This window comes from Saccostrea echinata, unplaced genomic scaffold, assembly GCF_033153115.1.
Source record: "Saccostrea echinata isolate AGI-Se365-2 ecotype Australia unplaced genomic scaffold, CSIRO_AGI_Sech_v1 ptg000059l, whole genome shotgun sequence".
Classification (NCBI taxonomy): domain Eukaryota; kingdom Metazoa; phylum Mollusca; class Bivalvia; order Ostreida; family Ostreidae; genus Saccostrea; species Saccostrea echinata.
Genome location: NW_026889808.1, coordinates 1,222,999 through 1,367,177, shown reverse-complemented (window position 1 = coordinate 1,367,177; position 144,179 = coordinate 1,222,999). Strand labels below are relative to the sequence as shown.

The 144,179-nt window shown below is 33.7% G+C and overlaps 8 protein-coding genes across 9 annotated transcripts; 3 read left to right on the top strand and 5 right to left on the bottom strand.

Annotated features, from left to right (window-relative positions):
* Nucleotides 1-19,261: 19,261 nt before the first annotated feature.
* LOC133174795 (mucin-2-like) lies at nucleotides 19,262-20,903 on the bottom strand. Its single transcript, XM_061309893.1, has 2 exons — nucleotides 20,825-20,903; nucleotides 19,262-19,896 (listed from the first exon to the last, which is right to left on the bottom strand). Exons 1-2 carry the CDS (start codon nucleotides 20,901-20,903, stop codon nucleotides 19,325-19,327), a joined length of 651 nt encoding a protein of 216 aa, XP_061165877.1. The 3' UTR covers nucleotides 19,262-19,324.
* A 33,220-nt stretch (nucleotides 20,904-54,123) lies between these two features.
* On the top strand, nucleotides 54,124-55,626 carry LOC133174794 (5-hydroxytryptamine receptor 1A-like). Its single transcript, XM_061309892.1, has one exon. It carries the CDS (start codon nucleotides 54,124-54,126, stop codon nucleotides 55,624-55,626), a length of 1,503 nt encoding a protein of 500 aa, XP_061165876.1.
* A 1,159-nt stretch (nucleotides 55,627-56,785) lies between these two features.
* LOC133174738 (GPALPP motifs-containing protein 1-like) lies at nucleotides 56,786-62,522 on the bottom strand. The gene is made up of 6 exons (XM_061309822.1): nucleotides 62,379-62,522; nucleotides 61,523-62,103; nucleotides 61,203-61,373; nucleotides 59,587-59,679; nucleotides 59,081-59,140; nucleotides 56,786-57,249 (listed from the first exon to the last, which is right to left on the bottom strand). The coding sequence occupies exons 1-6, from the start codon at nucleotides 62,416-62,418 to the stop codon at nucleotides 57,091-57,093; spliced, it is 1,104 nt and encodes a 367-aa protein (XP_061165806.1). The 5' UTR covers nucleotides 62,419-62,522; the 3' UTR covers nucleotides 56,786-57,090.
* A 102-nt stretch (nucleotides 62,523-62,624) lies between these two features.
* Nucleotides 62,625-93,919, top strand: LOC133174749 (peptidyl-prolyl cis-trans isomerase NIMA-interacting 4-like). Its single transcript, XM_061309838.1, has 3 exons — nucleotides 62,625-62,798; nucleotides 88,436-88,555; nucleotides 93,330-93,919. Exons 1-3 carry the CDS (start codon nucleotides 62,694-62,696, stop codon nucleotides 93,486-93,488), a joined length of 384 nt encoding a protein of 127 aa, XP_061165822.1. The 5' UTR covers nucleotides 62,625-62,693; the 3' UTR covers nucleotides 93,489-93,919.
* A 4,869-nt stretch (nucleotides 93,920-98,788) lies between these two features.
* On the bottom strand, nucleotides 98,789-100,273 carry LOC133174793 (uncharacterized). The gene has a single exon (XM_061309891.1). The coding sequence runs from the start codon at nucleotides 100,271-100,273 to the stop codon at nucleotides 98,789-98,791; it is 1,485 nt and encodes a 494-aa protein (XP_061165875.1).
* Nucleotides 100,274-101,992: 1,719 nt separating this feature from the next.
* Nucleotides 101,993-105,495, bottom strand: LOC133174746 (perlucin-like). The gene is made up of 5 exons (XM_061309834.1): nucleotides 105,425-105,495; nucleotides 104,224-104,312; nucleotides 103,779-103,869; nucleotides 103,235-103,472; nucleotides 101,993-102,042 (listed from the first exon to the last, which is right to left on the bottom strand). The coding sequence occupies exons 1-5, from the start codon at nucleotides 105,471-105,473 to the stop codon at nucleotides 102,015-102,017; spliced, it is 495 nt and encodes a 164-aa protein (XP_061165818.1). The 5' UTR covers nucleotides 105,474-105,495; the 3' UTR covers nucleotides 101,993-102,014.
* A 1,074-nt stretch (nucleotides 105,496-106,569) lies between these two features.
* Nucleotides 106,570-116,608, bottom strand: LOC133174733 (MICOS complex subunit Mic60-like). Of its 2 annotated transcripts, none has more exons than XM_061309815.1 (12): nucleotides 116,515-116,608; nucleotides 115,276-115,352; nucleotides 114,513-114,720; nucleotides 112,216-112,276; nucleotides 111,774-111,890; nucleotides 110,890-111,029; nucleotides 110,650-110,747; nucleotides 109,851-109,986; nucleotides 108,606-108,726; nucleotides 107,942-108,165; nucleotides 107,528-107,756; nucleotides 106,570-107,300 (listed from the first exon to the last, which is right to left on the bottom strand). In XM_061309815.1, the coding sequence occupies exons 1-12, from the start codon at nucleotides 116,554-116,556 to the stop codon at nucleotides 106,678-106,680; spliced, it is 2,076 nt and encodes a 691-aa protein (XP_061165799.1). In that variant the 5' UTR covers nucleotides 116,557-116,608; the 3' UTR covers nucleotides 106,570-106,677. The 2 variants fall into 2 exon arrangements, with proteins under 2 accessions (XP_061165799.1, XP_061165800.1); XM_061309816.1 differs by having other exon boundaries at nucleotides 112,216-112,270.
* A 175-nt stretch (nucleotides 116,609-116,783) lies between these two features.
* Nucleotides 116,784-119,135, top strand: LOC133174745 (large ribosomal subunit protein bL35m-like). The gene is made up of 3 exons (XM_061309833.1): nucleotides 116,784-116,862; nucleotides 118,208-118,385; nucleotides 118,728-119,135. The coding sequence occupies exons 1-3, from the start codon at nucleotides 116,829-116,831 to the stop codon at nucleotides 119,086-119,088; spliced, it is 573 nt and encodes a 190-aa protein (XP_061165817.1). The 5' UTR covers nucleotides 116,784-116,828; the 3' UTR covers nucleotides 119,089-119,135.
* Nucleotides 119,136-144,179: the final 25,044 nt, after the last annotated feature.

Here is a 144,179-nt window from a genome sequence, read left to right as displayed (position 1 = left end):
ATTTGGAGGTCGAAAACAGATGTTTTTCTACAAAACCTGGTTTCAAAAACTTTCTTTAATTTTGGAAAAAGAAACATATCGTGGAATAAAATAATAGTAATATGAATTATTATTACAGTCATTTACATACATGTATAATAAAAGTACTCATATCAAACTACTAGTATTAATATATATGCATTTACAAGAATCGTTTAAGCGTGTGTGGTTATGTAGCAGTGAGTTCAACGGACATGGAAGTAAGAGACTTTTCTAATGAATGACACTAGGTGAAATGATTGGTTGTCTTATCCAGATGTGCAATTAGATTTCGGAATTTTTATTTCATAATGAAATATGGAGATAACGAACAGTATTCAAGCTAAAAGTCCATTTGAACAATACATATCGGACTCAGAGCAAAAACGGACCTCCAAAAAAATCAAACCGGTCACACCCGCCGCGCGCTCCCCGTTATGACTGGGCAAACGAAGAAATCGGTAGAAAACGTCAGTCAGCATTTGACCTAATGATATATTGTATTTGCTGACAAGCTCATTGAATCGACCATAGAACTTGCGAAATGATGGCTGCAAATAAGACGTTTGAGATGAGATGATATATGAGATGTGATATCGTTGTTTGATCAACTGGTTGGTTAATACCTTGCCTCGTTTTAAAAATTGATCGTACATGGAGCATGCTCTTGAGTATCGAATCAACTAGGAGACACAAAACCCACATGCAGGTGATAAGGGTATATTGCTACATAAGTAAGGGAAGTTGACGAAAGAAAAGTTGAAAACAATACGTTTATCACAAAGCTTCGTTGTTAGGTTTACCATCAACGTCTTTTTCTAGCAAAATATCCAAATATGATACAGATGTGTCAGACTCTATGGTATCTTTTATTTCAAGCTCACTGGGATATATCAAGTCAACATATGAATAGAAGTAACTATTGTCAATTGACAATACGTAGTCGACACATCCACATTTCGAGTTGAAGACCACAGCGAGCGTTTACTTCTTCTCATGTAGAAGTTTTTGAACAAACCCTACTTCATATGAATACAAATACACATCCGCGAACAACGGGGTGCAACCGGCACCCACGGGAACTCCAACAGACCGCTGGAAGACCCGTTCTCCAAAAACTACAAACAAGATAATGTCAATCAGAAACTCAAGCATCTTTTAAATATCAACTTCAGAGTACCTGTGTGTACAATCAGTATGTTTTTTAACAAAATAATTTTGCAAATGACCAATAACAAGGTAAGTAAATTTACGAGTTCCCTTTTTACTGAAAAAGCAGCTGTCTATGATGTCAAAAAGCCTGGACTTTAATGGAATGGATGTAAAAGATGTTGAAAATTCGTATTTTCTGATGTTCTTGATTTTGTTAAAATTTTGTGATTTCAAACCCTCTAAAAGATCCATGGAGTCCACCAAGCTTCCACATCCAATTCACACTACCTCCGGAACATACCGTAGTACAATACTCCTGAAGTTTCTCCCTCACTCCTGTAAATATTTTAGTGAGGAATAAAGAAAGAGGCTTGGTAAAACTTTTACTGGAACCCGCTATGTTTCTTTGTTTGTAAGGGTTTTTATGGAGTTTTGGAATCCAGTACAGATTTCAATTCATTTTAATTTTTGGGAATACTAAAAACATTCAAAACTGACATACGGTTCTGAAGAATTTCCTCCACAGAACGGGAGCTTTGGGTATAAGTTGGATCACCACCTGCACAACTAAATCCCAGTTCTTCCAAAACACAATTCAAACAACGAGCCCTACAAACAAAGACAACGCCGTCACCCACCCTGTCCGCCGGGACCAGCACATACCGATCGTGCAATCGTGTAATTCTTGTTTCACCTCTGCACTGTGGAATACAGAAGGATAGATGGTTTTCATATTGCCCCTCAATCGCTTAATGAGAGATTTCATATATGAATTTAAAAAACAAAAACAACAACAATGTTTTCCTCAAACATTTTACAAAGTGTTCCCAACCATTATTTGATGGTGTCCTAAGATATGTATTAAGGTTTCAAAATGTACATTTTAATCCAGGAGATCAACAATTAAAAACGCTTAAAAACAGGTTGGGTACACTACCTTCTAAAGAAGGCATTTTTCATCACGTAACGATGTTTTCGTCAAACCCATTCTTCAGTCACAAAGGATGAGGGTCTATGATTCAACAGCAACACGTGTTTTGTCGATTTAGCATAATATTTAGTTGATCACCGGAAAAAATTCACTTTATAAGGCCAAAATTAAAAGGTTGTATGCCAAGACATGAACTATTCTACATGTTATTTCACATTAAATATTGGAGATGTTTTAAATGGTTGGTTCATATACCATGTAAATGCTCTAAAGTATACATACATTAAATATATTTTGATGATAATGAAGAGCAATACAAAAATTGCATTCTGGTGTATTGATGTTTAGATAAAATGAAATATGGAGATAACGAACAGAATTAAGCTCAAAAGTCTTTTGAAACAATGCAGATCAGAACAGATCAAATACGGACCTAAAAAACATCAGAGTTGGGATCAGGTGCCATGGGAGTAAGCATCTTCTTTTCACCGGTCACACCCGCTGTATATATAACATACTGTAGCCGAGCGGTCTATAGCGCTGTTCCTGTACTGCTAGGAGACAGATTCCGTAGGTCGAGAGTTCAACCCCGGGCTGGGGCGGAAGTGGGTATCCTTAAAAAAGTGAATTTCTTTGTGCTTTCTATATTAATATTTCTTCACTTAGGGCAGTTATGTTAGTTTAAGTGTTGTTGTAAAATGCGCTTTATATATATATATATATATATATATATATATATATATATATATATATATATATATATATATATATATATATATATATATATATATATATATATAAATTTACTAAATCACGGTCTATATTGTAATATTATCGTACACGCTTGCCAATGCGGACTTTATTAAGAAAATTATAACATTTTCCACGAACTTTATTGCCAACCCTCGTATTTAACGCTTCAAACGAAAAACGAAACCCGCTATAATATATTATAAATAAAAAAAAGTTTTAAAGCTCACATTGATATGTCATTATTGAAACTCACAAAATAAATCAATTTTAAAAACGGTGCATAAAGCTTCTTCCATCTCGGAGAATGTCAGGAAGATATCGACCATAACAATTAATTCTAATAAGAAACGTTTAAAAATATAAGTAATTGGTAAATTAATGATCTAACCTCGATCGCTTTTAATTTCATTTTATAAATCTGTTCTTTTCTTTTCTTTTCTTGCATTTACAATCAGATTTTAAATTAATTGAATTAATGTTCTCACACTTTAACTTATGAATAAAGTATGAAGCCGAAAAAAATTCACAAATTACCTGGTTTTTCTGAAAGATTCAATGACATGAATTCATAGAAATTCCATGAATCTAAAATTCTTTTCATTTCATGTGCTACAAAATACCTCACTTAAGCAGAATTAATTTTTTTCTGGACGAATAAAACCATGTTTTATTGGCAAAGTGAAAAAAAATGCTTTTACGTCTACAAGAAAAGCACATTTATGACTTATTTTTCAGGTATATCAAATATTTATTCCGAAGTTTGCAAAGCAGAGGACACAAATTACGGTATGTGTACCTGATATTAAAAACATTTAAGATTTAACATTTATTACATGTTCTGTTGAATTTTATATAATTTATTTATATTAATAAAAGCATTTCGTCACCTCTTTATTTTGATTTAGAACATAAAGATTACTTGCTAGGTCTCGCGTGGAATTTTTCAAACTTTTCTTCCTCACCAAATAAAACAGGTATGTAAAAACAAAAAACAAAACTATGTTAATATTTCACATGATTTCAATCAGAATCTGCCCAATTTTGAATTGACGTTAGCATGGAATTGATTTATAAGGAATTTTCAATGGAAACAAATACATCTTTGCAATTTTAAACAGAGAGAGAGAGAGAGAGAGAGAGAGAGAGAGAGAGAGAGAGAGAGAGAGAGAGAGAGAGAGAGAGAATGGAAAATAAGATAATAATGTCAATAAATCTACTTGATAGGATAATTTCAAACTTTTACAGACCTCATGGACACGTCATCTTAATTTGAGTATACCATTGGTTTGTATGTTATTTCAAGGTGCTTAGACACAGATTTGAAGTTAATATTTTCTCAAATTTTCTGTATAATTTTATGACTTATATGTTGATATAGCATTTCATTCTAAAATATAATAAAAATCTTATTTCATCTCCAAGTTATTAAAACTTTCTGGACGCGTTGGATTGACACATCCTTGCGCTTTCACATATTTTAATTTTATTCTTAATACTGAAGAAAAGTGGCAATTTTGTTGTATATTAATGAAAAATATTAAAACTTTAAACTATAACACAGAAAATTCAGAGTAGAAATGTTCGAAAGCAAAACCCACTCACAGTATTGTAAGTCCGTGCTCAGTGGTGTGTACAGAGTTTAACAATTGAACACACCCGGTGAATCGTAAACATTTACAATAACAGAGCTCGTGACCTGTTTACAAAAACAGTTTACGAATCACGGTGTGTTCAATTTGTTAAACTCTGCACACATCACTGAGCACGGACTGACAATATCTGGTGAGTTGGTTTTGCTTTCGAACATTTCTACTCTTATTTTTCTGGATTATAAATGTTATATTTTTCATTAATACATAACAAAATTGCTTCTTTTCTTAAATATTAAGGATAAAATTAAAATTTGTGTAAGTGCAAAGATGTGTTAATCAAACGCGTCCCGGAATTCGTAGTTCCAATAATTTCCAGATAAAATAAGTTTTTAATCATATTTTCGTGTGAAATGCTATTGCAATATATAAGTCGTGATATTATACAGAACAAGATGTGTTTGTGAAACACTGATGCCCCCGTATGGCAGCTTATGGCGAAGGTTAAAGTTTCTCAAATGCAAGTTAAAATCCAGGCCAAAAGATAAAAAATGTTGATACCCAAAGAAAGATCTTGTCTCGAGGAATACACCTGTGAAATTTGAAAGACCTAGATACAACTGTTCAAAAGTTATGGCGAAGGTTAAAGTTTTTAAAATAAAAGTCAAACTCCTAGGTCAAGGTCAAAGTGGTTGGTATCCAAAGGAAGATCTTGTCAGAAGGATTACATATGTTAAGTATGAAAGCCCTAGCACCAACCATTCAAAAGTTATGGCCAAGGTTAAAGTTTTTCAAAAGTAGGTCAAACTCCTAGGTCAAAGTCAAAGGGTCAAAGTGGTTGGTATCCAAAGGAAGGTCTTGTCACAAGGATTACATATCTGAAGTATGAAAGCCCTAGCATCAACCATTCAAAAGTTATGGCCAAGGTTAAAGTTTTCAAAAGTAGGTCAAACTCCTAGGTCAAGGTCAAAAGGTCAAAGTGGTTAGTATTCAAAGGAAGGTCTTGTCACAAGGATTACATATGTGAAGTATGAAAGCCTTAGCACCAATCTTTCGAAAGTTATGGCCAAGGTTAAAGTTTTTCAGAAGTAGGTCAAACTCCTAGGTCAAGGTCAAAGGGTCAAAGTGGTTGATATCCAGAGGAAGGTCTTGTCACAAGGAATACACATGTGAAGTTTGAAACCCTAAGCACCAACTGTTCAAAAGTTATGGCCAAGGTTAAAGTTTTTCAAAAGTAGGTCGAAGTCCAAGGTCAAGGTCAAAAGGTCAAAGTTGTTGGTATTCAAAGGAAGGCCTTGTCACAAAGAATACACATGTGAAGTTTGAAACCCCAAGCACCAACTGTTCAGAAGTTATGGCCAAGGTTAAAGTCTCATAAAATTTTGCAAAAGTGGGTCAAACTCCAAGGTCAAGGTCAAAAGGTCAAATATGATGGTACCCAAAGAAAGGTCTTGTCACAAGAAATACACATGTGAAATATGAAAGTAATAGCTCCAACCAATCAAAAGTTATGGGCAAGTTTAAAGTTGACAACAGACAGACAGACAAACAGACAAACGGACAAACAGACAAACAAACAGACAAACAGATAAACAGACAAACAGACAGACAGGACAAAAACAATATACCCCGGGATCTTTCGATCCGGGGGCATAAAAATTGAGAAAATATTAAGTTCAAATCGGTGTCTAAACACCTTTAAAGTAGAACAATGTATATTGTAGGTGGTTGCATGGAAAACGTAGATGAACAGACAATGCCGGGGAAAAAAGACAAAATCGGTAAAAGCAAACTTTTATACCTCAAGGTCAGAAAATGGAACAAGTAAAAATTTAAAAGAAAACAATATTTTCTAAAAATACATTTTAGTCATACTTTAATTTAATATGTCCATATGCGATGCATCTTTCTTTTTATAAATTCAAAAGATCAAACAAAGACCTTTCACGGAAAGAAATCTGGAAAACTATATAAATATGTAACTAAGTCATGAATATTTAAAAAAAAAAAGACACTTGTGTCAATGGTTATAAAAGTGGGCTGAAGCATGTTCCACATTTTACACCTTTGACTGAATATCTATTGAAAATAGGCGACAGGAATGTATTTATTCATTTCAGAATTAACCTACTGGTTACCGATACATCTACATTCAAACATTCACTCCACAACCCATTACACGTGCCTTCCTGTTTATTAAAGCTTTCATTTCTATTGCTATTGCACGTCGCAGGATCATTTTGTTTTTTTTGTTTTACTTTTCATTTTTTATTTATTCAAAATCTAACCTGCTTCTTTTTACATAGGGTAAAGATTATAATGTAATTACATGTATTTCTCAAAAGTGTGGCCTTCGATATCATACTAATATTGCTGTCCTCAAATATTACAAACATCTATATGTACTTTTCTATGGTAATAAACTCAAATAATTGAAGATATCATTGATTGTTTGAAGATATCATTAATTTATATGATGAAACACACCAATTCAATGAAAGGTCTTCAAATTCTTATCGAAATCATTCCTGAACTACTGCGAGCATTAATTCAATTGTAAATATCATTAATTTGCTGAATTGATGAGCACATTAATTGTATCGTTGCTCTCTTCAAATGAGATTTTGATATAAACAAATGAATTCATGCACAAATATTTCATTTCAAGGGACCAAATCCAATAATGTGGGAAATGATTAAATGATTGCAATCCTCAAATGAATGATATCGTGTTAACGCATATATTATAAAGTACAACAGAAAAAAGAATAATTTCACTATAATGTCGATAATCAAGGATCTTTGTAAGAAAAAAATAAGCTGTGACATATTTTCACCATATTTTGAAGAAAAATTAGACATCCTAAATAATGATCAATCAGAAGCCTACATTTGGGATCGTGTTTATGCCATCTACATGCCATATGACTGTCTGTTATTAAATGCAAAGTAACTTTCGATCCATTTAGTGTAGAGACCCGATATTTGGATATATTTATAAGGAGTCTCCATTCTTTTTGTACAATAAAGGTCAAGGTCATATTAAGAGGCCAAAGGTCAAATATAGTGACGTCCTCTACTGAATCTTTTAATTTTTTTTGCATTGATTTATTTAAAATCGCGAAAATATCTGAAACTGCCGGTTCAGATTGCCCCATATCGACTTATTTTAATCTGGGTTCCATTTCAATTATATTCTGTTGATTTTTTGTAAAATTTAATTGATAAAATTTTCTTTAATGTGTGGCATATTTACACGTGAATTTCAAATTCCGAGGTTATGTATGTTCTATTTTTACATCAGTTTTTACTCAAATATACCAGTATGAAAATATTTTACTAAATTTTAGTACAAAAAGGTTCTCTTTATAAACAACACCAAACAAGTTTGCTATAGATCAACTGTTTATTTTTAAATATTGCACAATCTCAGGTCTACTGCCTGATTTCACAATCTTCTTACAGGGGCCTGAAAGGCCATATTTCAAACTGTGTGGGATAAATATGTATGGTTGAATTTCTTTCATCTTAAACATGAAGAGAGATTTTGTATCCTAGAACAAAATATCAAAATTTGAACAAAATTGAATTTGAGGAAAAATTTGGCCTATTTATTATGTACTACCTTAAGGTCAAGGTCTAGTAAAAGAAAGGTGCCCACAGATTTCTCAAATTTGAGAAATTAATTCCTTTAATGATGCTTTATAACTTTAGCTTGGTCAAAGAAGTTGTTTCGGGGCATAATTTGTAGGTAAATAAGACGAAAAATCATATTTTAAACTGTCATTTTTAATGAAAAAATAAGAAAACCTGTCATGAATACGGGAGTTTTTTCCAAATCAGACCATTGAAATGTATTCAGATTGCCTATAGTCTCTCAGAAAGCGTTAATTTGTATGTTCTTGGTCTCTTCTTTAAAATAATATTAAATTGAATATACGTATCGGGATTACTTTTCTTATGATTTCAAATTGGAATCCATGAAAATACTTTATTTTCTACATAATTTTATTAGAGGCGTAAAGTATGGGAAAAAGAAAGTTGAAAATGATTATGACGTCATAATGGATCTAGCACCAAAAAGTTAGTCTAAAGTCATTTACTAGATCTTGCCATTAAATGCACAACTCAACATCGAACGACGTATTATGACGTCACAATCAACGTTGTTGAGTTGCTATACATTCAAATAAACACGGCTGATGAAGATCGGTAACACGGTAGAAATATTTCAAAAAGTAAAAGTTTTTTATTTTATTATATCATATTACATTATATTATATCATTATATAATATAATATAATAAATATAATATTACATCATATTATATTATTTTATTTATATTTTATCATTAATACTACAGGCAAGGCATTTCTCAGGAAAGTCTCGTTCTGGAGCGATCCTGTAAATCAAAGAAATCAGCAAGAAAGCTTAAATGATACATTGGAGGAAATCAAACGTAACTTGACGCTTCAAAAGGATAGTCTCCGTTCCAGCATCTACAAACGCATTAGTGCCTCTGATCCTAGACAATCAGCTGCTGTAGCAGGTTATATAGGAGCCTCTGTTATTGGTTTTGTCATCAGCCTCATGGTTATTTTTGACTTTATTACCTTTTGTAAGAAATTGATAAACTGAAAAAAAAACTTTATTTGTTTCAAGGTAATAAATGATTATTATGGCATATCGAACAAAATGTGTTACTATTTTAAGATAAATGTTGCTTCTTTTGGATTCATAAAATGTGAAGATAAAGAGGTGGGATCAGGTGACAAGGAGGAGTAATGAAATATGAAGAAAACGAACAGTCCTCAAGCTCAAAAGTCCTTTGAAACAATACAAATTGGGAGCAGAGGAATCGCGGACCTCAAAAAACATAAGAGGTGGGATCAAGTGACAGGAAGGAGTAAGGATCCCTTGTCGACCGTTCGCACCAGCCGTGTGCTCCTTGTCATAAGTTGGCAAACGGAAAATCCATAGACAATTCATTGTGAAAATAATAGTCTTGCAATTTGTATGAAAAACGTTCGACTTAACAATTAAGGAATGTTTTTAAGTTTTGTGTGAGTTATTGGTGTGTAAATCACACTGACTTGTCAATTAGTTATATTTTATGAAGCGCACTAGCGCTTCATGAAAAATATAACTACGTGCAAGTCTGTGTGATTTACACACTAACAATTCACACTGAACTTAAAAACATTCCTTACATTTTACATGCTTAAATGCACCAAAAATATACTCAGTGTTTGAATTTCTTGCTTCCCTATATCGTCATATTTTTATTAACGTCTCTGTAGCCTCAATGTAACGTCACTTTAGCGCGAGTTTCTTTGTGTATATTTCTACGCGTGAGTATACACAAAAATGGTGTTCAAATCAATTCTACAGTTGGCTTAGTAGAAAAACATAGCAAATGTAAATATTAGATAATATTCGTGAATAAGATCATTGCATCGACCATAGAATTTGCGAAATGGTGACTTTAAAGGGGACTGTTGATATTCTCGTATCATCAACCTATTTGTCAATAGCTTGCCTCGTTTTAGAAATTGTTCGTTTGCAGAGCATGCTCTTGCGTATCGAGTCAACTGAGAGACATAAACCCTATATGCAGATGATAATGGTATATTGCTCCATAAGTAAGGGAAGTTGACGATAGAAAAGTTGAAGTCATCACGTTTATCAAAAAGTTTCGTTGTTAGGTTACCATTTAAGTCTTTTTCTAGTAAAATATCCAAATATGAAAGAGATGTGTCGGACTCTGTGGTATCTTATTCAAGTTCACTGGGATATTTCGGGTCGACATTTGAATGGAAGTAACTGTTGTTAATTGATAATATGTCCTCGATATATCTAAATGTCGAGTTGAAGGCCACAGCAGTTGTTTTCTTCTTCTCTTGTAGAAGTTTTTAAATAAATTCGGCTTCACATGAATACAAAAATATGTCTGCTAATAGTTGGTACCCATAGCAATTCCGACAGATTGTGGGAAGGCGATCTCCAAAAACAACATAGATACCGTCAATCAGAAACTCAAGCATCGTAAGTTTTTTATTTTAACTTCAATTAACCTATTAAGCATTATATTGGAGATCATTCCAAAGTTTTACAAACATTGAAAGTCAAAGTGACAGGATGGACTATTTAATTATCTGTGCTCTTTAACAAAGAAGGCCAGCATACACCGCTTTCATTTGTGTATCGTGACTTCCGATATTAATTGCATTATATATGTAACTAGAGCAGAGCTCGTTGCAAAGCAACGAGTAGGTCTTCCGTTGGAGCTGCGAACAGGAAGAAGTGACCTTGAGTCAAGGTCATGCCACATTCTAAGGTTATAAGCAATCTTGTAAGGGGTATCAACTTGCAATGTCTCACCAGTAGAAAGACAGTTAAGGAATGTTGCCCCCCAATAATTTTGCCGATATATAGATTACTATAGTAGACATAGATACTATAGCTTGTGCCACCTCAATAAAAACGTCTGATAACCTTTTTTTTTTTTTTTTTGCTTGTCAAGGAATTTTTGGTAGTTGGTGACCTTTTTTTTGCTTGTCAGGAAATTTATGGTAGTAGTGCCCCCTCAACTGTCAACTGAAAATGTATGGCTGTGCCCCCCCCCCCCAAAAAAAAACCCCCTGATTTTGCTTCCTATGGACCTGATCAAGGCAATGATACACTCTGTATGATATCAGCGATACCCTTTTGTGTGTTTCGGAATTGACAAGTTCACAGTTTGCATTTATTGCATGATAGTGAGGGAGACATGAAGATTTCTTCGCCCATAAAAAATCATATTCCCCGAGGGCAACATGAAGATTTCTTCGCCCATGAAAAATCATACTCCCCGAAGGCAACGCCCGAGAGAAATATGATTTTTCATTTGCGAAGAAATCTTTATGTCTCCCTCACTATTATGCAATAAATTGTTTATAATACCGAATTAACCAAAATGCAGGAATTACAAAGGAGATCCAATGAATAAAGCAAACATGCATTTGATGAGAACGATATGAAAGAGATGTAAGTTACAGGTACACCAATAGCCTCGTTTCATTAAAAAAAATTCCTACGTGACAAGTTTGTGTGATCACACCAGTAACATTCAAACACCATTACATTTTTACACATTTAAATCGACACAATCAATCAACGATAATATGTTGACGGTGCGACCGTTGGGCGAGTGCATTGTTCACTTAATTTTAAGATCCGCCTCTTCAAACAGCACGAGACATTTGGAACGTCTAGACTGTGACGTCTCATGACGTATGTTAGCTGTATTTCCATAAACGAATTTTGAAAAGTGCAAACATTTTAACAAAGAACGTTTAATCTACTATCTGTATGCAATTCCATTAATTAAGGTGATTTTTGGGGGTGAATTTTTAGTTGTTGTTACCGCGCGAACGAAGTTAGCAGCGTCGCTATAAACAATCTAACTCCTCACTCGTTTAATTGTGACGTTACAATCGTGAAACACGACGTTTTGTTGCAGGGCAAACATGATGGACACGTGACTTTCTCGGCCAATCAAATTCTATTTTACTAGTGATTTTTCACTTGTAAGCTAGTTTTCACAGAGGTATAATAAACGTTTTTTTAGACCATACATCGAAATAAATTATCATAATTTCTATAGTCGTAATTTATTAGGTTCAACTCACTGCTTTAAAGGATCATTGTAAATGTTTTATGCCCGATTTGGATACTGAACAACGTGTGATTTTTGAAACACTGATGCCCCCATATGGCATCTTATGGCAAAAGTTAAAAGTTTCTCAAATGCAAGTCAAACTCCATGGTCAAGATCAAAAGATAAAAAAAAATGTTATTACTCAAATAAAGGTCTTGAACAAAGAATATACTGTGAAATATATACTAGTATGAAAGCCACAACAGCAACAGTTTAAAAGTTATGGCCAAGGTTAATTTCTTTAAAAGGTCAAACTCCAAGGTCAAGGGATCATAATTGTTTGTACCTGAGGGAAGGTCTTAATTGTTACAAGGAATACACATGTGGTATTAAAAAAGCCTTAGCACCAACTGTTCAAAAGTTAAAACCAAGGTTAAAGTTTTTCAAAAGTAGGACATACTCAAAGGACAAGGTAAAATGGTCAAAATTAAAGGTATACAATGACAGGCCTTGTCACAAGAAAATTACCTATGTAATATAAAAGCCCTAGTACTAGTCATTCAAAAGTTATTGTCATGGCTAAAGTTGTTTAAAAGTTGGTCAAACTCCAAGGTCAAGGTCAAATGGTCAAACATATTTATAACCAAGGAGGAGACTTATCACAAGGGATACAGATGTGAAGTATAAAAGCCATAGCACCAACTGTTCAAAAGTTTTGGCCAAGGTTATAGTTTGGTAAAATTTTGCGAAAGAGGATCAAACTCCAAGTTCAAGGTCAAGAGGTCAAATATGTTACTAGGAATACACATAAGAAATATGAAAGCAGTAGTTCCAACCAATCAAATTTTATGGGCATAGTTAAAGTTTTTGCGGACAAAGAGGCTAACACAGTCTAACAGACAAATAGACAGGTGGACAGGACAAAAACTGTATGCCCCCCGGATCTTCGATTAGAGTAGCATAATAAAATGGTGGCGTCTTTGGGTTTTCGCATTGGCCTTAAATCTGAAAATCCAAAGGATTACAAGGTGCATTACGATACGCTTTCACATCATGTTCTATAACCCAGAGCATATTGTCTGCATTGATAAATATTTAATTCAGTATTTAATTAGCTATGCATAATTATCTATGTTGTTTTAAAAAGGAAAAATAAAAAAAAAATATTTGTTTTATATTTTTCGATGTAGAGATATACAGAAAATGTTTTCCAATTTTAAGTCCTATCGCAATGCACATTTAAAAAAAAGTGTGTGTTGGAGGGGGGGGGGGTCATTACATTTTTGCTCGGATTCGCCTATGTATGACCGTAGAGAAACAAAGAGTGGGGAGGGTGCAAGCAGCAACTAAATCAAAATTTACATATTAAAACTACAACAAAAGACTATTTTCAAAAGGTCTGCCCCCCCCCCCCCAATCCGTACAACGGACCTGTGAGAAAAATACTGATCCTACATTCAGAGTCCCAGGGCACCAGGAAAGAGTGGCAAAAAGAGAATATCGGTTTATTTCAGTCTATAAGTCGAATCAGAATATCTTTTCCTCAAGAGTCTTCTTTCTTTGAGTTCTTCCCAGTGATCGTGTGATTTATTTCATTTAATTTACGTTCTGTACTGGACATGGAAAATGAGGACATCTTTAGGTTCCTGAGCTGGCCTTGAAGCCCGCAGAACAGATTTTCTGCTTTATGATAAATTCAAGTGATATGTAATACGGTATTAATTTTGTGTTGATTTTATTAATGTTAATTTCATCAAGAAATATGAAAAATTAATGTTTTAAATATACATAGTGAGGCATTTTTTGTGTGGAACGATTATTTTGGGGTTTTCACGATTTTTTCATATGGTACACATGATGAGTAAGTGCAATAAATATAATTTGTGGAAAAAATGTCCAACAAGCCCCGGGGTTGAATATCGGGGGGGGGGGGGTCTGTCCACAAGTACCTGTTGTCAAGCCCGTAGAAAACAATTTCAGTTTTGGGAAGGGGGGGGGGGCAAATAGAAATTTCCACAGGTACTTGTACTCGATTTTTTCCTATGGTACACATGATGAATAAGTGTAATAAATATAATTTGTGGAAAAAAATGTCCAAACATTGGGGTTGAATTTGGGGGGGGGGGGGGATCCTGTCCACAAGTACCTGTGGAAATTTCTTGATACATAAACAGAATTTAAAAGCATGTATTAGACATCTTTTGAAGGGGAGAGGGCACGGCCGTAATTAAAAGTTATATAGAGACTAGGAAGGAATGAACTGTCATTAAATTTTGGTTAAGAACTATTACCTAAACTCTTCACTTTCACATTTTCAATTACAGATTCTTGTTTTTAAAAAGCTATACATGTACATTTATATGTATCTATTAGATGCATAAATTATGTTATTAATCATTTTATCTTAAAGGAAAAGTAAAAATCTCAATCAAACTTGTTCCGCATATTATGCTCTCTGATTCATTACTCAACAGATGCTTCATTTACATGTAAGAAGGGAAGACTGCAGACTGCAGGTGTGATAAATTCACAGCATGCAGCTCCAGCCTTAATTCCAACTTTGTTCCAAAATATTATTATTCAACGCGAAAAATTAGAATTAGCCGATAGAATATTTTGAATCACTTCGGAAATGCTGCCGTAACACCAGACTGAGTTCACAATATCGAGTGATTTTGATTGACAGGTGTAGCGCCGTTGTGCATGGATTTCGTGTAGCTATACATGTACTGCAGATTGTGGTTGAAAATAATAAACAAACAGATCTAAAGAAAAGATATTGTATACTGTACATATATTTGTTGAGAACCAGTTCATTCATGAAACGAATTTAGTCGTATTATGTGGGCCCATGTTAGATTTGACAGGTTGATTTACTGGTAGAAATTCAATGGACCACAGTCATTTAGGGTATTCCGAATCACCCCGCACATCGCGACTCTCGGTAATTTACCTTACCGCTGTACCTCGCACGACACATGCACAGGTGTGACAACCAAACAGTCATTATTAGTAAGGTCTACACTTATTGCATACAACAGATAAAGAGGTAAACATAATGCGTTAACTAAAAGAATTAATTATTTTAATTCATTAACTTCCTATCCTTTTCGATGAAAATGCCCGTGTAGAAACGTATTTCTCATCGATGTCGTGGCGTTGTTGGTGGATGAAACATGGCATATAAGGTATCAATAGAACGGCAATTTTATAAGCTTTTGTGAGTATTATTTGTTTTTTATAACACCTCAAAAATATACTAGTTATGGCCGGATTTGTAGCCCCCTACAGTTTCGAACCATGTGTGTACATGCCCCTAGCCAAATAAATTGCACACGCTACATGTATACTTGTTATATGTCAGATTATTATTTTTTTTATAACATTGTTTTTCTTAAATGCAAGGGGTATGAAAGTAATGATTTGACAAAGCAAGAGCTATAATAAGACTATCCCGGGTCCCGGTATACACTTGATCAGTGTTGATCAATGTTCATATGTACGAGTACACGTATGCAAATAATTCGATAGCTTTTGAAGATTTCAACATACATTTTTGTAACACACATATTTTTAATAACCACTTTATATACAAAACAAAATTTCATTCTCTTATATGGTAATATGGACGTCGTAATAGATCTGACTGAATGCTTGATATGCCTGTTTCAAAAACGTTTCCTAAGTTATCTTAAGATATGCCTAAGTTATAACGTTAGAAGTTCCTAAGATTTATCACAGCTGTATCGCGAAACAATCTTATCTAAAAAAAAAAATTATAAGTCATTTCTTAAGTTGTGCCTTTAAGGACTAATAAAATAACATTCCCGCTCTATATACAACTCTCAGTATGGTATATATTTTTAGATTCAAAAAGGAAGGGTGCGAGGATTGGGGATTAATTGCCCCCACTTTTAAAGGATTTGGACACAAGTATGCTTAACTTTGCGAAGTGTGTTGCTAGATCTAAGCATTCACAGACACACCCTTTCAAGCCATCTTCCCTTCCGAGCACACGATATTTGTATTTTAATTTTTAAACATTGTTCTAGGTGTTATACATTTACTTTATTTTGTTCTTATAAGGTATCTACATGTAAATAAAATTTTAAAATGAATGCTTCGTAGCGAACACATGCGAGTTTATATTTTTCAAACAATCTTTGCCAATTACTACACTGCATGTACACGTTAGTTGTTTGTGCGGTGTAGAGCAACAATGTATTTCAACATCGAGGTGCCCGCGGCTCTCTGTGGCCACGTGTATGTAAACGAGGACTGGACTACAACACTTAAAGACACAAAGCGGCAGAGATGGATGAAACTGTTTGCTATATTACAAAGACTTGAATTATAGTACATGTATATTTGAAGGAATTTTTATTTATGTTAATGTTTATTTAATTCTATACATAATAAATGGACATTCACAAGAGTGATGGTAAAAATAATATGTGCGTAGCATGCGTAGTAATTACAATTATTTACCGAAGCCCCCATTCAATTACAATTGCAGATGAATTAAAATACAACAACACGGGATAGAGCAATACTTTTTTTAAATGTATTGTTGCGTGAACAGACAAAAACAGCGATTAAAATTCAAAATGATTTTTATGCACCAGTGTTTGGAATTAAGATTATAAAAGATCGGTAAAGTAATCTTACTGATTCGATATAATTTAAAAAATAACTTTCCAATAATTAATAGCTCTTTGTACAAAATTGACATTATACGCGATCAAAAATACTAGCTTTGTTTATGGCCACAGGTGGCTAGTACACTGGTGACCTCGATCAACAGCGTGGGATTCGCGCGTTGGGTTACATAACTAAACATCGAGCTGAACATGGAGACCGTAATATGCATACATCTAATGATCGTGAATTATTCAATGCATACAGTTTAAAATCACTTACAAAGTTTGTTGTAATAATAAACGTAGAAAGATAGATTTAATATTCTCCGCTTTTGAACACTATTAACCTAATTTAAAAAAGAAGAAGAAAGACTAGTTGTAATAAATAATTTAATAGTGAACCATAAAGCACGTTTTAAACCTTATTAAAAAGAAAATTAACATTAAATACCGCAGGGTATATTATTGATAGCAAGTCTGTTTAAGTTATACACATGAAGAGGTCTGATTTCCTTGCCGAATGAAAAAGTTACCTGTTTACCTGGCCTGCTTTCTAATGCGTATTACGCAATACCCATGGTATACTCGAAAAAATCAACATTTTCATTAGATCAAAAAGGTGTAAAAGAAAAATTTTGTTCCCAAGATCCAGATCGAAATATTTACCGTTTTTGAGTTACAAAGCTAAAACTTTTAAGGGCCCAAGATCCCTAATCATAGGGGCCAGCCCCTTTTAAATAGTATAATATGAAAGCCCTTGCAATTATGCACAACTTTTGTTCTACATGTTTTAACAAAATATTTCTAGTTTTCAAGATATAAAGGAAAATATGTCAAATTTTTTGCTGTTTTCCGCGTTCTAACTTTTGACCCCTCTCTAGCGCCATTTTTAATGCAAAAATCAAAAAACAAAAACCGATGTGCACAACTTCAATGCTTCCTCTTTTCAATTTCAAAGGGTTTTGTGCTCCAATTATAACCATTTCTGAGCCTTTGTCTGGAAATCGGAGGCATGCAAAATTCAATCAAAGGGGAATAACTCGTGAACAGAAGGTAATTTCCGAATTGTATTACGGTATTCTGACAGTATTTTGTAAAGTCTAAAAGCTCTGAAAATTTGAACAAAATCTGTTTAAAAATGAGGAAGATATGAAGCGTCAAAGTTGGCGTCTAGGAAAAAAAAAAAAGAATAATAAGAATAATCTTAATCATCACAATCAGTAGAAGGTCTTCCGTTGGAAACGGAAGACCTTAATAATATATTTACTGACCCGAAAATTAAGGAAGGATACAAGGCTTTTCAATAGATAATACATAAGAAAATATAAAAGAAACATGAAAGCAGGTTATTTCTATTATTTTTATTAACTCAAATGATATTAACTGCAAGCCTGAACACATGTCTCAAGTCTTTTTGACCAAAACCAGAAGGTCTCAGCATACTCTTCTATGGGGATGCTTAAAAGATACTGATGGATGGCACTCCCCAGTGAAGATCTGGAAATGTAACTTCGTCCTGTCAGGATTTTGCCGACTTTTAGGAAATAAGAGAAGCCAAAAGGGACAGAGATCTTGAGAATACGATGGAAAGCTATCCTCTTTAAGCTTTTTCCTTTACATTTCTATGCTTGTTTGCAGCATCGTTGTCAGCTACAAGGAAAAAACACCACGGACACCTGTATGTGAAGTAAAACGTTTCAAATAGAGAACATGATGCAAAAATTTCTCTAATTATGAATTTAAAATTCATACATCTTAAAGTTGCAGAAATTCCATTGTCACAAATTTTCTTGGTATTATCACACTGTACTTTATACAGTGGACAAACCATCGCTTGCAGTCTCCAAATCTAACATTCAACCTGAGATATCATATTGGCTTTAAAAATAATTTATTCCAATTTCGAATGTAATTACTCTTTATAGGCATGCCTAAATGATGACGAGGAAGTATGAAAGTATTGCACTGCTTGAAATAATAATAATTAGTTATCATCATTATAATAGGTAATTAAATATATAAATAAAGATACATTTTAAGTAAAAAAAAATTCCATTTAAGTTAAAATTTCTGACGTGAATAATAAACATCACCTTACCTATTCAAGTCGAAAAGTGATTAATTTATTGTGCTTGGCGTACAAGTCTACATTAAAACATTTTTTGAGTCATCATCATTTAATGATATTATCTGTTACCTTTCAGTTTTTGAAATTTCAGTGTGAACAATTTAACAAAGTTTAATACACAAAAAAGTTTCACACATCGTTTAAATGTATAATTTCACTGTTATCTTCGCTATCACATATCAAAACACTGATCATCAATTTAATATAAACATCCACAAGATATTTGTCTTGCAAATGATAAAACTAATTCATTTCTTTTAAGATTTACGCTTTGTAAAACGTTTTCATTTATTGATATAACAAATTACTGTCCAATCCACCCCCTTGGAAGATTCAATATTGCTCTTTGATTATGTACATGTACTATCTTCTATCACACAGCATACAATTATGAACTATTTCAATGCTGATTCGGTGTTGTACAATATCATGTTATATGAATTTCATTTTCCTTTGGCGTGTTATGATTTAAATCTAGCGGTCTTTACGACAACATTGTCTAACTGTTTCGCTTAGCTGCAAATAAACTTGATGTAGGTCAAGAAGGAAAATCAATCCAAATGGAACGGCAATGAAAACGATTCCAAAATACCCCACGGTTGCAGAAGAAGTTCGGTCGTCCTCGGCACACGTTTTCGATCGTACATAAGAACTTATTGTTGTCTTGTCCACATATAACGCTTTTGTGATGTTTTCCACTGCTTCTTGTATATATTGTGTGTTTGTGATGTTGATAAATTTTGTTTGATTGTTACACGTCGTCAGCAATGGCGTCACTTCCACTGTCACAGTAGATGGCGCTATGTATGACGTCATAATGACAGTAGTTGGAACTACAGTTGTCATGGTAGCAGTGAAATGTGATTGGATGTAAGAAATTGTGGTTTCAGGAATATACGTCGTGAGATTATGATACGCAGTTTCTGTTGCTGTCACAGTTATGTTAACACAGATCGTTGATTCATAAACGGTGGTGGACGACGGCGTCATGGACACAGTGGCGGTACTTGTGGTGCTGACTATGGTTGTAGTAGGAACATTGATAGCTGAAAGTTAAAATATGCATCAATGTGTAAATAAAAACATCGATTAATATGTCAATTAATAAACAATTACCGGTAGAATCAAGTTATATTTGACATATCTATAACGAATCAATAACAACGAAAGTTAAAATTGCATTGTATTTATATTATTTGCCTTATATATGTGGTAAAAGTTTTGAAAATGTTTCATTTAAAGAAAGTCTCTTATATTGAAAATATTTTCAAGGTAGTATCATTTAAATATATCTATGTAAAATTATGATATTTAGTGGTAAAAATAACCAATCTTGAACAGATCATAATAACGATTCTTAAAAAGCAATTTTGATTTAAAGTTGACCTTAACCGTCTAAAATTGTAAATTTGTCAGAATTTACTGATATGTGATCGTCTTTATGATATTTTTTTTAAGCACGTATATAAAAATATAAATATGTTAAAGATTTTTAGAGTGTTAGATACATATGGTACATAATAATTTGATTGTTTCAGAATACGAGGTAAGTTAAATATTACATTCTTCTAGTAAAGCCACAAAGAAAAAATTACTTGATATCTGGACGGAAACTTTAGGGAACGCCAAATTATCATATATTCAAATATTTGAACCTATCTTCAATTCATAATACCTATCTCCAAATCAATTGTATCTATCTTCAAAGCAATTGTACCTATCTTCAAATCAATCGTACCTATCTCTAAATGAATAAAAGATAGGTTTAATTCAATCGAACCTATCTTTAATTCATTTGAAGATAGGAACAAACGATTTGAGGATAGGTACAATTGATTTGAAGATAGGTACAATTGATTCGAAGATAGATACAATTGATTTGAAGATAGGTACAAATGCAATGAATTAAAGATAGGTGTAATTGATATAAAGATAGGTGCAATTAATTGAACCTATCTTTAATTATAAAGACACTGGTAGTAACAACTACTCCCCGTAAAATGCTTTGTTCGGCTCTCTCTGTGTTCAGGTCGCTGTTAGAGGGAGCTCTCATTATTTTCAGTAACACAAAACGAATTGAACCTAGGTATAATTGAATTGTACCTATCTTCAAATCCCTTGTGGATATGTTTCAATTGTACCTATCTTCAAATCAATTGTACCTATCTTTAGATAAATTGTACCTATCTTCAAATGAAGAAAAGATAGTTATAATTCAATTGAACTTATCTTTAATTGAATTAAAGATAGGTATAATTCCATTAAAGATAGGTGTAATTTATTTGAACCTAGGTTTAATAATTTAGAGATAGGTATAATTATATACACCTATCTTTAATTCATTTATACCTATCTTTAATTCATTTATACCTATCTTTAATTCAATTGTACCTATCTTCAATTCATTTGGAGATAGGTTCAATTATTTGAAGATAGATACAATTATTTGAGGATAGGTTCAAATATTTGAATATATGTTGATTTGGCGTTCCATAAAACTTTATTATATGTATATCATAAACGATAATAATAATAATAATAAAAATAAGAGAGAGAGAGAGAGAGAGAGAGAGAGAGAGAGAGAGAGAGAGAGAGAGAGGCTATTTTGTATGTTAAGTTACCGAGGGAGTTAGAGCAGGTATAAGAGGGTGTTTTGTCATCATTTTTTGTTGGAACCAAGACTTCATCTGTCATTTTGACTTCACCTACAAGAAAAAAAAATTAAGGAAGTAGATAAACTTCATGTAATTTATAGTTCATATCTATTCATTGAAAAAAAAAATAGGAAAGGAGGACCAGGCGTATCTTTTTTTTTTTTTATTATGGCTTATCTTTAGAATCCTTGAAAATATATGATGATATCAATTTATCATGCTACATTTTCCCCCGGTATATTGAGAATGTATATTTCTCATACCGAACAATGATCATTATAGATTTAAACGATTATCTGTATCTACTGATGATAATTATGCCAATGAACAACAATTTAAGACAGAAAACATATAATTATGTGGTAAACACGTTATCATAGATACATTCCGACAAAGAAACTATATTCTATGGTCAAACAAAATAACTTTTAACTGGATTAAAAAAAAAAGAATAGAAAGACTTTTTTTCTCTCCTTGGATGCTAGCTATAACTGAGTTGGACTGGTATCACTATCAAATATTCGCTATAACTGTGTTGATCTGTAAGTGGTACTTACCTTTCGCGCACAGTTTAATCGCCACTTTGGCCTGATTACTGGTAGAGGTTTTTCTCAAATGTAAGCAGTGGTCACTTCCGTTTGAGTAGGAAATCATTGCGTAACAGTTGTCATCGGCGTCACATGAATTCTGACAGCTGTCTTCGTCCTCTGATTTGTATTTGTAAATGTCTACCTCAAAAATCGTGCTCAAAGGACATACCACTCCTATAAATTGATTCATTCATATATATAGTAACATGTAAACAGTTTAAGCCCTATAAGTAAAAACCATTCAATCTACAGTCAAATTGTCGTTATTTCGAACTCGACGGGAACAAGATTTAGCTACGAGATATCCGAGGAGTCGAGATAACGAGGGTAAAAAACATAAAGAAAAGGTGGTTGGGACTGCAAACTACATGTAACTTATTCCTGGTATTCGAGATATAAGTGTTCGAGGTAATGAAATTCAACTGTACTTCCCAAAAAGTCTGTGAGTAAGAAAAAGCATTCAATCTCATTTTTTAGCTGTCATTATTCTTATTAACCATCATTGGTAGCCTGCGTTGCGCAGTAGTTATAATTAGGGCGTTTGCTCTAAAGTCGCGGAGTTAGGAGTTGATCCTTACGTCGCGGGTCCGAATCCTACTGTTGGATGTGGAGACAGGTCCTTCGGTGAGACCGTATATACCGAGATCTGATGTTGCAGTAGGTTCAGGAAAAACATTCCTCATTGCTCAAAGGCCAAAGTGCCGAATACTGGTCTAAATTTGCAGCCCTCGACCGGCTAGTGGTGGAGTGTAAAATTCTCGAAGGGACGTTAAACAAACCAAAACAAAAATTAACAGCTATTGTTAAAATTATCGCTGCATTTCAAAAAATTACAATATTAGATCTTTTTCATTTGTACTTTTGGAACATGCATGCATTTGTATTGTGTATTTCACAATCTTCATTGTATAATGTTTTAATTTTTATTCTATAATTGTCAATTTGTATTGTATATTTTACTGAGTATTTGTATTGTATAAGTCTATAATTGTTCATTAGTATTCTTTATTTCATTATTTATACGGCAGCGAATTACCCATCACACCCTTTTCAATAAAAACTAATTATTGCAATTTATTGCATTAATTTTAAATATCATGAATTGAAGCTGTAAATGTTAAATATACAGTAAAGTGATATCTAAGAGGAAATTTAAACGCTAGAAATCGTTTTAATAAATAGGAACAATATGCCTTAAGTAAAGAAAACTTCTCTAACCTGGGCATCACTGGTTCTTGAGAAATTGGCCAGATTATACAACATTTAAACCAATTGAATGCATATAAAAGAACTCAAAGTTCACACCATTATAGACATGATTTCGGAAAACAAACCTCCGGATTTGTCAGCTGTTACTATGTCTACTTGAAGCTAACGATTTTTACCTTGGATTTTTTGCTCACAAATCACTGCAAACTTGTCTTCACATTTCTTCTGTTTCCATCGGTAGCTTTCATGTTCCTTTGTGGTATAGCACTGATGGTCATGCCGAAAGTCTATTTGTTTGTCGTCCTTGAAAAATACGAACTGCGAAAAATTCAGAGGAGTGCAGTCTACCCAGTTATGACCATAGATTGTGTTTGTCAAACCCATCCACGCCTCTTCATGTCTAGTATGACAAAAAAAAAGAAGAGAATTTAGGTCATTATTTTTCTTCAAAAGAAAGACTATATGACAGTTACGTAAGATTTTGTAATTTCTATTATAATTAGATGACTCTTTCTGACCTAAGTCTGGGTAATCAAAATATTACAAAATGAGCCCACCTAAAAATTATTATTATTTTTCTACCCATTAGCAATCATTTTCAATGCAGTAAAACATATCTTGTAGCTATAGTAGTTCATACAATTTCATGTACTTTCTTTTTTGTAAAGAACACTTCTTTTCCGGAGATTTGAATAGTCTTCGGAAAAGAAGTGTTCTTTACAAAAAAGAAAGTACATGAAATTGTATGAACTACTATAGCTACAAGATATGTTTTACTGCATTGCAAATGATTGCTAATGGGTAGAAAAATAATAATAATTTTTAGGTGGGCCCATTTTGTAATATTTATAATATGGCTACGGCCATCAAATCTTCTAAAATTACACTAGCTTTCAGAATGTAATGATAATTAATTTTCATTACGGTATAAAAATAAATTCAAAGTAGAAGTTGAAATTTCTTAACATGTGAAGCAAGCAGGTTGAAGGTTTTTCAACGAGTTATACTAAATCATATGTTGTTAATGTTGTGATCAAGATCGACTCAATTCACAGTTAAATTCTCCGGTTAGAGATTAGAATACCATTATTCAGTACTAAACATTATCAATAAATTAATTAAAATAATACTTTTAAGTTTACCTATTGCTCATTTAAGAATGTATAACATGTTTTCAGATATTTAATTATTTACATAATGGGTACGTTCAAGTTCAGTTTGTTCACTCTAAGCATATCAAATGGTACATCGGAAACATAAAGCTTATAAGCATGTCTGAATTCAAATCGAAGGAGGTACAATATAAACAGAGCTATACTTATTACATTTTTAGTTTATTTCATCAGTATAAGAAAATAAACAGCATTTTAATTCTCATTCTTTAAAAAAAAAGTATGAGCATGCTCAATGGACTTTTGCGAGAAGCACTGACTTTTACAGTCGACGGCTTACTTTGACATTTAAGCCTGCCTTATGTACGGAGGTACGAAATTGATTAAAGAGAAGGAAACCATCATAGTGGTTAAAGGTATGGTGTTAGGGGTACTAACATGATTAACTGATATGCAATCAATGCAAGAGATGATGGGAGGCAGAATTACATAACTTAAATCACCTTACTCATAAGGGGTAGTATCTCTTTTCAATCATATTTTCTGAAGAAATTAAATAAGGAAGAAAAAACATTTCGAAAGGAAAAGAAGTAACAGTATGGGAAGGGAGGTGATTGAGGGCAGGGTGGATGCCGTTCCCTTCCTAGACAACGTAATATGTGCTTTGAAATGGCCCATTATTATCGTTTAATTAATTCTTCAGATAAATATTTATATCGCATAAGAGCTTCCATATATTGTCATAGTGTAAAAGTAAGCCGTTTATTATAAAAAGTCAGCAATTCTCGCAAAAGTCCAATATTAGTCCGTAAAAAAATCAACATTGCCAGGGATCATAATCGTAACCATTACTTTCAGTCACATGGTCATACATCAAACAAGGCAAATCTCCGTATTAGGAATATCAGTTATATAAGTGCAGATATGGCTTCTTTTGTTGACATACATTAATCTCCATTACAGACTTATTACTAGAAAACGGTCGATAACATTTATTATTCCAATGCAAAAATTGCAATACAATGTACTGATATTCAAAATGTCTGCTTCCGGTAGCACTGACCTGAAAGAATCAGCACTAGAACTCAATGACAAGCAAACATCAGCAAACGCAGGGATATTTCTATCATGAAGCCAATCCTGGCAATGTGTTGGAAATCTTGTATTTTTGGGGTATTCAGACCAACGTCTGTGTTGGTCATTAGCATAAAAACAAAAACAAAAACAAAACAAAAACAAAAAAAACAAAAAAAAAAAAAAAAAAACAAAGAAAAAAAATTGAAAAAATACTCGTTTGGACATATTTCAATCAGTCATTCCTAGGGTGAATCCTTGACAACATCATTTTTAATATTTCCAATAATCAAAGTGAATTTGAATTACCATACCTATACTGGATTCAAAAACTCCATAAAAATCCTTACAAAAAAGATACATAGCCCGATGATAGCGGATGCCAGTAAATGTTCCACCAAGCCTCTTTCTTTACTCCTCACTAAAATATTCACAGCAGTGAAGGAGAAACTTTAGGAGTACTGTACAACAGTATATTCAGGAAGAGGTGTAATTCAGATCCGGATACTTAAAAACTCAAAGGGACCTTCAGAAAATTTGAAATCGCAAAATTTTACAAAATCAATAACATCAAAACGTACGACTTTTCAACACTTTATACAACCATTCCGCACGATAAATCAAAGACCAATTTAAGTCCAGTCTTTTTGACACCATAGACAACTGCTTTTTCAATAAAAATGGAAATTTTAAATATACTTAACTTGCCATTGGTCATTTTCAAAGTTATTTTGTCAAAAACATTCTGATTGTACATACAAGTGCTCTGAAGTTGATATTAAAAAGATGCTTGAGTTTCTGATTGACAATATCTATGTAGTTTTTGGAGATCGGGTTTTAAATTCCAAGAATCTGTCGGAATTCCCATAGGTACTAATTTCGCCCCTTTATTAGCAGACCTATTTTTGTATTTATATAATGCAGACTTTATTCAAAAACGTCTACATGAGAAGAAAACTGCTTGCTGTGGCCTTCAACTTGACATTTAGATACATGTATATCGACGACGTATTATCAATTTACAATAGTTACTTCCATTCATATGTCGACACGATATATCCTAGCCTTGGAACTTGAAATAAAAGACACCACAGATTCTTACACATTACACACTGTGTTATAAATGATAAACGTGATGACTTCAACTTTTCTATCGGCAACTTCCTTATTTATGTAGCAGTATACCCTTATCACCTGCATAAGGGGCTTATGTCTCCCATTTGATTCGATGCGCAAGAGCATGCTCTACTTAAGATCAATTTTTAAAATTGAGCAAGCTATTAACCAACTTGTTGATGAAGAAGGATATCAGCATTCTCGATTGAAGTCATCATTTCGCAAGTTCTTTGGTCGATACAATGACCTTATCAGCAAATACAATCTATTATCAGGTCAAATGCTGAGTCATGTTTTTCATTCTTATTGTTAGACCATTTTTACACATTGAACTTTCTACGAATTCTTCCGTTTGCCCGATCATGATAAGGAGCACACGGCGGGTGTGACCGGTCGTCAGGGGATGCTTACTCTTCCGTGGCACCTGATCCCACCTCTGATGTCTTTGGAGGTCAGTGTTTGCTCTGCTTTGGATTTGTATTGTTTAAACGGACTATGAGCTTGAATACTGTTCGTTATCCCCATATTCCATTCGCTATCTCATAACCCAATGAAATTGGCCTTTAGATGACATGCAATTGTTCCGTACATGGGTCACCCCTTCTTTTTCTTACAACAAAGTATCTGACTCAATTTCAGACATCCTCATTTAAAACTTTTTTATTTATTTATCAATCATTAACTACTTTAACAAGATATAGTTTGCTTCTAAATATTTTTTTCTTTTCTAATGAATCGTTCCAGACGTCCTTCGTCGAGCCTGTTTATTGTTAACCACTCATTCATTTCTCAAAAATTTTCTCAACATATTTTAAGACTTTACAGAGGATACATAGACTTCCGGTTATGCTTATAGGATGAAACCAGAGACTTCAGAATGAAAAGATAGAAAGTCTCTGGTTTCTTATTTATTAAAAATGAAAGATACTAATGTCTCCTCGTGCTAGTCACTTCCTAGCTACACTTCCGTGATTAATTTATTTTATCCTCTAACAGTCTTTCTGTAGTTTTACTACGTCTTTAAGAGTTACTGCGAACTCCTCGGTTATTTTAATTTACAGAACACCGTAAAATGAAAAGTTCTGAACACTTATGTAGGGCTGTTTGAGCTCAAGTATTATAGGATGTTGTGAGGCAGGTGATAATGCAGACGAACCAGACCGACCAATATCAATGCCTACATCAATATCAATGCCTTCATCAATACGTCTGTATGGATGATCATTACTGAGATATAGCAGAAACACAAAATCATATTTCCCTACTTCGGCATATTAGGAAAATAAAATACTTTTTTTCTTTTTGTGGTATAAACACAAAATCAGAATAAAAGATAAAGAAACGTTTTGCAAAGAAAACAGAAGAAAAGAAATGGACTTACGGTACGTTATTCCAGTCCTTTGAGGAGTTGTGTATCTGTTGTATGGTATACCATTTCTGCCATGATTGCACAGTCAACATGGTAGCATTCATACTGGTACAAACTTCCATAGCCTCATTGTAAGTATAAGCATCTTTCTCATTTATATAAATATAATTCGTTATCTGTCCCAAGTCATCTAAAATAAAAAAGACAATGAGGAAAATTATCAATTAGAAATTGAGTTATGGTGAGATACTTATAGTAAATCTATGGATACCTATAAAAATTCATAATTTGTCTGAGGATATCCATTTTAAGTCTGAAGATATTCATCTATTGGATAAAGATAAGTATAAATAATTAGTCAAAGATATCCGTAATTAGTTTGAAGATATTCATGATTTGTCTGAAGATATCCATGATTAATTTGAATATATAATAAATCTGAATGGTTTACAATTGAAAAAACTGAAGATATTTGAAATTCAACTGAATAATTCTGGTAAATCTGAACAAATATCAGCAACGAACCTGAACAAGTACTGAGGAATTTTGCAAAGAATCGAAAGATTTCAGCAGTCCTACAAATTTGAACTTTCATAGCATTTAAAAATCGAAAAATGAGTTACACTTACGTAACAAAATAATGTTTCACTGAATGTTTTCCTTACATTCTAAGTCATGCAAGTATTTCTGATAACACAATTTTTATTCGCAGTCATTTCTGAGAACTTGAAAAGTACATACATTTGTATGTTATTCCAGAAATGCAAAAGGAGGTTATGATGCAATTTTACCATGCAATATCCATTCTTTGAATAATAGCCTTTATAGTACAATGGAGATCAAGTCCTAATACGAAAACCCTCTAACGGTCCATCATGCATTAGAAAAAGAATTAACATTGGTTCAGAAAATTCAGCATTTTTAAGAACATAATTACCTTATTGCCTAAATATATGAACTACCGTATCAGCAGATCTTTTTTTTTTTAGCAAGGATTAAATTTTGGCATTATTAGCGAGGGTTTTGAGATCGCTAAAATTGAATATCGCTAAAAATTAATTGCTTACCGGTTGTAATACTTATTTTGTTGGCATTATTAAATCGCTAAAATTGCTTCTTTTTAGAAATATATACCGATTTTAAGGATAAATCGCGAAATTTGCGTTTCGCTAAAAATTCCACTTATACGGTATTCAGTCGTATTCAAGACGCCAAATACTGTGGAATCATTATTTTTCTTGGGTAGCCAAACTTTTACTGGTTCCTGGGTATGTAATTCGCGAGTCACTTCCATATTTTGTGAAGATAAATAAATCAACTGTGCTAAAGGTATGTGTGTTTCAATGTTCGCGGGGATGTTAATTCGTTGCTGAGGGCTACCCAGGAAATCCACAAACACTAATCTCCCACGAACAATGATGATTCCACAGTAGGCCAAATAAAAACTTATTGACTATACAATAAGCAGTTCCTTCTGTTTTAGTTAATAGTATGTACTAATTTCTTTAAGAAAACCTTAAAGCATAATTTGGCTCTTGTAGTTCTTACCTTTTTAAATTGTTGTTTTGTTTTTGTTTTTTTGTTTTGTTTTGGAAAAAGTTAAAATATAAAAATATGGATATTCAATTTACAAGGACAAAAGACTTTTAAAGTTGATGGCAATAGGTCTCAAATTTATGGGTAATCCACTATTTGTTTTGTTTGTTTATTCAGGAAATGGCCCACAGAACATAAGTTGACACATGAAATCTAGAGAAATTATAAAATACAAGTAAAATTACACTGGTTCTCAAAACAGTAACATTATATTATAAAAAATAGGTAATTATAAAAAAGAATTTAAATCAATATATTTTATTGAACATAAATATAGACACTGTGTATAGCCATTTTCCCGAGGATGACCCATGAAAGCCATAAAGGCTTATTTCCAATGGGGTCCTCATACAAATTGCTTTAGCACTAGTGTTTTGATATAAATAAAAATAAATAAATCATAAATAATTAAATAAGGCAAGATATGTATTTGAAGATACTAATAATATAAAAATAATTTTCAGACATTGATCTCATTTTGAATAAAAGGTGTTTTTTAACTTCTTTTTTTAACATAGGTTTGTTGTTGATGGATTTATCTTATCTGGAAGTGAATTCCACTCCTTGATACCATTATAATAGATAGTTTCTGACTCTGGTTTTACAATTCTAGAGACAAAGAAAATCAACTTACTGGACCTAGTTGTTCTTGTAGAATTTTGTGTAAAATGATAAGATAAATAACTAGAAAGTCTGTTATTGCAAGCAATAGCGTATGTCGCCCCGAACTGGCTTTATTACAAATGGTCTTAAAGTGTATTGTTTTGGGTTTTTTCTTTTAAAAGAAGCTTAAACACATTTTCCAATTGGTGGGATTGGACTACCGACTTGGATTGTGTAGGATTGGTTGTGCGGAGATAATAGTTCCAACAGGCAGGATTGATGATTTATAAAAATTTTGATTTCCTCAAAAACCCTTTTTTTGTTTTATTTCTGATTGAGTGAACATGAAATACACTAGAACACAGATGTTTATACATGTAACAAAAACTAACATATCAGGAGAAGAATTGGATTGTAATGAAGAAATAATATCGCTAGTTTTAGTCACTACTGATACCGGAAATAATTCAACTAATACAAGTGCGTTTATATTAAGATGAAGTAATCGTAAATGATATGATTTACACACACATAACAGAAAAAGCATCACAGCAGTGGAATATAGACTTATATATTAGGGAAACTTGATTTTATTAATAAGTATCAGAATAACTTTAAGACAAAAAGTAAATTCTATATCTTTGTTCATCTGTACAGAAATTCGCCAATGAACTAATTGAGTCAAAGGCAAACAAACTTTCAAGAAATTTTATTTTGGGTCTTTAGTAGATTTAAAGTCGAGGAAGTGAAATATTTTTTATTTTTCTTCTGGGAGAGGCGCGCGTGCGCTCGCGCGCGTGTGTGTGTAGGGGGGGGGGTGTTGTTAGTAAAAATGTACAATAACTTTTTTGACTTTACATTTATTAGTTAACAGAATTCTATTTGAAAACTGTATGTAAAAATAAAGCATAACGTTAAACTAAAATGAGTCATTTTATCATGTCAACGATACTGCTTATAAGTTTTAGTCGCCCGCGTGGCGCAGTGGTTAGAGCGTCTGCTCTAGAGTCGCGGAGTAAGAAGTTGATCCTTACGTCGCGGGTTCGAATCCCTCTGTGGGACGTGGAGACCGGTCCTTCGGATGAGACCGTATAAATTAACCGAGGTCCTGTGTTGCAGTAGGTGCTGGCACGAAAAAGATCCCTCACTGCTCAATGGCCGTAAGTGCCGAGTATAGGTCAAAATTTGCAGCTCTCCACGGGCAGAGGGTTGGCGTCTCCATATGAGTGAAAAATTTTCGAGAGGGACGTTAAACAACATACAAACAAACATAACTTTTATTTCTGATCGAATTATTTTTGTTTATGTTTAGCTCATTTTTAAAATTAATTTCCGCTTGGACGGTTTTTGACCTTCTTTTAAACAAAGGTTAATGACTTTCAACCAGTTTCTTCACCATCTTCGCCTAATGTTCGTAACAAAGTTATCAAAGACTGTCAACAAACAGACAGGGCCAATATTCATTAAACACAATGTATATATATATATATATATATATACAAAAATATTTCAAAAAAGATAAAATATAGGAAAATGCGTTGGAGAATGCTGGCCTTGCCATTTTGCAGTGCATAGATTAAATACGAGAGCTAATTTGAAATGAATTTGAAGGCTTATTTAATGAACAAACATGGGTTTCGTCTGAAAAATATGGACTTCTCAATTGAAAAGGAACAAAATTGGATCAATATTTTCTTGTTTGTTCATTTTCCAAAGTTTACAAAAAACAAATACATTTAAGGAAAAGGAATTCCGAAATACTATTTGTAAAACAAAGTTTGATTATACATTGTAAAAAGAATTTTGATCAATCTCAGAAAAAAATTCAATATATTAACGAAGCGAAAGAGTTACTTTGTAAAATTAACAAACATAAGGAAGTATCGACCTGTCTGGCTTTTGCTATCTTGTATAGCATAAACTAGTCACGTTTCCCTGTCAGTGAATTAGTATCTAATGTTTGTGGCCATATTAAACTTCTTCGTTTTTTCTTTTTTATTTATTTCTTTGCTTTTCTTTATTTTTTATTATTATTGTTACTTTGTTTTGTTTTCTAGTCCTTTTGTGAGTTTGATTTTGTTGTACTTCCATATTTACTTTCTCATTTTAAGTATTAAATAAATTTATCAAATTAATGAAATAGCAACAATTGATTTGTATCGGGCATATTAACTTCCCTTTATTATTTGCTTGTATGATACAATGATACAAAATCTACATAAAATAATGACACAAAATCCACATGTAATAATGATACAAACGGTATCAGTTATGGTTAATGATATCATCTACAAATCCCTCTAATTTGGATTTGTAGAAGTTATTCATTGACCCTTCCCTAACAAAAAAAAGTATTATAGTAATCTGTAGTGTCGAAGTTTTTCCTATAGTGAATTAAAGTTTTTACTTTAGTTAATCAAAGTACTGTATGTGTACTCAAAAAAAGCGGGCTTCATATTTTAGGGGCATTTGGCGCAGACAACGATGCGCTAATTCATGAATACCGCTAAGAAATCATTTATAAATACAATATATAAATCACGGACATATATAGTGCTAATTCATGATTTCGCCAACAACTCCATACCCAGTGATTGTGCTAAATTTGAATACGCCAATATATGTACAGGTATAGTATTTTTACTATATGACCATCAGATCGTTAAATTTTATAATTTTAGATTCCTTATTTTCTTGCATCAAAAGGAAACATTACTTGTATATTTACATATTATTTTTCAAAAAAATACATCATTGGTGTGTAATTTAAAAAATAATTAAACCACAATTCAGATCAGAATGAAATTTGACACACATATAGTCATACACGTTCTATAAATAGTAGATGTTATGCAATGTTTTGCTCCATGTTTGTGACGTCACAATGTGAAAATGACGTCAATATGTAGGTGACTTGTTACAAAAAAATGATTGACTCAGTCGTACTCGAGCAACGAACGGCTGTAAAGTCTAACGTGTATCTTGGAAATTCATTTGCAGTAGAATATGATAATTTGTACAAGGTTTAGGAAGACAAAAGACTTGCTAGAAGTTCAATCATAAATTGGATCGATTGTTTTAGTGAAGGAAGGGAGATGGTTGAAAATGATGTTTGTTCTGTTGCCCAATGAAAGCAAGCTGGGGGAGGAGATGTGTCCGTAGTTGAGCAATTTCTTATAAAAGATTGCCAAGTTACAGTTAGAAAAGTAATTGAGGATCTTAACAATAATAGAATTATTAAATCCCTAACATTTCGTTTAATTTAGACTTTAAACATATCAGATAAGATAAAAAGAAGGCGCCTATACTTTATCCACAATGGATAAACGACGCTTCCAAGACAGAGGACTCGGGTTGTGATGGTCACCATGCTCATTCTGGGAAAGGATATCCTTATTCACCATACTATTGCCGAGATTTGTCCATTCCTGACAAATGGACTGTTCTTGTTATAAAAAATAACTTGCATGGTAAGAAATATAAGACTCGGAAAAATCTTTTAGCTTCTGTGATCAGAACGCTACGGAGCATGTCACGTTAGCTCCTAAATCACGTGATTCGTGCATGTGCAGAACGCTGGCAGATGTGCATTTAAATTGGAGAGGACAACGTTAAAAAATAATGAACACTGAAACCTAATTTCATTTCTTTTATGGAAGTAATTCAATTAGTTCGCGAACTTTTTGATCACCCCTCGTATCTGTTGGAATTCCCATGGGTACCCTTATTAACAGACATTTTTTGTATTCAAATGAAGCAGAATTTATTCAAAATCTTATAAATGAGAAAAGGAAAACACTTGCTGTGGCCTTCAACTCGACATTTAGATATCTTGACGACGTATTATCAATTAACAATAGCAATTCCATTCATATGTCGACACGATATATCCCAGTGAACTTGAAATAAAAGATACCACAGAGTCTGACATACCTGTTTCATACTTAGATATTTTACTAGAAAAAGACGTTAATGGTAAGCTAACAACAAAGCTTTATGATAAATGTGATGACTTTCATTTTTCAATCGTCAACTTCCCTTACTTATGCAGCACTATACCCTTATACCCTGCTACCTGCATATGGGGTTTATATCTCTCAATTGATTCCATACGCAAAAGCATGATCTACGTATAAACGATTTCTAAATCGAGGTAAGCTATTGCCAAACAAGTTGATGAAACAAGAATATCAAGAGTCTCGTTTAAAGTCATCATTTCGTAAGTTCTAAGGTCGATACAATGACACCTTGTCAGCAAATACAATCTATCATTAAGTCAAATTTTGACTGACGTTTTTCATACTAATTGTTAGGCCATTATTTACACACTGAATTGTCGACGGATTTTCCCGTTATTTCCCGATCATGACAAGGAACACACGGCGGGTGTGACCGGTCGGCAGGGGATGCTGACTCCTCAATGGCACCTGGTCCCACCACTGATGTTTTAGAAGTCTCCGTGTTGTTCTGTTCCTGATTTGTATTGTTTGAATGGACTTTTGAACTTGAATACTATTTGTTATCTCCATATATTTCATTTGTAATGAAACTATAACTGTAACTGCTATTCTTATAAAATTATTTTTACCGAAGAAAAACATAGAAAGGAAATATTATCTTACATAGAAATTTCATTTCTGGTTGAGTTGATAAGCAAATACAATCATTTTACATGAATGCAAAGTCCATTTTTCTAATATTCCATTTGCTTTTGAAAACAAATTGAGAGAACGTGCATATGCGTATGTCATGCAAATATGTATATTGTTCTAAAGAACGTGACCTGGTATCGTTTTATTTGAAAGGAGGTTAACAAACAAATATGCCTTTTCAGCAAGCAAGAACAAAATCTATACTCAGAATCACTTGAAATTAATTCTTATTCTTCACTTTAATGAGTCTGAAATATTTCCATACTCGTCAATGTTTTGTACTCTATGCAATATTTTGTTTTTCACGAAAAACAACGAATATTGATATATGTATTAAATCTCACAAATTCTATAAACAATGCAAACATGGCAAAAACACGGATCATTAGGAACACAATAGGTGGGATCATGTGCCAAAGATGAGTAAACATCTCCTGTTTACCGGTCACATATTTAAAACGATCTGTTTCATGTAAAAACTCTTTCCCTTTCAGATGTAATTACATCGTAAATGAGATTGCAATAATTATTTAGAATTTTGTCTGTGTGTCCGTCTGTCTGTAAACAATTTTTCAAAATGCTACTTCTCCTACAGATTTGATCTGATTTCAATATAACTCGGTTCACAACTAAACTACACTAAGATATATAATTCGGCATATCGGTTTTAGACTTTGATGAACGGTGTTTCTACGGTTACTAAAAATAAAAATTTCTGTGAAATACAATAAAAATGGTACTTCTCCTACAGTTCTGGTCTGATTTCACTATAACTTAGCATACAACTAGACTACACTAAGTTATTTTATTCTACTTCTTGGTTTTTGATTTCGATGAGAGTGTTGTCATGGTTACTAAAAATAGAAAATTCTGTGAAATACATTTAAAATGCTACTCATCCTATAGCTTTTGTCTGATTTCAGTATAACATGGCAGAAAATTAGACTTCACGAAGACACATAACTCTCTTTATCGGTTTTTTATTTTTGTGAACAACTTTGCCTTGGGTACTAAAAATAGAAATTATCTTTTGAATTCTTGCAAAAGGCTACCACCCCCCCCCCCCACAGTTTTAGTCTGATTGCAATTAATCTTGCCACAAAAAGAAATCAAACCAAGTATCGTTATTCTATTTATTGCTGTTGCTTATAACCAAAGTTCTCCTTTTTTTCTTCCTTTGTTTTAAGTACAAGCCATTATAGTTACAGTTTCATTATAAACTTCGGGTTAAATAAAGATTATAAATTGTATATACATGATTAATAAAGATGTATGAAAAGTTCAAAGTTCCATTTTTTTAAGAATCAGATGTCTGTTATATCATAAAGCCTGCTCTTTCATTAATCGTAAAGAATGTTTGTATAAAATGTTGACAAGTCAAAGGTTTTGAGGCTAGTGATTTTGGCAACATTTTGTGATCTCAAAAGTCAAAAAAGATGAGCGAACAATGCAAGCGATATGCCCATGGTGCGCTGAATATGAAGGTGTAAAATTGAATCTCAATTATAACAAAATGTTCTTTGATATTTCATCTAATATCAAAAAGTATACTTTATGTAAAATCTCTATAATTTACAAAAATCTCACGAACATTGAAATTATTTGTCTATGAAATAGCATACACACACTAAAGATGCTAAAAAGGATCTTTTTCTCATAATATAACACAGCTCTTCCATATAAGATGGTCTTCGCTCCATCTTGTTAAGGGTTTATCCTCAAAGTATGCATAAATATACGCATTTTTGGTTAACAAAACATGGAGCAAAGACCCAATTTACCTTTAAAATCACTTTTATGACACATCATTTGCGAGAAATACGTAAGTCCATTTAATCACGGGTCATATCACATACATGATTCAAATGCAATGATTTATCAGGAGTTGTGTAGCTTTAATTTGTGGTAAGCGTATTAGTCTCAAAGGAAACGGATTTTTATTGCTAGGGTTCGAACCAAAAGAATACGACCTTAATTTTATTAAAAGAATAATTTTTGCCTTGAAAATTTTCCGCAGAAAAGTTAAGTTTGTCTTACTTTCATAAATTTCAATAATAAAACTTTGAATACTTAATCCACAAATTGAATATGATTTTCATATATATAAAGCTATAAGCATTCTGCACGCTTTGTTCGTCCATTATCTTTTCTAAAAGTTCTTGGGGAAATTTAAATCATGGACATATAATAAACACCACTTCTTATATATCTATGCTGTTGCAAAGTACTGTCGAATCTTTCCTTAACTGCTGTTAATCTTTATGGAGTAAAGTAAGAAGCTTGGAAGAACATTTATAAGATCCTGTTATTATTTTTATATGTAAGGATATTTGGGAGTGTCAGATAATTTGAAGGGTATAGGAAACGAAATGAAAAATCTGTTCTTTCATAAAATGACATTGTTATGATAGGTGTTCGGGTTTTTCAATTAATGCTTAATTATTCAAGTATTCAATTAAATATTAAATATCAAATTTTATTGATTTTATTGTAAATTGATAAAATATCGCTTCTATGAATACATCTTTCCTGTTGAAATGATACATACCCCACTTATTTACTTTAATTGGGAAGCAGTCATTACTGTTCAAAGTGAGCGTATATTTTGATTTTCGTTTATGCACGTATTTAGGATTTCAACGTTTGTGACTGACATCAAAATAAAAATCATATCTTTAACCTCCGTGTTATGGTGTTTTGAATGTCGAAGCTTTCTACACGCTTCATAATAAATAATATTGTATGAAATGTATATATACAGCCTTCATTGTTTGTTATCAAATCCATATACTTTCTAGCAAGTAATATTGTATTAACGATTCATCAATTTATTTGAATGTTTACATTGTTGCTCGCAGCTTATCTTAAATCATAAAAGATATTAAATATTCCATTCTCATAAGAATGTCATAATCTTGAATTGGCGAGAAATAGATATTGAATCCATGAATTAGAGTCCTTCTCCTAAGTTTCCTTTTTTCTTATTTGCAAAGTATAAATACATGTATTAATCAATTCCTGTAAATATTGCTAATTAAAAGACTTTGGTCGATAGTTGGTAAAATCAACGAACAATTTTCTATTAACCAAGAGGAACTGGGTCTTGAAATTCATCTAAGTATGTTTTTCTCATGCTATAACCAACTCAGCCTCATCTTATACCGGAACTCTTGACCCAGGTGACACGAATGCTTCAATTTGATATTTGACGATTTGCCCAATATCCCATTGCGTATAGTTTGTCCCTTACATTCCCAGAACTTAAAAACGTCTTAAAGTTTAACATATTTCAATATATGTTCAATTTAACTTCATCCAGAGTTCTGAACCCATGGCCATGGAGGACGTATTCAAAACTTGGTTAAGGGATCATAAATGTTATCACATTTAGTTGACGTGCTATATCTTTTAATTTTTTCACCAAATATTTAGTGAAATTTTTAATGTACATGCACAACAACTTAGCTAAACCCTGAGATCTGACCATGTGGATATGAATTTCATAGCTTTTATTTAGAGGATGTCATGTTCTTGCTTATAATATGACCAATTTATGCTGGAACCATAATTATAAAGTGAGTGAATTCACCGCTTCTTGAAATTTTGAAGAAAAAAACATTGCCCAACAGTTAGTCTGCTAAACGTCTATGAATAAATAATACGATTTTAAGTTGACGTATTTTCAATAGATGATCAAAATAGTTCAACCTTGGGCTCCGATTCTGAAGCCAAAAGGACATGAATTTCAGAGTTTTGGAAGAGGATGAACTATATAATATATATTCACTCAAACACAAGTTGCCTGTTAAAGTCCAACAGCTAAGAAAAAAGAAAGATGATTGCATAGTTTAAAAATTTCTTTTTTTTATTGTCATCCCGGAGGGGGATGAACTATTACATTCATAACTTTTTTCCCCTCATTTTGCAGATGCTTCACTCGAAAACTAGGAAATATCGGATCACCCATTTAAAAAAAGTCTGTTAAAATATTCAAAAAATATTTAAAAATTACCTGGAAGAATTGGTGCCAAATCCATGAAATCCATATAAACTTGTGTATTATAAGCACTCAGAATAGTAAACACCACGAGAAATTTCATGTTATTTTACATCCAGGATGTTTAAATGGCTTCCACTAGATTTCAAATCAGAAAAAAAAAGATTTTTGGCTAAGACGTTTGACAAACTAGGAGATCCTCGAAATAAACGATTGTAAATTTCCAAGGTAAGGAAATAGTATGTAGTTTTTCAGTCATGTAGAGAAAGCCGTTTTCTTATTTGTAAAATGTTTTCCGCTCTTGGTTCCGGAAATTGGAAATTTGTCGAAAATAAAATGACAAACAATTTGTAGAATCCTTCAAACATCTGTTCTTAAACTTTTTTGCATATGTACGAAAGATCTGTGGTCTTCATTTTGGATTTTCTGAGTTTTCCTTATTTTTCCTATTGTTCTCTGAAAGACTCAAGGAATGGTAAAGTCTTATCCCTAGAATGGTATTGAAAACTGAATTGAATTGAAAACTTGTATTTGCTTAGTTTGTGCCGCTCTAAGCTAAAAGTAATCAATTCGCTTTTAAATATTTTTGGCTTAAGAGTCTGATTTAAAACTTTATATATTAGTTAAATATTTTAATTAAAGCAAATCATTACTATAGAAGTAATTGATTTGCTAAATCAGGATGATTGAAATTTATGAAGAATACCTTTAAATTGCAACGATACTGTCTTAAAAAAGATTACATTTAAAACGAGACACCAACAACAATCACACATACATGTACATTAGTATGATAACGTTAAGTTTCTCTCTGTTGATTTTAAAATCAATGTAAAAAGAACAAGTGCAGAGCAATGGAGGATATGCAAAAAATCAAAATATTCACCCTTTACGAAAAGACAGTTAATAGTTAATTTGTAATAAATATGTCTGTGCTTTTAATTAACCACATTAAAATGCGGATATGGTGTGAATGTTCAAAAGAAAAATTACAGAATTGTTGGAAAAGGTGCAAAAAAAGTGATACAATCTTTTCCAGTAATCAATTCACCATTCGTAATTGTATGAATTTTCCCAGGTTTCGTGTATTATTTTTTTAAAATACTTTAATCTCTTTCAAATTCTGTTATTTTATGAAAATTATTTCATTTTTCATCCTTCAAGTTGCTTAAAACTATCATAGAATTAGAACTCTTAGAACGGTTTCGGGGACACTGCTAGAAGTGGAAGACCACTGTAATTTGATATGTCCCTATTCATGACGTTATTATAAATCTGGCGTCACGTGGGACGAGGCCGCGCAGCCTCTGTATACATATGAAGTATATAATACTGAGAATGCTTATTTTGTGTTATTTTTCATTTTAAAAATTTTAGCAAATATGGTCTATATTAAGATATTATCGTGCACACTTGATAGTTTTGTATTTTAAGGAAAAAATAGCGTGTGTATACAAATATATCGCATGTGATAAAGTACAAAAAGCCAATATATTTATGCTGAAGTTTATTTCTTATAGTTATCTGTCAAAACATAATCAAATTATACATGTATATGTACGTATGAAGATACCTTCACTGAATGTCTTTGTATCTCTTCCTTATACACAATGATATTTATTATTACTATTATCTTCTGATTTCTAAATATTTTCAAAATGTCAAAAAATATATGTATATCAACTAAAATTGTAATATCAGCAATTCAAGTGATGCCCAGTAGGATTATGTATTGGATGATATAATCTGGAATTTTGTATAAATGTCTGGTAATGTACCTCAACTTTTTGTGAGGAAACTTCGTAAAATAGCTATATTTCATTAACGAATTCTTGGGGGGGGGGGGATCATAATTTATATTGTTAATGAATGTATCGTCTGACCTTGAAATTTAATTAGAAGAGATGAACTATTTTGGAATTGTATTTTGTATGTCCTCTACAGTGTAAATGAAGATTCATGTAAATATTTACACAAGGACAGTAATAACAAGATATTTACATTGGCTGACCCTTCAAATAAGAAAGAATATTGAAATGAAATAAGCCTGTATTTCATAGATCGATTTAAAATTATGGGCCTGGAACGATACGTTTGAATTGAATATTTTTAGTATTGATTGCGTCTCTTGTTTATTTTTATATTCAATAAATAAAAAGGATGAAACGAAGTTTCTTTGTGAAAACAGTTCCATTGTATTGCATAATATAGGAAGTCTCTCTCTCTCTCTCTCTCTCTCTCTCTCTCTCTCTCTCTCTTGCATTGTTTTTTTCTTGTTGAGAGATGCCTTCTTACATGACGTCTCTTCTGAGTAGATCTACACATCTAGAAGCAGATCTATGATGTTTATTAATTTAATACAAAGGAGGAAGACTTATTCTTCAATTCAAACCGAACCAGGCTACTGACAAATAAATTGATGTTACAGGGCTTCACAGTTTCATAAAATTCAGTATATTACAAATTCCATGGTCGTTATTATGACCTTGTTTGTAAGAAAACAATATTGTTGAGTAGAATTTAGACTGACATATTTGATACAAATTGTTAGGGCAGTATTTTCATACTAATTATTAGTTTCAATTGTTAATACGGTTACAAAAGCACGGGAAAAAAATGTAAATAGTAATTCTTTATTTTACGTAGCATTGATATAATTAATTCTTATAATGTTCAGTCTCCTATATTGAAATGGATACAAGTAATCTCCCACCTTTATTCACCTTCTTGATGATGTAGTATACTGCAAAGTCAATTATGGATTCAAATTAATATTTCGCCTAACAGGACTAGTAAGTCTTTCTACACATGTTCAATTGTTTAATTTAGCGAACTGCAGGGGATTCAATCTGCAGAACAGACATTATCTAGCAATCAATTATTTTTGCATTACGACTGCAGAGGAAACGCTGCATGTTGTTTTGTGATGTCACGAATATTGTTATAAAAATTATAACAGTTACAAACATACCTTTGATTTTAGCTGAATAGCAGGGTTTACCTGTCTACAATAATTCATTCCAATGTACCAGAATGTTCATTTTTGATATTTTCTCATGAAATTAACTAATGTAAATACTAGTATTAAATGGACTGCTTTGACTTGAGAGCACAAGCAAGATAACCTTTGATTTACAAACACAAGATGTGTCTGGTAGTGGAAAATGAATTAATATTCCTTGGCACAAAAGCCGCCTTGGCAATTTTGCTTCACAAGGCAACATTTTCTCTTAAAATGATGAAAAAATGAATATATATATATATATATATATATATATATATATATATATATATATATATATATATATATATATATATATATATATATATATATATATATATATATATATATATATATATATATATATATATATATATATATATATATATATATATATATATATATATATGTGTATATATATATGTATATATATATATATATATATATAAAAGATGAACGCGCTCAAGACATTTTAAAATCTTTATGTGTTATGTCACTCAGAGTAAATAATTTTGAAGGAGTTTGGCTAACAAGGGATTATATTGACGAATGCTGCATTATTCTACGAATCAAGTAAGAAAGGGATCTCAGGCCTTTACCTTTCACAGGAATTATGACGTCTCATGTCTATTAAATATTTTTAAGCAAATTACAAGAAGTAGTTACACGACAAAGGAAAGATCGACTATTTCAAAGAAGGCAAACATTTCAGTTATTTGCTTTTGTGTGGCCATATTCTCTGTTCACGGTGTACATTCCTAACCTTTTTGAAATTTGGATTGCTTTTTGTGAGCGTTAACACACAAATGATAGAAATGTGTCTTTTTATTGCTTTTTCCTTATTTTTTGTAGTAATTTATTGCTTGACATGGTTGACAATTTAATGACCATTGTTCTATGTACTCGTGGACCATAATTGAAAAATCTATATATTTAACATATTTTATCTACATTTAACGTATTTTTTATTCAGCTTATATTTGTCAGTCGTTCTAAAACCTTGACTGGAAACTACACTCAATAAATAAAATTATTTTGGGATTTATACCACTAATTGTCACCAACTTCAATATCAAAATAAAGGTAATTTATGTAAAAGTTCAATCTTTAACCTTTACAAGTTTTCAGCTTATTTGAATCCGTTCAAATGACAGGGGTTGCTTAATCCTTGTAGACACAAGTTCCCAGAATTTCAGGGGGGGGGGGTGTATTTCTATTTTTAGATCGATCACTGTTTGTAGTCTTTACCTTTTTTCATAATACAAAGAGACAGAGTTGTTAGTCATTATTGCAAAAATGTCTTTTTCAGTACAAACAGGAATCTTATTTTCCTGAAACTGAAAATAACTTTCAGACATTTTTTTCTACCAATTGTTCGTTTAATACACGAAACGACTCGGTAAAGAATTTAATCAATATCGGAACAAGAACTGTAGTAATTAAGTGGGGTCTGAAGAAAAGAACATAATTTCATGCTTGCTCTTGAAGTTCTTTAAGAAGTTTGTTAATGGTAAACAAAAACGGAAGTCTCGATTTCATAATATTGACTTAATGATTTTGAAACAATGGAAGACAACAACCTTAAGAAAAGAAATGTCAGTAAGGACGTCGACGTCGGCAAAGGGACAGGAAGCTGAAAATTACTGCAACTAAACAACACAAAGGCTTTCTCTCAACATGTAATTAAAATATACACTGTAATATATATAAAAAATCATGTTCTAAAACATTGTTTTAAGTGTAGGACAAAATTTTATATTTTTCCAGCCCGGGAAAAAAACCTTGTGGTTTACATGAAAAAAAAAATGGTTGTGCATAATCAAAATTACTAGTTGTGAAAATAACTGATATGGAAATAATTTTTGTTCTTCTGTTAAGAATGTACGTACTCTACGTTTAATTCCAATTTCTGATTTAATTGTTTATCTCTATCGAACATTTATTAATTATAAACTAAAACTCACAAAGTATATAAACAGCCTGAGTCTTGCAGAATTTATTTTGTTAAAACGTACATAAAATCAGTTATCTCCTCTTCAATCATTCAAAATTCTGCAACAGAAAAACAATATCAATAGCATATAAAATAGCATATGAAATCATATACATGTAGCGCAAGGGTGGGTGGATTACCTGTCAATTCCTGTATCAGAGAACGGAGAAAACAGAGATAATCTATCAAACAAAATAACCCCAACCTAATCTATCTCTATGAAGTCCGATTGCAAATGTGGAAAACCATTTAGGTTTTTTGGTGACAAAAATGTATAACACTATATTTTCTATAATTTCATAGTACATTTTCGTCAATGAGCTCAAAAAAATCTTGGCTACTTCGATCGCAGTGGCATTGAAGGAAGAAAAAGTCAAGCAAAATTTATGCTTCCAAACCTGCGCGTATGCCATTTTTAGAATGCCTAGGAAAAAAAAATACCAAAAACAACCGACGGCCAAATTTCAATGACAATATCATTTAACAGTCAAATAACAGCTACGTAGCGTTTATAAACTTCATTTGCTTTACTTACAATGTCAAAAACTTAAACCGAAAAATTTTAATCTCGAGAGAAAAAAAATCAACCAAAATGCTTACATGGCTGTATGCATACAAGTATGTATATATTTAAGGACATGTCTTAAGTGCTTGTAACATAAAGAAAACAAATCAATAAAAATTCTCAGAAGTTCAAAGTTTGACAAGGATTACTATAATATTTGGGATCGATCTATCTGCAGTTTAAAAGGATTTTAAAAAAAACCTCGGACTTTTTAAATTTTTCATACGCAACATAATCAAAATTATTCGGTTTTTGCACATTGTTTCGAAATTTTCGTTAATTTGAATACTTAATCATCTGTTTAAGCCATTTGGGACAAAATAAAACTATGTGCTATGTAAGCCTATAAATGATATAGATAAATATAAATAAAACTAAATAAGAGAGTTTTCTTACTTTTCTACAATGAGAATTAAAGCATATTGCCTAACAAAAAATCGATTCGTCGTTTCCTCTAAAAGATAAACACGTTTAAATTAAACAGTGCATGCATTAAAAATTTAAAGAGAACACTTCATTTATTTAAAAGCTTTGAAAAGCTACAGCTGAAAAACCAAAGCTTTGACAAAAATTGAATGTCCCTCATATATACATGCATATTGTTTTCCATGAAACATGTTGGTATACAATATGAAATATTTGAATTTATATGAAATATGGAGATAACGAACAGTATTCAAGCTCAAAGTCCATTTAAACAATACTAATAGGGAGCAGAGCAAACACGGACCTCTAAAAACATCAGAGGTGGGATCAAGTGCCATGGAAGAGTGCGCATCCCCTGCCGACCGGTCACACCCGCCGTGTGATTCCAAAATCATGAATGGCAGTCCCTAAAAAATCATATTGATGAGTGTCAAATTAAATAATATAGTCTAAAATTAAAAACATGGATATATGGTATTAAACCTGCAGTTATTATTCTTCAGAGTTTCTGTGATTGATAAACTGCAAGAAAATGCAGCTTCAGATAAATTTTCATGGTTTATAGGATTTTTGTCAGCAACAACATGTATCCGTTTTACATAAAATACAAATTCCAAATTTTGCATTTTATACCTATGATAACAGCATACAGAAATGAACCCATCGAAAGAAAATCTTTTGCACTCATTTGTGGGGCCTCCATTCACTTTTCATCAAGAAAAGCCGTAATATTTTTAAGAAAAGGTAGAATCCTAGTTTTCTTTCCATGCCGTTTAGGAATTTTATTAATTAATTTTCAACACTAATGTACCACCCAGTTCTAGGAATCCGATAGAGTATCTCTCTCTCTCTCTTTGTGTGTGTGTGTGTGTGTGTGTGTGTGTGTGTTTTGGTTTTAAGTACTAGTGTATAATTTTCATATTGTTCGGACATATGTAAAAGATTAACTTTTTTATTGAGGATTTCGTCTATTTATTCCAGTTTATCTTGTCTATTCTTAGGAGAGGGCTACATTATATTCTTATCTTCGGAAAGATGCAGAAAGCGTGTCCAGTTCTTGCTGTTGTAATCACATTTCTGATTACACCTGATGAGCATACTTGTATCCATTTAAATCAGATGACAACCTTTATCATTAGTGAGGTTCTGAGATACAGAATAAGTGATGGTATAGTCGAGATATTTGTCATGACTTTCCTACTGATCAATTTATAGGGCTCACAGAATGTGTGACCAGTCAATAGGGGCTGAAATTTCCGGGGGTCCGTGTTTTATGCCCTGTTCACAGATTTGTAGTGTTTGTAGATTTTTTTTAGATCGATTACTGTTAATTTTCTTTATCTTTTTCATTCTTTATGAGATCTCTTTATCTGACCTCTTAAAAGTGAGATTTAAACAACAAAGCCGATATTTGTTCTTGGCTTAAGAAGAATATTTCACTCAGGAAGAGATGTCAGCTACGTATTAAAAGGTGATGTGCCACGAATTATGACCTATGCATGTCGCTTTATTCTATAGCAATGAGGGATTTTTTTACGCTTGAAGAAGGAACAGTCACTATCTTATGCCTATACCCAAATATATCTTAGGTCAGACTTACTGATGCTGAAGCGAAAGCATAATCATTAATTCTGTACATAATTTTCATTATGCATGTACTCTAAAACTGGTATTTCCTGGCATTCACCTTGAATTTCAAAGTATCAATCAAATTAAAATTGTATCGGAAATGATATTCATTCTGAAAGTTAAGCCACAAGTAAATATTTACACATGTGCAGTACTTAATAAATACAATGTTTAAATAGGCGGATACAGAAAAAAATAACAAAGCAACAAAAAGGACAAAAATAATACACGTGCTGGTTCTTTTCGATTTAAAGTAAAGGGGACTTTAAACTTGTTTTCGGGCCAGAGCTGACGTAATGATAATGACAGTTCTGATGGATTAATCTCTACTTTAATATAACAGGTTGTTTGTTAAAACTGTTTGCTTTTTAAGTAGAATTATTTTTTTCGATTTTTTGTCACGTAAAAATGCTTATAACAACACAGAGTAATTTAAATAAAGTTTAAATACAATTTTCCTTAAATATTTTTGGGTAAATGGTCGAAGATTTAGAATCATATACCAGACCAAAAACTTAACTCCAAATGATACCAATTTAATAATGAAGTAATGTATTAGCAGGAAGGAAAGTGGTGACGATAGGGAACAGTGATCGATATTAAAAAAAATCAAACAATACAAATCCGTGAACAGGGCATAAAACACGGACCCCTGGAAATTCCAGAGATGGGATCAGGTGCCTAGGAGGAGTAAGCCGTCACACCCGCCGTGAATCTATATATTGATCAAGTAGAAGGTATAATCCGTAGTCAAATTGAGTGTAAAAAACAAAGGCCTAACAATTGGAATGAAATGTGACAGTCAAAATACAACCAAATGATACAGTGTAGGTTATATTTGTAAACAAAGACCATAAAATTTACCAAATGCTGACTTAAAAGGAGGTTATTGAAATCCTTGTAAATAAACGTTTCTGTCAGTAGCCTGCTTAGGTTTAAAATTTAATTATGTGCGCCCCTTGTTAACAGACCTAATTTTGTATTCATATGAGGCAGAATTTATTCAAAAACTTCTACACGGGAAGAAAGGACTTGCTGTGGCCTATAACTCGACATTTAGATATATCGACGTCTCACACATCTGTTTCATATTTGGATATCTTACTAGAAAAAGACTTTAATAGTAACATAACAACCAAGCTTTATGATAAATGTGATGACTTCATTTTTCCCCCTTACTTATGTAGCAATATATACCCTTATCATCTGCCTATGGGGTTTTTGTCTCCCAGTTGATTCGAAGCATGCTCTAACAAGGATGAAACAAGGATATCATCAGTCTCGTTTAAAGTCATCATTTCGCAAATTTTATAGTCATTAAGTCAAATGCTGACTCACGTTTTTCATACTAATTGTTAGGCCATTTTTTACACACTGAATTGTCTATGGATTTTTTCCGTGTTTTCCCCCATCATAACAAGGAGCACACGGCGGGTGTGACCGGTTGGCAGGAGATGCTCACTCCTCCATGGAACCTGATCCCACCTCTGATGTATTTGCTCTGCTCCCGATTTGTATTGTCTAAATGGTCTTTGAACTTGAATACCCTTAGTTATCTCCATATTTCATGCAAGCGTTAATGGAATATTACTGCATATATAAGGAGAATTGACGATGGAAAAGCTGACGTTACCTCAATGATCATTCAATTGAGTTGTCAGTTGGCCCTTATTGTATATAGTCAGTAAAGCATCCAAATACAAAACAAATATCATGGAAGACTCTCTGGTGTCTTTTATTTTGAGTTCACTGAGAGATATCGATCGAAATATGTATGGAAGTAACTACATATATTGTTTATTGATAAAATGTCGTCTATATATCTGAATATCGAGTTGAAGGCCACAGCAAGTGTTTTCTTCTTCTCATGTAAAGGTTTTGAATAAATTCTGCTTCATAGGAATATAAAAATAGGTCGGCTAATGAAGGAGCACCGTAATGCCATCGGATTTCAATAGTATATTGGAAGACTGGTCTCCATAAGACTACATCTATAGATGTTGTCAACTCCAGGATCTTTTTTAATATCATCTTCAAAGTACTTGCGTGTCGAATCACAGTGAGTTTTACCAAATACTTTTGCTAATGAGCATTCACAAGAACTGCAAATTTCCAAGTTCCATTTTTATTGAAGTTGTCTACGATATCTTAAAGCCTATAGTTCTTGATTTATCGTGAAGAAATGTTGCATAAAATGTAGAAAAGTCGTACATTTTGATGTTATTGACTTTAGAAAAAGATCGTAATTTTAATTTAAAAAAAAAACTCTTTGGTGTTTCTGAGAATCCACATTTGATATACGCCACCTCTTGAATATGCAGCATATCAGTTGAATGTATTCAGAAATAAATGTTTAAACCCATTTTTACTTTTAAAGTCATGTTTACAAATTTTTATACTAAGATCGAGATGTGGTGAATATTTGGTTTCTCTGTTTGCTTTAATATTTATCTTTAACTCAAACCTTCTAGAAAACGGAATCAATGGTCAGATGGTTTCTAATCATGACTAACAAGTTGCGTCCTTTTCAGAGAGATTGAACTTTTAAATTTCTTTGTCCTTCTCTTTTAGTGTTGGAGAATCATACTCAGCATAGAGCTTTTGCCCTTTTTCTTAAATGTTTCTAATTTCAAAATCAAAGGGAGATAACTAATATCCTTCTATTGGGGAAAATCAGAGAGTATTCCATACTCTTCTAATTGGGAATATGACAGTTCTATGTTATTAGACAAAATTCATGAACCATAGGGGAAAGACCTAAATAGTTCGCTTGTGACTAGCGGTGACATATATTTATCGCAGTTTTGAATATTTTTTTAATCTTATATTTTTATTTATTTATTGTTGTTTTTTTTTTTTAAATTTATTTATTTGTTATTTTATAACCTTGGCCAGGGAAAGTTCGGTTTCTTCTTTATCAATCGCTAAAAAATTGTATAAGTAACTTTTAGACTTATGGCTTTTTTTAATACAGGAAATGGCTCTGCAAAGCATTTAATCAATATAAAATCCAGAACTGTAGTTAATTAAAGGGGGGGGGGGGTCGGAAGAAAAGAACGTAAAGAAATATTTACAATGAATAAATGAATTAAAGAATGACTTTTATTCTCATAACTGACAAAACAGTGTAGAGAAGATATGTAACTACTTCTATAATATTGAGTTATCTTTTCACTTTTTTCATTTTAGATGTGCTTTTTAAAGCTTTATGGTCTTACCTTTTCTCTTGCATTCGCCTGATTCTAAATTATCAATTGAAATTAAAATTGAAAATAGATGGAAAAATTAACCAAGCTTTATGATAAACGTGATGACTCTAACTTTTCAATCGTCAACTTCCCTTACTTATGCAGCAATATACCTTCATCACCTGCACACGGGGTATATATCTTTCAGTTGATTCGATACGCAAAAGCATGCTCTACGTATGTACAATTTCTAAAACGAGGTAAATTATTGACAAATAAATTGATGAAACAAGAATATCAGCTGTCTCGTTTAAAGTCATCATTTCGTAAGTTCTATGGTCGATACAATGACCTTGTCAGCAAATACAATTTATCATTAAGTCAAATGCTAACTGACGTTTTTCATACTAATTGTTAGGGCCATTATTTACACCCTGAATTGTCGACGGATTTTTCCGTTATTTCCCGATCATGACTAGGTGCACACGGCGGGTGTGACCGGTCGGCAGGGTATGCTCACTCCTCCATGGCACCTGATCCCACTTCTGATGTCTGGAGGTCCGTGTTTCCTCTGCTCCTATTTTGTATTGTTTCATTGGACTTTTGAGCTTGAATACTGTTCGTTATCTCCATATATTTCATTCATTCTCGAGTGTAAAAATAGCAATTTACAGTGTAACCTCGGATAAATATATACACATGTACATTAATAATTAAATGTTTATCTAAGCATATATGGAAAAAAAATAACAATACAACGAAACTAAGTGCAAAAGGTTTAGTGTATCTTGATCTCATAAGTCGATTTAAAGGAATGAGGACTTTGACCTTGTTGTTTTTGGACCAGAGATGACGTAAGAAATTTTCTTAATTCTATATTAACGCTTAAACAGGTTGTGTATTAAAACTGTTTTTCTTAAGTTGTGGAATTAAGTATTTTTTGGCTTGTGGGCATTAAAGAGGGCCTTTATGCCTATACAATAAGACACAGGTTTTCCTGCAGACTAAAAGTTTTGAGGAATGATAATATTTTAGAAAAAAAAATATGGGCGAACAAGCTGAGAAAAATGCCTATAGTTCGGCAAATAAGAAAGTGAAAAAAAATCGATTTTCAATTCTAACACAGCTTTCTTTTATATTTCAGTTTACTGTATATTACTTGCAAAATCTCCACAATTTGCAATAATCTCAAAAGTGTTAAAATGTGAATAAAAAGCATGCACACACCAAAGGGCAAAAATGATCATTTTGCCAAACTTTTCAAACTATATGTCTTGGCAAGTGAGTCTTCGCTCCGTTTTCTTTAAAATATGATTAAAGATATACATCTTTGCTTAACAAAAATTTTCTTTAAAAAAAATGGAGTAAGGACAAACTCTACCTTATAAATACACTTTTATGGCACAAAATTCCTATCTTTTCTAGTAATATTTGAAATCCAGTAATTCAAGGATCACATGACGAATAAGATTTAAATCCACTACCTGTTTTGAGTTGTGTGGTGTAGTGATTGATTGATTGATTGTATCTTGTTTTACGCCCCTTTCGAGAATTTTTCACTCATATAGAGATTTCACCATACACCGGTGAAGGGCTTCAAATTTTGACCTTTACTCAGGGCCATTGAGCAGTGAGAGATCTTTATCGTGCCAACGTCTGCAGTGACACGGGGCCTCGGTTTTTAAGGTCTCATCCGAAGGACCCGCAACTTTCACTTCAAAGTGCCGAGCGCATGGCGAAGGAACAGTTGCTACCCATTTTTTATCGACTTAGGTCAGTCGCGGCCGAGATTCGAACTCACGACCTCCCGATCACGGAGCGAGCGCTCGTGTGGTGTAGTGCTGGTCTCCAAGCGAAAGACTAACACTCAGGATTTTTATCGCTTGGATTCAATTCCCAAGATATCCTTTTTTTAACATAAATAAATTTTTCCACAGAATGTTTTGTTTGTTATAATTTCACACCTTTCAATAATAACTTTGTTCTTAATACTTATTTCATGAATTGAATTTGATAATAACACATTTAAAGCTATGCATGTTGCATGCCTTGTTCGCCCATCTCCTTTGTTTTAACTCCAAATAATAACTCTGTAATATATTTGCAACATATTACTGTAATCATAAATGAAAGTTTAACATCAATTTTATCTTAAACTTTTGGACAAGTGTACCAAATTCAAAGCTCCCTAGAGGAGGTAAATGTGTATTTTGACTAGCAGTCTGATTGTCTACAACTTAAAAAGCCTCCTATTTGTAAGTGAACACCTTGGAGACTTATTCAAATGAATTGTTTATCCTGATCAGTGAATGAATAAAAATTTTTGTCTTATCTATTTTAATGCAGAAACGTTTGAGAATCATACCTAGCAAAAAGAGTTTGCGATTCTTAGCATGGGTTTACTAAAATTTCAGAATCATGGAGATTATAAGAATGAAAATCATGTCTGGTCCACAGCTTTGGGAAAACATTAAAAGCTCAGTCGCAAATTCGTAACAAATACGATATGTGCGCCATGATATTTTGTCTTTTACAAAAAGATGCTTATGCTTCGATAGCAATGGGTCACATGAGTGAAACAGGTGATCTGCAAAGACTGAATTTTTCATGCGTAAATATATAATAAAACCAGAGATTTTTATTGAAGTAAACTGGAGGACGGATCTGATCAGGATTAGGTTTGAATAATGCACGTATTGCAGCTTCTGACAAAAGTGGAACATGTTTTCTAGGAATTGTGTATATTGCACTTTATTTTTCTTTTTGCACGTCATTGAGTGAATAATTTTAAATATAATGTATTTTTGATAATTTTCCCATCTGAAGATTTTCCTACCTTTCATCCACGGTTTTACCGTTTGAAGGTAAATATGGAATCGATGCCTATATTTTATCATACATGTAGCAATCAATAACACAGAACTCTAAATCCAACAATATCAGATACTTGTATAGATTTGTGTACTGGAGTACAAACTTTGTGTGAAATAATAAAAATTTTATATAAATTATACGGTCAGGAACCGTGTCATATCTGTATTTCAATTTCCGGAGATTGTAGAAGATGTGAACAGGTGGACAAATATAGTCTGGCTAGTAGTCCCTGAATCAGTTTCAGTTTGGGGCACAACCCAACACAAATTCCTTGACAAAAAATTCGTAAGACTTCAGCATTGAAGTGAAACAAATAAGCAAAGTAAATTATCATTGTTTTTTTCCATAAAATATATATTGGCAAAATTATCGGGAGGGAACCCTCCCTCCCCCCCCCCCCCCCGGTTTCCTACGGGCCTTTTAGTACATCAAGTTTTTGTTTCACCGCCAATAACGACCAATGTATACATTGACCTTTACATTAAATCACAGACAAATCTAACAATAATCTGTCCCCCCACGCTTTCTAACACTCTGAATATTAATAACGTCTTGTTGAACAGTCGGAGATTCCAAGACGACCGATCGGAGCGATACAGTTTCCCGAGGGAATAGTCCGAGTTTAATCAATAGACAATATCTAACATTTGGCTGCAATTGCCTACAAAATGACCAAATCTGGTTACGGGATAATAAAAATTTATAAACCTTGATGCAATGTTTGTTTTTTAAACTGTTGCCTTAACTGGTCCTTGAATATGGTTAGTCTCCTTCTGAGCAGCATAGAATTCCTTGCACACTTTTGAAGATACTATACTACGCTATAACTAAAACTTAAAATATGACGCTAGTTTAAGCGTGTGGACAGGAGCACTCCGTTTCGTAGTGTCGGATAAAGTGATTGCTATTTTGCAGAGCAAATGAAAGAAAATTTACTGTGTTTATAACTGCTGAAAGTAATTTGGATGCGTAATATTTAAGTATAGAAATACTGCAGGATTGCACGTGCTATTGTTCTTTAATTAATATGGACATTTGTTGAAAAACTATATCCAGGACTTCGTGAGAGAGGTTAAAAAAAAAAGAGAGAGAAAAGTCAATGCTTAAATCATGACAGACTCGTATTCAAATTATGCATCGGGTGTTATATATTAATTGAGGTAGCGATTAACTTACACATAACGGAAATGCCATGAAGTTACAGACCGCTTCGTATTTCTGGATTGCCTAGACTTCGATCACCTGGTTGGACTTCATGTTTAAATCGAAATGTGAAAGTACTTTGAGGACGGAAAAATTGTAAAAGGACTTCATCTAAATTAGAAGCTAGAACTCGATGACAAAAAAATTAATTGTAAATGTTGAAAAATCTACGATCAGGGTGCAATCTAATCTGTCTTCCTTATTTCACATCATTTAAGAAAAGACATGCTCGACTTGAATTGTCGAGGATGTATATTTAAAGGGAAATATGAGAATATTTTAGAAGACAATTCGCAAACATTTGCAAATGGACAACATTTAAATCAGAAAATTGCGGGTTAATATTGTAAAACTCTCCGATCAGGGTGCAATCTAACTTTATCCTCGATATTTCAACACCATTTCGGGACATTCTTCCTAAGATGAATAATATCGGTCCTGATTTTGTGAGCAGAACAATAAGTATTTTCATCGCCATTTTCGCCGTCATCATCATTATCGCCACTGTCTTCGGGAACAGTCTGGTGATACTATCAATCCTCACGGACAGACGTCTACACAGGGTAGGTAATATCTTCATTGTCAGCCTCGCTCTCAGTGACGTCCTTGTCGGCATTTGTGTGACCCCCTTTGCGCTGATTTATCAACTCCAGGGGACCTGGAACTTCGGGCCCGTTTTCTGTGAATTCTGGGTTTCTATGGACATCATTTGTTGCACTGCTAGCATCTTGAATCTGTGCATGATCAGCTACGACAGATATAATGCTATAGCGCAACCTCTCCATTACGCACAGTTCAGAACAGTTCGGAGGGTCCTGTTTTTGGTCACTATTGCCTGGGTGTATTCTATAGTCATTGCTTTACCACCCCTTCTCGGATGGAAAACACCGGATCCAAAGTCCCCAGAGTCATGTGCCATTTCTCAAAATGTGGGATACACACTGTATTCTACTATTGGAGCGTTCTATTTACCATTAATCGTAATGTTGTGTTTCTACTGCAAAATATTTCAGGTCACGTGGTTAAGAGGTAAACAGTGGGTGAGGGGTCCAGGAAATAGTTTGATCATTAAATCTATGAACAGGTTTCAAAAGAGACGGAAGTGCTACTCCTATAAAACATGTGGTTTATATTGTAATAAAGGAGAGGAAGGGGAAGGCAAGAACAAGCCTATTGGTAATACAGAAAACGAAAATCAAGGTCAACCGAATGAGACATCAACTGAAATGAAACAGGAAGTACCTGTGACTGATAATAATCAAACTCTTGATCAGCCAAAGATAAAACCAAGACGTCCCATTCTAGTGCGTCAGATTTCTTTTCTTTCTAGCACTGATTCCGGATACACTACCACGTCTGGTGAAGCCTCCATTTCAAGTGACACCACGACAACAAAAGATTATCCAGAACGCATGCCCAGCATTGCAGAGGACGAAATTATTACTGAAGTTGTGGACAAGGAAACAGGGAAGCTTATAAGTCAATGTCGGGGAGGACAGACCATAAAGAATGGAGACGACCTAAACTTTCCAAAAACATCACTGACAACAGGAAATTCAGGCGAAAATCAAGTAAAAAATGTCCTAAAACGTCGCCATTTGAAGCGTCGAGACACGATTTCTCTGCCTCAGGAGCGTCGAGCTGTCCGTACTCTGGGTATCGTGGTGGGGTGCTTTTTGATCTGTTGGCTTCCGTTCTTCATTGTAGCACTGTTAGTGCCTTTATGTCCAGAAGGTGTCTTCCCGGAGTTTGTACAGAGCCTGGTGCTTTTTCTCGGTTACTTTAATTCAGCCTGTAATCCGGTTATTTATACATTCTTCAACAAAGAATTCAGAGCCGCTTTCAAGAAAATTTTATGCTGCAAATTCAAGGATTCCCTCCCCCACGTATCTGTAGCTGGGTTTTTCTTTAGCTTTGTATTTTAAATCAAAAAGAACCTAAAGTTAAGGACTTTTTAGCTCATATGAGCTTAGAGCTCAAGTGAGCTTTTCTGATCACATTTTGTCTGGCGTCCGTCTGTCTGTCCGTCTGTAAACTTTTCACATTTTCGACTTTTTCTCAAGAATGCCTGGGCCTATTTTGACCAAACTTGCCACATTCTTGGGTGGGATTCAAGTTTGTTCATATGGAGGGGTACGCCCTTTTTGAGGGGAGATAATTAAGAATTTTTGGCGTCATCTTTTAAAAATCTTCTTCCCAAGAACAAGAAAAGTTGAAACTTAACTGAAACCTTCATTACATAGTGTAGATTCAAATTTATTCAAATTACCGGGTATGACTCCAGGGCTTCCCCCTGGTGTCATAATTTGAATAAATTTGAATCTACACTATGTAATGAAGGTTTCAGTTAAGTTTCAACTTTTAAAGTTAAAGGTGGGGAGACAGTGGGCGGATCAAACTTTTACATAGGAATATATAGGAAAAAACTTTAATATATTTACAAATCTTCTTCTCAAGAACAACAAAGCTATGATTAGTCATATTGATATGGAGGCATCTCCAGGTAGTCAAGTGTAGATTCAGGATTGTTCAAATCATGACCAGGGTAGGGTGGCAAGTGATCAAAGCTTTACATATGAATATATAGGGGAAGAAATCTGCTGCTGAAGAACAGTAGGGCATATTGACTCAGGTGAGCATTGTGTCCAATGGGCCTCTTGTTTTGGTCTTACTTTTTTTTTGACTCAGTGCATATGTGTGATTATACATGCTTTTAAACAATAATTAATCTTAGAGAATGTATACAGAAATGCTGGAATAAATGCCAATATCCTCCATTTTGTTCAGAAAACAGAGTACATGCTAGCCTATCAGATAAATTTATACATCTGATGCACAAATATCAAATATGCTTGACAGAAAATCACCTATATAAGAAAATTACAAAAAAGCATCTCACTTTTCTAAAATCTCTTGATTTCTGTTTCAATGTTTACGTCAATTAAAGAGCCTTGTGTGTCTATACCTGCTTCCTTAAACTTCTACATTATGTGCTCATGGAATTGTTCTGTTTCAGATTAAGTACAAAACCATGTATATTTTAAGTTATTAGCTCAACTTAAATCTGAACAAGTCACAAAATGCTTACATATTCACATAAATTTAATGATAAAATATTTTTTACAGGATAAAGTCTTTGTGTTTTCAATGAAATTCATTTGCATCCTTTTTTTGTTATTCCATGAACCATTAGGCACAACGAGCAGGCTACTAAAATTTTTACATGATATATTATTTCTTTTGCAAAAATGAAGTATTGAATGCAGTAAAAATAAAGCTTTCACAACTATTGACCTCAAGTATCTAATCCAAGAGGAGATATTGTCTGACCACTATACACTTCAAAACAATCTCCATAAATACTGACTACCACTCCCATTGTTAAATCTTCATAAATATTGACTGCCCTTCCCATGGCTAAATCTACTGTTGAGGTTCTGTGATTTCTTGATAATAGACTTCCTTTGTGCTTCATCAAATCTGTTCGCTTGAAGGTCAAGGTCACGATCAAAAGGTCGTCGTTCTTTAGGTTTGTTTTCCTCCTCTTTCTGTTCAATGAAAAAGAAAAAATTTTATAAATTTTCACTGAATTAAATCCAACATTTTTATATGCTTCATATGGACTTTGTTTATAATTCTAAACTTTTTTTTAAAAGAAAGATCAAATCCTTCAGCTATAAGTTTTAATTCTAGACATTAAGTCATCATAAATTCCACAAAATAGATTCATTTTTCTTCCTTTCAACATACAATGTTCTTATACCAGGGATGGGGTAATCGTAATCGAGTAATCGTAATCGATTGTAATGATGACTTTTTATCAAGTAATCGACAGTAATCTGTAATGGAAGAGATTTTCGATTACTTGTAATCGTAATTTAATCGATTACAGCTAAAATTTTCAATATAATTATAATTACTTTTTCGATTACTTTCGATTACTTTATACACAAATGGATGTTATAATGGAGAATTATTTCGAGTCAGTCACACATAAATATCAAATATAAACCACCTAGTGTAATGTTTAGATTTCCTTACTTTTATTATCATACGTTTAATAATGTTCTCAATAAAATTTGCATTATAGACCTACTGGTCTAGTACTTAATAATTCAGAAGTGTATTTCAACCATTTATTAATAGAATATACAGATTTTTCGTGTGCATTTTACATTTGACCCACTGTCCTCTTGCTTCATGTCCTTTTTCATATTTAAGATGTTGAAAAACTTTGTCTTGTAATAGAAAATTATAAACAGCAAAAACAGATTTAAGTGCTGTATTAAATATAAATTATTTGGTAAATAAACTACATTGTACTCGAAAAAAAAAAGAATATGGAAATACTTATTCATATCTGAAAATGTTTAAACAATTTCAAACTTGTGTTTTAGTAACTTTAAAATTTGCAAAATCATTCTCATGATTTCATTCAAAATTGTAAGGTTGTTTTTATATCAGTGAGAGGTTGTAAGTGACTGTAAGAGAGGGAGTGTGTCACTGTGTTTGCTTATCTTAATTCGCTAATTAATTGACTGAGACATCCCTGATTGGCAGATAATGAGGTGTAAACTGTGAACTACCTAGTGTTTAACTTTCATTCCATTGAAGACAAACAATATTATTAAAACAATTAATAGCTCTCAAAACACTTATTTCAAAATAGAATGAAATTGTGCTATTAATTTAATTACTTAAAGACACATTTAATTTACATGTTTATTACTAAGAGTTATAATTTACTAATTTTTTGAAAAAGACACGTACAGGAATGTTTAATGTGTACTGTCAACATACGGGCAGCCTAAATACTTCTAATGAAGTAATTCACAATAAAATATCAAATAATTTTTGCAACAAGTCAATAAATATGGAGGTTCAGATCCAAGGTTGAAAGGAATAATTAATATCTAGGCATATTTTATTGTAGGAATCATGTCTCCACTTTCCATGGTAGAGAATCCCTCATTTGGGCATTTAGTGAGAATGTTAGCCAGAATAAAACCTTAAAAGAATCTGCACTGAAACTGCAGGAACACATTCAAACTTCAGTGGATAACATCAAAATTTAGTGATTTGCCATTAAATATTACTTTGATATTTGAAGAGATAAAAACTTTGAAGTAATCGATTATTAATCGATTACATCTTCCAAAATAATCCATTACAATCGATTACAGGACAAAAATGAGTGTAATCGATTAATAATCGATTACACAAAATTCCTCTAAGTAATCGATTATTAATCGATTACATTTTTCAGTAATCGTGCCCATCCCTGTCTTATACATTTGTGTCTTTGTGGAGCAAGGTTTAAACACACAACACTGGACTCCTGCTTTACACTACAAATTAACCTGTTACAAATTCTCTTACCATTTTCTTTTTCATTTTCTTCTGGTGCATGTCAAGCAATGATTCAGTGCCACGATTTTTCTGGAATCAAAAAATAAATCTTAGTTAATCATACACTTAATCATAAAGCAATCTCTTCAGAATGACTGACCTAAACAAGATTACATCAGTTAATTGCTACAAAGCTCCAAGTTTCTTATTTACTAGAAAATACAGAATAGTCTCCTGAGTCTAATAGTTTAAATGGTATCCTGTGACACCTTACTGTATTACTTAATGAGAAATCTGTTATTTGTCAGACATTGTACAGTAAAACACGTTCATAGTGAACATACTTAGAATGAATTGATGCTTATAGCAAAGTGACTTTCATTCCCTGTGTCTTTAAAATATTTTGTGAACTTATTGGATATAACAAATTACATTTATAACAAAGCAAAATTGTTCATCCCTACCACTTCATTATAAGCGTGTTTTACTGTACTTGTATTACAATAAGTGAAATCTAATTATCTGAGACTACTTACATTAAATTTGTCCACCTCTGACTTGATCTGTTGATCTCTGCTGCTGGAAGCTGCCTCATTGTGAGATCGTTTTCTGTTTCCTTTATTCCCCTCCTGAAATAAATTTATAGATATTACAATGTTTTTCTTTCAGAAAGCAAAAGTGATAATGATTATCCTATTTAACTTTGAACCTACTTCTTCATTACATTTCTGCTACAATTTATTTTCGTATGCTAGAAAATCCTCTTTTTCAATGGGTTCAGGCTCTACTGAATTTTTTTTTAAAACAAATTGTTTTAGATGGTAAAAAGAACCTATAATGATGAATTACCAACTGATATGTCATCTATAAGTTCGACCACTTAAAATCAATGAATTAAAAACATAACCTTCAGACTGACAAAATAAAACACCTTTGCCTGAAGTAAGGTTAAATTCAAGTTGAACTAAGATCAATTTAACAGTTAAACCAACATGATATGCACCATCTTCTCTTTGTTGTTAAAATTTACTATGAAAGTAAATCTGACATTAACAGTCCATTCCATTGTGAAAAAATGTAATATTACAATATTCCATAATAAAGTGTAAATAAGAGTTATTTCCCCTTTTGTAAAATGAATTCTGCATCTAACTACACAGCAGGGACAGTATTATCACTTACAGTACTGTATAAATAAGAAGTTGACTAGATACCTAAGGGGTATCATGTGTCTTATATATGCTTTAGATGTAGCATTATAAAAGATTATCAGCTGAATAATCATTAGTGTATTAGCTAAACTATGAAAGAACCATGATGGTTGAAGGACAGGGAAACAAGACCAGTATCACGTCACTCACCCTCACAATATCAGGGTAAATTTACTATGAAAGTAAATCTGACATTAACAGTCCATTCCATTGTGAAAAAATGTAATATTACAATATTCCATAATAAAGTGTAAATAAGAGTTATTTCCCCTTTTGTAAAATGAATTCTGCATCTAACTACACAGCAGGGACAGTATTATCACTTACAGTACTGTATAAATAAGAAGTTGACTAGATACCTAAGGGGTATCATGTGTCTTATATATGCTTTAGATGTAGCATTATACAAGATTATCAGCTGAATAATCATTAGTGTATTAGCTAAACTATGAAAGAACCATGATGGTTGAAGGACAGGGAAACAAGACCAGTATCACGTCACTCACCCTCACAATATCAGGGGTCCGTTGGTCTAACGTGTTGACTCAGGACCCCTGACGTTGTGAGGATGCAGCAGCAGGTCACTGGGTCATCTTTAAACTACACAGGAATGTTATTACCAATCCCACAAAAACTTCTGTCTGTGAGATACTGACATCCAAAGTGTGCACTAAAAATAAGCAAAATTTTTGTACTATTTCTTAGCCTGCACCTTGAAAATAATTAAACCAGAAGTCTGAAGTTTGGAATCGCATTGTTTTCTTAATAAAGGTTAATCATTTGTAAGGCTTAATCTAATATTTGTACTACATTATCTAGATTATGGTTTTTCATAATACAGACATTTTCCATACATGTAATATATTAAAATTGTAACATCTTGACAGTGTATATTACAGTTTTTCATCATGAACTGGACTAATAAACTTATGTCACCAGACCTTCTCTTTTCTAGCTCTGTCTGCTGGGCTGTCTGTCCACATTGACCGGTCACTCATGTCTGGCCCAGCGTTTGCACGAAACGTTCGAGCGGTCAATCCAATATTCTGGCCAAGACAGTCTGGTAGCTCGGTCATCCACGACTCTCGTTTGGGCTGGCTCTCTGGCTCATTCTACATAAATGGTTTTAAATTATCAAATCTATGAATTTGTAATGCAGTTTTATTATATGTTTACAACCTAAAGTAAGTCTAATCCAATTGAAAATTGCTTTAAATTAAATGGCATATTTATAAAGAATAAAACATGAAAGACAATTTACTTTTCCATCCAAGTGATCTCTCATTTTCTGAGCCCTCCTTTCAAACTCTGCAGAGAAACTGGTCTGAGAATTTCCTGCAGTCATTTCAGTAGGAAGGGGTCCAATGAGATCACTGTCATCATCATCTTCTTCCCCTTCTCTTGATGAAGAGGACTGGGTGTTCCTTTGTAAATGAGGGGGTAGGGAGGGACCAATCACATTATCATCTTTTGTCGCACTGAATGAACTTTGATCACTAGGTAAACATGGACCAATGGAATCAGTTCTAGAATCATTGTCATCAGAACACTTGAATTTAGCAGATAAATGTGGAGGAAGTGATGGACCAATAGTTGACAAACTTTCAGGTGACTTTGATTGAGATATTGAGTGTGTGTCCTTTTTTGCATTAGAACTTTGTGATTGGGTGTGAGATGATTTGAGATGTGATGGCAATAACGGACCAATGCAGGGGGCTTCTTCATCTGATGATGAACCTGCGGGCTGTCCTCCGAAGTTTGGGGGAAGCTGCGGTCCTATCCCATGTCTGCTCTCACTGTTAGATTTCTGTTTAGTTTCTTCTTTTCTTGAATTAGTGAATCCTGAAAATTAATCCAAACTTTACACTGTAATGAAAGCCAATTTCTATTTAAATGTTTGGAAATCATATTTATTATTTCAAAATTATTTTTCTTTTAAGCTCTTTTTAAACTATTTATTTGCATTCCCTGCGTAAACAAAACACATTTCATAGTCACAATTCTAGAAAACACTACAGCTGGAAAAATATATTAAAGAATAAAACATCCGATGATTGATGCACGGTGGTTGCATTGAAAGTAAACACGCAGAAATTCGCACAAAAGAAAAAAGTTACCCGGTGGAAGTGCTGGACCGAAGCATTCATCATCAGACATTATTTTTAGGACTCTAATCAACTTATTTGATAATCTGTTTTATGGAATCGTCCATCTTGTGTTACATTCCGAAACTCGTCCGACAAACACAAGTTCATTGGACCAAATGCACCAATTTCATCCAATCAAAATTAAGTAAAGTTTAGAATTCTTCTGAATCATACAGATGTTTGAAATAGTGAAAAAGCAAACAATGAACAAAAAGCTAGGTTTAACACGGATTGCATTGCACATGTGAATGCAACGTTTGTAAACAGTCACACTAGACGTTAGAAATGCCCAAAAATAAGGGTGGGGGAGGTGGTGGAAAAGGCGCCAAAGGTGGCGGTGGTGATGACGATTCCACAAAGAAACAGGCCAAGGGTGGCAACTCCGTAAAGGTGAAATTTTTTTGTTAATTCCGGCAGTGTCTATATGCACGACCGTCGTGTACTTACTTTTTCATCGGCTATTCGCACGACCGTCGTGTATATAATTTTTCAGTGACTATTTGCACGACCGTCGTGTATATAATTTTTCAGTGACTATTTGCACGACCGTCATGTATATAATTTTTCAGTGACTATTTGCACGACCGTCGTGTATTGTATTTATTAATCAGCTGACCTATTCGCACGACCATTATGTTTTTATTTCATTCGTTGTTTCGTCCCCAGTTAAGTTCGGCACGCACTGGTTTAAGCCTAAAAGCATTTTCGTAAGAAAACATCAGAAAAGCTTTCTTTCATAATGTTTATTTAAATAGATATGTAGATCTAGTTGATATTTTAAACACTAATGAAAAATAATCAAAGACAACCTGTCAAAATCTTTAAATTTATTCTTTTCAGTAAGACAAAAATACTTGTAAAAATCTAATTTATTTCATATGCCCTAGCTCTGTTGAAAATGAAAATATGTTATATATGCTAAAGTGACATATAGGTCCAATGGGCACCGGTCGTTGTAAACCCTCGTATTTGTATATATTCACATGTCACTATAACCATAACAGAATATCTACTATAAATAACTATTTTGGTAGGCTTGTGGTTTTACCCCATCCACCTCAAACCAAATCTCAAAAAAAGCCATAGTGCATTGGCATTGATAGGCGTTTTTGCCTACTCTAGGAGTGATTTCTTAAATACACCTTTAACCAAAATTTTGTCATACAACCTTAGTTTATACATGTAATCTCAAATTAACAATAATGATATTTATAAGTTAATAGTTCCCCTATATAATAATTTTAAAAATCATCAAGTTTGTATGGAGTATATAGTAAATATTGAGGTATCTACCTAAACAATGACAAACTGTTGACAAAGACCATGCACTCTTAATCAGGAAAACAACACTTGAATAATTTTGTGTATTATGGCACTTTATTTTGGTTAAAGGTGGTCTTAATTCATGTTGAAAATGGTGGAAATTTATATATATTCAATTCTTCATCTCATATTATTTTAAGATTTGGCAATCTTTCTTAAATTCATCTATTCAATTTCAATGACTTCGTGGCGCAGTGATATGATTGCTGAAATATGTAAATGTGGTGAATCCGAGTGCGAGCTCAAGATTTTTCCAGTTGTGCTCTTTTATTTAATTTTTTTCTTTGTGTATTTTTTCTACGTTTTCTTTACTATGTTTTAAAATAAACATAATTTCAGAAAGTCATAATATACACGTTACACTTTGAAAGTATCTCGGTAAGATAGTTCTAAACTATTTCATTAAATTTTGCATAGTTACTTGTTTTATTTTTATTGATTTTTGAAATCTTTTGACCCAAAATTAGAGTAATGAACATGTAAAATGATTGTTATATGACATACATGTACTTGCAACTATGAAAATGTAACACTTGTACACAATTGATATTACATTGGTTGATCTTGAATTGAAAAAGAAAAGCTTATTAATAAATAGGGTCATTTCTTTATAAATACTTGAATTGGCCCTGTTGTCGGTAAGACAGCTATGGCTCTTTGCTTCCCTGCCCACGTTCAATTTTTTTATTTTTCTGTAATTAATTTGGTCATCAATATTGGGCCGAAATATGCATTGGCAGATCCAGAATACAACATATGTGTGAGTACACTGTGTGGGTTGAGGGCAAAAAAGGCTATATAGGAGGATAATGTTACTTTTAACTCCTCCTCCCTCCTATCTTCGCTAGCCAAGTGTGAAAGTTAGTGTCTAACCCTGGTGATCTTTAAGAGCCGGTGTTGAGTGATCATCCCCCTTTCCAATTTTTTTTAGGTTTCTAATCTTCATTATTTTTTTTTTAAAGATTTGTTTTTTTATGGCTAATAAATTGCTTCATCTACATTTTTATGAAACTGATAGAAATTATATATTACGATTCGGTTGCATTCTTGCATTCTTCTGGGCACACTTGAATACCTCATAATATACCTATCCTTGTGCATCCATATATTTTATACAGGTATGTAAAATAATCAATTATCCACAGAAGAAGCTGCACCGTAAAAAGAGAGGGGTGTGAAAAGAAATAGCTGTGGGTCATAATATTTAATTCAGTTTCAAATAGAAATACAGTACGTACTATTAAAATGAAGTAGCCTTCAAGTTGGAAAAAAATTAGAAATAGAAAGACTTTAAAGAAATGAGAGAGTACCATAAAGGGGACACGATCATGTGTTCCAGTCCATTCAGACTAAAACTAGTGCAATATGATATTTATGTCCCAGTCCTGTTTCTAAACTTATGTATTTTACAATTCAGATAGGGGAGTGTGCCTAAGACAGCTTTTTTCATTTGATGTTGGATTGTAAATCTTAGACAGATGTCAATCCCTCATATGTTTTATAATTTTTTTTTCTGAAAAAAAGTTGAGGTAAATAAATATCAACATACATGTAATAATTATTTTGATTTAAAAAAAAAACTGTCAATGAAAAAAGATTAAATGTTAAACGATTAAAAGATTTATGTTTGTCACATAAAGCCAGAGACAGGCTCATCTACACTTTAGTCTATCAGCTCAGCGTCTGCTCTAGAGTTGCGGAGTAAGGAGCTGATCCTTACGTCGCGGGTTCGAATCCCACTATAAACCGAGGTCCTGTGTCGCAGTAGGTGCTGGCATGAAAAAGATCCCTCAATGCTCAATGGCCCTCAGTGCCGAGCATAGGTCAAAATTTGCAGCTCTCCACCGGCAAGTGGTGGCGTCTCCGTACGAGTGAAAAATTCTCGAGAGGGACGTTAAACAACAAACAAACAAAATCTGATCAGGATCGGATCAGTTAAATTATTGATTAGTTTTAATTTTTTACTAATTCCTAATTTAATGTGTGTAAAAAGACATATTAAAGTAAAATGTCCGTTCATAAATGCAAACATTTATCTAATAAGAGTTTTTAAATGTCAAAAAATTGACATGAAAATTCATACTGGGTCAAATTATAACTCTAAGTGATCGTGCAAACAACGTTGTATCTTCGAGCACACGATGGTCATGTATACATATGTAATACTAATGACTATTACCGTCGTGTGCATATCACTGGCAATGTGCGATTGCTATTTGCACGACCGTCGTGTAAATAGATTTTTTCTTACATATGTGCACGACGGTCGTGTACATATCTCAGCAATCTGCAATAGCTATTCGCACGACGGTCGTGTAAATAGACTTTCTTTACTATGCGCACGACGGTCGTGTATATATCATCGGCCGTTAATTCCAGACGCCCACAAAATGCATTGACATGTTTGAAGCTTAGGCACTCACAAGCTTAAGAACATTCTCTACACTGCACACTAAAGAGTATTGATTCTGTGGTATTTTTTGCAGTTAAAGTGTTCTGTCCTTAGATCATGTGTCAACTTATGTTCTATGTGCCATTTCCTATGGGGAATACCTAATTGAAGACCTACAGGTAAATGAAGACCTACGGAAGACCTACAAAAATTGGGGTTATATACATGAAATCTGATATGATATTCTTATTCAGCATGTCTTAAATATAAAATATATCTAAAAATATTTCATAAAAATAGGTTTTAAATAGCGGTTTTTGAGCTCGGTATGAGGAACTATTTTTTCTCCCAAACGAACTAGCGCAAGAAAGATAACTCGTGTTAAAGTGTCAATCTACACAAACAGCTGTTCAATAGAGTATTTCTTATTTTGATTCTGAAGAAAAGAAAATAAAAAAAAATAAAAAGAATTTGGAAAAATATGAATTGAAAAATGAAGAAGTTGAGCATTAATTATAGAAAATAATAATAGATTAAGTACAGAAAAAAAAATTATTTCAATAAAAAAGAACTCTTAGCCATAGTTGTGAACTCATTAATCACTGTTAATTATGCATTTAACATACATGATGTATAAATTTGAATCTTTCAATTGAATTGTGTTTTAATATCATTAAGATTTTTTGTATTTATTGCTTGTTTGATATGAAATAAATAATAAAAGAATTGGTATAATTTTATACTGTTCAACAATGTTGGTATTGTTAATGTTAAATGAAACTCAGTGTTTTATGATAGTAAAATAAATTTGCATTGTTGATTTTAAAATATAATCATAAAATCTTTAGGAATTATCTGAGATAAAATTTAAATATATTTACAGTATACATGTGTGTGATTATGTTTCTTAATAGTAGTTTCATGTTATAATTAAGAAACCAATGTTGACTCTAAATAAACACAGACAGGCTGAGTGGGGTCTTCTGTTAATTGCAATCAAAACATGGACATCCTCCAATTGATCTGTGTATATTGGTATTGTGATATTTAATCCAAGATTCCTTCAAAGTGATAATCCAGTTCATGAAAATATGATAAAAGAATTTTAAATTTACATCTTTATAGACATAAAGAATTTCAATATTTTAATCTTATAAATTGAATAATGCTTAACATAATTTTATTGATGCATATAGAAGAACAATTATTGATTAAATCTCCTGGATAATTAAATAAATATAATACTATTAATGCATAATTTTACGTTTACAAATATTTAAAAATGTTGAATTTTTGGTTATATTTCCCGTGTCAACTCATTTCAATTTAATCATACAACACTCGCTGTGGTCTTTTGTTTACGAATCGACGCGAGTTATCTTTCTTGCGCTAGTTCGTTTGGGAGAAAAAATAGTTCCTCATACCGAGCTCAAAAACCGCTATTTAAAACCTATTTTTATGAAATATTTTTAGATATATTTTATATTTAAGACATGCTGAATAAGAATATCATATCAAATTTCATGTATATAATCCACATTTGTGTAGGTCTTCCGTAGGTCTTCATTTACCTGTAGGTCTTCAATTAGGCAGGCCGTTTCCGATGTGCCATTTCCTGAAGGCCGAGGCTATCCGCACGACGGTCGTGCTAATTACCGATGTTATCCGCACGACGGTCGTGCCGATTACTGAAATTATCCACAAGACGGTCGTGCTAATTACGGAGGTTATTCGCACGACAAACTTTGAGAGAAATTTATATATTAATTATATGTTTTTAATTCTGAATTATATATTATATTTTATACTTTTTTAAATGTATATTTTTTACATGGCGTTTTGCTTTTGTATTTATTTTGTCTTTATTTTGTATTATTTTGCTTTAGAATTTCAAAGCGAGTTTTACATATTGTAGACGACCACAAAAAGTGAACCTACCCTTTACCATGCTTACTTCTCAGAAATTCCTAGCTCATTCAAAGCCTAGAGTTTTCATATGTAATGTAAATTAACCTGTTGTTTGCATTAGATTTAAAAAAAAAAAGGATTTTTGTTTCAAAATACGAAGCTCAAATTTTAAATTTTTGAAAAAAACCCCCTTATCTGCACCATTTGTGGACTGGTGACTCACGTTATTGCAATAAATGGAAGATCATTGGAATGATAATTTGCATAGTGTGTCAATGATCGTTGCACAAACACTTGACATTACATGTTCATTTCAATATTTTCACTTACCTGCCTCCTTAACTATTTGCAATTTCCCTCTAGTTCCCCATACAATGCGTCGATAAATTTTTAGAGTCACTACGGTATTACCTCCAGTTATCCCCCTTAACTATAACTCTTCAGTTTTCTCTCGACGCCATATTGGACATGCGGTTTTCCTCATACAGTGCAAATAAAAGTTTATATTGGCGTTTTTGGAAGTGTGTATCGCGTTCTAAAAATGGAGAATGAGTTTAAGGACTGTTCTAAATGTTCGGGTAAGATGAACATATTAGACGATCACGTTTTTTGTTACAAACATCGTCTCTGCAACGAGGCCTTTCCATGTGACACATGTAAAACATGGTCAAAGGAACGGCGGGATAAAGTAACTAAAATGATTGAGAAAAGCGTACAAAAGACTATTAAAATGAACAGTAAGGTGCCTCAATCCGTCTGTGGAGACGGTATGGCAGGGCAGGACGCAAGTCCGTCTGTGGAGGCGGCAGTCCACGAGTCGAACAACAATGGCGACCGTATTAAATGTGGATCAGAGGTTGTTGATTTATCAGCAATTATTCAAGACCAAGTAAGACAGCAGGTTGAATTGCTACTTAAGCATAAGGATGTTGATGAAAATTTTTATGATCAACAGAATGTATCAGTAGGCGAGGTAAGGTTGACCAGAGGAAATGAGAGCAACAATTCCAAAACGGCAGCCATAGGCAGACCTCATTTTGACAAGTTTAAGTCTTATGATGAACAAATGTCGTCCTTTGAGTCCAGTGTTGCTGATGTTTTGTCTGTTAATGCACAAGACAATGATTTTGAGGATATAGGTTCAAATGCATCTATCGCAGGGTTGTATACCAATTCAGATGCGCCAGTAGAGGTGCCTTTTGGTGCACCAGATTCTTCAGATCCTCTGCAGTGGAACTGTTTTGTTTCTAAGATGGCAAAGGTTCTCAATATTGATATTGAAGCTGAGGATCCATTGGAAAATGAGAGAAAATCATTTATTTCTTCTCGATTGAAAGGAGATAAGAATGACAAGAAAAAGTCTCTCCTCAAAATGCCTATTGAAGGAACACTCATTGATATGATTAAAACAGTTGAAAAAGAAGCTACCTCGGGGCATTTGAAAAATAGGTCAGTACGTGGCAGAGATGATAAAGCATTTATGGTGAAAAAAGATGACTTTGACGCCTTTTGTAATCCTCCAAAATTAGATGACAATATTGAGGAGGGGTTAGTAGTAGGCCGGAAAGGTAGTTTTGGAAAATCAAAAGTTAATCTCTCTCCTTTTCATAAGGAGTTAGACAATGACTTTCGGCGAATTGACAATTCAGCAAGAGCCTTATTCAGGGCCATTTCTTATGGTACTATGATAGCAGCATTTTTAGATGAGGCTGAATGTGAGGATGATCGAGTGGAAGGACGTAAAGCTCTCATCAACTGTTTCAGAAGTATGGCCGATTTGACAGCAAGAGTAATGGCAAATTCAGTCTTGAGTAGAAGAAAAGTTTTTCTTAAAAATGTAGACTTTATTAGCAAGGCAACAGAGAAAAAATTGCTGAAACTCCCTATTTTTGGCAACCAGTTGTTTAATGGACAATATTTTGAATCTCTTCATATGTCTGCAGAGAATCTACGAGATGCAAGAGAAACCCAAAATGTTTACAACACATCAAAGGGGTATAATAAGAACTTCAAGAGTAGAGATAGTAGGAACTCCACCGAGTTCAGTAGGAAGAGGAAAGCAGATGTAACTGAGACCTCTGCTCTTTCTGCTAAAGTGGCTAAATCAAATGAGACAAGTATTACCTTGAGTTCGGATCAGGGCAAGGACAATTTTCGAGCAGGACAGGGAAACAGGAAGAATTCTTTTTCCAGGAGAACCTTTGGGGGCCAGAAAGGATTTCCAACTCCAAGGAAGTGAATCTTGTAAACAAACAGTCTGTAAATATGCTTCCCCAGGTAGGGGCACGTTTGTTAGCATTCCACAGGAAGTGGACTTCAATCACTCAGGATCAATGGGTATTAGAAACCCTAAGGGAAGGGTTAAAATTGGAGTTTATGATTCAACCCCATGTAAAGATCAAGGAAACGTGTGTACCAAGATATGGTATTCACGAATCAGTTATTTCAACAGAAATAAGCGTGTTGTTAGAAAAAGATGTTATAGAACCTGTACCTGTCACTCAAGAAAACGAAGGGTTTTACAGCACCATTTTTGTGGTGCCAAAGAAACAAGGAGGGCTTCGGACAATTCTAAATCTGAAACCTCTAAATCAGTTAATAGTGCCTCGACATTTCAAAATGGAGACGCTATGTTCTATAATGAAAGCAATGAAAAAAGGGGACTTTGCAATCTCACTGGATTTGACCGATGCCTATTTTCACATTCCAATTCACACAGATTTCCAGAAATTTCTACGATTCAAATTTCTAGACCAGAGTTACCAGTTTCGAGCAATGCCCTTTGGACTTCGTTCAGCTCCAAGGGTCTTCACAAAAGTAATGGCAGTTCTTGCAGCACATTTAAGAAAAATGGTAATGCAAATATTTATGTACCTAGACGATTGGTTGATGATCAATTCAGACAAGACAACTCTTCTTCACCAGAGAGACTATGTCTTACATCTAGTTCAGGAACTGGGATTATTAGTAAATTGGAAAAAGTCGTCTCTAGTGCCATCCCAACATATAGAGTATCTAGGAGCACATTTCAATCTGGTAGAGGGCATCGCAACACCCACAGAATCCAGGTTTCAGAGTATTCTGGACATGGTGCAGACTTTATCAATAAGTCAGCACACTCAAGCGGTAGTAATTCTCAAATTGTTAGGACTGATGGCTTCATGCATTTATCTTGTTCCGATGGGAAGGTTACACATGCGTCCTATACAGTTATACCTGTTAGCAATGTGGAGACCAAAGATTCACCCTCTTACTCATGGGATAGTGATTCGTCCAATCTTAATTCAGCACCTTCAGTGGTGGATGAATCGGGAAAATTTTTTCAAAGGAATGCCTTTGCAAGATCCGCCAAGTCAACTGACTTTGATAACAGATGCGTCAGAACAGGGTTGGGGAGCACATCTAGACTACTGGGAGACATCAGGGGTCTGGTCCCAGCAATATCAACAGAAACACATAAATTGGCTAGAATTAAAGGCTGTACAATTAGCTCTTCAAGAAGCCTTATTTTTAATAAAAGGGAAAGTGATCCTTATACGGTCAGACAACACAACAGTGATAAGTTATATCAACAAGCAAGGGGGGACACATTCACCAGAACTGTGTTATCTAACTTGGGAGTTGTTCCAGTGGTGCATTCAGTACAAAATTACAATACGAGCTGTTCACATTCCAGGGAAAAAGAATTTTCTTGCAGATGCACTTTCCCGGGGAAAAATAGTACGAATGACGGAATGGTCGCTCAACAACACTGTTGTAAAATTGTTGTTTCAACAGATGGGAACCCCATGTATAGATTTGTTTGCAACTGCGCAAAACAAGAAGCTGCCAGTCTATTGCTCCCCATTTCCAGACATCAATGCTCTTCTAGTAGATGCACTAGCAACCAGCTGGAAAGGGATGTATGCTTATGCATTTCCACCACCAATTCTTGTGCCCAAAGTCTTACAGAAGATACGGGAAGAGGCAAGTGTTGTACTACTCATTGCTCCAATGTGGCCCAGGCAGTCTTGGTACCCTCAGTTAATAGATCTTTTGATCGATGTACCAGTCAAGTTACCACTGTGGCCAGATCTTCTGTCTCAAAATCACAATCAGAATTTTCATCAAAACCTAGAAACTCTCAATCTTGTAGCATGGAAACTGTCAAATTGCAACACAAGTCAAGAGGATTTTCTGAAGAAATTGCAGAAATTATGGCAAATGCCAGAAAGACATCTACACAAACAGTTTATGATGCAAAACTCAAAATATATAACAGTTGGTGTAAAGAACATGGTGTCAATCCCATTACAACATCTGTACCAGAGTTAGCAGAATTTTTTATTTACCTTTTCAAGGTGAGAAAGTGTAAACCACGGACTATAGCTGGTTATAAATCAGCAATAGCAATAGTTCATCAGAATGGAAGCAGTATTGGAACAAGTTCAGAACTTTCATCATTGTTGAAAGGCTTATTTAATAAACACCCTTCTGTACGTCAGTTAACACCAAACTGGAACTTACCGCTGGTTTTGTTAACTCTCACAAAACAACCATTTGAACCTCTAGAGTCAGCGGATTTAAAGTTCTTGACTCTTAAGACTGTTTTTCTGGTAGCCATTGCCTCAGCGTCTAGAGTGAGCGAGATTCATAGCCTCACTTTAGATGATGGTCACTTTAGAATAGAGAGGAAAGGGATAAAAATGTTACCTAATATGGAATTCCTGGCAAAGACACAAACAATAAATAGACCTTGGGACCCTATTTATATTCCTGCATTTGATTCATATGCCACAGATTCAGAAGATTTGAAACTGTGTCCTTGTCGTGCTTTGAAGATTTATATCAATAGAACTAAAATGATTCGGAAGTCAAATAGATTGTTTGTGACCTACCAACAGAATAATCACAAAGAAGCATCAAAAGATTCCATTGCGAGATGGATAGTTAGCATGGTTCGTTTCGCATATGATAATGCAGAATCATCAACGTTAAATCTAGTTAGAGCACATGACACTAGGCGATTGTCAACTTCCTGGGCATTGTTTTGTGGTGTATCTTCAGAGGAGATTTTACGTGCAGCGCACTGGACATCTGAATCTACATTTACGTCATTTTATCTGAAGGATGTTCCAGATCATCAGTCCATTTTTGCCAAGGCAGCAATCTTGGACTCATCAAGGAGAGGGAAGCAAAATTAGGTAATTATGTATTTTTTTTTTTTTTATGTACTTTTACCATTTACTCTTTCCTCTCCCACCTCCTCCAGTTTGGGCTGCAAATTCCTTTGCAAATAGTTAAGGAGGCAGGTAAGTGGAAATATTGAAATGAACTTGGATTTTTGGGGGTAAAATCCGTGTTCATGAGATATTTACACTTACCTGCCTCACCCGCCCACCTCCCCTCTCGAGGAAGTTGAAAGGTAAGAACCTTTTAATTCGTCGAGAGAAACTGAAGAGTTATAGTTAAGGGGGATAACTGGAGGTAATACCGTAGTGACTCTAAAAATTTATCGACGCATTGTATGGGGAACTAGAGGGAAATTGCAAATAGTTAAGGAGGCAGGTAAGTGTAAATATCTCATGAACACGGATTTTACCCCCAAAAATCCAAATTTTTCTTATAAAAATATATATATATAACCCATACCTAGTAAATTATTAGGTATGGGTTATATTTTTTAAAGAAAAATATGTAATGTCTAGTGCCTGTGGTGAAAGGATACTTTTTCATAGACCACGCAAGTAGTGCCAGTTTAAAAACAGGTTTCTTCTTTAAATTTCATGGAGATGTATAATAGGTGGAATGGGTTGATTTTAGGGCATGTATGGAAAGGAGAAGGTCTGAAAAAATACATAAAATTTATAATAATGGATATTTTGCTTTCAAGTGCGTAACTAGGTAGTGTGTAAAAAGGCCTTTGCTTACTGCCTCTCAAAGGGAAATTGAAATACGCAGTGTAGAGGTTACTTGAGGTATCATAACAAGGCTTGTAGACTAGACCACATTTTTCCTGACATTCAGAATTTTTTTTTTAGACTTGAATAGTTTTAACTCTGTGCCAAATTTCAGGTGAGTCGAGGCTGTGGAATTCTTTAAATTAATTTTTATGTTAAAATAATTAAGGAATATATTAAAGCAAAATAATCGGTAGTCTTTGTTCTTTGATACATGCACCTGAATTATCATATCGGAATCAAGATTATGGTCTCGGTATTGTAATAAAATAGATTCGATCTATGTGAAACCATCCCATGTTTTTTTCTTCTTCAATATTTACTTACTACTCTGAAATTAAATACAGTGCAGTGAGTATTTCCTTTTCATTAATGGAAATTAATTATATCATATCATATTTTAAAGAATTTTTGAATGAAGTTAAATGTTCACGTGTATTTGAAACTCTACAAAAAAGTTTGATCAACATTCTTTCAAGAAAATGTTTGGATGAAACTTTATACATGTTCATTATCGAAGTATATAATAATGAATATTTGCTATAAAAAAATCCTTTATGAATATGATAAAAAAAAATTCTTTAATTATTTGAAAACAAAATTTATAGTAAAATAAATAGAAAAATATGACAGAATATTTTGATCACAATTAGGCCTGAAATAATTTTGATGTAAAGTAATGTAAAGGTACTTTTTTCCCACATGGTCATAATATTCTGCAGAATCAAATATTCTGTTCAATCCACGGGTAGAAAATTAAGCAGATTTTTTTTTGGATTGCCTTTATATGTCTTAAAGGATCTTTATGTACGCTGTGACAAATTTCTGAGGAAATTTTGTGATGGCGTTTATAGCGCTGCGGGAAAAAAGTCAGCAACAGTATTTCAGAAGGAAGAGAGAGAGAGAGAGAGATAGTATTAAGATCATTAAAAAATATGGAGAGAAAATATAAACACCATAAAAAAAGAAAGAAATTATTGAGAGAAAATATAGATCTATCGTTTTAATTGCTCCAATCATAATAACGTTAAAAATACCCAAGAGATATAATATAGAGGACGAATAATTAATCGATTAATTTTTATTATACTGTGACACGATGTAGAAATTCAACATTAAAGAAATTTGGCCTAACGAAATGTTATAATCACTGGCGGATTTAAGGGGGGGCGTGGGGGGCGCACGCCCCCCTAAAATTTTCAAAGTATGATATGACTAATATCAATAATGCCATACTTTGGTATATAACAAACCAATACCGCTATTTTTGTGCCTGGTTTTACTCTTAAAATACACGAAAACCCAGGAGCTTCCGGGGGATTTGCCCCCTGGGCCCCCTCTATTCAAAGTACGATATGACTAGTATTAATAATGCCAAACTTTGGTACATATAAACTAACCAATACCCCTATTATTGTGCCTGGTTTTACTCTTAAAATACACGAAAACCCAGGAGCTTCCGGGGGCTTCGCCTCCCTGGGCCCCCACCAGGGCTTTGCCCTGGACCCACTGGGGGCCTTAAGGGGGCCCCCAGACCCCTTGCCTGAACAAAGTTATCCACGCCCCCCCCCCCCCCTAATCACAAATCCTGTATCCACCCATTATAATTTATTTGTAGCGTTTCCGAGTTTCCAAATCCATTTCACAGTCATATTTTGGTAGCTCTCAATCATAATTCCTCTTTGTAATAAAACACAAAATAACGGTAAAATGTTTATTAAATCCAAATGAAAGTAAAATATAATCCAAATCAATGTCACAAAGTATAAATCCAAAAGAATTGAATGAAAGGCACTTAAAATAATTATTCCAATGTAACTCAAGTTAAATTCCCATTATTAAACTACTCTTTCAAATTACTCCCCTCTCATTATAAAATGAGCCTGCTTATATAGTTTTTTATGACTCCTCTTACTCCTCCTAATGTCTCCCCTAAATTAAACTAAGGTCAAGCTATAAAATCTAAACACTATAAATCACTACCATTGTATAAAACCTCCTCCTAACCTAATTAACAGCTCCCCATGACCTGTTCGCAGTCTGGGTCAAGACATTGATATACAATCTAGTCTAAGAATAAAAGTAAAATAATAAAAACATACTAATCTACTGAATAAGAAAAGTAAATATAAAAAAATAATAAAGATAAAAAAATAATTATGCTACATATTCTACATTATGTATCAAGTACATCCCTTCTCCTTTGGATTAATATTTTTAAGTGAAAAGTATACGTTTGTTGTACATATTCCGCCAAGATCGTTGATATACATAATATAAGAGTTATTTCTCTTGTGTCGTGCGGATAAGAACTGTAATTAGCACGACCGTCGTGCGGATAACGAAAATAATCGGCACGACCGTCGTGCCGATAGACATTTCCTTTCCTGAACAAACAAACAAATCTAAATTTAAATAAATGGCATTATCCTGTTATTAGCAGCGCGATGCTAATAATTTTTGACGTTATTGGCGTTAAAAATCATTCATAATATGATATAATATTAATATTTTTCTTTACATTCCAATTGTATTTATTCCGTTATAGGCCTATTTGATTTTTTTTTTTTTTTTTTTTAGAAATTACCTTATTTTGAATGGCAACTGAGTTGTGACTAAGTGGTTGGTATATATATCATAAAATGTTTCAATAATTGTATATATTTTTTTCTCTTCAAAGTAAATTTATAATGGAATAAATGTATTGATTGAAAATGGGAAGAATTACTTTATTCCGTTATAAATAAATTTGGGGGGAAATATGAAAAGTAGGGAGGGGGTCTTGATTGTGCTAATAATTGTCGTAATGTACCATTTATTCTGTAATTATTGTATAAATTATTTTTTCTGACAAAAATTTTATACACCGAATAAAACTGTTGATGAAAAATGGTTAGAATTCAAAAGATGTACTTTATTCCGTTGTAAATAAATTTAAAAATGAAAGGAGGGTGTGTGATTGTCCTAATAATTGCTGGAATGTAACAATGCATAAATTTTATTCTCTCCGGGGTAAATTTATAACGGAATAAATGTATTGATGAAAAATTGTATGAATTCGTAAGATGCACTTTATTCCGTTTAAGAATATGAAAAAAAGGAAGGAGGAGGTAGGGGATTGTGCTAATAATTGCTGGAATGTTCCATTTATTCAATAATTAGTGTCTAATTCTTTTCTATTTCCGAGGTAAATTTATAACGGAATAAATGTTTTATGTAAAGTTGTGTGAATTTAAAAGATGTACTTTGTTCTGTCACAAAATATGAGAAAAAAAATTGAAAAAGGGGACTGATTGTCCTATAATAATGGTAGAATGTAACATTTATTCCTTTATTAATTTATCTATTATTTCTTTCTCTGCGAGGTATAACTTTAATTATATTGAAGGAATACACCTTTTAATCCGTTGTAGGCAAAAAAGAATTTTCTCCAGTATTAATTTAACGGAATAATTGCAACGCATTAAGATTAACAGTAAATGCACATTTACATTAATTTTCTACATATGGAAAGGGGGATCTTTTGCCATATGTTGTTGTTTAGAAACAGAATAAGTGTAACTTATTCTAATTAAGGCAATAGAAGTAATATAAACGTCTATGTTTTCTTTCCTTATGTTAAAAGGGAAGTGTATTTGAAGTTCATAAAATTACAATTTATTACATAATACAGGTAATATGAACTTTTATATTTTTTAGTAGTACTCTCATTTATTCCGTTTAAGATCAATGGTCGTTATTTCCATTATTTGATTTCTGCACGGAATTGAATGTATTCCAGAACAGGTGAGGAATAAAAGGCCTTTGTTAGTGGCATGTCACTGTAAAGAAGTCCTGTACACTACCTTTTACAGAAGACATTGAATGAGTCGCAAATCATGATGCTCTACTACATGTTTTTAAAAATACTTAATTCACTACAAGAAAAACAGAAATTTTTTTGTTTATTTTGTAAAATTCTCTCTGTGTTTAAGGGCCACTACACACGGTAAGGCTTGCCTTATAAGTCATGGAACTTCAGTTCTAGCCTTACCGTGTGTACACCCTTAATACACGTTTTTTCAAGCCTTGCAAGTCTGACTTATGAATAGGGCACTGCTCTATTTCTTGGTACAAGACTTAGCTGACATGTTCCTCTCAACCAACGAAATCCACTCACCCAAATTTCAATCGATTTTTATCAAACACGTGCGTAGATTGAAGGGAACATAAGTATATTCGAATAAGATAATGAAAATATCCATGAATGCTTTTGTTCAACCTCCTCTTTTTTCAGAAGTGTGAATGCTCTGGTCTGTAAAATTATTTCAAAGTCCTAGCTAGTAATCTTTACTTCTATTTTAATGATATGCACTGTTTACGGCTAAAAAAAAGACGTAGGATTTATGGAAATGTTGTTTATAATCTTGTAAGTCTTGCGATAGCATGTGGATGCCAGAGCCGTACGTCCTGCAAAACGTAAGGTTTTAGACTTATAAGGCAACCCTTACCGTGTGTACCGGCCCTAATACTCCTAGTATTAGTATTGCGATTCTAATAAGTTTTGAGGTATTAAAGTGAATGTCGTCTCTCTATATATACTCCTGTTATTGGCATCGCGATGCTAATAAGTTTTAAGGTATATAAATGTGTCTCATCTCTCTCTATATACTACTGTTATTAGCATCACGATGCTAATATGTTTTGGGCATTTTACCTTAGTAAGATGTGCCATTTTTAGATTGATACCCCCAAAAAAAACTCCAAGCCCCATTTTTTCTGATACATTCCCCCAAAGAAACCCTTTTCCCGGGAATACTTCCCTTTCTGGAGTTATAAAATGTTGTCTCTATATATATATACTCCTGTTATTAACATCGCGATGCAAATAAGTTTACATGTATGTAAAAATGTCTCGTCTCTCTATATTTACTCCTGTTATTAGCATCGCGATGCTAATAAGTTTTGAGGTATATCAATGTGTCTCGTCTCCCTATATGTACTCCTGTTATAAGCATCGCGATGCTAATTAGTTTTGGGCATTTTACCTTAGTAAGATGTTCCATTTTTAGATTGATACCCCCCAAATACTTCAATCCCCATTTTCTGATGAAATCCCCCAAAGGAAACCCTTTTCCCTGGAATACTTCCCTTTTCGGAGCTTATAATCTTGATATTTGAAAATGTCATCTCTCTATATATACTCCTGTTATTACCATCACGATGCTAATAAGTTTTGAGGTATATAAATGTGTCTCGTCTCTCTATATACACTCCTGTTATTGGCATCTCGATGCTAATAAGTTTACAGGTGTAATGATTACGGAATTTTAAGGTACGTCCATGCGGATTTCTCTGTTAGTCACTGTTGACATCACGTGACATTAATAGGGTATATATATACTGAGACTCCGCAGTCTTCTGTTGTTATTGTTGGAGATTCAGCCGAAGAGTGAAGACGAGTGTATTAGTGTAGTATTTACGGTTATTAATTCCTCGCCTGTGTTACAGTTTGAGAGTGAATTTGGAAGGCCATTTGAGTTTTGACAAACCAGATATAAGGCCTGCCACGAAGAGGTTGTCCTCCAGTAAAGAAGCTAGCCATAAAGTTAGTTCGTCTGCATTGGCTGACCAGTCTGTTCAGGCTGCAATACTCATTGTCTGTCCTGAATAAGGCATCCTACAGTGAGTGTAGTGGTTGAAGGGCTATCACATATACTATCCGTCCTGAATAAGGCATCCTACAGTATATGCAGTAGTCTGAGGGCGACTGGGCTCTATTTCGATTAGTGTTAGGTTAGGACTACCATTGCTTATTGTTATATTGATTTACCATTTGATTATTGTTTACCTAGATAAGGTTAGGACATATTTGTATATTTCGGCAGTCCACTTAAATCAGACCAATTATTTCCAATCATTTAATATTGAACACCCCAAACCCTGGAATTGACCAGGTACGATCCCTGTGTTTTAATGTAAATACGTTACACAGGTATGTAAACGTGTCTCATCTCTCTATATATACTCCTGTTATTAGCATCACGATGCTAATAAGTTTTGGGCATTTTACCTTAGTAAGATGTGCCATCTTTAGAGTGATACCCCCAAAGAAACCCTTTCCCAAGGAATACTTCCCTTTGTGGAGTTATAATCTTGATATTTAAAAACGTCGTCTCTCAATATATACTCCTATTATTAGCATCGCGATGCTAATAAGTTTAAAGGTTTATAAATGTGTCTCGTCTCTCTATATATACTTTTGTTATTGGCATCGCGATGCAAATAAGTTTTCAGGTATGTAAATGAGTTTCATCTCTCTATATTTACTCCTGTTATAAGCATCATGATGCTAATACGTTTTGAGGTATATAAGTGTGTCTCGTCTCCCTATATATACTCCTGTTATTAGCATCGCGATGCTAATTAGTTTTGGGCATTTTTACCTTAGTAAGATGTGCCATTTTTAGATTGATACCCACCAAAAACTCCAAGCCCCATTTTTCTGATGAAATCCCCCAAAAGAAACCCTTTTCCCGGGAATACTTCTCTCTGTGGAGCTTATAATCTTGATATTTGAAAACGTCGTCTCTTTATATATACTCCTGTTATTAGCATCGCGATGCTAATAAGTTTTGAGGTATATAAATGTGTTTCGTCTCTCTATATACACTCCTGTTATTGGCATTGCGATGCTAATAAGTTTACATGTATGTAAATGTGTCTCATCTCTCTATATATACTCCTATTATTAGCATCGCGATGCTAATACGTTTTGGGCATTTCACCTTAGTAAGATGTGCCATTTTTAGAGTGATACCCCCCCCCCCAAAAAAAAAAAAACCCTCGAAGCCCCATTTTTTTCTGATGAAATCCCCCAAAGAAACCCTTTTCCCGGGAATACTTCTCTATGTGGAGCTTATAATCTTGATATTTGAAAACGTCGTCTCTCTATATATACTCCTGTTATTAGCATCGCGATGCTAATAAGTTTTGAGGTATGTAAATGTGTCTCGTCTCTTTATATATATACTCCTGTTATTAGCATCGCAATGCTAATAAGTTTTGGACATTTCATCTTAGTAAGATGTGCCATTCTTAGAATGATACCCCCCCCAGCCCCGCCCCCCAAAAAACCTCCAAGCCCCATTTTTTCTGATGAAATCCCCCAAAGAAACCCTTTTCCCAAGATAACTTCCCTTTGTGGAGCTTATAATCTTGATATTTGAAAACGTCGTCTCTCTATATATACTCCTGTTATTAACATCGCGATGCTTATAAGTTTTGAGGTATATAAATGTGTCTCGTCTCTCTATATACACTCCTGTTATTGGCATCTCGATGCTAATAAGTTTACAGGTGTAATGATTACGGAATTTCAAGGTACGTCCATGCGGATTTCTCTGTTAGTCACTGTTGACATCACGTGACATTAATAGGGTATATATATACTGAGACTCCGCAGTCTTCTGTTGTTATTGTTGGAGATTCAGCCGAAGAGTGAAGACGAGTGTATTAGTGTAGTATTTACGGTTATTAATTCCTCGCCTGTGTTACAGTTTGAGAGTGAATTTGGAAGGCCATTTGAGTTTTGACAAACCAGATATAAGGCCTGCCACGAAGAGGTTGTCCTCCAGTAAAGAAGCTAGCCATAAAGTTAGTTCGTCTGCATTGGCTGACCAGTCTGTTCAGGCTGCAATACTCATTGTCTGTCCTGAATAAGGCATCCTACAGTGAGTGTAGTGGTTGAAGGGCTATCACATATACTATCCGTCCTGAATAAGGCATCCTACAGTATATGCAGTAGTCTGAGGGCGACTGGGCTCTATTTCGATTAGTGTTAGGTTAGGACTACCATTGCTTATTGTTATATTGATTTACCATTTGATTATTGTTTACCTAGATAAGGTTAGGACATATTTGTATATTTCGGCAGTCCACTTAAATCAGACCAATTATTTCCAATCATTTAATATTGAACACCCCAAACCCTGGAATTGACCAGGTACGATCCCTGTGTTTTAATGTAAATACGTTACACAGGTATGTAAACGTGTCTCATCTCTCTATATATACTCCTGTTATTAGCATCACGATGCTAATAAGTTTTGGGCATTTTACCTTAGTAAGATGTGCCATCTTTAGAGTGATACCCCCAAAGAAACCCTTTCCCAAGGAATACTTCCCTTTGTGGAGTTATAATCTTGATATTTAAAAACGTCGTCTCTCAATATATACTCCTATTATTAGCATCGCGATGCTAATAAGTTTAAAGGTTTATAAATGTGTCTCGTCTCTCTATATATACTTTTGTTATTGGCATCGCGATGCAAATAAGTTTTCAGGTATGTAAATGAGTTTCATCTCTCTATATTTACTCCTGTTATAAGCATCATGATGCTAATACGTTTTGAGGTATATAAGTGTGTCTCGTCTCCCTATATATACTCCTGTTATTAGCATCGCGATGCTAATTAGTTTTGGGCATTTTTACCTTAGTAAGATGTGCCATTTTTAGATTGATACCCACCAAAAACTCCAAGCCCCATTTTTCTGATGAAATCCCCCAAAAGAAACCCTTTTCCCGGGAATACTTCTCTCTGTGGAGCTTATAATCTTGATATTTGAAAACGTCGTCTCTTTATATATACTCCTGTTATTAGCATCGCGATGCTAATAAGTTTTGAGGTATATAAATGTGTTTCGTCTCTCTATATACACTCCTGTTATTGGCATTGCGATGCTAATAAGTTTACATGTATGTAAATGTGTCTCATCTCTCTATATATACTCCTATTATTAGCATCGCGATGCTAATACGTTTTGGGCATTTCACCTTAGTAAGATGTGCCATTTTTAGAGTGATACCCCCCCCCAAAAAAAAACCCTCGAAGCCCCATTTTTTTCTGATGAAATCCCCCAAAGAAACCCTTTTCCCGGGAATACTTCTCTATGTGGAGCTTATAATCTTGATATTTGAAAACGTCGTCTCTCTATATATACTCCTGTTATTAGCATCGCGATGCTAATAAGTTTTGAGGTATGTAAATGTGTCTCGTCTCTTTATATATATACTCCTGTTATTAGCATCGCAATGCTAATAAGTTTTGGACATTTCATCTTAGTAAGATGTGCCATTTTTAGAATGATACCCCCCCCCAGCCCCGCCCCCCAAAAAACCTCCAAGCCCCATTTTTTCTGATGAAATCCCCCAAAGAAACCCTTTTCCCAAGATAACTTCCCTTTGTGGAGCTTATAATCTTGATATTTGAAAACGTCGTCTCTCTATATATACTCCTGTTATTAACATCGCGATGCTTATAAGTTTTGAGGTATATAAATGTGTCTCGTCTCTCTCTATATACTCCTGTTACTAGCATCGCGATGCTAATAAGTTTTGGGCATTTCACCTTAATAAGGTATGCCATTTTTAGAGTTATACCCCCCAAAAACTCCAAGTCCTATTTTTTCTAATGAAATCCCCCAAAGAAACACTTTTCCCGGGAATACTTCCCTTTATGGAGCTTATAATTTTGATATTTGAAAACGTCGTCTCAATATATACTCCTATTATTAGCATCGCGATGCTAATAAGTTGAAAGGTTTATAAATGTGTCTTGTCTCTCTATATACACTCCTGTTATTGGCATTGCAATGCTAATAAGTTTACAGGTATGTAAATGTGTCTCATCTCTCTATATATACTCCTGTTATTAGCATCGCGATGCTAATACGTTTTGGGCATTTCACCTTAGTAAGATGTGCCATTTTTAGAGTGATACCCCCCCCCCCCCAAACTCCAAGCCCCATTTTTTCTGATGAAATCCCCCAAAGAAACCTTTTTCCCGGGTATACTTTCCTTTGTGGAGCTTATAATCTTGATATTTGAAAACATCGTCTCTCTGTATGTAATCTGTTATTAGCATTGCCATGCTAATAAGTTTAGGGCATTTTACCTTAGCAAGATGTGCCATTTTTAGAGAAATACCCCCCATTTTTTCTGATGAAATTTTCTGATTACAAGTTTATTATTTATTTTTATCTAAATTTGATTTTCAACCATTTAAAATCATTAAATTCTGATATTTAACAACTTTAAATGCTTCTGACGTTACGTAAAAAAACGTCAATAATTATTAGCATCGTGATGCTAATAACATGATTATGCCAAATAAATTGAAATGTGCAGTGTATCACTGTGTATTTCTCAATTTGTAATCAATTCAAGCATTCTAAACATTTTAACTGAACACATCATTTAATTTTGTCCACTGAAGTAAATAACAGTGATTTCTGTTCAGACCAAAAAAAAAAAAAAAAAAAAGTTTTGTTTCCTGCTACCAGCCTGAAAAAAATAGGGTAGGTAGGTAGGAAAATTATTTTATTTTATTTTTTCCAGACGGCATTTTTTGGATATGAACTAATAAAAGATCAAATTAAACGTGTCATAGGTCAATATTGTCTTTTAAAATTAAATTTCATGACTATTGATGCACAACTCAAGTGTTGTTTTTTTTTTTTTTATGAAAGTCCATATTTAAAACAGAGAATTTCATGAAATGCTTGTTTTGTGTGAATACGGAAACTGGTTACAGTGACAGAACAATGAAATTCCGGAAATTCTCAATTTTCTTTTTTTCTAAAACTAAAAAAAAAACAAAACTTTAAGGTCGGGTGCAAAAAATAGGGTAGGTCAGGTAGCAGGAAACAAGACTATTATTTTCTAGATAACTTTCAATAAATGTTACGTGGCATTTACTCCCTGGAAAAATGCTCAGAGACATTAAAGTATCAATGACATTGATACTTTGTTTTCTTTGAGCAATTTTCCTGGGAGTAAATGCCACGTAACATTTATTGAAAGTTATAAAGATAAGCTCAAAATTTACACCTATACAATATGATTTTTCTCAATGTCTAAAAAAAATTTGCACTGGTGTATAGAAGGTCCTTAGTTATTGAAAAATATAAATCGTAAATATGTGACTAATAATATTTTTACTACCTACCTATCTACCTACCTACCTAGTCCTTCTTGCACCCAGAGGCATGTAGGGCAAGGACTAGAGATTTCCACTCTCCTCTAGCTATTTTCTACCTCTCCCCAGGTAAGTTTCATGTATTTAATTTCTTGTTTGACAGTTCGCCTCCACATTGTTTTTGGTCATCCTTACCTCCTTTTTCCCTTCTGGGGTCCGTCTGAGTGCCACTCTTGTTATATCATTTGTTGGCTTAATGGCTTTCTTAAGACATGGCCGATCCATCTTCATCTGTATTTTTTCAGTAAGGTCCTAATATCTGTTGTTTTTTTTTGTTATTTTATATAGATTTGTAGTATGGAGTTTCAAAAAAGCAACCCAGAGCAAAGTAGTTAAACATTACTGCTTTTGAACACTTTTAAACAAAAGATGTAGTTTCACTGAGTAACTGTACACCATGCCACCTTGTCTGTGTTGCAGCTCTATAAATTACTGTCTGATTACTTCACATTGTGCTGAATTATTACCAATCATATCTAGTTAACCAGAACTGCTCTTTTTTGTTATTTCATTTAAGAAGTAACTGTTTGGTCACAAATTAACTGTTGTACATAGCCACATGGCTTTCAGAACTTTGATTGCAATTGCGCTGAAGGATCAATTAAGACACATCTTCAAGAGTGATTTTTTCATGAATTGTTTTCAGATCAGTTCATTATGAAAATCTTTAGTGCATCAAATTGCAATTTTTGTACATCTTGAAAAAAGTACTGAAATAATGATTTAAGAAATAATTATAAGTATGATTTATTAACTAAATAAGCTACCTCAGGTAGGTAAATGAAGCTATGCAGGTAATTCAAGCTACAAGGTAAATATAGTGATTGCACCAGACCTGCATATGTATAAGAAACAAATATATTCTCATGAAACCTATTTAAGTGGTCATCATAGGCATTCACAACTATAATTTGTAAATAAAACAAAATCTTGATGGTTTCTGAAGAAAAAAAATTGTGTAATTTATACTTGAATTGTGTTTTACATTTAATATCCTGTCATACAACTCGATATAATCTAATTATTTATTAGTTGTTTTTTAAAGTTATTTTCTTGGAAATTCAACCTCATGTCAGTTTGGGCAGGTATTGGCTCTCTTTTTCTCTTTTCTGAACTTGATCTATAATTCATCAAGGTACACTTTCAATACCATGAATCAGCTAAATATCTGCAAGCTTTTATGGAAAAAATGTGGAAAACCCTTAAAAATAAAAAAAACCTGTAATTCTGTAAAAAACCATTAAAGCAGAACCAAATGTAAACTTGATCTGTAACTCATAAAGATACACTCACATAACAAAAATCCACTCAATATCTGCAAGCGTTTAGAAAAAAGTGCGGAAAACGAAGTGGGACAGACAGACAGAAGGGCAGACAGACAAAGAGGAAACCTATAAACCTACAGTCCCCTCTGGTTTCACTGGTAGGGGACTTATAATCTGTAAAAGGTTTTGTAAAGAGTCTTTATTATATACACACAGAACACATAACAAATGCAAATTTCTTGGCAGTCCTCTGTTATTTGTTTTATTCATCAAATTACAATTTTATCATACATTCAGGGTTGTGGTTAACTTTTGAAAACTTAGGGGCCATGTGGGCTCCTAACTTTTCAAATTTTACGGGCCCACAATGTGACCCAGGTGCCCACATTATTTGTTAAATAAAAATAAAAACAAAAAATCCTTATTTTTTTAAACTGATTTCTTTTAGTTGCTAGTATCAATATGTTCGCAGCATTTGAATTTTCATCAGGTTTTCTAAAAAAATCTTGATACAATGATTTTGTAGCGTTTAACCAGGGGTCAGGGTAAAGTTAAACAGTATAGTGAAGATAAGGCCAGGTCAATGGGTAAGTTATACAGTACAGTGAAGATAAGGCCAGGTCAGGAGTAAGTTATACAGTGTAGTGAAGATAGGACCAGGTCAGGGGTAAAGTTATACAGTATAGTGAAGATAAGGCCAGGTCAGGGGTAAGTTATACAGTATAGTGAAGATAAGACCAGGTCAGGGGTAAGTTATACAACATAGTGAAGATAAGACCAGGTCAGGGGTAAGTTATACAGTATAGTGAAGATAAGGCCAGGTCAAGGGGTAAGTTATACAGTACAGTGAAGATAAGGCCAGGTCAGGGATACGTTATACAACATAGTGAAGATAAGACCAGGTCAGGGATAAGTTATACAGTATAGTGAAGATAAGACCAGGTCAGGGGTAAGTTATACAGTATAGTGAAGATAAGGCCAGGTCAAGGGGTAAGTTATATAGTACAGTGAAGATAAGGCCAGGTCAGGGTTAGGTTATACAGTATAGTGAAGATAAGGCCAGGTCAGGGGTACGTTATACAACATAGTGAAGATAAGACCAGGTCAGGGGTAAGTTATACAGTAAAGTGAAGATAAGACTGAACTGAAGCATCTGTGGTTTAACGGGGCATATTAAATTCATAGGAGTTCGCAATTTTATCAATAAAGTCAATAAAAATCTCTCGATTGACCAAGCCATGAGCTATGCTTTAGCATAGCGAACTGTTCTCTATGCTAACGCATAGCTCATGGCTTGGTCAATTGAGTGATTTTTATTGACTTTATTGATAAAATTGCGAACTCCTGTGTTAAATTACATACAAACGTGTAATAAAGTTTGATTCTTATCTTTTATTGCGTGCATTTGACATGATAATTCAAATTCTATCTATGAATAACTAGTCCTGATGGAGTGTCTCACAGCCATAGCCGATTGTTACAATTAATATTTCCATAAGAACAATCTCAAATATTTGCTCTCCTATCATCAAGATTGCAAATTAACCGCTTTGATAAATCGCCATGTTTGATCTAAGTCACTTACATGTTTCACTAATATGCTTGCATGCAATACAAATAATCTAGGTTAGTAGAGCATTTGTTCAAAAACTGAAAGTACATACAATTGTGATTATATGTTCCGGGAAAAAATCGTTCGCCATGTGGGCGACCAGAGTTTTAAAATTTAATCACCCACAGCAAATTTTACTCGCATTTGCAAGTGGGCATGTGGTTATCCACAACCCTGGTTACATTGGTCAAAGTTATATTGATTCTATACTTATTAAAACTCTATTTTAATATTTGTTATCCACCAGATCATTAATGAAATGTCCTTCATGCCCTCATTAATAAAATGTCCTTCATGCCCTTTCATATGGAACTGAGGACAAAAGTGTTGTTCCATTTTTCAGACTCGTGATATTACCATATTTAATGTAAATAATAATCAACTCTCTGTGTGAAAGTCACTTACTGCTAGCAACTTTCATTCATTTTAATTTCTAAAAGAAGCTAAAGGAAAAAAATTGAAAAATAAAAACTTGCACTTCAACTTGTCAGTTCTCATAAGTCAGGAAATCAGTTGAGTTCTATATCACATAAAGATTCTAAATTGTGATTTTTTTTATGTTTTATTTAGGTTCGTCATATCCTGTGTGAGAAGCAATCAAAATGTTTAGAAGCCTTGGAGAAAATTAAAGGAGGAATGAAATTTAATGAGGTTGCTGCACAGTATAGTGAAGATAAAGCCAGGTCAGGGGTAAGTTGTACAGTAAAGTGAAGATAAGGCCTGGTCAGGGGTAAGTCATTTAGTATAGTGAAGAATAAGGCCAGGTCAGGGGTAAGTCACACAGTATAGTGAAGATAAGGCCAGGTCAGGTATAAGTTATACTGTAAAGTGAAGATAAGGCCAGGTCAGGGGAAAGTTATACAGTTATGTAAAGATAAGGTCAGGTCAGGGGTAAGTTATACAATATAGTGAAGATAAGGTTAGGTCAGGGGTAAGTTATACAATATAGTGAAGATAAGGTTAGGTCAGGGGTAAGTTATACAGTATAGTGAAGATAAGGCCAGGTCAGGGGTAAGTTATACAGTATAGTGAAGATAAGGCCAGGTCAGATGTAAGTTATACAGTACAGTGAAGATAAGGCCAGGTCAGGAGTAAGTTATACAGTGTAGAGAAGATAAGACCAGGTCAGGGGTAAAGTTATACAGTTTAGTGAAGATAAGGCCAGGTCAATGGGTAAGTTATACAGTACAGTGAAGATAAGGCCAGGTCAATGGGTAAGTTATACAGTTTTGTAAAGATAAGGCCAGGTCAGGGGTAAGTTATACAGTATAGTGAAGATAGGACCAGGTCAGGGGTAAGTTATACAATATAGTGAAGATAAGGCCAGGTCAGGGGTAAGTTATACAGTATAGTGAAGATAAAACCAGGTCAGGAGTAAGTTATACAGTATAGTGAAGATAAGGCCAGGTCAGGGGTAAGTTATACAACATAGTGAAGATAAGACCAGGTCAGGGGTAAGTTATACAGTGTAGAAAAGATAAGACCAGGTCAGGGGTAAAGTTATACAGTTTAGTGAAGATAAGGCCAGGTCAATGGGTAAGTTATACAGTACAATGAAGATAAGGCCAGGTCAGGAGTTAGTTATACAGTGTAATGAAGATAAGACCAGGTCAGGGGTAAAGCTATAGAGTATAGTGAAGATAAGACCAGGTCAGGGGTAAGTTATACAGTATAGTGAAGATAAGACCAGGACAGGGGTAAGTTATACAAAATAGTGAAGATAAGGCCAGGTCAGGGGTAAGTTGTACAGTATAGTGAAGATAAGACCGGGTCAGGAGTAAGTTATACAGTACAGTGAAGATAAGACCAGGTCAGGGGTAAGTTATACAGTATAGTGAAGATAAGGCCAGGTCAAGGGGTAAGTTTTTGTAGCGTTTAACCAGGGGTCAGGGTAAAGTTATACAGTGTAGTGAAGATAAGGCCAGGTCAATGGGTAAGTTATACAGTACAGTGAAGATAAGGCCAGGTCAGGAGTTAGTTATACAGTGTAATGAAGATAAGACCAGGTCAGGGGTAAAGCTATAGAGTATAGTGAAGATAAGACCAGGTCAGGGGTAAGTTATACAGTATAGTGAAGATAAGACCAGGACAGGGGTAAGTTATACAAAATAGTGAAGATAAGGCCAGGTCAGGGGTAAGTTGTACAGTATAGTGAAGATAAGACCGGGTCAGGAGTAAGTTATACAGTACAGTGAAGATAAGGCCAGGTCAGGGGTAAGTTCTACAACATAGTGAAGATAAGGATAGGTCAGGGGTAAAGTTTTACAGTATAGTGAAGATAAGGCCAGGTCAAGGGGTAAGTTATACAGTACAGTGAAGATAAGGCCAGATCAGGTGTAAGTTACACAGTATAGTGAAGATAAGGCCAGGTCAGGGATAAGTTATACAACATAGTGAAGATAAGGCCAGGTCAGGGGTAAGTAACCAATAATGGACTTAAATTTAGGTCGATATGTGTTTATAAGGACCCATGTCAAGTGATATTGACCGAAGACAAAGAAAGTGATAGCGACCGTGCTTGTGAGGTTGCTATCATTTTTTGTGTCTGAGGTTTATATCACTTGACATGGTTCCTTATAACCACATATTGGCCATACACTGAAGTCCATAATAGTTATATTGTATAATCACTCAAAGTGAATAATCTGGCACAGTCCTCACTGAACAGTCTTGGCTGTCGTTATCACAATGGTAAAACTTCTTATATATAATGACGTCACATTCTACATAACTTTGGCAAAGCCGAACAGTGAGTCGTGCGATATCATATTTCATGGACACGCTTTCTTGTCAATATCACAAAAGGACGAATATCACCTGACGTTCTTTCAGCCAATGAAAATTACAAAAATAATCATCTTATATAATATTATAGTTTATCGTCAAATACATACAGACCATGGATAGACATAAACTTAAATTTAGATTCACTTGCCTTAACAAACTTTGACTTGTCCAAGTGTAAAACTTGATACAAGATATAGCTTTAGACAATATCATTTTCTGTAAGGGGTTATTTGGTTTACATGTATATTGGATTTGTTTACCCCAAATAAACTTTGAGATGCATGGGAAGCCATTCTGAAGAAAGCATTTACAAACTAAATGAGATAAAAATATCAGTTTCTATCAGAAATATTCACCTGGCTAATCAGACAATTATGTTGCAGGGATGGGGTCAATTACTTTAAAAAGTAATTAATTAAATTACAATTACTTTGACTTTTTCTTCAATTAAATCACAATTAAATTACAGGCTTTCTAAGATGTGTAATTAATTAAATTACAATTACTTTGCAAAAGTAATTAATTAAATTACAAATTACATTTATAATTTTTTTGAATTTTTTTTATAATCCTTGTCAATGAATATACAGAACATCATTCATCTGTATATAAGCTCAGCTTCTGCACAAACAATACAAGAAATAATATGCTATATAGGTATTGTGTATCTTTGTGGTTTAATTTATAATTTTTATTTACAAAACGTTAAAGAACTATCCAAGATCAGTTTGATGCAGTTTCCTCGACACAAAACCTACATGTACATAAATTGCATGGCTTATGATATTTGATTAAAAGAGGGTATTGCTACTTATGGCGAACGTTTTTACTTCACAAGTAATAGCTTTTCAAAAAGCTTGCCTGACTAATCAATCAATATCTATGGAACGTATAAGCAAGAGAGGTGCTAAACGTTTCCGTCATCAAGGAGCGACATAGTTGCGATACTTCATTACACAAGATGTACAATTGACTTTCTTAAAGCTCATAACCAAATACTACAGATTAATGAATATCTAAAACATGCCACTATTTAATCATTTATTAGTTAGCCCACGGGCTGACAAGTGACGTTGGGATGAAACTCTAAGTGCGCTAGCGTAGATTATAATTTTGGATGATTCGGTTTAAAGAAATTCATATTAGATGCATATGTACTCTCTTACTAAAGGGCGCGCTTCTTCATGCACACTCACTGGTCAGTAATAAATTGACGAGACGGCCTCTTTTTATAGACTGGTCTGTTTTTCTCGACGACGAAGTAAATTATGAACAGTTTTAACTGCCTTGTCTTGAAGTGTTTGAGACAAAAATGCTTCAATGCTGCTCTAGAACTCAAAGTAAATGGACTGTACACTTAATAGCTAGACCAAAAGAAGATAGTAATACCCCCCCCCCCCCCACCCGGACGAAACTCACGCGGATGGCCTTACTATATACATGTATTATAAATGAGTTTTAAAATACATCTTTATGTACAGTTTTAAAATTGTTTAGTTTTTCTTTTCAATCGATTTCAGGACCTTTCTCATAATTATAATAACGTGCTTTTATATGAAATGAAAACTAGTATAGATCATGATGTCTTCTTCATTTTGCCGATTCTTTCCTTTGAACCTTACGGGAGGTAAGCCTATTGGCCTACTCTTGTCACTTTCCTTGTTCATCACAAAGCATGAAATAATACGCTACTGGCTGACTTTTTAAGTTTTTTTTTAAAAACCTAACCTTGTAACGTACATTATTAATAAATGTAATATTGAAAGAAAAGGTGGAAGAAAACAGACTGAATCAAGAAGGGATGTCCCATTTACTAGGTCGAGGGAGTTTGTTTATGATTGGACTAGTTCACGTATGGGATAAATACATGAAGTAAGAATAATCAGCAACTTAACTAATGACACACACATTCTTTTTCTTTATTATTGACCAACAACAAAGATTGTTCAAAACATAAAAAATGCATGTTTCAAAGTTGAATAGCTAACCTGTGAAGGGTGGTACAAAATTTTGATAAACATAAAATAAAAAAATCAAATTTGACGTAATGATTAGAAAGAAACTAGATAATTATTATCAAGCCAATCATTTATTTGCTTGTAAACATTAATTTAAGAATTTGTATAATTGAAGGATTGAGGATATGTTTTACAATAAAATAAAAGACAGTAAAATGGAGAGGAAGTGGTGACAATATATCACGAATGTGTGTTATATAAAGTAATTGAATGTAATTGAAAAAGTAATTGAAATTACTAGGTATATTTTCAGTGTAATTAATTAAGTTACAATTACAAGTAATTGAAAAAATGTTCAATTACAAATTACTTCCCATTATTTCAAAAAATGTAATTAATTACGGTCAATTACAATTACTTTTTTCAATTATCCCATCCCTGTTATGTTGATACTTTCACTTGCCCGACCTGAGATTTTACTTGCCATGCTAACTGTTTATGTCTATCCCCACAGACTGAATGTATCTAGCAAACAATTTTCATGTATCTATCTTGACTCTTTTGTGTGTTTGTGATTCTGTCACTACCAATGTTTAAAGTCGTAGATAAAGAAAGTTTCAATTATTAAAATGGTTTTCCGTCGATTTTCTTAATCTTCACTGTTTCCGCATTGTGAATGTGTTTGTCGATAAGAAATACATCAGCTGTTTGGTTTCCAGGGTGACTTAGGCTGGATGACCCGGGGCAGTATGGTCGGACCGTTCCAGGACGCGGCCTTCGCTCTTCCTACAAGTTCACTCGCCAACCCTGTTTACACGGATCCCCCGGTCAAAACAAAGTTTGGTTATCACATCATTATGGTGGAGGGCAAAAAGTGAAAAAAAAAAAAAAAAAAAAAAAAAAAAAACGGAGAGAGATGTTTGTGTCATTACAGACAGAATGTGAATCTAAGGATCATGTAAAATTTAATATTAACTGTGAACTTTGTAATTGATTTTAAAAGTTTTTATGACACATAGGGGCCTAAAACTGATTATAAAATTTGATGTTTTTTTTTTTTAAATCTATAAAGGGAATGTTATATTCTTACTGAAAGGTAGGCTGTGTTCCAAGATTATCTTGTGTTATAAGTGTACATGTTTGTTATTTTTTTTTTTCAACATATACAAATTGCTAGAATCTTAACTGTAACATTTAACTTTATAATGTTCCTAAATACTTTCTATAGGTAATATCTTTTTTAATTTAATATGTTAAATTCATTGATTTGTAAGAGTTTACATTATATCTTGGGATGCAATATTAAGATTTAGCTGCTATGCTGAAAACATAAAAATTGTATATAAATTGAAGTTCTTTTTTCTTTGATTTCTTATCCAAGAATTTTGATCAAAATAAACTAGATGTTAATGCTATATACACTCTGTATTTTTATATATACAGTTGTATATAATTATTGTTTTATGCTCTACCATGAAAATGGCTGGGGCATATAGTGTGTGTTGTGTTTGTCTTCCATGCCTCTCTCCACCCAAGACACGTTGCATTTAGCTCGGTTTCAAAGAAATATATTGAACAAATGTCAAACCTTTGAAAATCTTCTTCTAGAAGACAAAATGTTTTGCATGATTACAATGCGTACTTAACCCTTCACCAAAACTGTGAAATTCCTGGCTCCAGGGTCATAGAGTATTTCACCCCTTACCAGATTTGTGACGTTAATGTCCCCTGGGGCCAGTGTTCATGCCTCAGAGTGGGACTAAGTTGGTTTTACATAGAAAATACATTACACCTTTGCAGTCAGTAATGCAACATAAAAAGAAATGTATCTTGCATCTTTGTTTAAGATTAATAGGGTAAATGAGGAATAGTAAGGTTAAAAACACAGGAAAGGTTATGTTAAATAAAAATAGGACACCAATTCCAGATTACACCAATTTCTTTTAGTGTATGAAGTTTGATGAAAATATCTTGAATATTGTTTTTCTGAAACTGAGTTCTAAACATAACAAATAGTAAAGTCAAAGCTAATAGGAAAGCTTGAGGTTAAAAAGAAATGGATCCAGTTGATAAGTTCTGCCAATATGTATATGTGATTTGATGAAATATCTTGAATAGTTTCTTTGAAATTAAGCTTTCAGCAATTTAAGTAAAGTCAAGGTCATAGAAAGGTCAAGGTAAAAAAAAGATGCATTTGAATAGCTCTTATCATTATGTATCAGAATATGAAGATTGATACAATAATCCTGAATAGTTTCTTTGAAACTTAGCTAAACAGAAATTAATGAAAAGTGAAGACAAGGTCAAAGAAAAGGACAAGGTCTGAAAACATTGATGCAGATAAAAAGCTGATTAGCTCTCATCATTATGTATCAGGATATGAAGTTGAATACAAATATCTAATAAGTGTCTTTGAATTATAAATACAAATTAAAGAAAAGTGAAGTCAAAGGAAAAGGTCAAGGTCTAAACATTTGCATGCAGATGAATAGCTCTCATCAATATGTACAATGTATCAGTATATAAGGTTTGATATCTTGAATAGTTTCATTGAAACTGAACTAAATATAAATCTAAGAAAAGTTTGTTTGTTTATTGTTTAACGTCCCTCTCGAGAATTTTTCACTCATATGGAGACGCCACCACTTGCGGTTGAGGGCTGCAAATTTATACCTTTACTCGGCACTCAGGGCCATTGTTCATGTGAGAGATCTTTTTCGTGCCAACAACTACTGCGACACGGGACCTCGGTTTATACGGTCTCATCCAAAGGACTGGTCTCCACGTCCCGCAGTGGATTCGAACCCGCGACGTAAGGATCAGCTCTGTACTTCGCAATTCTAGAGCAGACGCTCTAACCACTGCGCCACGCGGACAACTCTTAGAAAAGTAAAAAGAAACCAATGAAAAGTTCAAGGTCTCAAAATGTTGATGCAATTGAATAGCTCTCATTAATATGTATTAGCATCAAGGTTTGATAAAAAAATTTATCTAGGATAATTACTTTGAAACTGAGCTAAACAAAAATTTAAGAAAAGTGAGGTCAAGATCAAAGGAAAGGTAAAGGTCTAGAAATGCTGATGTAGTTAAATAGCTCTTATTAATATGTATCAGCATATAAAGTTTAGTTTGATAAAATATCTTGATAGTTTCTTTGAGACTGAGCTAAATGCAAAGTGCTTCGGAAGAAAAGATGAAAGGACGGAAGAAAGACATGACAAACACTATATGCCCTAGCCATATTCATGGCTAGGCATAAAAATAAGATTAGAAATACGCTTTTTAAACCCTTAATATACTTGTTTTTTTCAAACTCGTTTTTATCTAAAGGAAGGCGGGTTGTTGGTGCTTGGTACATATATACTTTCTTCGAGAATGGGATGTCTTCTGTACTAATAGAAAGTATGCTGATAACATATAAGATTTTTGATTGAATAAACAATGCTCTGTCACATTTAAGCTGAACACGACTCGAATAGGAATACGCGATATTACTATCTAGGATATCAGCACCAGGGTATACTCTTCGCATTTGTTACACCTGACTGCTTTATTGTCACGGGTATCGGCGTGGAATGGCGACCGTGTTCGTGCTGGTTATCTTGCATTACCTTTGTTTACATTTCATTGCAGTTACGTGTATTTGCAAGTGTTTGTTTGTATACTGCACTGACTTGTGCAACTGTTGTAAGTTTCTTTACTTTGGTTTCTTTCTCTTCTGAATTAGAATAGGTACAGTGCAGGAAACTAATTTTGTTACAGCATCAATGCTGATTTGAATGCTTCCTTTGCTTGCTGATTTGAATGCTTCCTTTGCTTGCTGATTTAATGCTAGTTATCCTTATCCTGATGCTGTTTTATAATTAGGTCAATGCATGCTACCGGAAGTAGCATCATGCTACCGGAAGTAGATAATGAATTTCAGCATTGCCGTTTAAAGCAATAAAAGTGCCTTTTACTACTATTTGATCATAATATCTCACTATGTATCAATAATGTGAATACTTTAACCAATATTCTTTCTTTCTTTTTTAATTTTTTACTGAATTAAAACTCATTGATTTTCTGATGCTAGTAGGATAATGCTGATTTTATGTAGGTCAATGCTGGTTTTATCCTTTGCTTGCTGATGCTGATCCTGGTAATGCTGTTTTTTAAATGCTGATCCTGATGCTAGTTCGATCCTGATGCTACTAATGCTGATGCTGGTTTATGTAACAAAATTAGTTCCCTGCACTGTACACAGTTATTTTTTGTAGCTATCGAGTGCTGTATAGCATACGTCCTTCTACACCGGTGACGATTGATTACACTGAACCATGTGAACAGTGACCATATACACCCCTACTATAGTGTTCGGAACATTTTATTTTTCGGTGTTCTACAAATTATAAAATCCGAGGAGTTCCCAGTAGTCCTCACAGTAGCTCTGGCGAGATCTAGCGAGATCACAACGAGATAAGGTAAATTATTCACGGAAATGTGGCTAGGAAGTGACTAGCACGTGGAGACATGGTAAACAGAAAAGTTATCTTGCGTTTCATTTTTCACTACTGAATAATATCTGTAGAAATGTACGTCAATCTCCCTTGAATTCATTCAAACTCAATACGTTTTCTTCATGACATTGTTTTCTGCACTTATGTATTTAAATTTCATTTTGGACAAACATACTTGCATGCATGTGAACTTGGACTATATTTTTTGGCGTTAGATTAGCAAATGGGGTACCAATATAGCTTAATCTGAATGAGTTGAATTGCATTGGGGGTTACTACAGATACTACAGGAATTTTACGCTTGAAGAAGAAAAAAAAACAAGGCGATCGGAAAGGCACATAGAACATTTTTTCTATGCATTTCCATGCTGTCCATTTTTATTCTATTATTTCCGTGCTCACAATTGCAAACAGTTCATTTGTAACATGTTAAATAAACGTGGAATTCTAGGATTATTAAAGTCATACTGTAGGGCGATTTTCGTCAGCATTCCTTTGTTGTATTATATGTGAATACAATTGTCAGGTGGGTTCCCTGACCAAAAAGCACAGATGATCACAGGTATTGTAATATGGAAAAAAAAAATTGTTGTCCATTTACTAGTACCTGTTTAAATGCCTAAGGGATACTGTTCGTCTTCCTTAACCTTGAAGCTCTAGTGTTCTGAACGTGGCACAAACTACATTTTTTAATATGCATTTTCTAGTTAACAACGTAATAACAAATAACAAACGCCCGTGGCATCTTTCATAGTTTCTACTCTTTGTATTTTTTCATATAAACAGGTTTTTTTTTTTTTTTTTTTCATTTTTTTTTTTCATTTTTTTTTTTTTTTTGCAATCCATGTAATATCGATCGTGTTCGAAGAAAAATGTAAACACATAGGTGTCAAGTTAATGTTGCTATTCATTCAATGATTACTAGTAGTCAATTGTTGGTGGTAAGATCCTCTGTGCGCATAAATAACAAAAGCCATATGAGGTAAACAAAGGTTTGTCATATACATTTTTTTTCTACCAGCGTATCGGGCGATTTTGGAAAAACTACTAAGCTCCAATTTTCGCCGTAAATTATCACAAAAGCAAAGATAAATTCAGTAGATTGTGATTTTTTATATCCCACTCATTTCTGTTTAAAATCTTGAATATCAGAAAGTTTTTAAAAGAAACAGATTATAGCAATTTCCTGTTTGCTGCCAATTTTATTTTTAAAACCGGTTCTACCCTATAACCATTAAATGGGTCAACCTACACCACGTGTCTTGAATTTAAATCACAATAACATTAGTAGGGGTGATATAGGGGCTCTCAGATGTAACATTATTCCTTTTACGAATCGTGTTCAGCTTTAATTTCATCAAAACGCATTATGGACTGCTAAACGATTTTATTTGATTTGCTTACTATTCACAAAATTACAAGCGGCTACAAACCACGAGATATACATGTATTACAATATTCATCAGGTTTAAATGAGATCACCCACCGATTGCATGTTTTCAAAATATTTATAAATATAAGAACAATATATGATTATGGTTATGTTGTGATGAGTATAAGTCTGATTGATAACAAAATATGAGAACTCTTTACACATGTATCAGACTAAAATGTATTTCTCATGATGAACTTACTTTCTGTGAGGAATGAATTCAATCAGAATTTATACATGTTATATTTTACAATCTATACTGAAACACTTTGACAAGTCCTTCCCGGTATCCTACCCACAGTGTAGACTTGTATAGGGATAATCTGCATGGATGGTTCACTTCATTCCCTGTCAGTAAGAACTTTAACAACTCCTTGTCAGGACTCAGCAGATGGATCTGGTTGTTAGGTGGGTCAGTAACAAGGATGTTACAGAGGGAGTCACACACTACATCAGTTGGCTTAAAGTTTTCTTTCAGGTTCTGTCCACGGTAGACAGACTTCATACGACCAGAGGGAGACATAATCACTAGTTCACCTGTAGTGTCACTTGTAAGGTTCACAACACAGATATCACTGTTACTGTTCTGTGTGACTCTGTGTGGCACTGTAAACAGTCTGGTCTGACCGTCCTCCTGGTACTCATACTCATGGATGACATCACCTGTCACTTTGATGTGTCTCACCAAACTTCTGCTGTGTGACTCTAATTCATAACAATCTGATTCATTGTCTCTCAAGGTAACCAGTAGTCCACCATCCAATGAATGACAGATTCCTATTGGTGCCAGTGGATCTGTACTGATGACTGTAGAGACAGATCCTGATGGTGACAGACACCTGATGGACTTGTTACCCAAGTCAGTGAAATAAACATCACCAGTATCAGTCATACACATGTCATATGGAATGATACTAAATTCATGTTCCCTTTCTCCTTCCTTGTTAACTTTTTCTGTATATAGTGATTTATATTCTCTTATGTAACATTGGTCTTCATCGTATGCCTTCAACACATATATTGGTTTATCTCTATATTGAAATGAGTTTATTTGAGTCACTTCATTATTCCCTAAATCGAAAGTTTTTCCAACCAAAGACTCAAGTAAGTCATCATTGATATCACCTCTATTGAACCTTGCTGAATGTTCACAGTTTGTCATATGAACCTTCATCTTAGACAGCATTTTTGTCAGTTCTCTGTGGTTGTCAATCAAGCTGTAATCTGACATGGTGCTGTTGTTCTCCTCCATGAATTCCACTGTCTCAACAATTCCTCTCTTCTTTTTGTCTAACTCAGATTTCACATGGTTCAGTTGATCTTTCTTTTTAACTAAACTGTCTCTCAGTGTTTGTTCATGACGTTTTTTGATGTCTGTCAGCCTGGCTATTATCTCATCGTAATGCATCCGTAGCTTTTTAATCTCAGAGTCACACAGTTCTATATTTTCTGTAATCTGTTGTGGAATCTTCTCTATCTTCTCATCAATCCTAGGCAGATCCTCTTCCTTGATCTTCTTCAGAAAATTAACTAGACATCTTCTCCTTTGGGTGGCTGCCGTGGGTAAAGTTTTCGGATCGTGCTCTCTATGACCTGTTATGGCACACTCAACACAAATGAATTCATCACAGTCCTCACATATCATATCAATAGTTTTTCCATGGATTTCACACATTTTAATTTGCTCTTGTGGCGAGCCCAATGGATATTTTTTGGTTGTATTGGCAGCCATGTTTGTCGGGTGTCGCCTACCAATGATCTAGTTTATTATGAGCTTGTTAGATAACCACGAAGACCGCGAAGTCGGACTTTAAATCTATTTAATATGATAGCTAGGTGTGCAATTAAGTTTAAATCATACATATGTAGACTATGACATTAATATAATAGAATTATTTATATATAGATAATCACAAAGATTGTGAAGTCGATTTTTATACATATGTAGTGTCTATTTATTGACGGGTAGGGCGAGGCGAAGCCGAGCCAGGTATGGAATTTACTAACCAGGTATCATCCCGTACCCTGTCACTACAAAACTATGTAACGAATTTACCCCACCGATAAAATATTTATGCATTGTCTGTGGTTTGTAAAATTGTTTTTCTCACTATATGTATGTTTCATCACTCATACAATGCCTATTATGACGTCACGTTGTGTGACGTAATGTTGTTTTGCGAGTGTTTCGTGCTGTAATAACGTACTGACAGTTTTGAAGACTTTCAGTAAAGGGAGAAAAAGGTTCCATCTTCGTTACTTACATTAGTTAACTGTAACATTGTCAACAGACACTCGGCAAATCGTGTGAACTCGAGTTGTTCGAACGTTACAAAAGAACGATAACTCCGTATCGACCATGTATTGATTTTCAAGCGACTAGGTATAAGTAATACACCCCCTTCACGTGACAGACTTCAACCAATCGTAAGCCAGGATTTCATCGAAAAATCAACAGAGGTGGGGTAAACAATGAAACGTACGTAAAGCATACAGCTGAGGTTGACACCATTAAAATGATATATATATATGTATATTTGAATGGATTTTTTTTTTGGTATATGTATAATAATTATACATAATATACCGTATCTATCGATTGTACAGAGCGATAAAAATATGGAATTGATGGAAAATTGCATATTTTCTAGAGAATACACACTCGGTAATTAAACGTTTGTTATTAGACGTAGGGGGTGCAGAGATGTACATTATCCACGCTCCAGGTGCCTGTGTCTAAAATGACATTCTCCATTTGAAATATTTTTAAGATAGATAAACTCGACATAAAACAATCTATAATTTGAAAAACATGTGGAAATGATTCCAAATAAATACTACCTTTAAAAAAGAAATCCTTACATATCCGGTTTTCTTTGAAAATTGTGACCTCTGTTAGTGGCTGTTCCATCACCAAATACTTACTAAATTAAAAATACCGAAGAGCCCGTTAAAACAGAAACAGGGATCGACATCCCAACACCATTTACAGTATTAAGGATGCATTAGACATTGAATGTTTGGTCAATATGAACCCCACGTTTCTTACTTCCCCTCTCAGTGCCACGGATAATCCGTTAATACTCGGTCAAGTCATGAAATGATGCACTGCACAGAATGATATTATTTGCAGAGAAACCATAAACTTTATAGCGCTTTGTATGGAAGAAAATGTTTGTTTTAATTCTTGAATTAAAGAAGAACAGTAACTTTTTACTGAAGATGCTCAACACCTTGGACCTGCGAGGATGCTCTTATACGTAAATCAATTAAACCTCAAAAAGTTTTTTTAATATCAAAATATGACTTTAGGCCAGTAGACAACGCTCTAGGCGGATTTAACAATAGAAAAATTTAATAATATTCCATATCTTGAAAAAAAATGCCAAGATTTAAGGTTTAATTGCATAAACATCGCATGACAAAAGACAAATAAAATGTAAGCTATGTAATTAGTTTAATTTTTAAAATGTTCATCCAATGATTGTTGTATCGTAAAGCCTGAAATATAAGAATAAGATATATAGAGGATATTCAATGTTTTGCAGATGAATATGAAATTTATTTCACGAGTGTGACAGGATTTTTTGATATTTTCACGAGTGCGAAGCACGAGTGAAAATATCAAAAAATCCTGTCTCACGACTGAAATAAATTCCATATTCATCTACAAAACATTGATATTTTTCTGTTTATTACATTTTCTTTGATGTTCCCTTTGTCTTTTCGTAACACGGTGTCATAGGCTGTGACGTCATAGTTGAGCGGTTGAACATGGATTTTTAACAACATATTTGGAGAAACTTTGGCAGTTTTAGTCTCTGTCAAGATGGTTCATTTACTCTATCTTATAACAGGCCAGGAAGTTTTTTTAAACACTATTAGTGATGGGCATGGCTGTATGAACCCGGGGGGGGGGGGGGGGCTTGCTTAGTACGGGCATGATTTGGGATTGGAAATCGAGAGTTTTGTCGCACTTCTGATTTTCTTACACTGTGAGAATACCATTTTGATATCCTTTCACACTGTGTCAGAATATCAGTTTTATTCAGTAGATAAATTTACAGTATTTCACTGTTGAAAATGTAAGAAAAGCATAATTATATATCATGATATTAAGTCCTATAACTGTTAGTCATGTTAGTTAAGCTGTACAGAAATTCGGAACGCATCGAATTGTTTATTTCGAGCTCGAAATTAAAGCATTCATAATTGAATGTAATTTTTTCTATATTTCTTGTAATGTATTTCAATTACAGTCCCATAATACAAAGGAATTTAAAACCAGGACAAAGATTTACTTTTGTAAATGCTTTAATATATTCAACAATGATTTTTAAACAATTAAACTAAAGAATCTAGTTAATTTCAATTGCAATTTCAAACAATTTTTTCATGACGTAAACAAGGCGAAAAACTCAATCAAGATTTCTGGCTGCATTCTAAGTATCTATTGCAAAATAAGACTCAGGTTACCACAGTTTTTGTCTTGGTAAGAAATCTATAAAATAGCTCCTCATTCCGATTTATAGGAATCTTAATAATTCTTTCATTGCAAATCAAGAGACTCAGCTATTAATGACCGTAAGATCCTAAGGATGATATTCGACTGAAAAATCCCAACAATAAAGTCGACATATTTTAACAATGAATTTAATATAGAGCGCTTTGATTAATATGAAAACTGACTCACGGTTTCTCACAAATAAAGTTTTTGCGATTCTCGCATTCGTCATCGTTCCACAACCAATTAGTTCCGGCCTCCAGCTCCATACAGTGTTCGTCCAAATGACCACCATTGTTCGGCTGACCGGGGGCCCAGTGGGAGAACCCCTGGGATCCGATCACGCTTCCGGTCTTGGTCCATGTCCACTCCCCCTCCTGTAGGAGGTCACTACCCCCGACCCAGAACCGGGGATGGTCATATTTTGCTGAATAGAATTAGATAAGGAGAAAACATTTCATGGGCTAATCGTTATCTACCTATTGGGATAGACTGCACAAATGGATACTAGGATGATCATGATACATACGAATATTATCTTCTTCTTTTTTTGTTTGCTTTTGGTGGTTTTATTTTTTTTTAATTTATTTTTTTCTGGCAAAAATATGCCCGAGTCGAATTTTTTTTTAGTTGGTACATGTGTATCTCCCTCCCCCTTTCCACTCTTGCATCCACTAATGAAAGTCGTAAACTTTTGACAAATTATGTGATTTAAAAATGTAAATGTCATTACATCCTTGATTTTGTAGATATCCTCGCAGGAAGTTGTCCTCAACCTGGCTTTCTATGGAAACCAATTCAGCTTGAATAGCATGACAGTAAATCTGCAAACGGAATGACTTTTGTTTTATTTTTAACAACTTACCGAAAGTGTGAATGTATAAAAGGCATAATTTCAACTGCAATTTATATCGATAAGTTGCATCAAAAATAGACAATGTGTGTAGCGACATATTTTATTGCACTGTATGTGTCATCTTCGCTAGCCGAGGGTTTCCGATCCGAAATTTACTCTAGATTTCGGATCGGAAACCCTTGGCTAGCGAAGACGTATATGTGTTGTCTCTACAATAAATATAATATACGACTAATCGGTGACAAACTTGTGACTTGATTTTGGTGCCGAAAAAAAAAATCATCTTTGATGGAGAGTGGTTGGAGTTGCAAACTATATTTACACTGGCTTGAGCCCACGTCGCTAAGACACGGTTGATGACGTAACAGGACTCGTCATGTCTTGTGAAACCATTTGGACAGTCTGCAACCACTATAAAAAGAAATACAGACACAATTATTTATACCAGGTGAAAGGAGCTATAATGTTTTGCGACTAAATTTTGTTCTGTAAAATATCCCTCAGTTCAAGCGAAGAAAAACTTGCATTGTTGCTAATAATTTTTAAAAAGAAATATTATTTATAATTTGAATTCTAAACAGAAATGGTCGGTAACTTGACAATTTTTTTTTTATATATATAAAGGAATATTTGTTTATACCAGTAAGAGTTACCCCTCTTACCCGAGAGTCTATGAACCTTAAGAGATATGAACTTTAACATTTGATATTCTTCCCATTCTCATTCTAAATGAAATGCATTTTTTGTAAATGAGCGTCACGCACGATTATAATTAAACTCATGATCAAGAAGTAAAATTTCATCGACTTCAGTCGAAAGAGCCTTGTACAAACCTGTTAAAAGGCTTTAAGCAATGACCTAAAATTACTCCCACTTAAAAATGTTCAGTCCAAAACACGCATTACTCATTGGGTGAACAAATAAATCGTTTCTCCGTGTCTATTTATTTTGTTTTTAATCATGCATGATCGACAAGAGAAAAAAAAATTCCGATGTATGGAAAATATTTTTTATTCATTTCACATTTTTCAGATGTGAAAAAGAAATATTAAGTATTGATCCATTTAATGATTTAAAAGCAAACAACATTTATAAGACATATTTCAAAAAATAATAATGAAAATATATTTTACTTTTTTGCGCTACTGTTAAATCTACACCTACTATGACCCCCCCACCCCCCACCCCCACCCCCCTTTAACAAGAAAGTTGTTTTTGTTTTTAAATAAAAGCGCTCGCAGACTGTTCCTTATATCCACTGATAATTTAATCTCCTATTAATGTAGGCAAGCGAAGAAATGTTGTTAAAATAGGCTCCTTTGATTTCTTACATATACCTATATAGAAGGATAGCAGTACAGATAAACAGACCTTTAAAATTAATAGACAAATCACATGTGGTGAGGGTATGATTTGATGTAAATTGAGACTTTATAATTACAAAATTGTAACGATTCTAATGCAGATCACGCTGCGGTTGCACTATTATGAGATAACTACAATTTGTATATAGATTTACTTACCGTACGAAATTATCACCGAGATAACAAGAAAGGACAGTTTGTCGGCCATTATTTCATCTCTTGTTGATAAAAATTTCGGCCTTTTATATTATCAGGTAAATCAAGATTGCGTGTTAGATTTTACTATACTTAACGTATCCAAGATTGCGTGTTAGATTTCACTATACTTAACGTCTCCAAGATTGCGTGTTAGATTTCACTATACTTAACGTCTCCAAGATTGCATGTTAGATTTCACTATACTTAACGTCTCCAAGATTGTGTGTTTGATTTCACTATACTTAACGTCTCCAAGATTGCGTGTTAGATTTCACTATACTTAACGTCTCCAAGATTGCGTGTTAGATTTCACTATACTTAACGTATCCAAGATTTCCAGTGGGTGGGGGTGTGTGTGTATGTGTGTGTGTGGGGGGGGGGGGTGCAAAAATAACACATGATAAAATACTAGGTACAGTATATATTGCTTGCCCCGATTGGTTCTAGTGGGTAAAATTAAGTTAAATTATGTTCTGTTGTAAATTCACTTATTCATTCATATATTTGAAATGAAAATTAAAGAAAAAATTTCCTTCAAATCTGCAACAGCACAAATACTTGCCATTTTTAATAGTTATCTGCGTATCTTTTACATGTAGCTACTGCGCTGTGAACTTGAAAAAAAGAAGTATTAAATTAGTATGACGTAAATGTCAACGCCAAGAAAGAGATATTTAATTCTAGAACTAGAATCCAAGTCTTTCTTTGTAAAATTACACTAATATTTATACAAAAGATTTTTTTTTGTTTATTTCTATGTCAAAATCAGGACTTATTTTGGGGGGCTATGATTTGAACAGAACTGAATCTTTCCTAAATAAGGATGTATATTTCTAAATATGACAAACTGTAGCCAGAGACAAGAGTATTATTGATGTCTCTGCTGTAGTCTTTCCGGTCTTAAGAAGAAGGTTCCCAAATCAATCCTACATCAAACTTACAGACTCCTTACTGTGGCCATGGAGCAAGATTTGAGCAAACTTCAATCTTCACAACCTAAGATTGTGTTTAATAAATCAACAAACCACAGATTGATAGACTGATGACGGACAACAATTACAAATGCTAAATAGAACCTTTGGCTAGGGTGAGCTATAACAAAACACTGTAATTCATCATCTTTATTTCTCCCATAAATCAAAACAGCATCTTTTACATTGTCTGGTTACTTAAACACATACATGTATATTCCAAAAAAAAAAAAAAAATCAAATTCAAAATACTGTTCCCAAACCACTTGCTGATGCGAAGGCAGTCAAAGCAATGGCTGCTTGTCGTGTTTCCAATAGCAACTTGGCCTCTTTTAACCAATCGGATGCCACCTTTCTGGCCTCGCCCTGCAGCTGATTCATAAATCTGACGGCTGTTTCGAAATCTCCCCTCTCCATCCAATAATTAGCATTGGCCAAAATTTCAAAATTGTCCATACTAGCAATGTCAACTTGGTCATGTAATCCCTTTATGTCATAACTTTTAAAACTTATAAAGGTGGACTGGAGGTATGATATAAAATACTTATACAGAGTTCCTCCGCATTCATCAATGGCCGCCACTTTTTTACAGACACTTGAGACTTTCTCGAATCGTTCCCTCAGAGTATCCTCTGTCCAAACCCCACGTACATAAGCTTTCTCTGGGATTGTGCTTACAATCATGTTGACAAAGGGGTGATTTCCGGCAGCATCGTATACTGCCACAATTTCATTCCCTAGGGGCTTTAGGCGGGCTTCCCAATCTAACTCCTCCTCTTTACCCCGGCGAATGCTGCCATTCAAAGCGAGGCTGGCTAGCCAAAGGTCCTGTGCCTCTCTGGCAATCTTTTCAGCAGCAGCCCTGTCTAATATTTAAAAAAAATCTATAAAAATACTTTTCATCATTTCCTCAAATTAAATATATTCTTAAAGGGTTAGACACAGATCTTTTTTTTTTCTTGTTCCACCTTTGGACAATGAAGTGCTTAATGTCAGTCAATACATGCAATGTCAGTACCCAAAAATAATCTAAAATAACAAAGCATTCCAGGAGGATTACTTATAACAAATGACATCCAGAGATCGTACTTACTCTCTACTGCAGTTTCGATGCCTTTCAGTCGCGCCACCCACCCAGCGATCTCGGCCTGGAAAGCCTGTCGCTCCTCAATAAACTTCAGATTGAACTGACGCTCGTATTTCTGTAAGAGTTCTTGTTCCTGGACCTTCAGGACTTCCTGTAAATGGTCGCTGTGGGCTGCGGCCTGTCGAGCCAGTTGTTGACGAAGGTCCACCTCATGCTGAACTTGGGCCTCTTCCTCCTTCAAATCAAATTTGACTTAAAAGTTAAAAAATACATGTAAACGTATTTCGTTCTATCCAATAAGATTACAATACATCTTAAAGTAATGGGGAATGAAAATCACTTTGCGATAAGCGTCAATTCATTATAAGTGTGTTCACTATAAGCTTGTTTTACTGTACAATTCTAAAAGATAACTCATACCCATTTGCGTTTTTCGAGATCAATGCTATTTTTTATCTTCTGTGTCTCGTCTTGAATTCTTCTGTCACACACTTTGTCGTCTGCACGTTTTTGACTTTCTAGCGCCTCCTGAATTCGTTCCTTCTCCAGAGCCATGTGATTGGCCAACTGGTGCTGCAGTTGCTCTATACGTCTGTGAGCATGTGCAATCAATGAATTTAATTCATCTTCACTCAGCTTCTTTCCTGCACAAATACATAAACTTCAAAAAATTATGAACACATTTTTTTTTCTGAATATAATCTCTCAATCTGGACTTCTTTCTTTTTCCACATAAATCCAACCCAACTTGCTGCCACACCATTTACTGTTTGACAGATAGAAGTACGAGTTCTGTCAATGTTAATATGATTTTGTGTTAACTACAAAACAGAAGTGCTATGGGCTTTGTAGCTCAAAGTAATAGGTATCTTTATTCATTATCATTAATGACCAATGATTATACAGTCTACAATATTCTGAAGTTGTCTCAGCTTTCAAATACATGTAGCTATATTTACTTTGTTTAAAAGTCTTCCTATACCAAAATTCTTCTAGTTAATGCACTAACTCACAGTCATTAAGCCTGCAGTCCGGTATATAGCCTATAGTTTTATAAATAAATCTAGTCTTAGAAACTGCTCACCTTTTCCCGGTTTGACATCAGGCATCAAACTCTCGAGTTCTCGCTGGAATTTCTTTTTCCCTTCCTCCACCAGATCATTGAACTTTAGAAGTCCCTGATTCTCTGACTCACTCTTTGCTATCTAAAAATCAAAATCGAACTGTTCAAAGAAATTGTTAAAATAAAAAATGTACTTAGTCCCATAGGTTCCTAAGTGCTCTACAAAGAAACAGGTCTTCGTGAAATATAATAACCTATGCAGAGACTAATTCTATTTGATATTCGTCTTGATGTATGACGTTGTCTTAATCTCATATAAAAAACATTGCTCTTAACCTTCAACTTGGCCAAACACTTTTTTATATAATGTTTAGAAAGAATTGCAAAGTTAGTTGGTGAACAGATGAATTGAGAGTTTGACAATAATGTTTACTCCCTCTAAACATTGATATTCAGTACATAAAACCCTTGTTTATGTTAAAAGCTATTAATAATGTCCAATCAAAACATGAATGGTCAAGACAACTAAGTCATTTCTCTTTTAATAGTAGGCAACCTTTCCTCTAGTTTAGTTTAATATGACTGACAGCAAACCATCTACCATTTTATTTACAGCTTTCTATAACCTTTAAATGTAATGACTTAGGGCAAACTTTACTGTTGCATGTAACAACAGAATTGTTACATCTCATGACTTATAGGTAACTTTATAGCTAAATAACTTGCATGAAATGGTTGTATTCTTACATATGATGATTTACAACTGACTGTATTTTTCATGTAATTACTTACAACTGACTACTTTATATGTAATGATTTACAGCTGGCTGTATTGTTTATTACAAGTAATAATTTACAACTGTTTTATTACACATAAATTTACACTGACTAAATTGTTACATGTAATGATTTACAGATTACCGTATTATGACATTTAATGACTTACAGCTGACATGTAATGTAATGACTTACAGGTGACATATCATGACTTACAGCTGACACATCATGACTTACAGTTGAAATGTAATGACTTACAGTTGACACGTAATGACTTGCAGCTGACACGTAATGACTTACATTTGACATGTAATGACTTATAGCTGACAAGTTATGACTTGCAGGTGACATATAATGACTTACAGCTGACACATAATGACTTACAGCTTACACATAATAACTTACAGCTGTCATATAATGACTTACAGCTGACACATCATGACTTACAGCTGACATCTAATGACTTACAGCTGACACGTAATGACTTACAGCTGACTGTATGGCATTTAGTTTACTACTGGCTGTATTGTAGGCCTCCTGAGCTGCATTCAGGACTTTGTTACTTTTTGTTGATTTGGTGTTCCTTGCTTCATCTACCATTGATTTTAACTTGTCCATTTCTGATCTACAAACATGATAGAGATATGATTCTTTGTCTTATACATTACTGGATTAGACTATGTGTGCTTGCATGTCATACTTAACTCCAGTTAGTTTACTCTAATTAGAGTAAATTGACAGTTTATCATTAGAAACTATACAATAAAATGGTACATAATTTGAAGATTTAATCTTGTGGCAGTCAGATGGGTTCGGCCACAGCTGGCCAGAAAGCTCAGTTGGTAGAGCACCTGACTGGAGACTCAGGGGGCTCGGATTCAAATCCTCTCCTATTACATTTGTTGCCATGTCGTGAAAGACCTGCCAGGGAAGAGCCTGAGTTTGTGTCTTGGGGGGGAGAGGCAAAGACCTTCAGGGAGGGAGGAATGTGGCAGTCAGACAGGTTCGATTACCGGTGGCCAGATAGCAAAGTAGCGCACCTGACTGGAGATTCAGGGGGCCGGGTTTGAATCCTGGTCTGATCTGTTGCATTTTTCTCCTCTCCTATTACAATTTTATACATTTATCTTCCTGATTGATGGTGATCTAACTGTGGCACTAATATTTTACCATGGCGGAACTCTGGCACTAATTTTTTAACTGTGGCGCTAAGGAATTTAACTGTGGTGGGGCCGCCACATTAAATGGCTATGGAGAACTTTGTAAAGGATTGAGAATGTTTTCATACCTGAGTGACTCCATGACTTTTTTGGCATTATCTGTGACCCCCTCTCTTTTCTGGAAGGCCTCGGACACAGCCTGCCACTGTCCTTCCTTGTTCAGGATCTGTAAATATTGACCAAGAGGTTAACCTTTCATCAAGTTGATTGTATTTTGAATCATTGTTGTTGTTCTCCCTAAGACTCTTGCTTGGTAATGTGACCCCGCCCCTGTTTTAGATACACATAACTAAGAATTGTACACTTACATCTGTTTTATCATCCATGGCAGTTTGAAGGGCCTTGGAGTGTTGTTTGACTGCTTCAATAACATCTTTCTGTAGATCTGATGCCTCTTGGAGCCTAGTTTTACAAGAATCCATCAGGTCCTTAAGTTTGGATTCCAGGGCTGAAAGTTCAACAGACAAAATAGTAAACTTAGTATCTGTAAAATGCTTCATCAGAACCCTACAATTGGCAGAGTGATTATTACTTACAAGTACATACAGAATGCTGACTTTTATCATCACTGATTTGTCTTCCCTTAACATTTAAAAAGTCATTTCTTGACCTGTTCTCCCTTTCTTTTTTTTGTCCTTCTCTCTATTAGCATTTTCAGTCTTTTAATTTTCTTTTTGTTGCTATATATCTATCTCCTTCACCCCTTTCTTTCACTCTTTCCCTCCCCTTACCTGTATTTTCAGCTTTTTCTTTCTCTCTTTGTTTCTGTACCTTTTGGTCTATGTATAACCCCCCTCCCTTCCCCCTCTCTCTAGCTCTCTCTGTCCTCACCTGTATTTTCAGCCTTTTCTTTCTCTCTTTGTTTCTGTACCTTTTGGTCTATGTATAACCCCCTCCCTTCCCCCTCTCTCTAGCTCTCTCTCTCCTCACCTGTATTTTCAGCCTTTTCTTTCTCTCTTTGTTTCTGTACCTTTTGGTCTATGTATAACCCCCATCCCTTCCCCCTCTCTCTAGCTCTCTCTCTCCTCACCTGTATTTTCAGCCTTTTCTTTCTCTTTTTGTTTCTGTACCTTTTGGTCTATGTATAACCCCCAACCCACCCCTCTCTCTAGCTCTCTCTCTCCTCTCTTTGTTGCTGTAGATTTTGGTCTATGTCTAACCCCCCACTCACCCCTCTTCTCTCTCTCCTCACCTGTATTTTCAGCCTTTTCTTTCTCTCTTTGTTGCTGTAGTTTTTGCTCTATGTCTAATTTTTCCCTCTCTTTAGCAGACAGTGTGGGTTGGGCTGGGGCAGGGCTGACTGCTGTCTCTGTAAGTATTTTTTTCATTTAAACATCTTTTACAGACTAAAAATGAGAATTGGACATAACAGAGAAATCTATCAATCTTTGCCTTAATTTTGGCTCTTTTCTGAAAGATTTCCTGAAATTTAAAATTTCTATATCATACTGAAAACAAATATTAATACAACCTAATACAAATTTTGCATATTATATGTCAAAATTTGGATCATCAAGTACTTTTCTTTTTTAATTTCAAACAGAGAATGCCACACTATCTAGGTCTGAGCATTCAGAAAATGTCCACAGAAAACATCTAGGTCTAAGCCCCTCCCTAGATGACCTCCTCCCTACCTTTGACTGTGGTCTTCACTGGTTCAGCCTTTGGTTCTGATTTCTTCGTTACTGGCTGAGGCTGTTTAAGAAAAAAGGGCAACTAAATTTTTCTTTTATTTTTTATCAGGTAAAAATAAATTTTAATTATGAAACAAGAGGGGGGGCATGAATTTTAAACTACCTGATGATGCTTCCATGTCAATATAACAAATGGCTTTGTTGTACTTGAGAAGATTTTGAAAAAAATTTTCCCATATATCCCTTTGTAAAAATTTGATCCCCCATTATGGCTTCTCCCTATCCTAGGGGTCATCATTTGAACAAACTTGAATCTACACTACCTGAGGATGCTTCCATATCAATATGACTAAACATAGCTTTTCTGTACTTGAGAAGAAATATTTTTTCTATATGTTCATATGTAAAACTTCTGATTTCCCATTGGGCCCCACCCTACCCCCCGGGGGTCATCATTTGAACAAAATTGAACAAGCATTCTGAGAGTATTGCATTAGCAATACTAGTCCCCTATTGGCAAGTGTAATCTGGTTCCCATTAAAAATTGAAAATGCCATAATTCCGTCAAAAATCAATGAAACGGAGCGAAATGCAAACTTAATCTATAACTCATCATGGTAAAGTCACATACCAAAAATCAGCTCAATATCTGCAAGCGTTTAGAAAAAAAGTGCGGAAAACCCTGAAAAATTGAAAAGGTTGTAATTCCATCAAAAATCATTGAAGCGGAACGAAATACAAACTTGATCTGTAACTTATCAAGATACTCTCACATACCAAAAATCAGCTCAATATCTGCAAGCATTTAGAAGAAAAGTGCGGAAAACCAAGTGGGACAGACTGACAGACAGACAGAGGGACAGACAGACAGACAGCTAGAAAGACAGACGGACAGACTCAGAGGAAACCTATACCCCTCCAGTTTCACCGGTAGGGGACTAATTAACACTACCTGAGGATGCTTCCATATCAAAATGAACTAATCATGGCAAGTCATGGCTTTGCAGTTCTTCTTCAGAAGATATTTTCCTATATATTTCTATTTAAGACTTTGATCCTCCATTGTGGCCCCATCCTACCCCCGGGGGTCATGATTTGAATAAATTTGAATCTACACTACCTGAGGAGGCTTCCATATAAATATGACCAATCAGGGCTTTGCTGTTCCTGAGAAAAAGATTTTTAAAGATTTTTCCTATATATTTCTATGTAAAACTTTGATAGTCCATTGTGGCCTCGCCCTACACCCAGGGGTCATGATTTGAATAAACTTAAATCTACACTACCTTATGCTTCCATATAAATATGACTCATCATGGCTTTGCTGTTCTTGAGAAGAAGATTTTTAAATATTTTTCCTATATATTTATATGTAAAACTTTGATCCTCCATTGTGGCCCTGCCCTACATCCCGGGGTCATGATTTGAACAAACTTGAATCTACACTACCTAAGGATGCTTCCACATGAGTTTCATCTTTCCTGGCCCTTTGATTCTTGAGAAGAAGATTTTTAAAAGATGCTATTAATTTTTCACTATTTCTTTATTATCCACCCTTGAAAGAGGACGTGGCCCTTCATTTGAACAAACTTGAATCCCCTTCACCCAAGGATACTTTGTGGCAAGTTTGGTTGAAATTGGCCCAGTGGTTCTTGAGAAGAAGGCGAAAATGTTAAAAGTTTACAGACAGACAGACAGACGGACAGACAGACAGATGTGGGACAAAAAGTGATCAGAAAAGCTCACTTGAGCCTTCAGCTCAGGTGAGCTAAAAATCAACTTCTAATAGGTACATTGTAAATGTACTTTCGGGACATTATTCTGAGGAAAATCCTGTTTTTAGTTGGCAAGATAATCAGCTTTATTTAGAATTTAGACTCCAGAACTATCTACTAACTTGGTGGGAGTGATTTAAACTCAGTGGGTTGGTGCAATTTTTACTCCCTGGCCTGATGCTGAAATTTACTCACTGGGGTGGGGGGGATGATTTTTTTATTGGCCACCTTGTAGATCAGGTGATTTTTACTCAATGGGGTTAGAGTGAATTTTTTTTTACTGATGCTGGGTTGGGAGGGGGGGGGGAGATTTTTACTTACATTTTGTTGGGGTGAATTTTGCTCCCTTGGATGGGAGGAATTTGTATTCACAAGGGAGGTGAGTTTTACTCACTGGGTTTGGGGTGAATTTCACTCACTGGCCGGGGTGAGGGGATTTATATTCACTAGGGTGGGGGTGAGTTTTATTCAGTGGGGTGGTGGTGACTTATACTCAGTGGGGTGGGGGTGACTTATACTCACTGGGGTGGGGGTGATTTTAGCCAGCGGCTTTTGTTCCTCTTCAGCAGCTTTCCCTGAACCAGATACAAGGCCCTTTATAGGATCATAAACGTATTCTTGGAATGGACTATATACATTTTTCTCCATCACTTTCTTAAATTCTGGATCCACAAATTCACCATAGGCAGCAGCTCCTCCCAAAGCTGCTGTAGGCAACAGAACAAACCACCTATAATCACATAAAATCATGTTACATTATTTACTGTGCATTATTTCTTATTTTATTTACATGAGTACTTAATACTGCAAAATGACTTGTAGACATCAAACTGTGATAGTATGCAAGTGGACTGTAGATCATGAGCTTTTACAGGTACATGTAACTTAGCAATATAAAAAAAAAATAAATTTGAGTAATTTTATTTCGTGATTTGTCCTTCTTGCAAAATTAAGTGATAATAAAATTCTCAAATATATTAAGGAATTAACAGTATTTTTTACAGGAAATAACTAAAATTAAATAATCAGATAAATACACAGCATGCAATTTTCTTCTAACTTAAGACATACAGTACATGTATTTAGTAATTTCGAAAAAAAAATCATTAATCATGGTAATCAAATATTCTGTTTTCAAACTGTTGGATGAGTGTGCTATAAAACAGTTTAACATACAATGAATTATAGACATGAATGTAGTCTGTCTGATGTCACCCTCTGTTGCTTGGATCAAACACAGAGATCAATGTTTTTACCATTTCCAGATTAAGTACAGCATACTTACTTTAGAACTCCACCTTTCTGGGGAGGGGGTCCAGATGCCATACATCTTTGTTGTATTGGCTTCACTACACTGGAGGTCTGAAAAAGAAAATGAGGCCAAAAAAAAATAATAGTCTTGTTTCCTGCTACCCGACCTACCCTATTTTTTTGCACCCGACCCTAAAGTTTTTTTCAAGTTTTGGGAGAAAAAAAATCGGGAATTTCCAGAATTTCATCGTTCTGTCACTGTAATCGGTTTCCGTGTTAACACAAAACAAGCATTTCATGAAATTCTTGTTTTAAATATGGACTTTCATAAAATACCACTTGAGTTGTGCATAAAAGACATGAAATTCAATTTTAAAAGACAATGTTGACCTGTGACATGTTTAATTTTATCTTGTATTAGTTCATATCCAAAAAATGCTGTCGGAAAAAAATAAAATAAAAATATAAAATAAAATAATTTTCCTACCTACCTACCCTATTTTTTTCAGGCTGGTAGCAGGAAACAAGACTATTATTTTTTTTGGCCTGACATGGATCAAATGTTATCAACACCAACCTAAGATCTGCTAAAATGATGGGGAGAAAGGGGCACATTTCTACAGGACTACGCCACGTAATTTTCAAGGGGGACAATGACTGGAGTTAAACATGTAACATTGTAAACCTAAACATTCTAGAAGGGTCTCGCACATGACTGTTGGAAACTCAATTTACCATTTTTACATTTCACCATTAATTGCAACATCTAATACTTTTCAGGAATTTGGTGAAAGCAAAGGTGATAATGTTCTTACTAATATTAATTGATAAAACAATCTGATTAAAATCAGCTGTTCTGATACGCTACTGCAAATAAGGTCATATTCAGGACCGGTCCAATGCTCTACCAATTAAGCTAAAGGGTTAACCCACTAGGCCAAGTTAGTAGGATGCCATGTATTTTCTATATACCACAAGTAGACTTCATCAAAAGTCAATAACTGTATAATGTCATAAACAAATGTAAAGCTCTAGTCACAAAATATCTTAGCCATTGATAGACTGCAGCTAAAGCAAAGCTTTACTTTATAATCAAATAAGTATTAATACAAATATAAAGTACAAAAGCATAAAGACATACTTTCATTTTAGCTCTTGACAAGAGCAAAATGAAAGTTAATGCCCAATGGCAATTTCAAGATACAATGGTGTCTAATCAAAGTGTAAGACAAATCCTCGCCGAGTTTGCTATTTGAAGAAATGATAACCATACCTTAATCCGCGGGGTGACGCCCCTCGCTGCAGCTCGCCACATCCTTTTACAGCGAGAACCAAAAATTTATTTGCCCAGACACCGGTCTCCCTCACGTCCAAGGACAAAATTAATATGTGAACGTCGATCCCGACAAAATATGAAATCATTTTTCAAAATCATTTTACGCGAATTATGTGTATAGAAAGTTGATTAGTGAATTTTATTATATATTTTTATTTTCTCATTAAGCCAATTTTAACTTGCGTCATTTTAGTAAATGCTGAGCAGATATGTTTCTTTTTTAATGAGTCGGGATCTGAAATAAATTGAAAATGGCTGCCTCCATGATCAGGAATTTTTCCAAGGGTAAATGTTCATTTTTATGCAAAAACATGTACATATTAGTTTTGTTGAGACCTGTTATGTTCCAATTCGATTTCTACAGATCATAATATCTTGAAAAAGAAATAACTGATTTTTCTCTTGAGTTTTTTTTAGTGTGTCACTCACTCACTGTACCAGGTCTGGTACAATCACTAGATTTAGCAACGTAGCTTGAATTACCTACATACTCATAGCTTTATTTACCTACCTGAAGTAGCTTTATTTAGCTACTAAATCAAACTTATTTCTTAAATTAGCATTTTCCCCAGAAAGTGCAGTAAATTGCACTTTGATGCAGTGATAATTTTCAACTTTGAACTCATCTGAAAACAATTCATGAAAAAAAATCACTCTTGGAGATGTGTCTTTTTCTGTGCAATTGCAATCAAAGTTCTAAAATTTTGGGGCTATATACAACAGTTAATTTGTGACCTAACAGTTACTTCTTGAGTGAATTAACAAAGAAAACCAGTTTTGGTTAACATGAGCACAATGTGAAGCAGTCATACTTATCCACGCCTCATCGCACACAAGGTGGTGTACAGTTACTCAAACAATGGAAATACATCTTTTCCTTAAAAGTGTTTAAATACAGCAATGTTAAAACTATCTCTGCTTTAGATTGCTTTTAAATAATACCTAGAATAAATATTAGTAGACATTTACCATGTTTACTTGCTATTTTTTTGTATTTTTAAAATAAAAAGCAAAATTGTGAAAAGTTACCTCGAAATAACTAAATAAAGCTACCTGAGGTAGGTAAATAATGCTATGGTAGGTTATTTTAGCTACATAGCTAAATGTACTGATTGTACTGGACCTGTGTACATGTGTGTTCAATTGCTGAAAGAAATCAAAGTTTTCCCAAGATAGACATTAAGTTTTTTGCTTTTTATTGTATTCAATATTCAACCAAAGTTAATATGAGGAAGATAAAGAAATAACAAACAAAACAAATTTGTACAAAATTATAGATATTGATAACTTACATATTCATCAGTCAGGGTGAGACAGAAATCCATCATTCTGAAAATGATGATTACTAGTCATTAAATTAATATGTGTTACTGTGTGACGATTGGGGTGAGCTTATTTGTATCATCAAAAATCTTTACACAGCTTACTTTTGTGACTTTGGTTCAAACTTAAATCACAGTGACACATGTATATCAAGACACATTCTTCATATATAAGTTGGCTTTCCATAACAGAGTTTAAATAGACCTGGTGGAATTTTGACAAAATGACAAAATCTTGATGACAATTAAATGATGATTAGACAGAGAAAGAATTATGATGATCTCTTTATATTTCGCTACTTTGACAGGGGCCAGAGTCCTAGCGAGACATGTTTTCAGACATCCCACATGTATTTACAATACGGAGGTTCTGGCTGTATCAGGGAGTAACATAAATTGTACCAGTCTCACACAGCAGTTCTCCACCCTGAATCTGGGAAATACAGACACCTACACAGAGAAGAACCTGTATGGAACATCACAGAGGTGAGGGAGACAGACAGACAGACACATATACAAACACACACAGAAAGAGAGAGACAGGCACATACACACACACACAGAAAGACAGACACATGCACATAGAAGAGAGAGAGAGAGAGACAGATGCATATACACAGACGTAGGACAGAGAGACAGACAACATACATGAAGACATCAAAAGCCATCATTCTGTCATTACAAACCATATATGAGTTTTCTGGTAAACATTTGTCAGAGTGATAGCCCTTGAATTTTAAGAAATTGATGAAAAATGTGCATACACTATTACACTAACCTGATCAATGATTAAAAGCCTAATTGATAGGAACTTCAATTAAATTACAGATCGCTGCTGGAAGTTTGTACACCTTTCAAGACAACAGTCAGAACTAAGATTCGCTACAGCAGACTCAACAAAGACAAGACAGTCCGTCCCGTTATTCGACGATTTTATCGACTGGACTGGGGTGCATGGATCCGAACAAGATGTGGTCGTGGGAAGAAACGCTATCAAAAATCCTCAGCACGAAAAAGACGCCTGGATCAACATGTGTTTTGTAACAAACAACAAAATAAACTATTGGACCAACTGGTCACGCCCTTCTGGAGGAAAAAAATGTACTTTGTGGATGACCCTTATGAACCTTACCACAAGCGACATCATCTCTCTAGATATTTTAAAGAAAAACCTGTATTTTTACCATGATTGTTGAATGTTACATTTTTGTTTAAGAAAATAAATATCATGCTGATTGTGCCTACATTATTAATCTTTATTTTTAGGGTAAAAATGTAAGTTTATAGGCTGCTATAACTGCACTATGCTCGACTGCACTTCATGTTCTAAGCCGTGAACTCAGATATGTCACTTCTATTGTAGATATTGTTTATTCTGTATAATGATCATGTAATCTAATAAGCTTTTTGACTTAAGGAATAATAAACAATTAATTTTAGGGCAATCAAAACCTAAGTAAGTATATCGAAAACCTGTCTTGACTCTTGTACTCCGACAGGAAGAGCAGCCATTATATAGCATTATCCAATCATTGTCACTCATTACCTTGATATAAATTTAGCAACACAAGAATTCAGTGCATTGAAGCATGACGACAGAAGTTGGATTGGTCCTTTTGACCGCGGCGTGCACCGTGTGACGCCACAGTCTTGTGAGTCGTGATAACAAGAACACGAACTGCACGAGGAGAAAGTTTTTTCATGGTTTGTACCTATCTTCGCTCATAGTCATATTATCATAACTTGGTTAAGTGGAGAAACTTTAACATTTGATAATTATTTTGGATGAATATTAAGGTCTGAAGGATGCGTGCATGCATGACCATAGGGACAAAGGGGGCATGGGAGGTTGTGCTATCATGTTGTAATGGTAAAGTTTGAAATTACTAGGTGGAGGTAAATGCCTAGTAATTACCTTCACCTAGTAAATTCAAAATTTACAACATGATAGTGCCCCCACCCACCCATCACCAAATGAAATTACTAAGGGACCTTTTGTTTAGATAATCATCCAGTAAATACCTATTTTGATATATTGCACTCAACCCATATGCATTTTTTTATTATTATAAAAACAAAAAGATTGTCTTCAGGGACAATTATTGATTTTTTTTAACGGCTAGGTACCTGTAATCTTCAAAAAGAAAAGAAACGGAATGAAAGGAAAAGAAAATCGGTGACAGGCAAATAAATTAAGGACATAGGCAACGTAGTTTGAACTTTATTGTCTTTTTCCCTGGAGTTGAAGAGTTTCAATACTTAAAGGAACTGTGTGCTAGATTTTAATGTCTATAAATGCTATTATACACTTCTTCTAAAACAAGTTTGGATAAATAAAAACGTCTAGAATATACGTTTAGTAGTTTTTCTATATTTTTTTTTTTTGAAATTTACAAGAATTTTCATCAATTGATATCGTTTCAAAACCCCTGGTAAAGCATGTTAATTTTTTCTCTACAAACATCTGATGGCACTGTAATCTTATATTAAGAATATCTTGAAAATTTATCTGTAGGTAAGGTACGTTGCGTATGTCCTTAAACACACAGTTTTAGGATGATGATAAGTGCATCTACCATGTATAAAGAACGAAGGTGCTTTTGATTGACATTCGGCAGGAATCGGGGCGCACTTGAAAAGTGAAAACTTTATTGAACTTTCAAATTATTTTTTTTTTACATTCTTTTGATGCATTATGTATCTTTGAAATAGGAAAGGAAAATATTTTTTTTTATAGTAAGTTGTTTTGATTTCCTTAAAAATAGCTTATGTAATTAAAACATGACTAGATGAGTCATTTGGTACAAAATGTTACATTTTTAAACACGTTTTTCTAAAAATTTGCTTTCTCTGGGTCATCTCTCCACGATTTTAAAAAAGACATTTATGTGCATTTGTATTCAAAGAAACGAACAAACATTTGTAATAAATGGAGAGAAGACCCAGAGACTATAAAAAAATGAATGTTTTCCAAAAAATACCTATGTGTAAATGCGTTGCTTCTTTGTCATTTTAAATTCCAGGGTGTTTGTGTAGCGATGATAGCTCAGTCGTATGCTTTACCAGCTATGGTTTTCATACTTCACATGTGTATTCCTTGTGAAAAGACCTTTCTTTGGGTACCATCATACTTGACCTTTTGACCTTGGAGTATGACCCACTTTTTGCAAAATTTTATGAGACTTTAACCTTGGCCATAACTTTAAACAGTTGGTGCTTGGGCTTTCAAACTTCACATGTGTATTCTTTGGGACAAGACCTTTTTTTGGATACCAACAACTTTGACCTTGACCTTGGAGTTTGACCTACTGTTGAAAAAACTTTAACCTTGGCCATAACTTCTGAAGAGATTGAGCTAGGGTTTTCATATTTTACATGTACATTCCTTGTGACAAGACCTTCCTTTGGATACCAACAACTTTGACCTTTTGACCTTGACCTTGGAGTTTGACCTATTTTAATTTTGAAAAACTTTGACCTTGGCCATAACTTTTTAACAGTTAGTGCTAGGGTTTTCATACTTCACTCGTGTAATCCTTGTGACAAGACCTTCCTTTGGATACCAACAGCCCTGACCCTTTGACCTTGACCTTGGAGTTTGATCTACTTTTGAAAAAACTTTAACCTTGGCCATAACTTTTGAACAGTTGGAGTAAGGTCTTTCATAATTCTCATATGCATTCCATAAGCTGCCATATGGGGGCATTAGTGTTTCAAAAACACATCTTGTTTCTTCTTTTTTTCATACAAACAATCAAGTTGTTTATCTGTTGAATTTTATTTTATATATAAAAGTTTTAAAAGAGATAAAGTTTGGTTCAGTTGCACAGGGAGCGAAAGCAATTTTTCAAACTGAAACTTCATTTCATATCTCATATCCTATTATACTGTTAGGTGTTTATTATTTATAGGAAGTGTTACTGTGTTTTGTAACTATTAAGATAAGTGGACTAAAATATTTCAAATTTGCAAGCTATTTCAGTGTAAATCTAAACATTTTCCTATGTGCATAACTTTGTAAGGTCTGTCCACTAATGGTCAGCCGACCAAATCGTGGACATTTAAACCATAAGTGTTTCGTACACATGATTCATGCAGATCGCAGGCCAAGTACACCCATCTTCTTTATACATGTAATTGGGGGTGAGAAGGAGGCACATCCAAACATTCACATTTTGGGGGGACACAAATTCATTGTCAAGCAAAAAAAAGGTCATCAGACGTAATTATTGAGGGGGCACATCCATAAAGTAGCTTTGATATGCTATAGTATATTCTATAGTGGCAAAATTAGGGGGGAAGGGGGGTGTTAGGGGCCGTGCCCCCTCCCTACGGGTTCCTAACAGTTGACATCCTCACAACGTCAGGGGTCCTGAGTCAACACGTTGCCGTTGGACCCCTAAGTCAGGGGTCCAACGGCAACGTGTTGACTCAGGGGTCCAACGGCAACGCACGTGTTGACTCAGTACCCCTGACGTGAGGACAAACAGTTGATAAAAAGTGACATGAAGAAAAAAATTCCGAATTTGAGAACTTTTAAACTAAAATAGTTACCTGTAGATCTGGAGCCTGATGAAGTAGGAAAAAAACACTTTTTATCCCAATCAGGTATTTTGTCATTGCATTGAAAATGTAAAAATAACACTTTTCTACGTTGGAAATTTATTTGTAATGAAAAGAAGCATGCATGTATAAGGTAAAATGGTAAGTATATTTTTAGTTCTACTGGTCAGAGACCAGAAAAGCTTTTGCGATATTCAGGTGTCTGACGTCCATCCGTCTAGCTGTATTTCTGTCTGTCTGTAATACTTTCGTTTCCGCGCGATATCTCGAGAAGCCTTTGATCTTTTGCACTGAAATTTTATACCACAACCAAACACAAATCCCTATGGCCTAAAGAAGACCCCTATTGATTTTGAGGTCAAAGGTCAAGGTCATAAATTTATAAATTCTGTCTGTTTTAACACTTTTTTCCGGGCCATATCTCGAGAAGCCTTTAAGCTTTTGCAATGAAATTTTATTCCACAACTCCTTATGGCCTAAGAAAGATCCCTATTGATTTTGAGGTCAAAAGGTCGAGGTCGTAAATTCATACATTCTGTCTGTATGTAACACTTTTGTTTCCGGGCGATAACTCAAGAAGCTTTTGAGCTTTTGCAATGAAATTTTATATTATAACTCCCTATTGCCCCGCCCGCCCCTCTCAAAGTGTTACACCCCGTTTTTATTTTATTTTGGTCAATTTTTTTTTCAAAAGTCAATTGGAAATTTTTTGGCATTGATCACGCTCAAAGTTTTAGAGTTACTCCCCGTTTGTACTAAAAGTTGCGTGTCACTATTTTTAGCACAGGAGCATGTGGACAATTATTACAGGTAATACAGGATGTCAGCGGGCTTTATATTCTAATTACATCTTTTAGAACTGTTTAGTTAAGACTAAGACGACACCATGTTTTGTAAAATTTTGACAAAATCGAAAGTGAATATATACATGTATATGTGACCTGTTGTTTGCATTTGATTTATAATATTGTCAAGCGCCTTCGTTGGTCTTGAGGCATGATTCTCGCTTTAGATGCGAGAGTTCCCGGGTTCAAATCCCGGACGATCCCGAATTTATTTATTTATTTATTTTTTTTTTTTTTGAAATGTTTTTTTTTTTTCCATTTACTAAATCATAGTATTCAACATATGAAATAAAGAAGTTGTGACGTCTGGGTGTACAAACCCTCTCATAAAAGCATTATTACAGTGCGATAATAATAAATATTATATAAAAAAGAAACTTCTGTACACATTTTAAAGAATAAGCAATCAAATCTATATATCCATATTGGCAATTCGCTTCAGGATATACATTTAATAACTCTGCAAATCCATGTGGAGGGGGGGGGGGTCCGACCCCCCCCCCCCCCCCCCCGATCTGCGCATGCTCTTCTTTTTTCCTTAAGCGGGGACACAAATTCTCTGAATTAACTTGTTTAATTTCAGATTCTCCTCTGAAAACGGCTGGACTAATTTCAACAATTTTTATTTTCCGTTTCACGGGCGTTTTTGACAAAGAAAGAGGGCGTACAAGGCCAGAACAATCACTCACTCTGAGACAATATATTTCTCCCAAAGCTAGATCATGGAAAAAATATTTTTCTAAAATTATGTTGTCAGTAATATCATCTTCAACACATTTTATTCATTTATTTTATTGAATGACCTTTTGATTGATAATCGTTTTATAAAGGTGATAGTTAAGCACATTTAATGGAAATTAGGTATATAGGAGCCATAAAAAATGATTTTTAAATATGAATGGGTCAAGTTTCCATTCTACATTTAATTAACGTTTAAAGACGGAAAAATAAAAGTAAAATACATTTTATGTTAAAAAAATGGAGTTTGAATCCATTCTGTATGAAAATCGAACATTTTTGAAAAAAAAATTAAATTCGTTTATCTAAAACACACTGACACATATCAATGACAAGAAGACTTCGTAGCTTAGTGGTTAATGCGTTCAGTCGAGAGAGAGAGAGAGAGAGAGAGAGAGAGAGAAAGAGAGGAAAAGACGCGTTCAGTCTTATGTCTAGTAAGCATGAGTTTTGGAGAGCTAGAGTTCGAATCATGTGCAAAGCTCTTTTTTTTCCTTTTCCCATAGGCTACCTTAAAAACATAAGTGAAAAATATATTATTTATCAGTTAGTTATTCAACAAAATAAAGGAAGCAAATGTGTAAATGATTAACTGCATGACAATATAGTTTTTTGAAAAATATAACTTTTCATGAACTTTTAGAATTGTAAAATGTCTTGTCTCAGAGCGGAGGATTGTCCTCGCCTTGTACGCCTCTATTCTTTATTTTGGAAGGAAAAGTTTCTTATTACCAAGCTTTACTCACATTTAAAAACTATATATACACAAAAAACCCAAATAAAGCTCTACAAAATTAAGCATCAGTTTTTATTCTTTAAACAAAGACAAAAATTTTAACATTTATATATTTACAATTTTAATTTCTTAATTTACAAAGAATATAGAATACAAGATAATATATTGATGCAAAATATCAAATCGGCCGCAAACTTTTCACGTGCCGAAAGACCAAAAAAAAAAAAAATAAAATAAAATAAAATAAATAAATAAATAAATAAATAATCGTTGTGCCATTAGAATAGGAAATTCAAAATTAAACTTGATACCGACTGGTAATTTAATGAATAAAAAATTAATATATCTAATAAAATAAAGACAGTAAAATCGAAATGCATTAACAACAACAATTAAACACATTTTTTTAAATTCATAACACATGTTTGCTATCAATACAGAATTATTCTATTTTCAGACATGCACTTTCTAACAAAGCCATAAATAATTTGGCCGCTGCAGCAGCACAAAATAACAACAGTTTAATGAATTGAACTGTCAAGTCCACAGTATAATCTTGCAAACAGTTGCCTGCTAGGTGTCCATGAGTAAAGATTTTAATAAAGCAATTTCAAAATATGACCAACTCAACCCCACTCTGGAGCCTGAACCGTGAACAATTGTCATGAATTTCACAATTTAGTAGAGAGTTTCTTGCTTTTCTAGGAAGCCCTGCCCTGGGGGCCATGAAAAACGCAAACTGGGTAGAAAGTTACATGTTCCTCTAGATCTTAACCATGTGTTCTTTTTTTTTTTTTAATTTGTGCAGGAGTAGAGAAGTTTCCTGAACTTGCGAAAATGAAATAAAATAAATCTGTACCTTACCTGAACTAAAAAATAGGTTTATAAGGAAAAAAATAGATAATCCAGTGAAAAACATTTAGTTTTTTTTAAGATACCTTTGAAGAAAATTAAAAGTATTTAGTTTGTTTCCCCTTAAATGGAGAAACTCCTGACCTTGCTTTCATTTACAGATCCGATTGCTTTTGTGTTGTTTGTCCATTTTGCCGGAAAATGAACCTAACTTAGCTTGCTATCTATTTTAAATAGTGAGAGGAAAATTTGTCAAGTTTGACTGGTAGCTCATCTTTTATGGAAAAGTAAAGGAGTTGAGAGGGAGAACTAACATAACACGTAATTTCAAAGGAAAAATCGTCTGTAGTCATGCATGTATGTGTTTGTGGCTGGGAGCTCGTTTGCTGTACCGTAAATCTGAAAATTTTTACTGTAGATTAATTTTTAGCAAATATGCGCGAGCACTGCATTCGCAAAATTATTTTTCTTAAAAATAAATCAGCAACAAAAAATTTAAACGAGAATTTTGCTGACATTTGGTGTCTTTTTTAAACCCGGTGAACAGGTGTTCGTAAGCAGTGGTCATTTTAAGAAATATGTTTATACTACAAGCTAATTACCCGTGATAATCTGTGCCTTAACTACATTCAATATCGTCCGATAGTTTGACAGCCAGTCGGTCTCTTTCAAGTTATTTAAGAAAGAAAGGCCAGTTGTTTTATCTAACAATGAATCCTTAGCACGACAGATTGTTAATAAAGAACTTAATCTCGTGTATAATGAAACTCCGACGAAAAAATGAGATTGCGTGTATAAGCGTACTTCATTGTATGCACATACGTAACTTATAAACTGTTATGAAACGTTTAAGTGATTTTTATTTTTAGCGCCAATGATCATTCGCAAATTTTAAAACGTAAAAATTAATCAACACCTTTTCGACCCAGATTCGCAAAAATAAATCGACGTAAAAATATATTGAATAGAAATAGAAAAATGGTATTAGGGTCTTGATTGTGATTTCTTTATGAGTACCAAATTCTATCATTAATTTTTTTTTAATTAAACCCTCCCCTCTATGAAAAGGAAGGAACGAAGTAAATCGTATCCGTGATCAAAGCACAGCATTTTTCATCTGAAAATTTTTATGTTACATTGCTTTTTTCCCGTTAATGTTAGCTACATAACATTCCAATTACAGGTCTATCTTATTGTCTCATACGATTTAGTATGTTTTAACACATTAACCACTTCGGCAATGAGACATATATAAATGTTCTTGTCAATTAGACTGTCCTGGTAACGGCTTGTCTTTGACCTAGAAAGAGGCGAGGAGTTGGAATTAATTGTTCGAGCGCAATCATGAAAGTGAATGCGCGTCGCCCAACTCTCGCCCGTTGACAAAATTTAGTTCATAAAAAGGTTGACCAATAAAAAAATTCTAAAATTGCGGAATACTGAGAAAAGGGAATAAAAAGGCGTTAACGCGTAATAATAAAACCAATTATAAGTGTGAAACTACTTTTTTTCCTAAAAGGGGCTCAACTTGAGTAAATAAGACACTGACACGACAACTAAGTAGTTGGCAGTTTCTTGACCACAAAGAAAATGTTCACATCAAAAGAAAATTAATGAATGGATTATCCAGCTGTTGACATTGAGTTCACACAAATAAAATTTCATAGATGCTATAGAATATTTTAAGTAAAACAAGGTATATATATATATATATGAACTATAAATACAATTTGGTGACTTAGAAAAATAAAATTATAACTGAATTTTATAAATGTTTTAGCATTTTCATTAAACACAAAGCTTTATTTGCGACTGAATAAAAATATGTAATAAATCAAAAACACTCAGAAGTTGAGTGTTACATTATAATTGTATCAATATTCATCAAATAAATATTGTTTTGTTCTAACTTTCATAAATATAAAAACAAACAAACATTTTAGGAAAAACAACAACAAATTTACAATGTAATTATCGATACCGTTCTCAGAAGCTCACTGGTCAAAGAGGAACAACTCTAAAAATGTAGGATATGTTTGTTTTCCCTCCCTTTAATTGAGTTATTCCTCCTGCTCACTGAACAATTATGTTTTGAGTGAATCTTCAGATATCAAACGAGGGGGCTTGCCCCCCCGAGTCTGATATCTGAAGATGCACGAGTTAAAAGGTACTCTATATGTTTTGTATCATTGTTCTCAGGTATTGAGTTACCCATGATCAATCAATTTCACGTTAATAGCTCGTGACTCAACTATATTCTCATGCACTGAGTTTCATCAAAATTTCACCATACCATTTTATATGACCAGTGAAAAAAGACCACTTGATTCGAAAAGTATAGCGCGCTGTATTTCTTGAACTTTCTACCTCGTCCATTCAAGTCTGAACGCCATGGATGACGGTTGTGATTTTATGCTATCGCAATTCTTAGACACGGTGGCAATCGAAATTATGATGGAAAATTCCTTAGGTCAGTTAGGAAACCAAATACAGGTTAAAGATTCTTTGGGAAGTATAACGTTTGATCTACCGGAACTAAAAATTGAACCTATTATGGGTTTCGATATAGGAGATAGATTTTAGACATGATGGAGACTGAGTTGAGTGCGTAAATTTCACCAGTCCCGAGGTCGAGACAAAGACGAAAAATGAACAGTTTGTACAAGTGTCCGATCATGAAATTCAGCGGTTGATAGACGCAAAATTTTGCATGTCAATTTTTAAATCCAAAATGGAATTCACAAAAGCACATGTTTAAAAGATTGAATGTTTTCGTCTCTCATAAACTTGAAGCTTAACAAACCACACACAATGTAGTACAGGGAGCGAGGTGGATATTCCTTGATTTTCTAATTCCACCACAAATCGCTGCATCCAGTAATTTAGAGAATCGCTGTTTATCTCGGTCAAAAGTGGACATTTTCCCGTGCCGCACGCCACTCCTTGATTGGCTTGAACTTTTAAATTGCCCATTTAATTGGAATTTTTACGAGTGTTAGGATTTTTTTGAGATTCTATCCCCTATATCGAAACCCATAATAGGTTCAATTTTTAGTCCCGGTAGATCAAACGTCATACTTCCCAATGAATCTTCAACCTGTATCTGGTTTCCTAACTGATTTAAGGAATTTTCCTTCATAATTTCGGTTTCCGTGTCTAAGAATTGCGAAAGCATAACAACACAACCATCATCCATGGCGTTCAGAATTGAATGGACGAAGTAGAAAGTTCAAGAAATACAGCGCGCTATACTTTTCGAATCACGTGCTCTTTTTTCATTGGTCATATGAAATGGTATGGTGAAATTTTGATAGATCATGGCTAACTCAGTGCATGAGAATATAGTTGAATCACGTGTTATTAATGTGAAATTGATAGATCATGGGTAACTCAATACCTGAAAACAATGATACAAAACATCTTAACTTGTGCATCTTCAGATTTCAGACTCCGGGGACAGGCTCCCTCGTCTGATATCTGAAGATACACTCGTTAAAAGGTACTCTATATATTACTATGTTTACATGAGTTTGTATTTTGCTGATAAAAGCGGCTACTTTGTTTATATTCTTTTTCTTTATCGATGTATTAGGTTAAGGGTCATTGGAATTGTTGCATCATCACCCCGGCGTGCTCTTTCTTGATATGATGTATCAAAAATAAAAACACAGTGGACATAAAAGAAAAAACACTGCGACAAGATACATTTACAGTCAGACCGGCCGGGCTGATGAACTCGAGAACTGAATACTTTAATATATACAAAGTAAGTATCGAAAATGAAAAAGAATTTTTACAGAAATTAATTGAATTCATGAAAGATTTTGTTCAAAATGGGCATACACAAAGTAGATATAGTCATGTATATAATATACAAAAATAACGAAAATTAAAGGAATTTTTTTTTGGGTGGGGGTGTGTGTCTTGTACATCCTTTAAAGAGAATGAGACGATAACGCAGCTCCTCCTCCTCCTCATGCCTTGTATGAGGAAGCTGTGGTTCGGAAGAAAACAGATAAAAGAAATCCCAACAATTTCAAAACAAATAAAACCATAATCATTAGGAATTAAGAAATGTTTGGAAAGCTTGTCATCAAAAGAGAAAAAAAATTGTAAAATGAATTCATATTCATTTTTTTGTAATCGACCGGTGCACTTACAGTCACAGTCAATTAAATGTACATATTACAAAAGAGATACCTCATTATATTGCAAGCAAACACATAGAAAAAGTTAAAATTAATGAATACATGATGATGAATGCATGAATATTTGCATATGAATGTGAAACCAATTATTTTGTCAATGTGTGCAGTAACATTATATTAAATTAAACGGAATTCATGCAACATTATTTAGAAAAAGCATTTTGTTTCCATGGAACACTCTTACATGTGTCGACTTTATTTTAGACATACTGAAGAATCATCATTGTTGGAGGGGGACCAATGTTCGATGATTTTGTTGGTAACCCTTACCCACGAATTATATCCCCACGACCTTCTATTTTGTAAACATACTGATTCCTTGAATGTACCCTATAAACAAAAAAACCACGAAGTTGCCTCCCCACAAATAAGTAAAATGTTGATTGCCAACGAACATTGACCCAACTTAATTAAAATGATTCTACGGTAAGTAATTACTTTCCCCCCTAAAATTAAAAACGAAAAAAAAAAATTCCTGATCTCGTTCACTTTCTGTGGCGCATTATCCATGTATACAAAAGTTTTTATATCATTTTATACTTAGTTTTCTAACAAGGTTTTGAGTATCAAGATAATTTGTCAATGTCTTTTATTTGTTTCCCCACTAGTTCCACAACAATGAAATGCTTATCTCTATCATTAACTTACTAACATAACATTGAACAGTATGTAGTCTACTTATGCTGTTCTGCAGGAAAGCAGGAATTCGTGGCCCCTGGGTAGGGATTTTGGTGCTAGGACGAAATTCTATTAATCATCAAGTTAAAATGAATAAATTATCCAAAACCTTTTACCTTCCATCTGTATATTTTGCAAAATATGATAACATTAGATGAAATCCCGCACTAGCGCGGGGAATTGAATTTATACCACTACCGACAGAAAATATATTGTAGTTTCTACTGACAGCCTACAGGGTTATAGCAGGAACAAATACTTTGTTCAAAATCCCGCATGTGCGTCTCCACCCCCCACCCTCACCCCCTTTTGTAAAAACTTGAAAAAAATAACAATTTCATTAATTGATGTTTATTGTGAAACCTGTAATGCTATGTTATGGATATATTGTATGCTCTTATTTCATTTCCGTCAAGGATAAATTAAAAGCAGCGAATATGCACATTTTACTGATAAATTGATTTTGGGGGGGGGGGGGGAGTTCACAGGTACTTGTGTCTTGGTTTATAAATATGTATGTACCTTATTGATATTTAAAAAGTATACTTTTCCTTTTTTACATATATTTTTACATATATTTACGTAAGGTTCATACATATACGTAAACCAAGACGCAAGTATCTGTGTAAAGATTAGCTTTTAACGCCCTATGAATAGGCCGAGTATTTGATACAAAAGACTGTAAAAAAAGAACAAAAAAAAAACAACAAAAAACAAAAAACAAAACAAAAAAACAAAACAAAAAAACGAAACAAAACAAAAATGAAATGTATTGATTAAAGCTCGAAATTTTACAGCTTTAATTGTATTTGAACAATATCTTATTCATTAATTTTAATTTCCCTTTTCATGTAAGCAGTGAGGAATATGTACATATTTTACCGATAAATTTATTAGGAAAACCTACTACATATATGTAATAGTTTTTCGATATATAAATATATTCACAACTTATAGTGTTACCAATGATTTACCATTATTTCAATGATCATTCACACATAAGCTTTTCTTATGTTCCTACAGTTATAATTGTCTCGTTTTTCTTTTTAACATCGGGCTCGATGCTATATGATGTTCTAGAAGCTTCCGTCAATATTTAGATCGGTGAATGACAAAAATGATTTGCACATTTCCCTTTTTAACCGGTTATCACAACTTATTTCTTTTATGTAATTTAAATCAAGTTTTGATTGAATAATTCAATGATGACGTTTTATGAAATAAATAATTGATTGATTGCTGTCAGTTTCATTGAAAATTACCAGAAACTTAGATCCGCAAACGGAAACGCCAACGTACTCACGTTTTTGCTATTTCATGACTGTTTATAGAAAATGAAAGTAGACTTTTAATTTAATGTACGATACTTACAATGCGAGTGAAATCTAAATATAGTTTACGGACATCATATTGTATCTAGTGTATTCTTAGAGGAGTAAGTAAAAACTCTGGTGCATCCGTTTCGGAGTTTATTTGCAAAATTTATTAATTTGTAAGTATAGATTGACCTCCAAAATTGTAAACTCGCGGTTAGGAGTTCTAGAAATAGAAAAGGGCTCTATGGGTCATAAAGTGAAAAGGCATAAACTGATTTATTTCCTTGCAATTCTTCTGTACTGAGTGTAAGTAGTCAAACTAAGTGCAGGTTTACATTTTTTGCATATTGGCCAAAAGTGCTTCTTTCTTATTTGTGAAATTCATTGCCACTGAGACAGGGACTCTGGTATTAGAGCAGGGCTCTTTAGATCATGAAGGTACTTTTTAATTCCACTTTGAGAAAAGTTACACATGAAACTATTTCACTCCTTAAACTTCTGCGATAGAAAATATGGGAGTGAAGGCAACACCGATTAATAAGACAAGAACCTCGCGAGTTGTGACATATAACATATACCAAACAAACCATTTTGTTGATTCTTAATCGCCCTCTCTCTCTTGTTTCTGGGCAATAAGTTTTGTAATAACAGTTTATTTTAAATAAGGCAAGCTGTTTTCTAGCATTTCATTTTTACTACAAGTACAATAATCTAAACCCGGGCACCACAGGACAAAAACAGCTGGCAATGCTCATATATGGGAATGGTTGTGACAACACATCATGTGGTCCGAACTACTGCTGCTGCCAGGCGTAAAAGGTTCAATGTTAACAAAATGTTTCAACGCGGGTATGTTAAGGAAGCATACAAATCGTTTCTCGGGAAATTTAGACTTTTTAAAGAAAATTAAGTTTGATAATTTATAAAAGTTGCCGATAAAACGTGTAAACTATTATTAACTATTGCATAAAGATAACAGAGTGTCTGAAGCCAAGAAGTGCACCACTACAACGTCATCACGTGACTGTTATTAATAGCAAAAGAACAACAATACCCCGGGGTTTGATAATTTCTTTGAGTAAATAATATAGTTGAAAAACATCTCTTATGCCTAAAAAGTGCTGCTAGAATCCCACTGTCCGGTCGAGATAATAATTATTCCACATATTCGCACGAAACCTTACCCAATGTTTTGCATTTTATACATATAACCCAAGATATTTCTTCAAACCAAGTTTACCTCATGATTCTAGCAGCACTTTCCAAGTTTTATAGAACGCAAACTTTAAATATGTACAAATATTAGGTTTTGAAGTATCCAGCTTTGTGTTGTTCTTTTGCATTATTGTTGTAACGAATGACAGAGGAAAGGCCGACCGGGATACGTAAATAGCTGATTGTCTTCAATAGAAGATATAATCAATGAAAATGAATTAGCATACCTGTTTAACAAACTTTAAGTTCACATGAATCACACACAATATTCACGGTATTTGCTTTTAACCCCCCTTTTACGTATCTTTTTACATGCTGTTTAAGCCAAATTCTCTTTACACAACATGATCAATTCTGAAGTTACTTGTTGAACAGTTATGACGTCATCGGTCGGAGATTTTAATTCAAGTGACAGATACAGCATAACAAAATAAAAACGTTTTATATTTGTTAATATTTGCAGGTTTCTATTCATTCTCAGGAGTTAAATTATATCTCTAAATAACAGTATTTAGAAAACCTGTGTTCTAAAATTGACGTCATCTCGCCTACTATGACGTCACATTCTTTCACTGATTTAGTCAAGTCAGATTATCATAGTGCTTCCTTAAGGAGGGATTCTTGTCTGGTTTCTGACTAGACAAATATTCCAAGTATATTTGCTTGTGTGTCTTATAAACTTAGCTGTAATGTATTCAAAAGATCATATTTTTCTTTACTCATCATAATTGTACAATTTTAAATAGAAATGGTAAACTGAGTTTGAAATCCTTAAGGGACTATATTTTTGGCGCAACTGCGGCGTATGAAAATATCTCCTTTTCTGCCTATCAAAATCACTTACAGAATATTACATGTTGTTAATTTTTTTAAACAATCAAAGACTTGAAGAAATTTTGATATGTAACTAAAATTATAAATAATGCCCTAAAGTTTTAAAACATAGCAAAAAAAAAAAAAGATTTTCTAAACAAACTACATTCTTGTTAGCTTTTGAAAGTCTCCAGCCTTAAAACAGATTTGAGCAAAAATTCAGTAAAAAGTGTTTTTTCTCTCTTACTAAACGGTCAAAGCTTTTTGTTTTTGTATCATTTTGTATATTTATATGACTACTTTACCATATGTAAAAATAAGAAATATTTAAATATAAGAAGTATATAAAAATAACTAATATATCCTAAAAATTAAGAAAACAGAGGAAATCTGGATTAGCCAATATCTATTTAAGTTAAATAATGCCAATTAATTTTGTAGAATCATCTGATAGACCCGATATGGTAACATCTATTTGTGCAAAAAGAAAAACATTTTATCTTTCAAAATAGAAGTAGGCATCACATGATTAGCAACAGTAAATTTTTACTCTAAATGTCAAGGAAAAAGATAATGACCTTGACCTGACCTTGTTTCTAAAATAAAACGGTCAAATTTAATCTAATTGATACCATCACTTAGTGATATTGTCTTCTTGAATCTATGAAAATTTCATTAATTTTTAAATACAAGAAATATGAGTAGAATAAGAGAAGAATCCCTCCTTAACACACTTGCGAATATGTTTTTAATAAATTGATAAAGAAAAGAAATGCGTTTATAGACTTTAAGCAAATGTTAGCAAATTATAACCTATAAGGGTTGGCTGATATGCTTCATATCAATTTAATTTTAAGGTTTTGGTTTTTAGTTTCCTACCGGTGAAACCGGAGGGGACTTTAGGTGTCCTCCACGTCTGTCCGTCTGTCTGTCTGTATAGCTGTCTTTCTAGCTGTCTTACCGTCTGTCTGGTCCACTTGGTTTTCCACACTTTTTACCTAAATGCTTGCAGATATAGAGCTAAGTTTTGGGATGTGGTGTATCTTGATGAGCTTCAGATCAAGTTTGCATTTCCTTTTGCTAAAATGAATTTTGACGGAATAACGGCCTTTTAAATTTTTTTTAGTGTTTTTCCACATTTTTTTCTAAAGGCTTGCAGATATGGAGCTTATTTTTAGTATGTGAGTTTACCTTGATGAGTTATAGATCAAATTTGCATTCTGTTCCGCTTCAATGATTTCTTGACGAAATTATATAGCATTTTCATTTTTATATGGGAACCAGATTACAATCGTTCTTGGGGGACTAGCCTTACTTTTGACTTCTCTGTGGCATAAAAATATTCAAAATATGATTTTTATTTTATTTTTAGCACTTCGATAAAAGTTATAATATTTGTCAAATAAAAGCTATTTTCTCTTGTTCAATTTTTTTCGAATAATATGTTACACTGGACTGAAAGAAAAATTAAAAAAATATATACATACTCTAGACTAGTTCATGCAATATGTTCCATGAAATTTTTTCGCTGTATGATTGAAAGTAGTTAGTATAAGTATCTAAAACGTGATCCTTAGCCTAAATTAAACAAGAAACCAACAAATACGGTAAATATATTGATTAATTATAATCGGAATAAAATTATATCGGTGTTTTAATATTGTGATAACATTGTTTTTTTTAAATCAATTTACTATAGATTACTTGTATGTATGCATTTTTTTTTCAAACAAATACAATTCAAAAAGGGTCTTTTGCATCTATCTTTATTTCAAGTAAAATGCATCACATATTTTTTTTCCTCTCTCTCTCTCGAAAACATCATGCGTAAAAACAACCGCACCACGAGTAACAAACCACACAGCAATTATTAAATCCTAATGAATGCCCTGTAAATAAAAACAAATTTCAATCAATATTCGTGAAAAAGAGCTTTATATATTTTAAACTTGATTGTGTATACAACTACATGTAATGTGTAAATGCATAAATCAGAACGGATAATATCACTTTGAGATTAGATATTTTAGATGGACAAAAATAAATTATAACTCGAATGCAGATTATGAAAAAAATAAGCATCAGGAAATTTCATTTTAAAAGAATTTAGTGAAAAAAAAAAACAATCAGCATTTACAGCTGCATTTCTAGCATGTGTAAGTTTAGGGGCATTCAAATCATCTTTCCTAAAAATGAGTAATAATTATGAATTTATTTGTATAAATCGAAAGAAGATTGAATAAAAAGGTAAATTTAAGAATTTGAATAACTAATTAACATTATATTTCCTTGCCGTCAACTCAATAAAATGAGCAGGATTATTTTTGATATGTATGAATGCAGGCTTGAGCAATTCAGTGTAAGATAAAAGCACCTGTGTATCAACATTTAATATAAAAAAATGAATTTTTATTTAAAAAAAAAAATTAAGTAAAAAAAAAACCCAAATTCAATGCCTCTGAAGAGCCGTTATGTTTTTTAATATTTCTTCCGAAAGCTAGATATTTTAAAATTCCTTAAGACATTCTATAATGGCAATAGTATTCTATATTTCATTCTTTGATTTCATCCGATTAAGGTTTTGCAAATTTCTTCGATCATTTATTTATGATAATATGCAAATTATATACTGACAGACATTGGTTCGATTACAAATGCTGACTGACATTTTCCATACTAACTGTTAGACCATTATTTACACACTGAATTGTCTACGGATATCTCCGTTATTCCCCGATCGATCAGGACAATGAGCACTAGTTGGGTGTGACCGGTCGGCAGAGGATGCTCACTCTTCCATGCATGGCACCTGATCCCACCTCTGATGTTTTTTGGAGGTCAGTGTTTGCTCTTCTCTCGATTTGTATTGTTTAAATGGACTTTGAACTTATATTTCATGATTAAATTCTATTTGTCAACTGTCTTTTTAATTTGTTTTCTTTATGGCGGACAGAAAGATTTTTTCAGCGATGCTTGTTGACTTCCATTACTTCACATTTGCTTAAAGTTCGATTGCTAATAATATGGGTATTAATAGCCCTTTTTCTAAGCTCTAAGACACTGAAATTACTCCTATCTACTTTCTCCTTCACAAGGATTTGATCACGTGACCGACCCGTTTCATTTTCCAACGAAGTTTTTAAACTTGTTGTTTATTTCTTAATTGCTTTAAGCTTGTAGCAGATTCGGCGAAGAACTTTACCTCGAGAGATTACACTCAACAAAGTCTACAGGTAATTTTTTTTTGTATCAAAAACGACTTTTTTTAAGGTTTAAGCAAAATTATTTCATAGAGTTATGAACTGTATACACGTCAATTATATCCCTATTCATTGAGACCATAAGACAAGCAAATTGAATCAGAGCATTGACAGTCATACTGGAAAAGTTTATTGGACCTTAGCATTACTAAAACATAAAATAACATACTACTTGATGATCTAGCAACTCGAATCGGGGCCACTGCAAAGCAAACAGAAAATGAGTTCTACATAGTGAAAAAAAAAGTTAAGAAGTACATGTATTACAATTTCTTACGTTATGAAGAAAATCTTTTTTTTTTCCTTTTTCACATTTTTTTCTACAATAATATTTTAGGTTTCTTCGCTAAAAAAGTGTTCGTTGGAGATGGGGGTTGGGTGAGTATCCTATGCTAAAATTCGCCTACACACAGAATATAGAGGCTTAAATCTCCACAAATCCGTACGCCCCCACCCCGCTCTTTAAAAAATCCTAAAAGACCCAAGCGAATCTTATCGATGTAAACTTTTTTTTAGTAATAATCTATTTTTGTTACAAATGATATTTGAATTCGTTAAACTTTGTTTTATTTTCTCTCTCTGTTCTTTTTTTCTTAATTTTCTTTTTCTTTCCGGGGATGGTAAATGGGGGTTCAGATGGGGAGTGTTGATCAGCGTAGCTGCTATAATAAAATAATTAAGATTGAAACTTCATTACCGTAATTTTCACAGTCCAAATGGACAATATTTTTAAAAGAGTCTTCATCACCCTCATATAGCCTGCCAAACGTTTGACAGCTCAGTGGTTCTTGGGATGTTTAAAGAGTTTGTTTGAACTCTATTATTTTATCTACTATTAGTAAATACATGCATTTTCTTTAAGTTTTAATACCAAACATTAATGTCATTACACTTTACTTTTAAATGTTCTTGAAAATATGTTTCTACTAACTATAATATTTGGAGCTCCCTTCAACATCGGCTGAAAAAGAAGAATGGAATATTCATTGACAGAGATTGTGTGTTTCTTGAGATATATACCGGTATAATGAAACAAATCTTTCTATCTCCTACTTTACCTTTACATTTTTCAATTACTCTTTTACAATTTAGATGTTTTTTATTTGAGTATACAGAGTACGAGGGTTGTAGGAAAACAAGTAATCTATGCAACTTTCTCTCAAGATACCGTACAAGTGGAAATTTTACCGAGTCGCAAATTTGGCGATTTATCCTTGAAAATTGGTATATAATTTTAGAGATTTTAAAATGTTTACTAAAGAAGCTATTACAAATAAAACGCAATTAATTGTTAGCGATATTCAATTTTAGCGATCTCCTAACTCTCGCTAATAATGCCAAAATCAAACACTCGCTAAATATTCTGCTTATAAAATGTACTTTGTAAACCTGTAGACGCTTTTGATCATGCAGTGCAGTTAAGGTGAGCAATGGAAATATCGGTCATTTATTTTTAAAAATATTTCCTTGATAAGGATAAGTGTTTTTCTTTTAAAGAAATTAACAAGATTCGGACAAACATAATATAAAAACTACACGAGGAGGATTAGATTTTATAGCATTTCATCATGACTGGTGACATTATGAGGCAATAACTTGTAGTATTGAGGTCATCAAAAATTTCAATATTGCAAAGAAATAATCAAGTTAAAATTTCTTAGTTTATTGTTTTCCTCAGCATATTTTGCGGTTGAAAAATACTGCGATCCCAGCATCTTCTCTTGTCACGGGTTTCTGATCCTTTACTCTTCTCACAAACCCTTGGTCACGGTGTTGTCGAAAGTCGGGATTTTTTTCTCTCGAGTTCTGATTGAAGTTGATTGATATAGTTCGACCAATCAGCAATTGTTTTTTTATGACGATACCTGCGTAAGGGATGTATCTTGACCCTTTAGTCTTGGAAATGAAAAACACAAGTAAACAATGATCTGTAAGATAACATGCCATTCTATAAATAGCTATGGTGTCATCCAATCTTAAGTTGATGTGCTAATAATATGTTCAGGAATCTATATTACAATGTAAAGGATCATTCTCTATAAGGGCGTTTTGCGGCCTACAATGATTTCAAATAGTATTCCCCCCTTACGATCTGCATGAATCAGTAGGTTAATGTTCCAATTTATTGGTAAATGTTGATTGGTTAATGATACAGTAGTATTTGTTATGATACAGGGTCACAAAGTAAGGTACTTTCGTACCGTATTAGCATTAGGGTAATGGGAAAACTCAAGAGGGTAGGTGTGTTAGGTAACTCCTACACATGTCATACCACCTTTAACCAACACCACAAATTGTATGTAAACTTCTAATAAACATAAAACGTGACTTCCAAATTATGAACTTGGTTAAAGGTGGTTATGACATATAAATAAAAACCTTTCTCTTCATTTTTACGATATTTGCAGGATAAGCTAACTACTCACAATGAAGGATATTAGCTTATGTAGATTATTTCTTATCATAAACTTTCACTTGGAGTACATGTTTCTGTTGATTTACTAAGAACTGATATAAACCATGCATGTTTACTCAAAAAATGTCAACTTTTTACTTTAAAAAATCTAAAATCAAAGGACTGAAATGACTGGATGTTATGAAATTACAGGTGCAGACAAGTCTCATTGAAATGTTTGCTAGAAATTAAAAAAAAACATTTTTTATAGACTATATGGTGTGAAATTATTATTAGTTATAATGATAGTTTAGTTTATCTATGCTTCTTATTTGTATTTGTATTTCCTTTGGAGTACTGCATATCTGTTAGTTCTAGAAATGATAAAAGCTATCTTTGTTGTAGCGGGAAGATTCATTTGCTATTTGTGTTATAAACTTACTTTTCTATGGGTACACAAATAACTTTTATAGATAGGGATTTACTGATGGGATGGCTACATAATGGGAATTCTCGCCTCAATCTTTTACAAGGACACTTTTCCGTATGAATGACATGGTATCCATATATTTTGTTAACTGGGTGTTGAGAGGACTCAATCTATTCATCACACATCTTTTGTTGCATCAATATATAAGTTACGAGAACAGCAGTTCTGTCCTAGAAAATAAAAAAATACCAAGGAGGAAAGGGGTTCCTTAATGTCACATGTGATTTAAAACTGAATGTTGCTTTACGCCATTTTAGATTTTTCACTCAGATAAAGGGATCATCCACTTTAGGTGAAGTGTCACAATTTTGATTTAATATGCATGGTTTCATTATTCACCAACGCCTACAGTGAGACGGGACCTCCTTTTAAAGATAAATTACTTTTAATGCTGAGGACTTAGCAAAGGAACTGTCACTACCCGTGTTAAAGACGTTAGTTTTTGACGCGAGAGAATTTAACTCTTAGGTTTCAAAAGTGCGAAAGGAGCGTCAAACCCTTAGGGCCCATTTTGTACCTGGGACGTGTAGAACTTTGTAAGTCCATGGATATATATACTAAAACCTCTGATATGCGTAGTGGAAGGAGCTGTTGAAAATCTACTCCATTTTATGGAATGCCTTTAGAAAGTGGGGGAGGGGGGGGGGACTGGACTTTTATACATTCATTTGTGTATAATAGTTTAGATAGTTTTTTTAAATTAAATATATTGTTTTACATGCGTAATAAAATGAAATCAAAGCAATTCTTACGATGGTATTTCATTTTACGTCGATATAATATTTTTAATACAACCGTTCCGAGTTTAATGAACTGGACATTCAAATGAATAGTCAACATGTAATTGCATTGATATTTTCATCCTGTAAATTAATGAATTCTTTATTTTTTGCAAATATAGAATTTATTTTATTAATTACAACTTATTTTTTATCTAATCACAAACAAAATCCATTCAATGCTTTAATCATTTGATACACAACTTTTATAGTTCAATAGAAACTTAGAAACCTCGTTTCTTACTTGGACATTTTACATGTATGCGTAAAATAGGTGCCACATCTATTGAAACAATACACAATTACAACATAAACATATATGAAATAGTACTTTTAATTAAATGCTAATTAAACATTTTCCAACATCATACGAGTTGCATTTTGTACAGATTTACATTCAAAATATGCAAAATGAGAATGCATAAAAATTCTTGTCATAAAAAATAGCTTAAGCCTTAAATAAACAATCTTCACATTTATTACTTAAAGCGACAGTACGGCTGCAAAATGTGTGCTTTTTCATCCAAATTTACCCAATATGTCATTAAGAAATAAGGTATAAAGTTGATGTAAGCAGTTTGAGAAACAGAAATATTCTCTACTCAAACAAAATTAACGTAATTAGAATCTGCCGGAAAATCAAGGGTCGTACGAACTGGATCTGTTTATTTGTACCACGTGAATTCCAAAACGGCACGTGCCTACACTGTAGAGTTTACAGTTATAATGAATATTAGGTGAAAGCAATTTTCAAAAACACAAATTATCATAACTTTCTGATAAAATAATCTAAAATAATAATCGTAAAGATTTTAGTCTGCATTCAGGCGAATTTAACAGAATTAAAAGGACAAATGTTGACGTTTTGTGTATTGGGGTCCGAGAAAGGAAAAACCAACTAATCATACGTTATCGCGGCAAATGTCAAACAAATATTTTTCTGCACAGTTAAAAAAAAAAAAGCATTTCAAATGGCAACAATGTTTATAAGTCAAAGATGTATTTTTTATGTTGAGTTTACACTTATATTTTTTTTCTTTGAAAGCGACGGAAAAATGAGAAATGATAACAAGTATCAACAAACCTGTCGAATAGATTCGAACCTTCGAGAGCCCTGCTTGAGTGTCGCCGAGTTCCCGTTTCTTCCTTATCCAGCGATTATATTAATCCCCAAACTAAATTTTAGTCAGGAAAGTTGCTTTTTCAAGTTCTATTTTCAGTTTCTTTTTATTTTTAGTCGACTTTGTCAATGTAGCAGGCCTACCGGGATTCCCTCTCGAACCATGCTGTTTTGTTTATGAAAACTACGCATGCGTGCATAGCATGGAATGTGGAACCCCGAACACGTTGCGATGTATATATTTAGGTCCCTTAAATAACTATTAATTTTAATGAAATAATCCAAATTATTTAATTGTAAAAGTTGTAATTTTCTGAAAGTTTATACATTTATGAGTAGTAAAAAAATTCCAAATCTTGTCGGAAAATTTTATCTAGTCAGTTTTTTGATGAGATGCGCCGTACTGTCACTTTAAGTCTGATATGTTTCCAACATAAATAAACAATTTTTGATCATTTACATTTAGAAACATGCTTAGAAACTTGATGTAAATAGACCTATTCTCAATTTTTATTTAGTTGACCACCATTCGTTATTTTTAAATCACACGACTTAGGTGATCGAAGTTGAAAAACAAACACCAGAATCATAAAATAGAATGATCAAAGTTACATAAAATCACATTCTTAAGTGATTTTATCGTAGGCCGGAAAGTGGCCTTATAGAGAATCATCCTTTGCAACCTAAATAACAAATACATGTAAACATCGTTCTTTACCTTCTTGTTAATTATACTTTAAAAACTTTAATTCTAAAATTTGCTTTTTATATTTTTGTCGATATCGCACTCTATGAGTATGTGGTAAGATTCGAGACCACGTGACGTAAACAAACCCGACTTTAATCAGCACCATAGCACCCCTACTAATGTGTTCGGAACATTTTGTTTTTCGGTGTTCTGCAAATTATAAAATCCGAGGAGTTCCCAGTAGCTCTCACAGTAGCTCTGGCGAGATCTAGCGAGACTACAACGAGATAAGGTTAATTATTCACCGAAATGTGGCTAGGAAGTGACTAGCACGTGGAGACATGGTAAACAGAAAAGTTATCATGCGTTTCATTTTCCACCACTGAATAATATCTATAGGAATGTACTTCAATCTCTCTTGAATTCACTCAAACGTCAATAAGTATTCATCATGACATTATTCTCTGCACTTATGTATTATAATTTCTTTTTGGACATACATGCTTGCATGGAAACTGGGACTAAATTATTTGGCGTAAGATTAGCAAATGGGATACCAATATAGCTTAATCTGAATGAGTTGAATTGCATTGTGCGTTACTACGGATACTTTAGGAATTTTACGCATGAAAAATAAAAACAAGGCGATCGGAAAGGCACGTAGAACATTTTTCATGCATTTTCATGCGTCCATTTTTATTCTATTATTTCCATGCTCACAATTACAAACAATTCATTAGTAACATGTTAAATAAACGTGGAATTCTAGGTTTAGTAAAGTCATACTGTAAGGCGATTTTCGTCTGCATACCTTTGTTGTACTATCGGTGAATACAATTGTCAGGAGGGTTCCCTGACCTAAAAGCACAGATGATCACGGGTATTGTAATATGAAAAAAAAAAAAACTTTGATGTCCATTTAACTGTAAGGAATGCTGCTCGTTTTCCTTAACCTTGAAGCGCTAGTGTTCTGAACGTGGTACAGACTACATTTTTAATATGCATTTTCTAGTTAACAACGTAACAACAAATTACAAGCGTCCGTGGCATTTTTCATAGTTTCTACCCTTTGTATTTTTTCATATAAGCAGTTTTTTCATTGTTTTTTGCAATCCATTCAATATCGATCGTAGATTGAGTTGAACCACGTGTTCGAAGTAAAATGTAAACATATAGGTGTCAAGTTAACCTTGCTATTCATGCAACGATTGGTCAATTTTTGGTGGTAAGATCCTCTGTGCGTATTAATAACAAAAGCCATATAAGGTAAACAAAGGTTTGTCATATACATTTTTTTCTACCAGATATTGGGCGATTTTGGAAATATTAACACTACTAAGCTCCAATTTTTGCCGTAAGTTATCACAAAAGCGAAGATTAATTAAGTAGATTGTGATATTTTAAATCCCACCCATTTCTGTTGAAAATCTTTCAGAAACTTTTTAAAAGAAACAGATTATAGCAATTTTCTGTTTACTGCCAATTTTATTTATAAAAACGGGTCTCTACCCTATAACCTTTGAGTTGGTCAACCTACACCACGTGCCTTGAATTTAAATCACGATAACATTAGTAGGAGTGCAT

Bases quoted from the DNA above. Each gene is read 5' to 3' on its own strand.
- LOC133174795 (XM_061309893.1), bottom strand. From the start codon at position 20,903: ATGAGAGCTCCCTCTAACAGCGACCTGAACACAGAGAGAGCCGAACAA. The intron at 19,897-20,824 runs GTGTCTTTATAA...TTTAACTTTCAG, and splicing joins GGGAGTAGTTGTTACTACCA to CTATCAATGTTCCTACTACA.
- LOC133174794 (XM_061309892.1), top strand. From the start codon at position 54,124: ATGAATAATATCGGTCCTGATTTTGTGAGCAGAACAATAAGTATTTTC.
- LOC133174738 (XM_061309822.1), bottom strand. From the start codon at position 62,418: ATGTCTGATGATGAATGCTTCGGTCCAGCACTTCCACCGG. The intron at 62,104-62,378 runs GTAACTTTTTTC...ATTAATTTTCAG, and splicing joins CGGTCCAGCACTTCCACCGG to GATTCACTAATTCAAGAAAA. The intron at 59,680-61,202 runs GTCTGGTGACAT...AATTTATTTCAG, and splicing joins ACAGAGCTAGAAAAGAGAAG to GAGGGGAATAAAGGAAACAG.
- LOC133174749 (XM_061309838.1), top strand. From the start codon at position 62,694: ATGCCCAAAAATAAGGGTGGGGGAGGTGGTGGAAAAGGCGCCAAAGGT. The intron at 62,799-88,435 runs GTGAAATTTTTT...TGTTTTATTTAG, and splicing joins AGGGTGGCAACTCCGTAAAG to GTTCGTCATATCCTGTGTGA. The intron at 88,556-93,329 runs GTAAGTTGTACA...TTTGGTTTCCAG, and splicing joins AAGATAAAGCCAGGTCAGGG to GGTGACTTAGGCTGGATGAC.
- LOC133174793 (XM_061309891.1), bottom strand. From the start codon at position 100,273: ATGGCTGCCAATACAACCAAAAAATATCCATTGGGCTCGCCACAAGAG.
- LOC133174746 (XM_061309834.1), bottom strand. From the start codon at position 105,473: ATGGCCGACAAACTGTCCTTTCTTGTTATCTCGGTGATAATTTCGTAC. The intron at 104,313-105,424 runs GTAAGTAAATCT...TTCTTTTTATAG, and splicing joins CTCGGTGATAATTTCGTACG to TGGTTGCAGACTGTCCAAAT. The intron at 103,870-104,223 runs GTAAATATAGTT...TTCCGTTTGCAG, and splicing joins CGACGTGGGCTCAAGCCAGT to ATTTACTGTCATGCTATTCA.
- LOC133174733 (XM_061309815.1), bottom strand. From the start codon at position 116,556: ATGTGGCGAGCTGCAGCGAGGGGCGTCACCCCGCGGATTAAG. The intron at 111,891-112,215 runs GTAGGGAGGAGG...AAATACTTACAG, and splicing joins AGTGAAGACCACAGTCAAAG to AGACAGCAGTCAGCCCTGCC. The intron at 107,757-107,941 runs GTATGAGTTATC...TTTGATTTGAAG, and splicing joins ATCTCGAAAAACGCAAATGG to GAGGAAGAGGCCCAAGTTCA.
- LOC133174745 (XM_061309833.1), top strand. From the start codon at position 116,829: ATGGCTGCCTCCATGATCAGGAATTTTTCCAAGG. The intron at 116,863-118,207 runs GTAAATGTTCAT...CTACTTTGACAG, and splicing joins GATCAGGAATTTTTCCAAGG to GGGCCAGAGTCCTAGCGAGA. The intron at 118,386-118,727 runs GTGAGGGAGACA...ATTAAATTACAG, and splicing joins CTGTATGGAACATCACAGAG to ATCGCTGCTGGAAGTTTGTA.